The sequence below is a fragment of the Anabrus simplex genome, chromosome 1 (genome assembly GCF_040414725.1).
Source record: "Anabrus simplex isolate iqAnaSimp1 chromosome 1, ASM4041472v1, whole genome shotgun sequence".
Classification (NCBI taxonomy): domain Eukaryota; kingdom Metazoa; phylum Arthropoda; class Insecta; order Orthoptera; family Tettigoniidae; genus Anabrus; species Anabrus simplex.
The window spans coordinates 254,425,868-254,570,046 of NC_090265.1; the positions used below are offsets into that span (position 1 = coordinate 254,425,868).

Sequence of the window (144,179 nt, forward strand, 5' to 3'; positions counted from 1 at the left end):
CCGTCTACGTTCATTAAAATATTTGGCAATGATTCACCTTGATGTATTCTGCTAGTTTTTACTAAGTTAACTCGGCAGTATGTTTAAAGCTCCTCGCCGAGAGTACTGTGGTTTCATATGTTCCCAAGATCTACCAGTACTGTTGATGTTGTAACAGTTTTGTCCACGTAGCTTAAGTGCCTATTTTGTTATGCTCTATGTGAACGTCAAAAGAAGGCTTTAATGTATCACTTGTCGTCACTGGATGGTAAGTCAGTTTAGCCTATTATTATTTCTAGTTCCCTGTGTGGATTAGTCATAGATTGTTTGGCCTCTGGATCCTTAGATTGCGGATTCAAATCCGGCAGGGTAGTTGGATTTTTGAAGAGCAGAAATGAGTCCATTCGACACGCCATGTCGTACGATCCCCGGTGAAACATTCAGTGGTTGCCCGACAAAATTAACAAAAGCTCAGCTTCTGATAAAAATGCATAAATTGTAGTTTTATGAAACTATTTACCGCCTGTGCGTGAGGGCGGTAGAATATATCCCTACCTAACATCCGGGCAACTAAAAGGGATAATCTCCTGAGTCCCTCACCTTGGGATCGTAAGTTGAAGCCCGCGAGCTCTCTAGCTGAGTCTGGCATTGCTTACGTTTACTTGTGCCAAACTCCTCTATGTCGTGCTTCCTGTCCGATCTTCCTCGGTCAACAATCGTTCTCTTCCGACCTAACAGGAAGCATCGCACTTGTACCACGAAAGATTTCCACACAGACGACAACCAGTCGCAAGTACGTTTAGGAGAGTGAAGCGACGTTTGCGTATAACTTCGTCACTTTCCCAAACAGCTCCTGTTAGAGAGATGCCAGTTACGTCCGGTGATACTGCTGAGATGGTTTTGGACATTTTACGGTGGAATCCTCATACGAATACCTGGGCAGCAGCACAACAAGGCAACATCGGGCCAGTCGTCTGTTGTACGAAACTTGCACGCCACTTTGTTTCGTCCGTATCACCTGCATCTACATCAAGAGCTCCACGGACAAGATTTCGAAACTCGTGTTGATTTCTGTGCGTGGATACTGACGCAAGTGGCAAATGTCGCGCGTTTGTATCTCATGTTTTATTTTCGGATGAGTCACGATTTCATAACAATGCCTCTCTGGATCGTCATAATATGTACTACTGGAGTGTTTAGAAGGATAAGGCAGGCAGCATTTCAGGCACGATGTGGAGTAAATGTCTTGGTGTGGTATACTGGGTGATCTGATCACCTAATTGGATCATATGTCTTTGAGGATCTTTTGACAGGAGCCCGGTACCACAATTTCTTCAAGACCAACTACCATTGCTGCTCGAGGATATGTCCCTCCGTGAGCGTGAAACCATGCAGTAATAACACGACGGAGCCCCCGCTCCCATGTGAGCAGATGTTCGCAACCACCTGAATGTTACACACTGCGGTCGATGGATAGCAAGGACTTGTTAACCTGCTTGATCGCCCGATTTGACTCCACTGGACTTCTTCCTATGGGGCTATTTGAAGGATGTAGTATACGCTCAGCAGCAGGAAGATCCTGAAAGCCTTCAAAACCTTATTACGGAAGCCTGCGGATTCGTAACTCCTACAATGCTACAGTTCAACGGCGAGCTGAAACGTGCATTACTGCAGAACGCCATCTATTCGGACACTTGCTGTACTAACAGGCTGTAGCCTATACTAAAGACAATGGGTTGGTTAGTACCATATCTGAAGTACTTGTTTGATTTTTGTTTGCATGAAGGAACTTTACCAAATGAATGGAGAGTTGCAATAGTAGCCCCTGTATACAAAGGAAAGGGTGATAGACATAAAGCTGAAAATTACAGGCCAGTCAGTCTGACATGCGTTGTATGTAATCTTTGGGAAAGCATTCTTTCTGATTATATAAGACATGTTTGCAAAATTAATAACTGCTTTGATAGAAGGCAGTTTGGGTTTAGGAAAGGTTATTCCACTGAAGCCTAACTTGTAGGATTCCAGCAAGATATAGCAGATATCCTGGATTCAGGAGGTCAATTGGACTGTATTGCGATTGACTTATCTAAAGCATTTGATAGGGTAGATCATGGGAGACTACTGGCAAAAATGAGTGCAATTGGATTTGACAAAAGAGTGACTGAATGGGTGGCTCTGTTTCTAGAAAATAGAACTCAGAGAATTAGAGTAGGTGAGGCTTTATCTGTTCCTGTAAAAATTAAGAGGGGAATTCCTCAAGGCAGTATTATTGGACCTTTATGTTTTCTTATATATATCAATGATATGTGTAAAGAAGTGGAATCAGAGATAAGGCTTTTCGCAGATGATGTTATTCTGTACAGAGTAATAAATAAGTTACAAGATTGTGAGCAACTGCAAAATGACCTTGATAATGCTGTGAGATGGACCGTAGGCAATGGTATGATGACACACGGGGATAAAAGTCAGGTTGTGAGTTTCACAAATAGGAAAAGTCCTCTCAGTTTTAATTACTGCGTTGATGGGGTGAAAGTTCCCTTTGGGGATCATTGTAAATACTTAGGTATTAATATAAGGAAAGATCTTCATTGGGGTAATCACATAAATGGGATTGTAAATAAGGGGTACAGATCTCTGCACATGGTTATGAGAGTATTTAGGGGTTGTAGTAAGGATGTAAAGGAGAGAGCATATTTGTCTCTGGTGAGACCCCAGTGTATGGGACCCTTACCAGGATTACTTGATTCAGGAACTGGAAAAAATCCAAAGAAAAGTAACTCGATTTGTTCTGGGCGATTTCCGACAAAAGAGTAGCGTTACAAAAATGGTGCAAAGTTTGGGCTGGGAAGACTTGGGAGAAAGGAGACGAACTGCTCGACTAAGTGGTATGTTCCGAGCTGTCAGTGGAGAGATGGCGTGGGAGGACATCAGTAGACGAATAAGTTTGGATGGTGTCTTTAAAAGTAGGAAATATCACAATATGAAGATAAAGTTGGAATTCAAGAGGACAAATTGGGGCAAATATTTGTTTATAGGAAGGGGAGTTAGGGACTGGAATAACTTACGAAGGGAAATGTTCAATAAATTTCCAATTTCTTTGCAATCATTTAAGAAAAGGCTAGGAAAACAACAGATAGGGAATCTGCCACCTGGGCGACTGCCCTAAATGCAGATCAGTAGTGATTGCAGTATTCGGGAGATAGTAGGTTCGAACCCCACTGTCGGCAGCCCTGAAAATGGTTTTCCGTGGTTTCCCATTTTCACACCAGGCAAATGCTGGCAAATGCTGGGGATGTACCTTAATTAAGGCCACGGCCGCTTCCTTCCCATTCCCAGCCCTTCCCTGTCCCATCGTCGCCATAAGACCTATCTGTGTCGGTGCGACGTAAAGCAACTAGCAGTAGTGATTGATTGATTGATTGATTGATTGATTGATTGATTGATTGATTGATTGATTGATTGATTGATTGATTGATTGATTGATTGATTGATTGATTGATTGATCGATTGATTGATTGATTGATTGATTGATTGATTGATTGATTGATTGATTGATTGATTGATTGATTGATTGATTGATTGATTGAAGCTCAGTCAAGCGGATTCAAACCCCCAACCATTCTGTTTTCATCCAGCCCTGCTTAACATCCACATAGGCAGCACTGATGGCCAAGAACAGTGCCGAAATAAATAAATAAATATATAAATAAATAAATAAATAAATAAATAAATGGTCCGCCTCTGTGGCGTAGTGGTTAGTATGATTAGCTGCCACCCCCGGAGGTCCGGGTTCGTTTCAAGCTCTGCCACGAAATTTGAAAAGGCGGTGCGAAAGCTCGAACAGGGTCCACACAGCCTCGGTAGGTCAGCTGAGTAGAGGGGGGTTTGATTCCCACCTCAACCATCCTCGAAGTAGTTTTCCGTGCTTTCCCACTTCTCCTCCGGGAAAATGCCGCGATGGTGCCTAACTTGCCGCGAAATCAAGTATAGTGTCATAATGAGAAACTGATGCCGGATTCATTTTACCATATTCATAGAAGTTCAGCATTGATATAAAAAATGTCATTTATTTGTAAATAATAAAGGCCACGGCCGCTTCATTCCCTCTTCCTTGTCTATCCCTTCCGATCTTGTCCCCTGCCCTCCCCCCCTCCCCAAGGCCCCTGTTCGGCATATCAGGTGAGGCCGCCTGGGTGAGGTACTGTTCCTCCTCCGCAGTTTTATATCCCCCTTCCCCGACCCAAAGTCACACGCTCCAGGACACTGCCCTTGAGGCGGTAGAGATGGGACCCTCACTGAGTCCAGGGAAAAACTAACTCTGGAGGGCAAACAGTTTAAGAAAGAAACAATAACAACAACCACTTGGCTAAAACATAGCGGCTGGACTGGACTTGGACACAGTGTGAGTATAGAGTCACTGTAGCAGTAGTCAGAGATCGGCACTTCACGTTGTAACCACACCTGTTACATTCGGATGATCTTCCTGTTGACTGGTTTGCTGTTTAAATATTTCACCTTCTCGAAACGTTCAGCCACTTCACCTCCAATGTTTTTTTAAAATAAATCGGGATAAGAGGTTAGCAGATTACGTGGCCTATTTTTTCAGGATGATTTGAACTGTCACTTGGGTCACGCTTTAAAACTTCCGAACTCTTCAAAACAGGGACAACTGCGGTAGTTAAAGCTTCGGTATTAACACATTTCGAAGCTTCATTCACGAAATCATTTACAATATTTATTACCCACACTAACATTTCTGATGAGTAGAAGAAAGACCGATCTTGCTTAAAAATAATATCCATTAGTAGAGAAATAAGCTACATTTTTTCTTGTTGTATTAGGGTACGGCCTGATTCACAAGTTACTTCTTTCCGTGTTTCCTTCACAAGCAAACCACCGAGGAAAGCAAGTGATTGGCCGTGTGGTTAGGGTCGCGCGGCTATGAGATTGCATTCGGGAGACAATGGGTTGTTGCTGCTATTTTGCTTGACGCCGCACCTACAAGGATAGGTCTTATGGCGACGATGAGACAGGAAAGGCCTAGGAATGGGAAGGAAGCGACCGTGGCCTTAATTAAGGTACAGCCCCAGCATTTGCCTGGTGTGAAAATAGTAAACCACGGAAAACCACCTTCAGGGCTGCTGACAGTGTGATTCGAACCCACTATCTCCCGGATGCGACCTCACAGCTGCGCGCTCCTAACCGCACGGCCAACTCGCCCGGTGAAAAAAAAACGCAAGCGACGCAAGTTTAATAGATGCTACTCCCAGAGCTATAAAATAAATGGAAGGTTTACTGCATAATTACAGTAAGTTATGGTTATTATTTATAATACTATACTGAAGACATTATCTAACAATCATCAGTAAAGATACACTGAAGAAAATGGAAATTACAACACCCAGAAGGAGTGGTGCTACATTGCTGCAACTGAACATGCAGGACGAGTGTTCGGTTGTGCTTCGACGATTACACTTTCAGGTCCCTCTGACCGCAAGTTTGGACAACAATCAATACAGGATCTGCCCACCACGAGCTGCAATACATTGATGAATTCGTCGAGGCATGGAGTCAATAAGGCCCTGGATCGCTTCTTGAGGAATTGTGGCCCATGCTTGCTGCACTGCACGGGTCAGTTGCTCCAGAGTTCAGGGTAGCTGAGGACGGTTAGCCAGGTGTCGACCCATCATGTCCCACACATGCTCAATAGGACCGGGGATCTGGCGGGCCATTCTAAGGTTGTGATGTCATGGAGAGTTTCTCTGGAGATGCGTGCAGTGTGACCCGGGCATTGTCCTGCTGAAACATCCCATTAGCAATGTTCGCCATCATAGGGACAACCACTGGATTGAGTACCCTATCAACGTACTGTCGAGCAGTCATAGTGCCCTCAACAAGCACTAATTGTGATTTCACATTAAAGCCAATAGCTCCCCAGAACATAATGCTTGGTGCTGGTCCTGTGTGCCTCTCGACAATAAGATCTGGGCGGCCCCTCTCCCCGGTACGTCGGCGCACACGATTCAGGCGATCACTGCGGGCAAGACAGAAGCGCAATTCATTACTAAAGACGACCCTATGCCATTCGTCGACCCACGTCGATCTTTCTCGACACCAGGCCAGCCTTACACTTCGCTGTTGTGGGGTCAATGGAACACCTTCTGCAGGGACACGGGCTCGTAAGCCAGCTGCACGCAGGCGATTACCAACTGTTTGTTGTGTAACGTGGGGTGCCACAGCTGCTCGAATTTGCGCTGCTGTTGCATGGGGTTCCATCCGGGCCATCCGAATGATGCGGCGATCCTCTCTCACAGTTGTCTGTCGCACTGAGCCTGTGTCAGGTCTACGAGTGTGGATACCTTCATTTGGCCACTGCTGCCATACCCGTTGTATCGTAGATGCCTGTCGGCCAACACGTGCAGCGACAGTTCTTAGCGATAATCCAGCCTCACACAGCCCAATTATCCGAGCCCTCTCAAACGGCGACAGTTGTTGATTGCATGCTCTTCTCTGTCGTCGAGGCATGTTTGACGGGGAACACTTCACTGCACAGACTGCAAGTCAACTACGCTACACCAGAGTCCGTATACTGGAGTTGATTCTTTCGCGACCAAACGTGGGGAGACCTGTAGCAACAATCCAATGGGTCTGAAACTTTGATCGTTTACATATCTACATGGCATCGTTCCATATCTTGAAAATCAAAACAAACGACCAATGCCTTCATGGTGTTGCAATTTCCATTTTCATAAGTGTATTTTGTGAAGTAGGCCTACGCTGGGACTTGTGAAAACTGTGTAGCATTTCTGTCACTGTTTCCGGAATCTTAGGAATCACTTCAGATAAAACTGACTGCGATGACTTGACACAGCTAATACATTCATTTCACGAGTATGCTGATTTCGTCGTTTCAAAAGAATTTCTATTTTCAAGATTCTTCAAGTAGCCTTCTACAGCCCTTGAATCCAATATGTCACTGTTGCTTGGAGTTCTCCTCAAATACTAAATAACATTTCTAGGGAATCGCTAATAAATACCTACTCTAGTTAGCATGAAATGAAACCCCCAATAACAAGTATCCAATATACTGGAGCGTAGGACACGTAGTCAGACGAATAGCTTTGTAAGTCTCGTTGCTGAGAAAACTCACTCCTTGCTTATGGCATGCTTTCTTCACATCCTCAAGATAGGACATGAATATACTTTCCAACCAGTGAAGCCTGTCATCACCTGTGTTTAAAAAATGGATCTTGTCAGGGCAAAACTTAGCGTTGATGTAACTGCTAGTGGCTTTACGTCGCACCGACACAGATAGGTCTTATGGCGACGATGGGACAGGAAAGGGCTAGGAGTGGGAAGGAACCGGCCGTGGCCTTAATTAAGGTACAGCCCCAGCATTTGCCTGGTGTGAAAATGGGAAACCACGGAAAACCATCTTCAGGGCTGCTGACAGTGGGGTTCGAACCTACTATCTCCCGAATACCGGATAGTGGCCGCACTTAAGCGACTGCAGCTATCGAGCTCGCTACATACATACATACATACATACATACATACATACAAGAAACCTTATTTTCGTCATTAAATTTCAAAGGGTCTGGAACACGTAAAATAACTGAATCTGCCACACAATAAAGCAAAAGGACTGATGGGCGTTATTGCTTTATTTATATAGAAGATTAATTGAGAAAGAAGTGTATATATGGCCTTGTGAAAAGATGCATCCCAGCAAATGACTAATTTTTGGATTAAAAAAAATAAACAAGGATGAAACATTTCCTGGATGTAATTCGAATCCAACTACTGTATACTACTGTAGGCCTATACCGAGAATGTCTACTTCACGTTATTACGCTTTAGTGCCTTTATTGCGCTGAGGTAGATGGATGTAAAAGGCCTGCCGGTACAGTAGTGATAACAGGAGCAGGATAACGCAGCTCAAAAATAGCAAAATCACATGGTTTTCAGATTTCATGAGTAGAACAAAAGAGTGATAGTGATTGTTAAAGAAATCCATATTCTTGTAATGAATTGTATCTATGTGACAAATTTCACCTTAAATATTCGATCGATGTTTTCAAGTGTATTAGTGAATTTCCAGAAAAAGAAATATTTTCATTAGTGACATTGTTTAAATTGCATGTTAAATTCGAGATTTGACGAAATGTATTACATGCATTCATGTACAATGACTAATGCTTTTTCCTTTGCTAGTGGCTTTACGTCGCACCGAAACAGATAGGTCTTATGGCGACGATGGGATAGGAAAGGTCTAGGAGTTGGAAGGAAGCGGCCGTGGCCTTAATTAAGGTGTGCCTGGTGTGAAAATGGAAAACTATCTTCAGGGCTTCCGACAGTGGGATTCGAACCCATTATCTCCCGGGTGCAAGCTCACAGTCGCGCGCCCCTAACCTCAGGGCCAACTCGTCCGGTAAAGACTAATGAAGAGTCATTGAACATATTCTCAATATCCGATAATTCAACTTCTTTTTTTCTTAATGAACGATGGTTTACCTCTTTGTTTTTGTATTTATATACGGTACTTGCTTGTAAATCCTAGTACGCCATCGCACATCGTATTTTTAATACCTATTCGATGTTCTCAAATGAACGAACGCAGGCCTTTCTTCTTTCATACCCTGGTGGAATCGTGGATGCAAACTGTGCAGCAACTGTGAACTTGGCCTTGTTTTACGGCCGGGTGCCCTTCCTGACATTGGGACCGATGACCTAGCAGTTAGGCCGCTTTAAACAACAAATATCATCAACAACAACCCTTCCTGACACCAACCCAATGTGGAGAGATGTATTCACTATTGCGTATTTCTGTAGTGTTCGGTCGTTGCCTATCTCGTAGGCAAAGGTGTATATGATCCCTTGGGTTCGGTAGTGTAAAGTGTGAAATGAACACAGCACAGATCTCTTTGTAGTAGATTTCTGGCAAGATATCTTGTTCTGTGTAACGGATAAGAGATGGCAGCAGGAAACTCATTGACACACACACACACACACATATTTACTGTATATACCTGTGGGCGCCATATTTGCTCTAGTGCAGCGAGTAGTCAAGCCGACAACCTTGCCAGTTGTGGTAGGGAGCCGGTAGAGAGGGAGGAACTGTATGACCCATGGCCTAAAAATCGATGTCAAAATAATATGTTGACTTGAAAGCAACGAATACCTGTGAGCACAGGGCCAATATCACACATTTGAGGATTGGAAACAAGCCTTCGGATGGTTCGTCACAAATGTAGGGAATGTTATATACGAGAATTTCTAAATACAACAAAAGAGGGTTTGTTATTCTCCTTAAAAGTATGAATGTGCATGCGTCCGCTTTGACATTTGTGACTAAAACTGCAAATGTAGCTGTGCATTGTGAGATCAACAACGGTGTTTACTTAAGTTATTTCATATATACATTTAGTGATACCATGTGGTGAAAAACAACGTATAATTTGATTTTATTATTTAATAGGGTACTCGAATCGGGAATACAAATTTCTTTTGTGAAATGTGGGAGATAACTTCGGTAGTTTCAAATGAAATGTTACCCTGGAGACTGGAGTATCAAGCATACATGTATTGGCCTGCTATTTTACTGACACAAATATTGTGAGTCATCTAGTTCTCTTCATATTTCGGTGTGTATAACTAGGTTACAGACTTCACTTCACTGGATGATTATGTCGTTGGGAGTATAGCTAGGGAATTATGCATTTGGCACATTTAACTGCCTTTAAGAATTTGTAGTGAACACCGTGCAATGTTTCCATATTTTTCTCGCTATTTTATGTAAGTCTTCAGTGACGTAATTTTATTCGGGTTTGTGGTAGTACGATAGGTTTAATTTTTGAAATTGGGGCCAGTGTTCTTATTTTTTGACGTGCAGATTCGTTATGCGTTCATTTTTGACAGGCCATATTTCCTTATAATTTGCTTGCGTAAGCTGGCATGATCATTATTTGGGAAAATAGGTATCAGGCCACTGAGTGAAATGTGTTTTCAGCGGACGGTTGCGTTCTGTCGTGTGAAAACTTATTTTCAACGGCCTTTGATTCGTGCTTAATGAATTTTCAAAACAATGACATTTCTCCTGAAACAAAATAAAATGAAACTGTCCTGAAGGCTGATTGAACATTCTGAAAGAAGTTATTGATTTAATTTAGTATTTTGGCATCAGTACTGTCTTTTTCAGAGCTGATGTCTTCTATGTTTGGTCCCATAAAACAGCAATCATCTATGTTTCAATCACTTTCCAGCTGACTGTATGAGACAGCCTCCAAATCCAATTCACTTGTGTTCTTTATGACATTATTCTTCAGTAACTTTTTGTCCACAGTAACTTATATCGTACATTTATACGAATGTTAGGAATGTGATGTGGCACAGTGTTCCAGTTACAAAATCATAACTTTCCAACCTTTCCAACTTTCCAACCTTTTCCAACCTTTTTTGGGTCGTTGAGGATTAAAGTCTTTTCCTAGAAACAGATCAACTTGGATATAAGAAATACAGGTTGTGTTTGTCATTCTAAATTGGACTCGCCTGCCTTAGTGGTTCACAACTGATGAGACGTGGGTTATTACTATTTGAACTAAGGATGTCTATGGTGTTCTACCACTATTACCTCTCTTGCAATTTAGAATCATTTAATACTGAAAAATCTCTTTCTAGTTCTTGTGCTTACTTCTTACACATGCTACTAACTCCATTATTCTTCAAAGTAATCAGTCTTTGTTCATTTGTATCTAATTCTTCCATCATATGAATTATTATTTATGCATAGCTTCAATCTATATTTTCTTTGCAACATGACCTTTTACTCTTCATTATAAACACTTTCCTGCTAATGTTCTCAACTCTAACACCAGCAGTCATTCTTGCTACTTTTATGCCTGTAATGTCCAGCTTATGAGGGTGGATACTAAAATTATCTAGTTTCCACTCCATTTATACAAGATTGATCTGAAAACTAAACAAATTACTTAATTTGGCCTTCAAGAATTTAGTTAATTTGAGCCTGAAGGGTACAGAAAAAATAAAATTAACCACAAATTCAAACTAAACATAATCACACTCCATACTTACCAAAATCTTGAATTCAGAACTATCCCTACACTTTTTCAGTGGTTCGTGGAGTTGCAGTGACAATAGAATACGGCAAAATAGTAACAGATCATAAACCAGTGTATGACATTTTATCATTATAAAAACACTTCAAAAATAACAATTCACATCAATCATGACACTACAGACATTATTGATCCTTTACAACTTGTTTAAAAAGATGGTAATTTTGCTTTGTTTCTCCCTTTTTGTGTCCCTCCATAAACTCTCTTTGTCCATTGGCAATTTATGAAGGATATTTTATCAAGTGTCTTACTATCATTATTGGTTATATATGCTACTTGTCTGTGGCTGAAGATGACCCAATATATATGGGGTCGAAACTAGTCCCAGTTTTATAAGACAATATACAAACTAATAGTATTGAATAGGTGGACCCTTCCTACCCTTTGATAGTGATCAATTGTCAATACGGACCATAATGAAATTCGTAACCTATGATTCTACAGTTGAGTTTCTAGCACCAACGCGATTATACACTAGGTACTTTTATTATCAATCCAGGCAGCTTTCCATCATCCTTAGACATCATATTTATAAAATGTAAGAGTTCTAACATAATGTTTTAACTTTGAATTAAACAATATAATATTCTGGTTTTTAAACATTGTGTTGTATGGGAATATCAAGGAACTGTGTGAAAAGTTTCAATTATTTATAAATACTAATTAATATTAAATTAACCAAGTTCTTCTGTAATTGCTACTGAACACTCACTGTTTTAGCTGGTTAGATTTCTGTTGGGTTCCTATCTTTTGAGAATACATGACCAAATAGGTCTATTTGAAACTGTGTTAACTGCTCTTGTTTACCATACTGTGCTTCTTTTATTTTAAGGAAATTTATTATCAGATTTTCTAGGTTTCTTTGCTACCTACATAATTAATCTTGAATATGTTGATGTTTATATCATAATTTTTACATTTGTACGGTAACGAATGCCATTGCAAATTTTTGGTGAATATCCTTGTTAAAACTCTGATATTATTAGCACAGAAGAATTTTAACTCTATTGAATCGTGGTCTATGATCCAGGCAAATCACTACCGTAACATTAGGGTGAAAGCTTGGAAGTCTTACCCTCACCTAGTTCCTCCAGTGCTATGTAGCATATTGGGAAACGAGTTTCCTTCACTGAATCCGATCAGCCGCCAGATGTTCGGCTTCATGCCAGTTCACATCCATGTTTTCAACGAGTTTCCTTCAGTGAATCCGATCAGCCGCCAGGTGTTCGGCTTCATGCCAGTTCACATCAGTGTTTTAAAGATCTTTTGCAAATGTTAGTTTCCACGTGTTGCATGGTCATCTCCTGCTCCTGTGTCCATCCGGCAGTACCCACAACATTGCCGTTTTTTTTTTTTGGTGGGAAGGTTGTCATTACCCATGCATAAAACTGCCCCGCAAATGTTAATTATTTTTTTCGGCATTGATTTTGTGAAGGCTATGCAGTCCACTGTCATGGATGTATTCTCCATGACTGTTATAATCTCAAAATATTGCATATGAAAATATTATCTGTTTCTCACTTGAAGTGTGTCTGTATAATAATTTGAGAATATATTGTTATTGGTTCCGTTTCTGTATTGGTTGTTCCCCCTCCTGTTCTTTTCCCTTCCCTTCTCAAATGTAGTCTTGGTAGCTGGTTGCATCCAGTGATTCATTCTCTTTTTTGGACTGTTTGTCACACAATTCACTTGTCTTGTTAAGGGTTCCTTTCGAACCAAAGGCTGCTGGGCTGTATCAGAGTGTAAGTCTTGAGTGTATGTTGAATGAAAGCTAGGTGCTTGTGGCAGTGATTGGGTGTGTAAATGGGGTAAGTGCTTGTGATTTCTATGTGTGCTGTGTGTCTCTGGATTCGTAGCCCAGTATGTTCTTTTGCTCTGATTGCCAGTATGGCTTTATTATTTTAAATACTTTTTCGGTTGGGCCAGGATGACATTTTGCTCTATTAATTTCCAGTATAGTTTTATGTAGGAAAATTGAAAATAGGATCAACGGAACATTAACTTTATGTTGAAGAGTATGTTCAACAGAATTAACTTTGTAATTAGTGGGAGAAGTATACTCTGGAACAGATCAGATGTAAGGCTTTTCAGGCACTTGCTCTATTAACCAGCGTTTCATCTTAGATCTGACACTGACTCATCAGAGTGGGATGTGTCAGTCCCTACCCACTGACGCTGGGGTGTATGCAGGTGAATTTATCAGAAGCCCATTATAAGAGGGACAGTCTGATAACTGGATACGGGAGATAAATCTCCACAATGGAATGGAAGTACACTCTCGTTCGGGAATATTTTTTTAAACATTATGAAACCTTTTATGTATGAGACATACTCTGAACCCAAAGGAGTTACATTTGTTTTATTGCTGTCATGTGGTTCAGCAGTTTAATTTATTTTTGCAACTATGTTTGCTCTTTGTATTTGTAGCTGCATTTATGTAAATATGACTGTTGAATTACAGGTGATAAACTGCCTTATGATTGTACCATACTTTCGATTCTTCTTCACTTCCCCTCTGATTAGTTCCTTCCTATGGGCCTTAATGCTAGTACCTTCCCATCACTCCTTTTGAGCACTTCACCATTCATAATATGATAAAGGTAACTTTAAAATATGTCTCCAGCACTGTTGATGAAAAACATTGGACTTGTGTGCTGATTTTACTGACATTTTCCAAGTCTTATGTGCATATATAGGCCTGTATATATATACATATATAGAGTAGCTATCAGTAGTAAGATAGAGGAGTAGAGCCTAGTCTCATCACTATTAAAAATCTGATCACCGGTTAATCCCTTAGCAAGAATTATTTCTTGAAATCCCTTTTTAAACGTCACAACCTCATCAGATTTAGCTGACCATTTTTCTCCACGGATATTAAGCTGCCTAATGTTGTATTGTTTTGTCCACCGATCAAGCCACCCAACACTGGCAGTAAAGTTAGGGTCCCCTTCATTAAACCCCTTCTGGAAATACACTGCCTTTTCTTGCAGGATGGGGCCCGATATTAGCAGGCCCTTTTCCAGTTTTGAGTGAACCGAAGAAATGGTGCTTAACTCTCTCTCTTTTTTTTTTTTTTTTACTCACATTTTTTCATTGTTTTTCCAATTTTCAGTGCATCACTTGTTGCTTTGGTAGAGCATCACTTTTCAATTTCTTCCCTCTTTTTTTCCAGTCTCCCACTGTAACATGTCCAACACCATATTCTGCAAGTCACTTTTTGTAGAGTTTCTTCTTTGTCCAGTCTCTTTAATGCACTCAACTTGTCTTCCATGGAAACAATCACTTTCTCCTGTTTATTCGCCATACTCACAGAGGATATGAAAATAACAACATCCACACCCAAGAAATATGAAACTGAATAATGACCGGAGGCTCGTTGCACCATTCCTTGAGCAAAAACCCGGTCCTACTGCAGTACTCAGGTCAGTGCTTGTCCCACGGCCGCACCCATCACACCCAGTATCCCAGAATTTATTCTCCACAAAAAGTTCAAATTAAGTCTACCAGTGTCGGAAAACACAGAATGTCAGATAAGCAAAGGTTGGTTGAGTGAGACTCTACTGGAAATGACCTTACTTCTTTACTTTTTAGCTTTGCTACATTAAATGGTCGCACAAGGTCTTGCCTGGAATAAGAAAGTTTTTTTGTTTCTCAATGAGCTGTGTGCTTTGAATGAGCTGTTCTTGATGAACACAAAATTGATACAGGCCTGTGAACTTGTACTGCTCTGTACCAGATGATTTCTTCTTGGAGAAATGTTCTCCAGCCCTTCTCTAGTCCTCCCATCTGGTGGCCTCATTTTAAATACGGTATGTTTGCTAAGGCCGCTGTGTCCCTCATTTTCTTTTATGGTATCTCTCTACCAGACCTTCTTATATTTTGAGTGATCAGAACACTTCTGTTCAGTAATTTTTTTCCTTGTCCCAAACACCATTGTTTTGAATAGTTTCCTACCACTTCACTGGAAGCTTTCCCGTCATTAACTATACATCTACCCTCTTCTGCTACTGCCATCTAGTATGCACCTCTTTCATACTTTTTTTTTTTTTCTTTTTACTAGTGGTTTACAATCACACTAACACATTGAAGGCTTTTTGGTGATGCAAGGATGGGAAAGTGATAGGATTAGGATGGTAGTAGCTGTGACTTTATTCAGGGCTTTCAGTAGTGGGATTCAAACCCACCATCTCCTGAACGTAAGCACACAGCTACGCAACCCATACTGCACGGCCAACTTGCTCGGTCTCCTCTTTCTTCATTGCTATTTTATTCACCCTCCTGTTCCTTGATCTTGTTTTAGGCCTCTTTCCTTTCACCTCCTTGTCTACCATCTTCCATGATATTGTCTTCCCCATTTTCATCTTTGTACGGTGGTAACCCTTTTTGTCCTCGACGTTCTTACAGTAACTTTTCAATTCTCTCATTTCTCGCCTTGCCCGTACCTGTGACTCCATTCTTAGAACTTTACTGTTTTATTGTTATACTAGCAATTACCTGCAGCTTCGCTCGCGTGGATTTCGTGATTTGATCAAAGTAATCGTTCCTCGGCAATTTATAGTAAGACATTATCTGAAAATTCCTGAAGTATAAAAACTCGCCCAAAAATTGAGTTTCATTTACACCAGAAATTCTTTGTAAACCATGTTTGTGGTATTACCTTTTGGGGCTAAGACAACCACACGACATAGAAGTGTACATGTGAGAAACAGTCTTCTCTCACGTCGAAAAAATAAATACATGATTATTTTTAAAGGAGGTTCTAAATACCTATTCCCACATCCGTAACATCTTCAGTTTTTGAGATGTAGACAAGTATCCCCATAAAAAGAATTCAAACCCATTGATCAGGGCCTCCCCCACCTCCACCCCATTTAAGTGTATTTTCCGAAAACAAAAATACATGCTTCTTTATTGTTGAAGGAGATTCCAAATACCAATTTTCACATCTCTAACATCTTCAGTTTTTAATATATAAGTGTCCTCATAAAAATCATTCAACTATATTTCACTTCTTTTCAACCCTCGTTAAATGCCTTCTCCGAAAACAAAAAACGTGTTCCTGTAATTTTAAAGGACTTTTCAAGTACCATGTTCCTTGTCTCTGACATGTTAAGATTTTTACATATAATGTAGATATACCGGTAACTCATTTTAAAAATTCACCCGTTTTTCCAATTCCTGTCAGCTCCTTAATGGATTTTTCGAAAACAAAAAATATGTGTTTCATTATTTTTATTACTTTTTTACAATTTGCTTTACGTCGCAACGACACAGATAGGTCTTTTGGCGACGATGGGACAGGAGAGGGCTAGAAGTGAGAAGAAAGTGGCCGTGGCCTTCATTAAGGCACAGCCCCAGCATTTGCTTGGTGTGAAAATGGGAAACCACGGAAAACCACCTTCAGGGCTGCCAACAGTGGGGTTCGAACCAACTATCTCCCAAAAACTGGATGCTGGCTGCACTTAAGCGTCTGCAGCTATCGAGCTCAGTCATAATTTTTAAAGGCGATTCCAAATACCAGTTTTAATGTCTGTACGTCTGCAACACCTACAGCTTTTCAGATAAATGTATACTCATAAAAATAATTCAACTTCTTCTTCTTCTTCTTCTTCACTTCTTTCCATACCTTTCCCGCCTTAAGTGGACTTTCCGAAAACAAAAAGTATACGTTTCTTTATTTTGAAAGGAAATTCAAAATACCAACTTTTAGGTCTGTAACAGCTTCAGTTTTTTAAAGTATCCTCATAAACATAGGCTATTTCAACTCCTTATGTACTTATTTTCAACACCACACCCCTTACGTCAATATTCCGAAAACAACAAATGCGTGTTACTTTATTTTTAAAGGATTCCAAATACTAATTTTCACGTCTGTAACATCTTCATTTTTTGAGATATAAGTATCCTCATAAACGTAATTCAACTCCTTTTTCAGCCCCCTCTTCCTACCCGTTAAGCTGATTTCCCCTACCAAAAGTGCGTGATTATTTTTAAAGGAGATGCCAAATACCAGTTTTAACGTCTTTAACATCTTTAGCTTTTGATATATAAATCTCCTCATACTCAGAATTCAACTAATTTTTCAATTCATTCACCCCCTTAAGTGGATTTTCCAAAGACCAAAGATTACGTGTTTCATTACTTTGAAAGAACATTCCAAATACAAATTTTCATGTCTGTAACATCTTCAGTTTTTGAGTTATAAGTATCCTCATAAAAGTAATTCAACTCCTTTTTCACCCCCCCCCCCCTTTCCTACCCGTTAAGTTGATTCACCCCCTCCCCAAAAGTGCGTGCTTCTTTATTTTTAAAGGAGATTACAAATACCTATTTCCACGTCTTTAACTTTTGAGATATAAGTATCCTCATAAAAAGAATTCAACCCTTTTATCACCTCAGCCCGTTAAGTTGAACCCCCCCCCCCCAAAAAAATGGGTGTTTCTTTATTTTTAAAAGAGATTCTGAATACGAATTTTCACGTGTGTAACCTTAAGATTTTGAGATCTTATTTCTCCATAAAAAGAATTAATTTTTGTCACTTCCTTTCACCCTTCCCCTTAAGTGAATTTCCCGAAAACCAAAAATACTTGTTTATTGATAAAGGAGTTTCCAAATGCCAATGATCATGACAGTAACATCTTCAGTTTTGAGATACCGGCACATGTATTCTCATGAAAAGGAATTAAACTCCCTTTTCACTGCCCCCACCCCAAGTTGATTCCCCCCCCCCCCAAATATGTGTTTCTTTATTTTTAAAAGTGATTCAAAATACTAATTTTCACATCTGTAACATCTTTAGTTTTTGAGATATAAGTATGCTCATATATATAGAATTCAACTAATTTTTCAATTAATTCACCCCCTTAAGTGGATTTTCCAAACACAAAAGATTATGTGTTTCTTTACTTTGAAGAAAAATTCCAATACGAATTTTCATGTCTATAACAGCTTCAGTTTTTGAAATATAAGTATCCTCATGAAAAGAATTCAACTCCTTTTTCACTCTACAACCACCCGTTAAGTTGGTTCCCCCCCCACCCACCCACCCAAAAAATGCGTGTTTATTGATTTTTATAGAAGATTCCCCCACCAAATGCACCTTTATTTATTTTTGAAGGAGATTCCAAATACCAGTTTTCACGTTTGTAACACCTTGGAATTTTTTTTTGTGTATATATATATATATTCTCATACAAATAACTCCAATAATTTTTCAATTCTTTCACCCCCCCCCCCCCCCCGCTAAGTGTTTTTCCCGAAAACCAACGAATGCGTGTTTCCTTATTTTTTAAAGGAGATTCCAAATACCAGTTTTTCACGTCTGCAACATGTTTAGGTTTTGAGATATACTATACTGTAGATATGCTAATTTTAAAAATTCACCCTCGTTTTCAGTTTTTGAAATGTAAGTATCCTCATGAAAGTCTCTTAAGTGGATTTTCTGAAGAAAATACTTATGGTTTCTTTACGTTTACAGGAAATTCCAAATACGAGTTTTCAAATCTGTAATATGTTACGTGTCTGAGATAATTTGCAGATATAGTCCTTTTAAAAATTCACCCCGTTTGTCACTCCTGTCCACCCCTATTCATCGGATTATCCCAAAACACAAAAATACGTGTTTCTTTATTTTCAAAGGAGATTCCAAATTTCAATTTTCATGTCTGTAACATATTCAGTTTCTGAGATATAGGCCTAAGTCTCCTCAGAAAATTTGTTCAACCCTTTTTCACCCTTTTCTCACCCCCCTTAATGGGATTTTCCGAAAACAAAGAATACACGTTTCTTTATTTTTAACGGAGATTCCAAATACCAATTTTTATGTCTGTAAACCTTAAACATTTGGAGATATAGATACAATCCTTTTAAAAATTCACCCCCTTTTCACCCCCATTAATTGGATTTTCCAAAAACAAAAAATATGTTTCTTTATTTTTAAAGGGGATTCTAAATACCAATTTCACATCTATAAACTTTGAAGGTTTTGAGATATAGACACGCTCATTTTAAAAATCCACACCCCTTTTCATCCCCCCATTAATTGGATTTTCCGAAAACAAAAAAATGCATGTTTCTTTATTTTTAAAAATGATCCCAAATACCAATTTTCAGTTCTGTAATATCTTCATTTTGTGAGATATAAGTATCCTCATTAAAGGCATTCAACCCTTTTTTCACCCCATTTCACCCCTCCTATTGGAATTTTCCGTAAACAAAAAATAGTGTTTCTTTATTTTTAAAGGAGATTCTAAATACCAATTTTTACATCTGTAAACTTTTAAAATTTTGAGATATAGATACACTCATTTTAAAAATTTACCCCCCTCTTCACCCTCCCATTAAATGGATTTTCCAAAAACAAAAAAATACTTGTTTCTTTGTTTTTAAAGGAGATCCCAAATACCAATTTTCAGGTCTGTAATATCTTCAGTTTCTGAGATATAAGTGTCCTCATTAAAGGCATTCAACACATTTTTCACCCTTTTTCACCCCTCCTATTGGGATTTTCCAAAAACAAAAAAATACGTGTTTGCTTATTTTTAAAGGAGATTCTAAATACCAATTTTTACATGTGTAAACTTTTAAAGTTTTGAGATATAGCTACACTCATTTTTAAATTTCACCCCCCTTTTCACCCCCTTAGCGATGGAATATCAAAAAATCCCCCCCTTAGCGAGCACCTAAATTGTACTATAAATGTATCCTCAAAATTTCATTTCATTATGTCCAGTAGTTTTGGCTCGGCGATGATGAATCAGTCAGTCAGGACAAGTTATTTTATATATGAATCAGTCATTTAAGAAAGGGCACATGTCCAGAAATGCAACTTTCAACGAGGAGCAAAAAACTGATTTAAACGCCAGTCTTACTAGTTACGTTAAATGTATGTAATTTGTCCGTTAGTGTTAACGGTTGTGGGTAGGTTAAGTTATAAAATATGGAATAAGGATGAAGGACTTTATGGTAATTGGAAGATTTAAAAAAAATGGATATATGCCCTTTCTACAATGATAACTGAATGAAAATCAGTTTTGGAGCAAAAACACTTTGTTTATTCAAATAACTTAGACACACTGTGTCGTTGTTCTACAATAATAATCATTTGAATGATGACAGTTAATCAAAATCATCGTCAGTCACACGAACAGTTAGCCATGCAAGTATTTCGTTGAAAAAGTCTTTGTACTGCCCCGGAATGTACACTTCTAGACGCTTTAGGTCATCCAACTTATTCCTGTCAATAGGAATTGGTTCGTCGTAGGCTAGTTCATTAGGAAGTTGAACGTTGGTGTCTAGATGCAAACGGAAGGTGTGTTCAGTAAGGCCATTGATGAACTGTTTTGTCCGTACGGTTCCCGGATCATTAGCAGAGTAAAGAAAGTGCATGGATGATGCTGGCTGGAAACGAATTTTCAAGTTGGTAGGCACTCGGCTTCCTCAAGATTCATCTCACAACCCTCCCCTCTTATACAATTTCGGCCACCATGCAGTAAAGTTAAGAATATTACTCGTCTCTACCAGAATGATGGTGAACTTGTCATGACGTTTAGGTGCCCGTAAGATGATTTCACAATATTGTTTCACATCATAAATTCGATCAATTTTGTTAACAGCTCGTTTAATGATAGCAAAATCTCTATCACAGGCATTGAATGAGTGCCCTTACATAGGGAAGTAATGGTGAATGGTTTCAAATCGCTTCATGTCAACAAATGCTGCACATAATCGGATCACTGTATGTTTTTGTTCTGCCCTACATTGCCGTCAGGGAACATTCAAAGCTATTTTACATCTTTGGTACACATGTTTGGATATAGTCTAACAAAAAACTACACATTTCATTAGCAGCTGTACGAACTTCACCTTTGTGGTAAACATAAAGCACTGACGAATTTGTTTGCATATTGTGAATGCCAAACGTGTTCACCCAAAGCTGTCTCATGTAGAATATGTCCTGCACTGGTATTTTTGGCTGGGGAAGGTTCTGACAATAATCAAAACATAGTCCTAGTATTTCGGGATTACTCTTGCATTCTAATGCAGTTTTCTTTAGGCAGAACAGGCAGATGTTCCTTTCGGTAAGCAAAGAAGTCATTCAAGAAAGGGCACTTATCCAGGGATATGTGCCCTTTCTTAAATGACTTCCAAATAACATCCAAATGAACCTTAAATATCAGCATGTTACTGGCTCAATAAGTGACATTTCTTTTGTGACAAGGTGCCCCAGGATGGAAAGAACGTTAATCTGAAAAGAAAAAAAAAAATGACAATTTTGACATGTGCCCTTTTCTTAAATGACTGATTCATATATAGATTGTCGCTCTTCATCATCACTGTTTCTAAGCCATACATCAAATGTGGCATAAACTAAGTCTCACTGAATATATTTTATACATAATTCTTCACACTTTAACTCTGCCTCTCTCTCTCTATTAAAATAAATTGGGTTGAAATTTAGTATGTACTACAGAAGCATTCTAATGGAGTTGAAATGATGCAAATCCTATGTGGAATACCTTGTAGAGGAGAAATGTGTTCACTATGAGAGCCAGCGACCCACCTGCCAGCCCCTAGAAGTACATTTATTTTTATAACCTAATTAAATGTAGCATGCACCATTCTCCATTGCTTAGGCACACACTAGCATTTCCATTAGCTGAGATATAATCTGATATATCATTCCCAGCAATCAAGACAAAATACATTCAGTTACCAAACTGCACACAATAAAAACACAACTAAATGCTACCTGTAAAGGAAACAATATACTGCTTCACAGCCTATCTTTGCACATCCAGACCAATGATGAATCTCTGTCATGAGAACAGTGGTGCCTTTGGGTCCACACTCCCTTCAAGATGCTTTTTTCTATGGCCGCAGCGCATGCTGTCCGCACGGCAAGAAAAATGTCATTTAGCCTTCAGCTTTGACTGGGGACTTACACAATCATTTTCTCCCTAGTTGCTAAGTTCACAAGTTGGCAGCCTTCTGTACCGTGCAATCACGTTATCCGGAAGAAAGAAACAAACCACAGTAAAATCGCGCTAGATGTCTGCGCTGCAAACGGTGACTCATGATACTAATATTCCACAGTTAATACTGAATCTTTGCTGTAAATTGACCTGCTCAATTCAGACTTTCTTAATCAGATAATCCTCAATGGGATCCTGTACATTAGTAGCCTACTGATATTTACTAGAAATTATGTGTTTACTTTAACCACTTTACTGCATCTTGTCAATGCTGTCATTAACATACTGCTTGTAGTAGGAGAGTAAAAGTTAATATTACCTTGAAAATAATTTGCTAAGTAATGAGGATTTGACATATGAGAATTTTAATAAATTTTATTATTTTGGTACTGAGATGTTGCTTATTCTGAGAATGAAGTGTGGATGAAAATATGGCTTGTCCATGCAGGTCTTCTCTTTTCTTTGCTCCCTACTGATACAAACAACACACCTGACTGATCCCTTTTCCTTCATCCCCATAAAGTGAGGTCTTCCTCTTTTTCGTGCAAGCATATCTCCCATTTTCCTCAGAATGATAACTAGACTCAGGTGAATGAATGTATGGGTGGTATATATAACTACATAGTTGTTGCTGGACCGGGCGAGTTGGCCGTGCGCGTAGAGGCGTGCGGCTGTGAGCTTGCATCCGGGAGATAGTAGGTTCGAATCCCACTATCGGCAGCCCTGAAGATGGTTTTCCGTGGTTTCCCATTTCCACACCAGGCAAATGCTGGGGCTGTACCTTAATTAAGGCCACGGCCGCTTCCTTTCAACTCCTAGGCCTTTCCTATCCCATCGTCGCCATAAGACCTATCTGTGTCGGTGCGACGTAAAGCCCCTAGCAAAAAAAAAAAAGCTGTTGCTGAGAACTCATAGTTAATATTACACTGAGGTATAAAAAAAAGTGTAACACTTGGATTCTTGAAGAAATGCAATTTAATGTAATAAAATGGAACTCAGAATGCAATATACTAAGTTTTCTTCATTTTTGGAGATATCATTCATTACATCTTTGTTGAGACAACAATCTTAACCTTTCCAGTGTCGCTGAAATGTTATGTACTTTTCCTGGTTTTTTTTTTTTTTTTTTCAAGGAAAGTTTCCAAAATATGCACATTTCTTTTACTTTGAATATAGTTCATAAGTACATTTAAAAACAGCAAATCAGTACAAAATACAAATCAATTCAGGGAAACCATAGTATTTACACTCATGAAATTCAGTCTGCAAATCAGTCCCTTTTGCTCTTCAATAAAAGCACAATCCATATAACACTTAACAACTCACAAGAAAAACAAAGCAACAAGAACACAGATTGTAACAGTATGATGAGTGAGACTCACATTGTAGGTTGTCAGTATTGTTTCTTGCAGTGATAATCTTCCGAAACACCCCACTGGATGAAGATATATAGCTTGTCCATGCAGGTCTTCTCGTTTCTTTGCTTCCTACTGATACAAAGAACACATCAGACTGATCTCTTTTCCTTCATCCCCATATAGTGAGGTCTTCCTCTTTTTCATGCAAGCATATCCTCCATTTTCCTCAGGCGATTTGCAACTAGTGACACCACTGGTAATTCATGGTAAGCACGATGTGACTGTGGTTTCCTCTGGTGTTGGATTTGCATAGACTTGTAGAGAATGTAGGAGTTAATGATTCACACTTCTACTAACCAAAAGAAGAGTACCGAGCTTGATAGCTGCAGTCGCTTAAGTGCGGCCAGTATCCAGTAATCGGGAGATAGTAGGTTTGAGCCCCACTGTCTGCAGCCCTGAAAATGGTTTTCCGTGGTTTCCCATTTTCACACTAGGCAAATGCTGGGGTTGTACCTTAATTAAGGCCACGGCCGCTTTTTTCCCATTCCTAGGCCTTTCCTATCCCATAGTCACCATAAGACCTGTCTGTGTCAGTGCGACACACAAAAAAAAAGTTTTCTCCACCAAACTAGTGCCCTATGCATAAATTGGTCATTTTATCACCGATCTGTACCTTCCATTTTCTTTGTACGATGATGAACTACTACTGGTTTCTCAGTTGTTGGCTTGCCAGGGATTTTACTTGGAGCTTCTAAAATGCTGTCACCTTTATGCTTCGTACTCAGCATTACTGCAACTCTCTTGTCCTTTCATGCTAAACCCATAACATTGTCCTTTCTGTAGGCTTTGACCTCTCCCTTCTTCATCTTTTCAGTGCATGACATTGCCTTTAAGAGTGAAACCCATTTTTTCTAACTCATTGGCTAATTCAGGACTTGTATAATATCTATCAGTATAAACATTGAAACCTCTGTGTGGCTGTTTAGTGTGTCTTACAAATGACTGACAAAGGCACAAGACGACTTGAGAGGTTTGTCCTCTCTGACAGTGAGACATTTTATTTGTATTCATTTTTACCATATTTTGGTAAGTCCAGCATTATTGCTAGTAGCAACTTACAGAAAAGACCTTGAGGCCAAATTTCACAAGTATATTATTGTTGTAAATTTTGAAGGAGACAACCCCTTAAACTTGACAGTTTTCTTATCTACTGCAGCATTTTCAGAAGGTGTGTGAAACACTTTACATCTTTTAGAAATATATTCTGGCGCTGGTCTTACTTCATGATCTCTTGTGTTCTGTGTCACCTTGGCCATGATCATGATTTAGATGCAAGCTCAGGAATATAAACATGAATTTATTACAAGAGAAGACATTTCCAAAAACCCCTGTGGGTGGGGGACGCAGATGAAGAATACACCCACGGTATCTCCTGTCTGTCGTAGGAGGCAACTAAAAGGGGCCCAAGGGGCTCTCAACTTGGGAGTGTGGGTTGGCGACCACGGCGCCCTTAGATGAGTCCTAGTATTGCTTCCACTTACTTGTGACAGGCTCCTTACTTTCGTCTATCCTGTCCGACCTCCCTTGGTCAACTCTTGTTCTTTGCCAACCCTGACGGTATTAGAGCATTCGAGGCTTGGGGAGTCTTTAATGTTCACGCCCTTCGTGGCGTTTGCCTTTCTTTGTCCGTTACTTCATTTTTCGAAGTGACGGATCCCTTCTTTTTCTTTTTCTCTCTGTCTACCCCCTGTGGGTGGGGGATGCAAACGAAAAAAATACACCCATGGTATCCCCTGCATGTCGTGAGAGACGACTAAAAGGGGTGACCAAGGGATGATTATATTAGAACCATGAAACTTTTTGTGATTAGTTCCACTACGCGGGGAACACCATGGGTCGCTTTTCCTTGCGCGTAGTACCACTATGTTAGGTACCAAATAGGTTTGTGATTAGTAGCAAACGAGAGCGCGACGGCTTTTACAGTACCTGTGATTAATAGCACTATATGAGTGACATCATGGGATGACGCAACCCATGGTTCTGGCTTGCCTCTGATTAGTACCCACTATATGAGGAACACCACTGGATAGTACGAGTCCCTGTGGTTAGTACATTAGGTGATGAACACCGTAGGTTTGCATTGCCTGTCAATGGCGCCGCAATTTGTGAAACACAATAAGTCTGTAATACATGTGCGAATTTCATTACCTGTGAGTAGTACCATAATGTGTGGAATACTGCGAGTGTACACTACCCTTGATTAGTACCGCAACATGACAAATACCATGGTTCTACTTTTCTAGCAATAAGTACCATTTTGAGGGGCCAATGACTTGGATTTTGGACTACTTTCTACTACAATCATCATCGTTTCAGTATCGTGCTATAGAGGCAGTCCCTTGGTCAGTAATACTGTTGTTATCCCAGCTTCTGTGCATGTGAGTCACTGTGGGTCGGTTCCACTGATCGTTTTAAATTCATATCCATCCATTCATTCTTTGTCCTCACGTTTGAACTGTGGTCACTGGAGGATATTGGGTTTTTAATTTGTCGTCTCATTTTGTACCATTAGGGGCCGATGACCTAGATGTTAGGCCCCTTTAAACAACAAGCATCAATCATCATCAATCACATTTCCAAAAAATGGCATGCACTTGTGCCATTTCTTTGTAAAATAATCCTTTATATCACATCTAGGATGGAGACCAATATTTATCATCGTGCCCAGTAGTGCTTCGACATCACCGTTGTCAATATGCACCTACTTCCTGTACCGAGAATGTGGTGATGTTTTTTGTTGCCATTTTCCTATCACCATATAAGTTAGTTTCATTTCGTATGTGCGTTATCATTTCATCACCAAGAAAAAGGTTAAAGTAATCAATAGGTGGTATGTCGACATCAAAATTACTTGGAAGATTTATGGAACGATGAGTGGATACATTGAACAGTACTGTCTTCAAAAATCACTGTATTCACTGTCTGATTCTTCCGAAATACTTGAAATCGTAGCCACATTTTTTCGTATGAGCTTGCCATTTCACTGTTTATTTACAGCTCCCTGCAAGTACCTATCAGACCAATCCTGAAAAATATAAATGAAATGATTTACATAGTCATTTCCAGTTCCAGGTGGGTTCATAAATGTTAACCAAATACTTCCTGTGACCTACCGTAATTATCTGTAAACTTACGCTAGCCTGCGGAATATTCCGTAAACGACGCTCAGGGAAAAAGTGTTGGTGCGGAATATTTCGAAAAAGACATGGGGAGGGTTAATGTTTTCAAAATGAAGTGAAGTTAAACCTTTGCAAGAATAGAAGTTATAAATTGCGCCCTTTACATTACTGTACTTTGATATCCCTATTGTTTCCTATTGTTGAGCTTGTGTCTGGTAGTCGTACACATTCCTCAAACTTTTAATTGTTTCATGAGGTTCAGTGAATGAAAGTTACTTTTAGATTACTTTGAGTCTGGAAGATGCTACAAGAGCAGTATATTAATTGATGATGAACGTAGCTTCCGTTATGTTGTGAACGTGCTGGGAATGTCGCCAACAAGTGTGCACTGAGTTTTAAGGTTATTGAGGACACAACACCTAGATCAGGTCATCTGAAATCTACATCAACCCTCCATCGTTGCCACAAGACTTGGGCCTACCTGTGTCAGTGTGATGTAAAGCAAAATTGTAAACAGAAAAAAAAATAATCTTCAAAAACAGTGCACCAAATGCACACCAGTACATACAGATTTTTCTTGAACAGGTCATTCCTTTTGCCCTCTTTGTCTGAGGGAGTTTTATTTTAATGCGCTACAACACCCGTCCTCACACTACTTGGTGCATGTCAGCATTCTGGCAGGAGACAGAATTCGTCACTTTAGACTGGTGAGCATGAAGCCCCAACCTAAAGCCCATCGAGCATGTGAGACCAGATTGGATATTGAGTCAGTCGACTCTCCCGGTTTCAGGTGAGAATAGTGCATTTGTTTTATGAAGCATATTGTTAAATACAGTACAATTCGTGCATGTCAGAGTTTGCCGCACTGAAAAATAATTACTGAAATGACATACAATACCCATGTAACATAAGTTATGTCATGCAAGTAAACATTGTAACATGTCCTGTGGTATTGACAGGTATTAACCCTCCGGCACTCGTGCGGGCTACACGTGTCAGTTTTCTTTTCTTTTCTTTTCCGCGTAATAGCCAGCAGTGATGGAGGTTTCTAGTACTTTCCTTCCATCTAATGCTATAATAACTTGGTGAGCATTTGCACTTCTAAGGAGTTGGTTCTGGGCGCAATTTGATGTTGAATTTGACTTTAGCACATGTGAGTAGTTGTGTTACTATGTCGACGGCTGGCTGTAGCAAAGAGGATGTTATCTGATAGTGGTTAGATGGAAATAGCGATGAGAATAGTGCTGTGCCAGGCAACAGCGATGATGGGGAGGAATGTTGTTACAGAAGAGGTACGTTATTGTGATAATGAGGAAGTAAATGATGAAATAAATCAAGATGGTTATCAGACTTATTCAGATGACCAGCAGGATGATAGTGATGATACCTGTTGCTATGGGAAGGAAAAATGTAGGTGGAGGAAGTATTATGTACTGGAGAACCTTCGTATTCGAGCTCAAGAGTACAATTCTTAACTTGCCAGGGCCTAAAGGCGAAACTGGGGGGTGCAGACTGAGATGGAACATTTAGAACTCTTTCTAGATGAGAATGCTGAGAAAATTGTTACGACCTACACTAATATTTACAACATAGACTTGGGCGCGAAAGAGATGCAAGGTCTCCAGATAAAGTAGAAATTCATGTCCTTTGTATTTTCTTTCTAACAAGGTGTTCAGCTTTCAAAGCAAGGCTACAAGTTAGGCCGATGCTATTTGTGTAGCTGTAGTAGACAGATCAATGAAGACTTGTATGCGATATAGAAGGAGGAGAATCTGCTCTCATCATTTAGTTCCTGTATGCAGGGAATGATAGATGAATGAGTGACCTAGAGTAAGTAGAGAATTGGATAATACGCCTACGTATTAAAAATTTATTTACATTTCACACTTTAAAATATATAGTACGTGTTTCAAGAAATATGTTAATTCTCTTCTTGAACCTATTTAGCTGAGAAATATGTACTATATATTTTAAAGTGTGAAATGTAAATAAATGCATAGTATTGACTAGGCGGATTATCCATCTCTCTGTTTACTGTAATGAAGTCAATATGGACCCAATACTGGGCATTATGGTCAAGATTATTAATAATGAGTGACGTATGTTGTTCTTTCTGTGTTTCCCCAAACCAAACCAATCCCATGGCTCGACAGCACCGAAGGGCCATGGCCTACCAAGCGACCGCTGTTCAGCCCTAAGGGCTACAGATTATGAGGTGTAGAGTGGTTGGCACAACAAATTCTCTTAGCAGTTATTCTTGGCTTTATAGACCAGGGCTGTTATCTCACTGCCAGATAGCTCCTCGGTTGTAATCGCTTAGGTTGTTAAACCTCGAACAAGCCCTCAGATTCAGGTAAAAATCTTTGACTTACCCAGGAACCGAATCTGGAACCTCCAAGTAAGAGGCAAACACGCTACCCCTACACCGGGGGGGATCTGTGTTTCCCCATTTATTATGTTTTGGCAAACCAAAAATCTCCTACACGTCTTCAACTTTATGCTATTTTTTCAAATACGTAAAATTGGAAATGACATCCTTTTAATAATTATGGAATTAAAAGTGTATACATCTGAAAAGTAGCTTGAACTGAGTGTAAGATGTATTAGAGTTGAATGTTAATTAATTCCTTAACATAAGATACAACATGAAAAGAAATTGGATACATGAAAAAGTAAAATATGCAAGTGTTCCTATTACAAAATTTTGTGTGAGTGCTGGAGGGTTGAAGGCTAGTATTGTAGGATATAGGCTTATAAAACTAAGTCCATTGCAGTGCCGTACATTATTATTGTGTTTTGGTAGGTGTTAATCAGAAATGTACACCATTATTAATGCCAAACATCATCTTTACGTTATTTAGATTCCCGGACATAACAAGCTAGGTCGTTACAACTCAACTTTAGAGTCCTTAGGCCATTGAGGAGATATGTTTAGTGTAAATTGATTTCTGTTAATCGTTTACGTATTGTACATACTGTGAACATTAATTTTCTGATTTCATTTTTGTAGTACGTTTCACCCAGAGCAGGCCACAAGCACAAAAACTACGGGAAATTATGCTTTAAATTTCTCTTTTCCAATATTCTGCTTTTCCACTCCTCTACATGTGTTGAGTCACACAATGCACTCTACTGCATTACTTGCCGACTGTACAGCACATGTAAACAGCCGATACTGTGCGGTCCTCAGTCAGGCGCTTATGTCTGTATTCCATTTACTAGTAGAGGGTCTGACTATTTCTGCATGCCCCATGCATTTTCCTTCGGAATTTTGAATGCTAATATTAACATTCTTCACCGCTAATGTTCTGTTGCAAATTCAGTGCACTACGTCGCAGGGCAGAAGAGATATTAACCAGTTAACCTTGGCGATTAACCAAACGGTTTAGGAAAAAATGGATGATGGTTCCTCTCTTACATTACTGGGTTTATTATGCCCACAGATTTTCTGTATCTTATTTTCATACACCCAGTATACTTGATGCCACAACGATCATGACCACCATGTGGGCTACTCTCAATATTCCAGTATGCCTAATTATGTAGTTACAGTATTTGTTTCATTTGAAGTGCTAATGTAGCATTGATTATGGTGGTATGACCTGGTTGGAAAGCCAATATTGATGCACAAATCAACTGGTGATGACAAAAATTAAAATATTTTTTAATTGGAAGCCAAAGTTGTACATTGTTGTTGTTGTTGTTGTTGTTGTTATTTCTCTTTTCGTGTAATGTCTACGGAAATTTTATGTACGTTGTGGTGTTTTTAGAATACATTACTTTGAGCTTTGTTTGTTCATCTTTTTAAATAGCTTTAGAAAAATATATATTCATAGTATAGATCTAAATTTCTCTTTCCCAATACCCTGCTTTTCCAGTTCTCTACATGTGTTAAGTCACACAATGCACTCTACTGCATTACTTGCCAACTGCAATTGTTTTTATGATTTCTGTAGGCACATTCATTCATACCTGATTAAAGTGTTCTGTGTTATAGATGAGAGAAAGAGTCAGCTCAGCTGATACAGTGGGAGCAGTACTAAATCAGATACCTCTCATTGTGTGTAATACTAACAAATCAATGGAGAGGACAAGGAATGGAGCACGGTATTTCCGAAATCCTCCTCAGCCTCACATGTGCATCCAGGACTACATTGAGGTGTGCCTACTTTATTCATTTTATTTTTAATCTGAGTGTGTCTTGGGTTGGTTGCTATGATTGTAATTGTTTTTAAATGGAGAACTGGGTTCCCTTGCAACAATATGTGTAAGTTGTAATTGTTTCACAAACTTTCTTATGATTTCCATGAGATCAGTCGTACTTATTATCTGTAGGTCCTCAGAACTCCCTCCATTGTTTCAGTAGCCTATTAACTGTACACTGAATTGAAAATGAATGATTGAATTCATTCACTCATTCTTACTAGCTTATACAGAAACTGATCACAGGGGTCCTGAATAATTATCACTTGTGCTGATATGAGTGATTTTAGTTGTGGGGCTCATTCTGTTAAATACAAGTGATGAAGTATTTACTGGGCATCCTTGATAATACAGCTGAACCTCTCTTCTGTAGACAACATTGGTTCCGTGGAAAAATGTCCGTTACAAGAGGTGTCCACTGAAACAAGATAGTAAAAATTAATCAAACATTTTAACAGCAAAGGAGATTCACCTTAAATATCTTTATTTTGATTATTCTAAATGATTTCTAACTACCGTACCATATTTACTCATGTATTAGACCTCCTTGGCTTTTTGAGAAGAAGAAAATGAAAAAAATAAATCTCGCATACAAGACCCCCCCCCCCCCCCCCCAACGTTATTCGTCATACAAGATCAACGATTCTGCTTCAAAGCGGGTACAAACCTTATGCAGCTCTGATGACATCACACAAATTCATGAATAGTTTCGTCCGTATGACCCATGTAATGAAAACGCATTGAAGTCGTGCAATATATTTGTGTTTCGTAGTTAAGAAATGTCCGTCTCCGTAGCATAGGCCTACTGCTGCTCCGATGATGTCTCTCAAATAGGTGAATAGTTTGGTGTCCGACTCATGCATTGCAAACATGCTATGGTCCTGTACGTATGTCTGTGCTTTGTAGTTAAGAATGTCCGCCAGCATAATGGTTAACACAATTAGCTGCCGTTCTTGGAAGCCTGAGTTCGATTCCCAGTACCGTGTTGCCAGAGATTTACAAATAGCAGGAAGGTTGATTTTCGGTAAAAATGGTACATACAACTGGCTTCCACTGAGGGCCTATCTAAAAAAGAGCTGGACCACCTCGGGGTGAGGAAACAAGTTTACTTTAGTTAAAAAATATTCACGGTTGTTGCTAGGCCTATTAATATAGGCAGACGAGATTATTAACTAAGTGATCGTTTAATATCTTGTAACTTGGGCCAATATAGGGTTTTTGGGAGAGATGTGGGTTTAAAACGTGATAAAAATAATCCAGTCACAATTGTTTTACTTGCCAATGTACCTAACAAATAATATTGATGTTTTTATGTTCCCACTTACTTTCAACGGAACGTACGAAATTAAACATTATGATAATAAAACGCATTACTGCCACACTTGTAGATATCCATAAATGCGGCAAACTTTCCTGTTATTTATTATTATTTTTTCTGTCGTGGAACTTTTGATGCTATCTGGGTAATAGCATACCTTACCTAAACTATGCAGTCTCTCTTATCTCATTTACAGCTGTTTTGGTAAATCCTAATATGATAAATGTAGAGAACAAGCATGAAATATACTTAAAAATAAGGGTCTGGCTTTCAACAGCTGCAGTTATCAAAAGAATGCTTCCAGTCACGATGTATTACCAGTACATTCAGAAATACAACTCGTAACATACGCTAGTTATCAGCTGGTGGTTTGGCATGCTTTCAACAACACGGCTTTATTCAGAAGGAGTGGCTTCTGCTACATATACACCAGCTGGGAATATCAGAGACCATCTTCAGAAACCATTTGGGAATAGCTTCACACAGTTTGGACTCTGTAGTCAGGAATGAAACTATCCTTAAAAGGTTTAAAAAGACGGGACCTTGAGTGGTCTCGGTTGCAGTGCTTGGCAGTGAAGATGACGTCACTTGGAATGACGATACGCCAGTAGTAGTGAAGTTAGCGGTGCAAGACAATTAAAAAGAAAGCAGTGATCAGATTTACTGTGTGGTAGGCCTACTGGTCAACTGACAGAGACAAATGACTGGCCATTGAGTTATTTTGTATCCATATTGCATAATATGATAATACGATACCCTTATCCCTTTTCTCTATGGGGTCGACTATGAAGTGGGACAAATTTTCTTAGCGTGTTTTTACAACCGTATGCCCTTCCTGACGTTGACATCGGAGGAATTAATGAGATGAACGAATGACGTGATATTATGAGCAACTGGAACTGATTATATTTACTTTATATGTAGGCCTAAAAGTAGTGTTCACCATTTATTGACTTTTTACGTTTAGAAATACTGCCTTCCAACAAATATAGCCAGTGTAACTCAAATACATTCATAAGTTTGTTAAAGAACAGTGTAGAATGTACAATTTATAGCTGTTTGTAGCCTAGAAGTCGTGTTCACTGCACAAAATTTAAGGTTATCGCTATTGGTTCCCCCTTACATTTTTTGGCTTAAAAGTGGGGGGAAAAAGGTGTCTAATACTCAAGTAAATACAGAAAATATTTGACAGGAAGATATTAGTTCTTTTACAGCTGTTACAAACATTACAGTTTACGGAAGTACTCATTCAGCTGTGTGTATAAATTTAGCACAGTTTTTCTTTACGGCGATATTCTCGAATAGGGAATAAATTCTTTTAAATGGTTCCATTGTTATATCGCTCTACTCATGATCCAGCATGACACACAAATTCTTCATCTGCTCAAGAATCTCACCTTACAGATTATTTACGATTTCTCGCATTTTTTCTTGTAATATTGGACCACTTGCTTACAGATTCTTTGCTTGAACACATTTGAATCACTTACATACCGCAACGTTCACTAATCTGCCCCCAATCCACTCGTTTGGAAACATTTCAACAGTGCATAATTCTCATGGTGAGTATTTTGCTTCACATCCAATATCCCATACTCCCTATTTCGTTGTACGCTTTTCTGCTTGTAATAATTTTCTTGGGAGCAGCTGTTCTCTGTTTCTTCTTGGATACCTGCCAACTATCCCGATTTAGGCGGGAGACTCCCGCTTTTACACCATTCCTCCCGCCCTCCTGCTTATTGTCTTAATTTTCCTGATTTTTTCAAAATCCCATGCGTAATTTTGGACTAAAAATACAAGATGACAAACACCAGACATCCTTCAAACAGATTTATTAAAAATTGATTTTACGTGTTTTGAAATGTGTTTCGATAGCAGTATACAGTATACAGCAATTTGGATCTCAGGAAAGGCTTAGAAGTCTGATAAATTTCATAAAATCAGAGGTAGAAAATTAAGACTATCTTCAATTAACTAGGAAGATTAATAATGTCTTAGATAAGCCAAGATTACCAGGCGAGTTGGTCATGCGGTTAGGGGTGCGCGGCTGTGAGCTTACATCCGGGAGATAGTGGGTTCGAATCCCACTGTAGACAGCCCTGAAGATGGTTTTCCGTGGTTTCCCATTTTCAAACCAGGCAAATGCCGGGGCTGTACCTTAATTAAAGCCACAGCCACTTTCTTTCAACTCCTAGGCCTTTCCCATCATTGCCATAAGACCTATCTGTGTCAGTGCGACGTAAAGCCACTAGCAAAAAAGATAAGCCAAGATCAGAAAATTCTCTCAAAAAGGTGGTTCCCTCTGCATATGACTTGGTATCTACAGTGAAGGCAGCCAGTACATGATGCATATGGCTTGGTGTCTACAGTGAAGGCAGCCAGTACATGCATTTTTTGCCACGAAGATACCCATTTATCCTCAGATTGCCTTTGAACTAGTGATATGCCCTTGGAGGAGGAGGAGGAGGAGGAGAAGAAGAAGAAGTATTGTCAAAAAAATAGTGCTCGTTTTATCTGTCTTGAGGTTGGCCATACAGTGAAGTACCTCGAGGATGAAGAATGAAAACGAGAAGGAAGATTCGGCATCGAAAGCGAGGTCAGTAATAAGTTGCTGTTCTGTATTTACCTCAAACCGTTCTTGTGAACGTGTGCATGGTAGATAAGCCTGCCCTCTTAGATTTGACACTGCAGCATTGGTACATTACGACTGAGAGTGCCGAAAATCTTGGCCTTAGGCTAGTTGAGAGGATAGAGATGAGTCATGTAGTTTTTGGTGGAGTTACTAGTTCTCCAATATTCCATGATGTGTTTCCATTGGTTGTTCAAAGCCTAGATGACACCTTTCAGTTTGGTTTAATTGTTTTCAGCCAACCCAAGATTTGTAACAATGTACCTTGGTTATCTACTGAACATGTGAAAGATTTTGGATTATGTAATTTGGATGTTGGGCTGATTTCCTGGTGCCATTGATCACTGGGAAATGTTCAAATGCTGGAGAACTGTCTGCATTTAAGACTCGCTTAGGTTGGGCAATCTTTGGCAAGTCCTCCCCCGCTGACTTTCTTTTAGAAACATGAATATCTCTGATTATGTTTACATTGAAAAGGTCAGCAATTTGTGACTGTTAGATGTGCTAGGTATTGAAGATCCTCAAAAAAAAAAAAAAAAAAAAAAAAAAAAGGAATAAGCGACAGTTAGAAGAGAAGGCAAGAGAACACTTCCTTGAAACTATAGAAGACCAGATGGTAGATACGAAGTTAAACTTCCTTGATTGGAGAGACATCTACCTTTGGATCCTAACTATGATATGACTACTAGGCATCTTGAAGATACTGAAAGAAAGTTGACGAAGACTGGATTCATAGAAGCATATAATAATGTGTTTAAGGAGTGGCTGAATAGAGATATAATGAAGAAATATCTAGTCATTATCTTCCCCATCTTCAAAGATTCCCTGACGACACCTGTGAGGCTAGTCTTTGATGCGTCTGCTCAAAATCCAGCTCTCAATGACTGTTTAGAAAAGAGCAAAAAAATCATCCAGCCCATCCCAACCAGCCCATGAGGTTCTGGAAAAAGAAGATAGGCATTATAGACGATATACAAAAAGTTTTATTGCAGATATCTCTAGCTCCAGAACGAGACTTTTTGAGATTCTTATGGCGCAAGGAGGAGGTAAAAACCTTTAGCCTTAAGTGGGTCGTATTTTGAGTTTCGTCAAGTCCTTTTTTGCTTGGTGCAGTCATCGATCATCTGCTGGAACAAGCCTGAAAGGAGGCGCAAGAGAAATGGGACGTTGTCACATCCAATATAGTTACCAGTTGAAAGGAAGTTTCAATACTGACAACTGTGTTGCAGGACTTGCAAATGAATATGACGTACAGCAGTTTATCCAGGTAGTTGAAAACATTTTTGTGAAGCACAAATTCAACCTTAAAAGGTGGGAGTATACAGAAGAAACCCTTGAAGAATCAGTTCAGTCTTCCTCTGTGTTAGGAATAGAACGGGGACGAGAAGCAAGATAGTCTGTCTCAACTGTGTGAAGTTAACAAAACAGCTTCCTGATAAAGTTAAGAAACGAGTTGTACTCTCGGCTGTTCATAAGATCTTTGATCTTATTAGGTTCTCTGTACCTGTTACTCTCCTTCCGAAATTACTACTTCAGTATGTAAATGATAAGCCATGGGATGAAGTAGTTCAAGAAAAATCAAAAGAGTGTTTTTGAGATGGCTTAAAGATACAGATGAATTAAACGAGATAAAGATACCAAGAAGCGTTCCTGTAGAAGCCTACGTGCTTTTTCTGACGCAAGCCTGGATGCATATTCTGCATTGGTATATTTGTGTTTAGCTGCTCCAGTCGGTCAAAAATAGCGCCTATTAAATGACCAAGAGTTGCTTGACTGGAATTATTGGGAGCCACGCCTGGTGTCAACCATATGGGAGAAATTTAGAACTGAAGATTTCTTCATGTGGACTGACTCAACCACAGCGTTGACATGGATTCGACAAGAAATTCCTTGGACAGTGTTCGTAAAAAATAGAATAGAAGAAATTTGCCAGCTTATGCCCAGGGAATCATGGAGACACATACCAAGGTCCTTCAATCCTGCAGACCTACCAAGCCGAGGCTGTTCAGCCAGTCAGTTAGCAGCTTCAAAATGGTGGAAAGAACCTACCACAAGTGAAGAGGAAATCATCAGTGAAAATCGGAAGATAGTTACTACTCTTTTGGCTACAGAAGACATACACGAGAAACTGGTTTTACTTGCGCTTCTCCAGATATAGTCAGGCTACTAGGGTGGATCAGGAGATTCATTTACAACTGTCAGAAGACGAAAAACGAGGGAGACCTGACACATTCGGAATTGATAGAAACTGAAAGAGTAGTCATCAAACTGGTTCAGTAGCAAAGCTATCAAGAAAATGCAAGAACGGGTCTTGCTTCATTCAATTCTTTTAAGATGAATATGTAATCCTCCGAGTCAAGACATGAATGACTGAAAGGAAGGACCAAGAAGAGTATCTTAGCCCAGCAGTTTTGCCAACAGATCATCCAGCAACATTTGGTACTTGACATGCATGTTCTAAATACTGTATTTACTTGTGTATTAGACCCCCCCTGACTTTTCGAGATGAGGAAAATGAAAAAAATAAATCTTGTATACAAGACCCCCACCCAACATAATTCATCAAACAACGATTCCACTTCAAAGCGGGTACAAGCCTTACTGCAGCTGTGATGACATCACACAAGTTTGTGAATAGTTTCGTCCGTACGACCCACGCAATGAAAATGTGTGTCGAAGTCATGTGGTATATCTGTGCTTCGTAGTTAACAAATGTCCGCCTCCACAGCGCAGGCCTACTGCAGGTCTGATGACGTCGCACAATTACGTGAATAGTTTCGTGTCCGACCCCCGCAATTTCAAGCACACTTCAGTCATGCTATATGACTGTGTTTTGTAGTTAAGAATGTCTGCCAGCGTAATGGTTAGCACAATTAGTTGCCGTTTTTGGGAGCCTGAGTTCGATTCCTGGCACCGTACTGCCAGAGATTTACGAATGGCAGGAAGGTTGATATGTGGTAAAAATGGTACATGTAACTCCCCTCCACTGGAGGCTTGTCTAAAAAGAGCTGCTCCACCTCAGGGTGAGAAAACAAGTTTACTTTAGTTGAGAAATATTCATGGTTGTTGCTATTAATACAGCAGGCAAGATCATTAACAAAGTGATCATTTAATATCTCGTAACTCGGACCAATATAGGGTTTTTATGGAGAAAAGTAAGTTTAAAATGTGATAAAAACAATCCAATCATAATTATTGTTTTACTTGCCAATGTACCTAACAAATAATAGTAATAATAGTGATTTTACGTCCCCACTTATAAAGATTTTTGGAGACGCTAAGCAAAACATACTATGCATTAGTAAAAAAAAAATGGAGACAACGAATGTACAAAATTAAACATTATAATAATAAAACACATTACCGCCACATCTGTAGATATCCATAAATACAGCAAACTTTCCTGTTCTTTATTTTTATTCTTTCCGTCGTGGAACGTCTGGCACTATCCGCGCACTTAATAGCATACCTAACCTAAACAAAATGCAGTCTCTCTTATCTCATTTACAGCGTTTAGGTAAATCCTGATGTGATAAATGAAGTGAACAAAATACTTAAAAATCAGGGTCTGGCTTCCCACAGCTGCAGTTATCCAAAGTTATCCAGTCACTATGTATTACATTCGGAAGTACAACTCGTAACATATGCTAGTTATCAGCTGGTGGTTTGACACACTTTCTACAGCACAGCTTTATTCAGAAGGAGTGGCTTCTGCTACACATACACCAACTGGGAATATCAGAGACCATCTCCAGAAACCATTTGGGAATAGCTTCACACAGTTTGAACTCTGTAATCGGGAACAAAACTATCCTTAAAAGGTTCAAAAAGATGGGACCTCAAATGCTCTCGATTGCAGTGCATGGCTGACGAGATGGCAGTGAAGATGATGTGACGTCATTTGGAATGATGACATGCCGGTAACAGGAAAGTTCACGGCACAAGACTATAGTTCAAATGAAAGCAGTGGTCAGGTTTACTCAGGTTTACTGAATGGTAGGCCTACTGCTCAACTGACAGAGACAGATGACTGGCCATTAAGTTATTTTGTATGAATACTGCATAATATGATAATGATACCCTTATCCCTTTTCTCTACGGGGTCGAATATGAAGTGAGACGAATCTTTGTAGCAAGTTTTTACGACCACATGCCCTTCGTGACGTCAGCCTCATCAGAGGAATTAATGAGATGAAATGAATGACGTAATATGAGTAACTAAAAATGACTATATTTACTTTATATGTAGACCTAAAAGTCGTGTTCACCATTTATTGTTTTTTTACATTTAGAAATACTTCCCTCCAACAAAAATAACCAGTATAATTCAGATACATTCATAGGTAGTGTAGAATGTTTACATGCACAATTTATAGCCCTTTATAGCCTAGAAGTCATGTGTTCAGTGCACAAAATTTAGTGTTATCACATTTTGGACACTCCTTTACTGTTTTTGGCAGTAAAAGTGGCAAAAAACGGGGTCTAATATGCGAGTAAATACGTTAATCACATAGTAGAACAGACACTGTTAAGTATTCTTCAAGAAAAATTTTGGATAATAAATGGACGGAGAGTAATAAGAGCCATTGTGAGGAAGTGTATCATTTATAAGAGATTCTGTGAGATAAAGTTGAAGGGCACTACTCCACCTTTACTTCACAATTGAGTCCAAGATGCAAAGGTTGTTGAAATTTATGGTGTTGACCTTGCTGGTCCCTTATTTATCAGAGGGGACACTAAAGTTTGGATATGTTTATTTATGTTTGCAGTATATCATGCTGTACACTTCAAACTGCTTTCTTCATTATCAGCTGATGGATTTCTTCAAGGGTTGCAGCGATTTATTTCGCGCAGAGGATGGCCTTCTACCATTTATAGCGATAATAGAACTAACTTTAGAGGAACCAACAACAAGTTAATTAAACTATATTGGAAGAAAATTGAAACCTACAGCAATGTTTGAAGAATCACATGGATATTTAACCCACCCACCGCTGCCTGGAGGGGTAGATGGTGGGAGTGATTGATCGGCTTATTGAAGAGACTTCTGCGCAAAGTGTAGGAAAAACTTCCTTGATGCTAGAAGAACTAATGACTGTTCTCTGTGAATGTGAGGTGATAATCAACAGTCGTCCATTAACCCTTGATTCAGATAGCCCTGATGATCTTAAGTCTACCACACCGGCTGTGTTTCTGCAAGAAAATCTTGAAATAGGGATCCGTGACATGGATCACATTGATGGTAAAGCACTGAGTAAAAGAGCAACTTATCGTGCTCATGTACAAGGGAGCCTATGCAAACTTTTCTGAAGGCAATATTTAAAAAAAATAAACTTGATGAAATAAAAGCAGGGGATATAGTTTGGTAGAAATAGAAAATGAGAAAAGACAGGAATAATAAACTAAAAACTTTAGACACACAGTATGAAGTTACATTACCATCTATAATAGCTAGAACATTATCGACATACTGTGTCCAGTATTTTATTAAAAGTTAGTGATCTGATAGCAACTAAATCGGATAAAGGGAACGCAATAGTAATCATGGAGAGGAACAATTTTGTTTATAATTAATAAAACACATACTTCACCCAGTGATAGAACTTCAGTAATATCCTACCAATGACTCTAACAAGAAAAACCCAGAGACTACAGATAAGTATTGGGACATCCTTGAGGAAACCCTAGACCACATCCCACATCATCATACGACAATACTGCTGGGAGATTTCAACGCTCAGATTGGGAGAGAACAGAAATACCGGAAGATTGTAGGAAGATACCCTGCCCATAAGAGAACCAACAAGAATGGGGAACCGCTAATCAGTCTGTGCACCAAGTATGGATTACTCTTGAAGTCTACGGCTTTTAAACGCCTACCTAGGAAGGCCATGACGTGGCGCAGCCCAAACAGCATGATGGGCAAGTTCCAAATTGACCACGTAGCAATAGACAAGAAGCACCACTGCGACATTATGAATGTGAAGGTTTTACGAGGAGCTAACATAGACTCCGATCATTACCTGTCCATGGTTAAGATGAATCTGAAACCACTGTATAAGACCAAGGCAATGCTTATGAAGAAGATTCCTAGGTTTGACATCACCAAACTTAAAGAAGACAATGCAAGTTACCAAGAGAGTCTTAACCAACACATCAATAGGATTAACATCACTACAAATTGGAACCCACTTCGGGATGCTATAACAGACGCGGCTCAGAAGACGATCCTCAACAGACCTAAAGGAAACAAGCACCCATGGTTGTCTAACGAATGTGATGAAGCTATAGAAGCCAGGCGACTAGCATGGCTCAAATGGAACCATCATAAAAACGAAACCAACCTACAAGCCTTTATTACACAAAGAAAGAACACCTCCAGCATCATAAGAGGGGTGAAAAGAAAATGCAACAAAGAACTGATTAAGCAAGCCGAGGAGGATTTTGGAAGAAACAACTCCAGAGACGTATACAAAGGTCTAAAACAACAGACGACCCAGTTCACACCCTAAACTTTACACTTCCAGAGAACAGACGGATCACTGTGCCTCAATGATGATGACTGCATTAAGACCCTAGCTGATTATTTCCAAGGACTTTTGAATGCTGAAGAACCTGCGCAGCACCTTCCAGTTAGAGAACCAGCTAACCCGGACACCAAAGACATCCTTCCTCCCACCTATGAAGAACTACGAGAGACCATTTAACTTCTCAAGAACAACAAAGCTCCTGGAGAAGACGGAATAGTGGCAGAAATGTTGAAACAAGCTGGTGAGCAAACATTCAGGTACATACACAAAGTAATCCTGGACATATGGGCTAAGGAAAGGCTGCCAGATGATTGGACCTCAGCCGTTATCCACCCAAACCACAAGAAGGGAAGCAAAACTGATCCCAGCAACTATAGAGGAATATCACTCCTTTCATTATCGTATAAAGTCTTTTCCAAGATTCTGGAATGGCACATAACAATACAACTGGATAAAGAATTAGGAGAATATCAAGCAGAGTTCAGAACTGCAAGGTCTTGTGCTGAACAGATACAAAATCTGAAGACCATCCTTCAATATAGCAAGAAAAGGACAGTGGGTAGCTATCTTTGTTGACTTTCAGAAGGCATATGACTCCGTGGATAGAATCACACTCTTCAACAGCTTAAGAGAACTGAGACTAAACGAAAAAATTAATAGGTTGGTGCAAGCCACCCTGCACAACACCACTTCCAAAGTTAAGTTCAGAGGTCAATTATCAGAGAGCTTCACAGTCAAAACAGGGATGAGGCAAGGAGATGGTATCTCATGCATATTATTTAACTGTGTCCTGGAAAAGATCATAAGAGAATGGACCAGGTCATTACTTGAGAACACGGATTAAGGATGGGGTTTAAATCAGGCAATCTGAGGATTCCATGCCTGGCCTTTGCTGATGACCTTACTTTATTAGCAAACAACATGCATGAGGCCACTATGCAGCTTCAAACACTGCACTCTATAGCAGCTAAAGCGGGCCTCATGATCAACATTGGAAAGACCAAGTTTATCACCAACATCAAAGATGCCCCTACAACAATGGGAGTAAGTGATACAAAGCATATCAAGAGAGCTAAAAATGTGAAGTACCTCGGAGAGTGGATATCGGAGGATCTAAGTGAAACGATGGTTCTTGAACAAAGGAAAATCAAATTAGACAAGGCCTACCATGCCTGCAGAAAACTGTATGCCTCAAAGCATTTATCAAAGAATGTAAAACTGAGACACTATAATGCAGTAGTCAGACCATCAGTCCTTTACGCATCAGAATGCCTATCCCTAACTAAAAAGACCCCACTGAGAGCCCTGGAAGTGCAAGAACAGAAATTCCTGAGAAGAATAATAGGGCCAAGGATCCTACCAAATGGAAGGCGATGGTACAAACCCAACAATGAGCTCTACCAGCATCAAGAAAACCTCATAGATGCCATCAGAAGAAAATGTCTGACTTTCTGTGGACACCTATACAGAATGGATCCTAATAGATTATCCCATAAGATCTTCAAGGTTGCTAACAAAGGCAAAGCTACTGGATTCCCCTGGACCAAACAAGTGGACAAAGATCTTGCAGAGCTTAGTATTAATCAAGCCGCCATTACTGACAGGAATGCATACCATTTAATGGTCAAAACTAAACCTTTCCTAACATCCCTTACATCAGCTAGCCACAAAGGAGCCGGGAATTGGTCAGAGGAGTGCAGGAAAGAATTCAGCGATAAAATGAAAGAATACTGGACCAACAGGAAGGCTCAAGAGGCCACTAAGAACATAATCCAGTATGCTAAAAGGGGCAGACGATGACAAAAACACAGCTGGAACACAAGCACCGTGGTCCACAGATGGCCTAAACCCAACAAGAGAAAAAAAAACACATTCATTTTTTATAATTAAGAAGGATCCTACAAATAGGTTACAGAAAGAATTAAAATCAATAGTCAAGAATAGTATCTTCCTTTTCAATGAATGTGAAAAAACAAAACTCATTACCATGAACCATAGGTTACCTATAGCGAAATCATTACCACAAATTCATAAGGCTAACACCCCTATAAGAACAAATGTCAATTTTAGGGGCAGCCCGACGTATAAATTATCCCAGTTTATTCAGAAATTCCTTAGTACACATTATCACTACCAAGCGAATACTACGATAAAGAACTCTATAGAACTCTGCGAGAGAATAAAACATCTGAAGGTACAGACCATCCTTCGTTTGATGTCATTAATGTGTATCCTAACATCCCTGTTAAAGCTACTATAAATATGATACGGAATAATTTAACCAAATTCAGTAAATTGAGCACCGGTGAAATAAATGAGTTCATAGGCTTATTAAAATTCGCATTAAGTTGTGATTATTTCGTTTTTGAGAATAAAATCTACCAGCAGACTGGGTTATCTGTGGGAGCGCTGTCCGTGTGTATCTGAGCAAATATATATATATGGACCACTTAGAACACACAAGCATCTTAGAAAAAATCCAAGCCATAAAATACTGGACATGTTACATCGATGATGTTCTAGCTATTATAGATAGTAATGTTAACGAAGGAAAGAAAATTTAGGAACTCCTCAATAGTTTAGACCAGAGTATTAAATTCACTATGGAAATGGAGAACAACTCGCTTAATTTTGCCATCTTGACTGTCTATGAGAAAGGCTTTTTCTTCTGATGATACAGAGCAAAGTTCTGTGTGAAACATAAAGAATTTCACCTTATTTTCTTGACACGGCATTAGCCCAAATGCCTATATCATGTCTAACTCACTTAATTATTTAGACATAACAGTATCATGCCATAAGAATAATGACCTGATATTTAACATCTACAGAAAACCAACTGATACTGCTAATACCATTAAACAAAGTTCATTACATCCTGAAGTTCACCAAAAAGCTGCCTACAACAGCATGTTAGAGAGGGCTTTAAAAATTCCACTCTCAAAGAAAAATTTGAAAAAAGAAATTAAGACCATCCGTGAAATAGCCATGAGCAACGGATGTAGCACAAAGTTTATAAATAAGCTAATTAGTAAACACAAACAAGCCCACGACCATTTTAATGAAAGAGTCAAAACTAAAGAAAATATGCCACATTCACATTTAGTAATAATAATATTCATATAATCCCTAACGTCCTAAAAAACAGAACCTAAAAATTGCTTTTAAAACCAGCAACACTAATGAAAAAAGTAGTATTTGACCTTCACACAGTAAATAATAGCAAAAATTCTGGGAGGTATAAACTGGCATGCCAGGGATGCGGTTCAACTTACATCGGACAAACTGGCAGAGACTTATTCATAAGATATACAGAACACTGCAACACTTTAAAATGTAATCGTTTCTTGGCCATGAGTGACCATCACTAACACCACAGTCTTAATTATACCACAATAGATCAAGATCTAAAAATTCTACAACGTGAACAAAAAGGTCCACTACTTACCATCTTAGAGAATTTTACATTAGTATGGATCAACACACGAATCCAGCCATGAACTTAAATGAGGTAAAAAAAAAAGTAAAAAAAAAAAGAACATAACATGGGAAACTTTCATTGATTTGTTTTTAGTAAAAAAACAAGACAAGAAGAATTCAGTTATTACACTCAGTTTGTTACCATCCCCATACTCCCGCAAGTCGCACCTCATTTCCCCACTCCACCTCTTCTAACAACACATCGTACATCTCGACTGTGGGAACACGTCAGTTGAGAGCTTGACTCCGTAGTCAGAGAACACGGGTAATATAAGCGGGCCACATAATGTAAATTAATTTCTTTTATCAAAATCTACCTTAAATGTTTCCTGTCACTCACCATTTTTTAATTCTTAATTTGATTTTTATTATCCACTCTACAGACTAGAAAACAGCTGAGCGGGGCCGGAGGTCCGTTGTCCATGCCACGCGCCCTCGCTTGTCAGAGGCCGGACGCCTGCCCCGAAGGGCGGTGAATAAACTCCGCGCACACATACCGTCGAGCCGTTGGCCGGAACACCGGGGGTCTGTCCGACGAACATGCCTTGCGACGCGGACGATCAGGCTACACACCCAGGCCTTAGACCGACACCCAACGGGTCACGATGTCCAACGTGGGGAGAAGTGCGGCCCACCGACCTCCCAACCACTACCCGGCCGAGTAGAAACCCGTTACCACCCTGACGCTGGATTGCTGCATGCAGGGGGATGGACCCATCTGGCCAAAGCAGGGGAAGAGGCGCGGATAAGGCTTGAATCTCCCCGGTTGAGGTATTTTCGGGTTTCTCACGTTTACCCCTGAACGGTTTCACGTACTCTTGAACTCTCTCTTCAAAGTTCTTTTCAACTTTACCTCATGGTACTTGTTCGCTATCAGTCTCGTGGTCATATTTAGCCTTAGATGGAGTTTACCACCCACTTAGGGCTGCACTCTCAAACAACCCGACTCTAAGGAGAGATCCTCCCGGAAGCCGCAGCGGTCTCTACGGGCCTGGCACCCTCTGTGGAGCATGGCCCCATTCAAGAAGGACTTGAACTCGCCGCTGGTTCACGGGATAAGTGGACTCTCCCAAACACCACATATCTTGGCAGGGTGAACCTGCGAGATTCGGTGCTGTGCTCTTCCCTGTTCGCTCGCCGCTACTAAGGGAATCCTTTTCTTTTCCTCCGCTTAATGAATGAAAACCTACAACCTGTTTTCCAGTCATTGACCAGGTCAGGGATGTAATGAATGAAGCAGATATAGGCTGTTAGTACGATGGGGTCGCCACTCCCAAAGTGATTTACTAATGAATGATAGATGCTATGAAATGAGAATGAAGAGTGTTGCTGGAATGAAACATGACAGGGAAAACCGGAGTACCCGGAGAAAAACCTGTCCCGCCTCCGCTTTGTCCAGCACAAATCTCACATGGTGTGACCGGGATTTGAACCACGGTATCCAGCGGTGAGAGGCCGACGCGCTGCCGTCTGAGCCACGGAGGCTGTACTCCTCCGCTTAATAATATGCTTAAATTCAGCGGGTAGTCTTGCCTGCTTTGAGGTCGTGTTTGGTTTGTGCGTGTTGCACAAAATGTTCGGTCGCTGAACATACAGCACACACTTTCGAGCTTGGTCACGGGGCAAGGGCGGCGGACCGGCGCCAGCAGACACAAAGACGCTATGGTTCATTCATTCATTCATTCATTCATTTATTTAGCTTCCATAGACTGTACAATTACATATTTTGAAATATACCAACAGTATTATAAATTTACTCATTCAGGACAAATATTTTAGGTTCCCTATGGGAATCAACATCTACATCATTTGATGGCCAAGCAGGCATCTATTTTTGGAAATGAGACATAGCTCTCGCAGTGCATTGGCACTGCTGGTGGCTTCAAATAGCCTATGCAGTGGCCTCCACGGTATGCACTAGCCTTGCGTCTTGGGTGGTGTGCTAAGTCCCAACTGACGAGCCTAACTTAGCACACGAGAGCGAAACGCAGGCAACCAAGAATGAGTTAGCTGGAAAATTTGTAATGTCCAATAACGGACCATTATATTGGTAGTATAGGAGTTGTCGAGTGATTTCTTAATACTAACAATAATATATGCACAATAATGAACATTTTGAAAAAGAAGAAAAAGAAAAAACAAACACCAAATACCTCAATGTTAGGATGGCACATCTTAATTTTTTAAATAATAAATAATATTAATAACCAAGACAGAATAAAAATAAAAATCTATGAATGTGCTGTTAATAATATGTACATGATCAATGTGACATAAACATATTTTTTAAGGCTATATACTAAGATATTAAAAACGTTTATAAGTTAATAAGTAATAGCGTCATTACCAGCACTTCATCATGTATTCTTCTGTACTATAGAAGCAGCTACTCAGTAGGAGATTTTTAAAGCTGTGGTAAATGAACTGACGGGACTAATATCTTTAATCTTATTTGGAGGCTTATTATACAATCTGATTCCAACAGAGTCTACATGTCTCAAGGCAATGGTTTTACTCTTGTGCTCAAGAAAAGTATTATTTCTTGTTCGCGTCTGGTGATTGTCAAAATTCTTTCTGAAGTGATCAGTATTTTTTTTTTCACCTGTAGAATGCATTGCATGATGTATATGCTTGGTACTGGGAGCATCCTTAGTCTCTTAAATAATGGTCTGCAATGATCTAACCTGTTGCATCTCGATATAATTCTGATAGCTCGTTTCTGTATTCGTAAAATAACATCAAGATTTGATTTGTAGCAGCCCCAGAGACCAATGGCATACTGTAAGTAATGACTGAATGGAAATATCCAAAATATGCTATTCTAATATATTCTTCACTACAACTATTAGAAAAAATCTTCAAGGCAAAACAAACAGAACTCAGAGACATCTCTATTTTTTTAATATGACAATCCCATCTTAATTTTTCATCTGTATGGACACCTAAAAATGTTGTGGTTAATGTTTTCCAATTGCATTTGCATTTAATATAAGGTGTTTTTTTTTTTTTGTTTTTTTTTGTTTTTTTTGTTTTTTTTTTTTTTTTTTTTTTGTCATGGTAGTTAGATGCCTTGAATTCCATGTATTGGGTCTTTTTTAGGTTCAGTGTTAATTTGTTTTCCCTGAACCTAGACAGGACTGTATTTGCTGCAGTTTCTATAGTCGCTTTAAGTGCGGCCAGTATCCAGTATTCGGGAGATAGTAGGTTCGAACCCCACTGTCGGCAGCCCTGAAAATGGTTTTCCGTGGTTTCCCATTTTCACACCAGGCAAATGCTGGGGCTGTACCTTAATTAAGGCCATGGCCGCTTCCTTCCCACTCCTAGCCCTTTCCTGTCCCATCGTCGCCATAAGACTTATCTGTGTCGGTGCGATGTAAAGCAACTAGCAGTTTCTGTGGACATAGGGTCAGGATTATTAATAATTACGTTTGTATCATCAGCATACAGACCTGCAGTTTCTACTTGATTATTGTGAGGAAGATCATTCACATAGATCAAGAAAAGAACACGCCCCAAAATACTACCTTGCGGAATACCTATGTTTTTTACCTGAGTATGATATGTCTCATTATGTCCTTAACTGTTACAATGTGTAATTTCAACAAACTGGGATCATTTATCTGTGTATGATCTAAACCAGTCGTTAACAATTCCTCTGACTCCAGTCTGATATAATTTGTGCAACAATATTTCATGATCAACAGTATCAAATGCCTTTGAAAGGTCAAGAAATAGTCCCATCACAGTTTCATCCTTATCAAGAACATTTACGACCAACTGTGTAAAATGTGATAAAGCAGACAAAGTACTTCTGCCAGCACTGAACCCGTGTTGTACAATATTTAACAAGTTATATTTGATTAAAAATTTAGTAAGCCGATCTTTCATAGCACATTCAAATATTTTTGAAATAACAGTAACTATTGATATTGGTCTGTAATGATGTAAATCATGTAAGTTTCCACTTTTAAAGACTGTGATAACTTTAGCTATTTTTAGGAGATTATGAAACTGACCACTAGAAAATGATTCATTGATGAGATAAGTTAAAGGCTGTACCAGATAAGTAGCACATTTTTTAATGAGTTTTGTGGGAATTTCATCTACAACTATGGAAGTTTTATTCTTCAAAGACTGTATGATTTTAAGAACTTCCAATTCTGTTACTGGAGTTAATTGCATAGAGTTTTGCACAAAGGTTGGGAATTCTGGTAATACATCTGATTTATTTGCATTTTCAAGTTTGTATGGTAGGGATAGAAAGAAATTTTATATAATTAGCCAAATGATGAGGATCATTCATTTGTATTCCCTTATTTTTTATGGCAGCAACTTTATTTCCAACTGCGTGTCTGTTAGTTTCTCCCTTGATTACACTCCATATGGTTCGTGATTATTGCACGACTCTTTAACTTTCTTGTTATTGTGCATTATCTTAGCTGCCCTAAGAACTCTTCAATAGACTGATTTGTAGTTTTTAACATACTTAACAAAAAACCAGGTCACAACTCTGCTGTGCTAATCTACTTAGTAATTTACATTTTTGACTTGAAATCCGAATAGTGATCCATGGCTTTTTTGAAGTTTCATTAATTACTGTAAGTTTTTTTTGAAAATGTGATTCAATTGCATTTAAAAAATGTTCACAAAGGTTCTATACTTTTGGTCAATGCTATGACCAAATGTTATTGGAGTCCAGGTCTGAAGTTTAAGACTTTCAATGAAACTGCCACATGCAGCTGCAGAGAAAAACGAGTTAACTGTGCTTGTGTCATTTTGGTTGAATGCTTGTTAGCATTCTCAATTGCAAAATTTGAGCATGATGATCTGATAATCCGAAATTTATATTGGATGCTTGCATTTTAGAACAATGGAAATTAATATAAATGTTGTCTATCGTAGCTGAGGTGGCAGTTACACAGTTGGGTGTAAAAATTAAATGTTTTAGATTACTGCTTTGTGGAACATGCAGTAGTTTTGATGTTGACGGAAGGTTTTCTTTAGCAAAATCTATGTTAAAATCATCACAAAGTATTACTTCTGCGCTGCTATTCCTACCGAAAATGTTATGAATGACTTGATCTAATTTTCCTAAGAAAATCTCCACATCAGCATCCGGTGAATGGTACATGGTTAACAGAATTATCCTTTTACCATAGGGAAGCTTAAATTCCACTGAAGTTCAAATTCTAATTCAAAATTATGCACTTCAGATCCTTCCTTTCTTTATATTCAATTCCTGACTTAGCAAAAATACAAACTCCCCCATGCTCTTTATTAACCTGACTGTAATTACTTGCCAGATAATAACCTTCAATATTAATGAGTTCAAGTTCATAATTATTACACCAATGTTCATCCAAACAGATAAACATATCATGTATTGAATTTAAAATTACTTTGTAATTCTACAATTTTATTTTTAAGACATTGAATGTTCTCATGAAATATTTTGAACTGCCTATTCCCACCCTCCAAGTCATTACCAGTATTTAATTCTGGACTCACATTCTAGATTGAAATGTTATTGGGTCCAGAATCTAACACGTTTCCCGGACTAGGTAGTTCTAGGACAGTCTTTTCCTGATCTTTACTTGTAATGATGTTACTTATTAACTTGCTTACATATTGCTTCCCCAGTCTCTTCAAGTGCATGCCATGCCTCGTATGAGAAGTTCGGTTTAATTTACTGATGTCTAATAGTCTAACATTTTTGAAATGACTTCATATTTGCCTCAATTTCTCATTTGAGTCCTTGACAGCTCTATTACAATTAACCAATCAGTTAAATCATGTCTATGGGGCACGTTTGTCACTGTCACATTTGTATGGGTCAGCTTACCTAGAGTCCTTTTCAGAATACTCAGAATACTTGCGGCCTGATGGCCTTCATTTCTCGCTACATTGTTGGTTCTGCCGACAATAACTATGACGTTGTTTGACGAGAGTTTATCAGCATTCCTCGAGAGGGGTTTCACTACTTCTGAAAAGAGAGACCCGGTTGAATAAAACCTGTCACTTCACTGTCGGCTCGCAGTTCTGCTAGATTTGCTGAAAGGCCTCGACCGTGACTGTCACCAAACAGTTTCACTTTCTTCTCCTTCCTTACTTTCTTGATCACGTTATCGGCCTGAATTCGGCATTTTTTCGTCGGAGAACTTTCATCTTGGGAGAAAGAAGTGCTTCCTTGCTCTTCCCGAACTTCTTGTAGAACGCTGAATCTGTTCGTTACTGCAGGATGATTTCCAGATGAATTAGGTCTAGTTCAACTTCAATAACAACTTTTTTTTTTTTTTTTTTTTTTGCTAGTTGCTTTACGTCGCACCGACACAGAGAGGTCTTGTGGCGATGATGGGATAGGAAAGGGCTAAGAGTGGGAAGGAAGCAGCCATGGCCTTAATTAAGGTACAGCCCCAGCATTCGCCTGGTGTGAAAATGGGAAACCACGGAAAACCATCTTCAGGGCTGCCGATACTGGGGTTCGGACCTACTATCTCCCGAATACTGGATACTGGCCGCACTTAAGCGACTGCAGCTTTCGAGCTCGGTCAATAACAACTTACATCAGCCTCTGGCTGAACATAATAATTAAGCCAACAGTGTATAGATATCAGTTGAACTGCATCAGGGGACTATGAGAATATTGCAACAAAAAGGCCTCCAGCTCAAAAACTGTTTTAATGACCACCGCGTCATATTTTTAATGTTCATCATGTTTTTTAAGGAAAAACTTTTTAACAAGCACTTCATATTGTATGTCTAATGTTTTTAGTTAATTATATGTATATGTATGTTGAAACATGTTTTTCTAAAATTTCATCTTAATTGGATGTAATATTGAGCATTGACTAGAAGGATAATCAACACAATGTTGTACAATTTGTAAGAAGTTCACCATCAATACGGATCTAATATGAGATTTATAGTCTGTAATGATAACTGAATGTCACGCCACCCTCCTCTCCCGTCCTCGTTATCAAATATCCCGAATTTTCAGTTTGTAAGGTTGGCAGATATGTTCATGAGGATGCTCATACACACAGGCTACTACACACATCAAAAAAACTTTTGCATCTAATGCCTATTGCTCACGGTAAAATGTTTTGTAAAATTTGTTGTACAATTAATTTTATAAAAATTTGGTGAAAACAAGTTGTGTAGCTACCGGGCGAGTTGGCCGTGCGCGTAGAGGCGCGCGGCTGTGAGCTTGCATCCGGGAGATAGTAGGTTCGAATCCCACTATCGGCAGCCCTGAAAATGGTTTTCCGTGGTTTCCCATTTTCACACCAGGCAAATGCTGGGGCTGTACATTAATTAAGGCCACGGCTGCTTCCTTCCAACTCCTAGGCCTTTCCTATCCCATTGCCGCCATAAGACCTATCTGTGTCAGTGCGACGTAAAGCCCCTAGCAAAAAAGTTGTGTAGCTCACGGTAAAATTATTTTATAAAATCCGTGGAAACATAACGATGGCCATCTATGAACTTACTTCTGAACTAAGATATGTATGTGCTGCCATCTATCGATAAACGTTTGAACCAAGAATCAGCTATTCAACTTACACAATGTTTTTGAGAGTATGGGTCCAACAAACAAAGCAAAACTTGCTGCTTTAGCTGCAATTATATGTTGTACAGTGGTAAAAAGGAAGAAAAGAAATGCCAGGAAATGCTGGACTCGGGATTGGATCAAAAGAAGAGAAGGTCCTTGGTCGAAAATTAGTTGAGGTTAGAAGACCAGTGTTCATATAGGAATTCGCCGATTGTGTTTTTGCCTCTCTTCTTGCATTTCTGCTGTGGTAAAGTGGCGTTTTAACCTCATACAAGCAAGGATATTTCTGGTATTCATCAGTAAAACACTAACAGCTTCCCTAGTCCACCCGGATCCTGCCATTTTAAAAAGAAGTGTTTGTTTACAATCGAGCTTCGCAATCTTCTCACGACGTAGCGCCAGCATCACCGTGATGTCAGCTTCACTGATTGGTTCGTTTCGTAAAATTAATTTTACGGAATAGAACATGTCCTATTTTATGAAAAGTTTTATCAAAGGTTTTATAAAACTTGAATTTGACCGTGAGTAACAGAAATTTTATAAAATTAAATTATTGTACAATAAATTTGACAGAAAATGTTATCGTGAGCAACAGGCATAAGAGGTCCTGAATAGAATAGAGATATACACAAACAATATTTCAGCTCTCTTTATTGCTCATGAAAACCATGCATTGCAAGTTGTACAATCATACAGCTAGCCTTTCTGAAGTTGTGGTCCAGATTGCAGCATACACCAGTACCTCTAATAACCAGTAGCACATCCTCTTGTATTGATGCATGCCTATATTCATCGTGGTTCATCAAGGCACTGTTGGTCCAGATTGTCCCACTCCTCAATGGTGATTCGGTATAGATCTCTCAGATTGGTTGGTGGGTCATCTCATCCAAAAACAGCCCTTTTCAATATATCCCAGGCATGTTCAATAGGGTTCATGTCTGGGGAACATGCTGGCCACTCTAGTCGAGTGATACCATTATCATGAAGGAACTCATTCACAAGATGTGCACATTGAGGGTGAGAATTGTCGTCCATGAAGAAGAATGCCTTTCCAAAATACTGCCGAAATAGTTGCATTATAGGTTGGAGGATGTCATTTCTGTATCGTATAGCTGTTTCGGTGCCTTCCATGATCACCATTGGTGTATGTCGGCCCCACATGGTGCCACCCCAAAACATCAGGGAACGACCCCCTTGCTACACTCGCTGGACAGTGTGTCTAAGACGTTCAGCCTGATAAGGCTGCCTCTGAACATGTCTCTGACGATTAGTTGAACGCATATGTGACGCTCATCTGTGAAGAGAATGTGATGTCAAATCTGGTGGGTCCATTCAGGATGTTGTTGGACCCATCTGTACCGTGCTGCATGGTGTCTAGGTTGCAAAGGTGGATTTTGCCATGGATGCCAGGAGTGAAGGTGCCCATCATGCAGCCTATTGTGTACAGTTTGTGTCGAAACACAAAGCTGTGGCTGCACGAAACACAATATTCAGCATGGTGGCATTCCTTTCAGGGTTCCTCCGAGCTGAAATCCGTAAGTAGCGGTCATCCACTGCAGCCTTGGCCCTTGGGCAGCCTGAGCGAGGTATATCATCGGCAGTTCGTGTATCTCTGTACCTTTTCTATGTCCGAACAACATCGCTTTGGTTCACTCGGAGATGTCTGGAAACTTCCTTTGAAGAGAGCCCCTCCTGTCACAATGTAACAATGCGGATACGATCAAACTGTGGTACTGAACTCGTAGGTATGGCAGAACTACAGACAACACGAGCAGTGTACCTCCTTCATGGTGGAATGACTGGAACTGCTCGGCTGTCATACGCACTCCATCTAATAGGCCTGCTCATGCATGGTTGTTTACATCTTTGGGCAGGTTTAATAACATATAGGAACAGTCAAAGGGACTGTGTTCTTGATGCAATATAAACATTCAGCATCAGTTTTCCGGTAATCTTGGAGTTGAGGTGATGCAACACTTTTTTTGATGTGTGTATTTTAGTCAAACACAGGTCAGCAGACTATATGCTTGTAATGACAACCATTGCCAGTGTATTCTTGTTTGAATAATGCTTGCTACCAGTATCACCTTATTAATCATTGTTCAGTATTGTTAGTTCTATTAACTAACAATAGAACTACAAGCATTCATCAACTACAACAAGGCCTTTGATTTGCTTTGACTTTGGCTAAACAAGAAATTCAGAAACATAACATCAAGATCGTACAACAAATCTACTGCCAAAGTAAAGCAAGGATCAGGCTTTGATTACATTGGAAGATGTTATGTAATTGAGAAGGAGGTCATCAGAGAGACCCTATTTTTCATAAGCTGTTCACCTGCTAATTAAGGATGCTTTTCAGGGAACGGATTGGAATAGAAAGGGAAGTGTTGATCAGTATTGATGGTAAGAAAGTCTCAAATCCAAAGTTTGCAGATGACATTGTTCTTTCTTGGAGAGTCCCCTACATTTTCAGATGATGATGAATCTAAATTAGCATAGCAAGCAAGTTGGATTTGGAATTAATGAAACAAAAACTAAGCTCATAACTAACTGTTGAGGAAGAAATTGAGATCAATGGTAACTTAAAGGATATGTAGAAGACTAGGTATATCTGGGTCGGACAGTTTCATTCTTTAGTAGACAAGACAGAGTGATCAGACGGAGAAAGGAAAATGTTTGGCGTTGGTATTGGTCGCTAAGTTTTGTCCCCAAAAATAATTTTCCTAAAGGACATATTCAACTTGTTTGCTCTGCCTCTTCTTGCATATGGTACTCAGACTTGGTCTCTAACAGGCAGCTAAACAAACTGACAGAGAGGTTTGGAAAGAAGTTTACTTGGAATTTCCATGAAGGAATGTCTGTAAAACACTGAAATGAGATGCAAGACTAGAGTAAAGGATGTTGGAAGAGAAATCTGGGTTCAAAAGTGTACATGGGTAGGTCATATACAAAGACTGGATGCCATGAAGTGGACAAGGGTAATGACTTAAGTCCTATCCTAGAGATGGATAGTAAGACGGTGGGTGCCCTTCAACCAGATGGTCTGATGTCCCGATATGGGTTGCACAGCCAGTTTGGATGAGAACTGCACGAGACAGAGGAATTTGAAAGAAGTTGTGAGAGTCCTCTGTCCCAGGAAGGATTGAATGGGCTAGGACAGAACGGAAGTATTGTTAGATATCCTGCAGAACACCCACAAAATACAATATACTTCCAGTCCGTAGTAGCATTGCCAACTAATATACATAACGCCTCTCCTCTTCGAGAATAAATGCTATCAAGAAGTACTCACTTTCTCCACCAGAGCACTGAAAGAGTGCAGTAGTCAGAGCGAGCAGCACTACATGCTGTTACATTTGGATGATATTCCTGTTGATCGGCTTGGTGATTAACTCACTCTCTCCAATGTTTTTTAAGATAACACTAGTCAACAGCCATTTTGCATCTGGAATGTGATACATCAACTAGTATGTATTTTGGTGTGTAGGATCCGAATATACCTTTCAAAATGTTTAGCATGTACCATTTTTGAGTTTTTAAAGTTTTTTTATTTTTGTATTCAATATTTCGCTTTTTGCCGTTCTTCTGTTTTGATGTCTAATTATTTCTTATTGATTTGCAGAGGAGAGCTAGAAGATCTACAAATCGTCAGTAAATGGTTGGTGTGGTAATCCAGTGGTGTGAAAGAGATCCTCAGTGAGTGTTTCCTGTGAAAGATAGTGCAAACTTTTTATGTTTAAAACTTACACTAAGAAAAATGGCAACTAGTAAATCTCGTTGCTGTCTAAACCACCCCGACAACTTTTGTTATGTGTGTGGGAAATTCACTCCAAAAGCCCAAAGAAAACCAATCAGTGATTTGGTTAAGAAGGCATATAAATTGTATTTTGATTGTCTTGTTGGTGATCAAGATAAAAATTTTGCACCTCATATTGCCTGCATAACCTGTACTACAACCTTAACCGAGTGGTTGAAAGGAAAACGCCGAGCCATGCCATTCGCTGTTCCGATGGTGTGGTGTGAGCCTAAAGACCATTATTCAGACTGTTACTTCTGTCTTACAAATATTTTGGGACATTCAAGCAAAACTAGACATAAAATAAAGTATCCAAATGTATCTTCAGTGCATTTGCCTGTACCCCATGATGAGGGGTTACCTGTTCCTGTCTGTAACTTGAAAGCCACGGAACCAGACACCATGTCAAGTGAGTCAGAAAGTACTGAACATATAGAAGAGTACTGCCCTCAATATCATGACACTTCACCTCAGCTCTTTAATCAAGAGGAATTGAACGATTTGGTTCGCGATCTAAAACTTTCGAAACAGCAAGCTGAACTCTTGGGGTCGAGACTGCAGCAATGGAACCTTCTAGCTCCAGGGACAAAAATTTCCTGTTTCAGATCAAGAGGTGCTTCCTTCGCTCATAATTTCGATATGCAGAATTCAGTGTGTGTATGTAGAGATGTCAATGGTCTGATGATGCAGCTAGGTGTACAACATAATCCACAGGAGTGGCGACTATTTATTGACTCCACTAAAACTAGCTTGAAAGCAGTACTACATAATGGCAATGCATTTCTATCGGTACTTTACAAAGGCGGAAAAATAATAATAATAATAATAATAAATTTCCATCGGTACCTTTGGCTTACGCAGTAGACATGAAAGAAACTTATGAAGCCATGGCTTTGCAGCTAGAGGCAATCAAATATAAGGATCATGAATGGCAGCTTTGCTGTGATTTAAAAGTTGTTGCACTCCTTACAGGTTTACAGGCTGGATTCATGAAATACTGCTGCTTTTTGTGCCTTTGGGACAGCCGTGACACCAAGAACCACTATACAGTCAAGAAATGGCCTATAAGGAAGTCATATGTTCCTGGAAACGTAAATGTGAACAATACCCCATAGGTTGAGCCCGATAAAATCATTTTGCCTCCCCTTATCAAGAACTTTGTAAAAGCTCTGGATAAAGAAGGTGAGGCCTTCAATCACTTAAAAGAAAAGTTTCCCAAATTAAGTGAGGCAAAGCTGAAAGAGGTTATATTTGTTGGACCATAAATAAGAAAATTGCCGAAAGACCCAGCCTTTGCTACCAAACTCACAGATATCCAATTAGCTGCTTGGTCTTTTTCTAAAGCAATTGTGAAGGGCTTTTTGGGTAACAGGAAAGACAAAAACTATGTTACCATTGTGAATGATCTGTTGGACAACTATAAGAACATGGGGTGTAGAATGTCGCTTAAAATTCACTTTTTACATTCTCACCTTGATTTCTTCCCGGAAAATTTGGGAGCCGTAAGCTATGAGCATGGTGAGCGCTTTCACCAAGACATTCTTACCATGGAACACCGTTACCAAGGCCATTGGAACCCTTCGATGATGGGTGACTACTGCTGGGGTCTTGTTAGGGAGAGTGATGAAATGGCAAACAAAAGAAGAGCTCCGTCATCGCATTTTTCAAAAACCAAAGACGATTAAAGGTGAAAATATCTTCTGAACTAATTTGCACCTTTTATTGGCATCATGCCCATATATACGTACAAAACAGTATTGATTTCAAACGTTCTGAATGTGTATTTTGTTTGACTTAATTGTGTCAATTTTTGCTATTGCCGTTTTTTATTCTGCTGTATATCTAGGAAATGTGACGTCATAGAGAAAAACTGATTTTACCAGCGTATTCAGCACCCCAAAATGAAGTAAATCCACCCATTTACAAACCAGATGCAAAAGAAAAAGTTTAAATTTGTTAACTAGTGATAATCGGGATAAGAATTTTGCAGATTACTTGTCTTATATCTCAACATGATTTGAACTGTCACTTGAGTCGCACTTTAAAACCTCTAAATACAAGCTCTGATATTAACTCTTTTGCTGTGCTAGTTTTAAACAGAACACTTACAGAAAAATGCAGTTTTTTTTGTACTTTCCAAATGAACTGAAACTTTTTTTTTTTTAAAGGTTAGTGACGTTCAACACCATTGCACCATTTTTAACTCAATTTTGGCAAACTAGCAGTGACATTTGACCTTGAAAAACACATTACCGGTACTGTGATACATCTCGAAACATGGTACTGGACACATTGCAGGCTGTCATGGGCAATTCTTACACAAAAATAGTGTCTGTTTTCTCTTTCACAATCCCTTTCCTTTCTTTAAACATTTTTCTAATAATATGGAACAAACAGCACAGTTAGGTTTGTGACTCTTGTCCTGCTGCTCCCCAAGAAAGTGCCTCTCTGTCAGGCGCGCTTGAGGTATGTAATCAGAAGGTCTTCCTTGTTTCGCCAGCAGACTGCGCTGATACTCTCTTAGAAGTCCCATTATGACAGAATTTCTGAAGTCAGAAGAACTAATTGCCCTGTCACATAATTTCATTTTTGTAATTTTTATGTCATCACTAATATCCCGCCAGTCTGATACCAAATGAAGATCTTCCTCGTTGGCTCTTTCTTCCGAACAATCACTATGCACATCATCACTTGTTTCATTGTCCAAATTTACCGAACAGTCTAAATCAGAATCGGCCACTAAAAGATTGAAGATTTCTTCTCTGTCATTACTAATGTTGTTCCATGCTCTCATAGCTGCTGAGTGAAGCCTGCTATCAGCCAGACAGCTGGCAGGAATGTTGGCGGGAGGTGGGTGAAAGATAACAAATAAACATAGGTCCAGTATTGGCGGCAATGTTTTCAAACAAAGCTTAGTACATAGTCAATGCGTGACTATAGATGTTTGTATTATTAAATGCGCCTTTATTAAAGAAGCACACAGAAACTATAGCAGGAAAGTACCAAGTCGACAAAAGTCAATTACCGCAGCGAATGTTATAGGGAAGTAGGCCTAAGTCGACAAAAGTCTACTTCCGCACCAAAAGTGTTAACAAGTTTTGCAGCTTCACTCACAAAATAATTTACATTGTTCATTACCCACCCATGATTCACAAGTTACTTCTTTCCTTATTTCCTTCACAATGAAACCACCAAGGAAAGCAAGTGACAAAAGTTTAATAGACACTACCTCCAGAGCTATAAAAGAAACAAGGGCATTGGGTTTACTCCATAATTATGGTGATGATCATATCCAAGTATCCTCAAATGCTGAAAACTCTCCAGTATGAAGTAGCTACAATAGCTTTATCACTGACTCTAATGGAGTCTTCAATTTGGGTTTCACAGGGCAGTTTGGACAATGAAATAGATGCTCAAGATCTTGAATTGCACCACAGTCGCAATTAGCATTCTGTGTATAACCCCATCTTTTGATTGTAGCCTTAGTTCTAGACATTCCAGTTCATATCCTACTAAGGATCTTCCAGATAGGCCAAGATTGTAAAGTATGTGCTGGCGTTCCTTCAATTGGCCGATTCCCAATGTGGACTGTTGCTGCCAGTATTAATTCCTTAGAATGCTTGCTGTGGCTGATGCTGGCCTTGTGTTATTAATGAAATTCCTCCATGACCTGAGATTCTGTTGTACTATTTCATGACCGTAGAGTGGATGACTTGTCCACCTATTGTTTTAGTTTCTTAGTTTCAGCTGCTACTTGCCATTGGTTAAAGGTAGAGGTATGCCACAAGTGTGGTGCAGCTTTTTTATGTTTGTTAAATTGAGGCATCCAGAAATTGTGCGGCATCTGTCGTTCAAAGCAATATCCACTTTCTTGGAATGGACAGAGTTGACCCAGATAAGACAAGTATATTCAGCTGCAGAGAAAAAGAGAAAGGCCTCCCATGGCATATCTTGGGCAATGTTCTTTACTAGAGTGGCTAACTTCTTAATACTGAGCATCCTCAAGTCAGTTATAGTTATTATTTGTAATACTGCTGTTAACAGTCATCACGAAAGACATTTTGTGAAGTGGCTATACGTAAGCTTACACTGGGGTTTGTGAAAATTGTGCAGGATTTTTGTCACTGTTTCTGGAATCTTACGGATTACTTACGATGAAACCGGTTGAGATGACTTAACACAACTGAGAACATTCATCTCACAAATATATTGATTTCATTGTTTCAGGGGAATTCCTGTCTTCAAGATTCTGTCGAAGGGAAGTACTACAGCCCTTGAATCTACCAAGCCATTGTTATCTAAAGTTCTTCTCAAAATGTCAAAGATTATTTCTTGGGAATTCCCGTTAAATGCTTTATTTAGCATGAAATGAAAGCCCGACGACGACAAGTATCCGATACACTGGACTGTAGACACATAGTCAGCATATAACCTTGTAAGTCTTGTTGCTATGAAAATTCATTCTTTGTTCATGGCATTCTTTTTTCACATCCTCAAGATATGCCAGGAACTCACTTTCCAGCCAGTGAAACCTGTCAATTATCTGTGTTGAAAAATTGATCGTGTGAGGGCAAAACTTAGCTTTATTATAACTGCTAATATCATGGATGTTGAACCATTTCTGAATCTTTTTCATGAAATATATGGTCACTGTGCAGTCTTGGAACAGATGCGTTTTTAGATGTCTAGAATGTTTTCTAGAACTGTTATTATTGGTGTAGAAAATGTCCTTTGTTCATTTCACATTAACTTTTTCTGTATTGTGTTTGGGTTTACCTGTTTTCGAGTCAGGAAGCGAACAGGTTTTACCACTTGGATTTGTTTGCTAGTCATACAAATTCTTCATGTGAGAGCCACTTACTTTGTCATCTTCGTCAAGCATGATCTTCTCTAAATATTTAAAAAAACTTTTTACGATTTTTCTATGTCATACGGACACATGTAGGTCTTCTGGCGACAATAGGATTGGAAATGGCAAGGAGTGCGAAAGAAGTGACCGTGGTCTTAATTAAGGTACAGTCCCAGCATTTGCCTGGTGTGAAAATTAGAAACCACCGGGTGAGTTGGCCATGCGGTTAGGAGTGCGCAGCTGTCAGCTTGCATCCGGGATATAATGGGTCCGAATTCCACTGTCGGCAGCCTAAAAGATGGTTTTCCGTGGTTTCCCATTTTCACACCAGGCAAATGCTGGGGCTGTATCTTAATTAAGGCCACGGTCGCTTCCTTCCAACTCCTAGGTCTTTCCTATCCCATCGTCGCCATAAGATCGATCTATCTGTCGGTGCAACGTAAACCCACTAGCAAAAATAAAAAATAGAAGATAATGAGAAACCGCAGAAAACCATCTTCAGGACTGCTGATGGTGGGGTTCGAGCCCACTATCTCCAAAATGCAAGCTGAGAGCTGCGAGACCCAAACCGTGCAGCCACTTGCTTGGTGTGTGATTCTTATGTTCTCTAGAAAGAGACATTGGTAAAATGCAAGCAATAAGGGTTGATTTGGGTACGTAATTTGCAGTTTCAAAATCTTGCTGTTGGAAAGGCATCTCATGATATCAATGTTGGTCTTATGATTGTTGGAAACTAGACATATTGCCGGGCTAAGTAGCTCAGATGGTAGAGTGCTGGCCTTCTGATCCCAGCTTGGCAGGTTCTATTGATCCTGGCTCAGTCCGGTGATATTTGAAGGTCCTCAAATTCATTAGCCTCTTGTCAGTAGATCACAATGAAATATGTAATGATTAGTTAGTGGAACATAAAACTAGTAACGTTATTATTATTATTATTATTATTATTATTATTATTATTATTATTATTATTATTATTATTATTATTATTTTATTATATATAATTTGCTGGGGCCATCAAGGTCCACGTTAAGTCTTGTTGCATTTGACACTGAACTTGGCCTTCTTTAGAGCCCAAATTTCCCTCATTCTTTGTGAGTGGGCCTGCTTACGCTCCTCTGTCCAAGGGGCACCGTGTCTTCTCTTCGGCTGCTCGTCTCGGTTTAGCCCGTACGTCAATATTTTCTTGCGGAAGAGATCTCTGTTAAGGGCATCTTCAGCTGAGATATGTAGCATTTGCAGGTCTTCTTTGGTATTTCTAAACCAGGGAATTGTGGTTTTGGGGTTTGAATCAAAAAAGTGAAATATTTCTTTCGTTAACTTTCTTCCGTCCATTCTTTTCAGATGACCGTAAAATCGTGCCCATCTTTTTCTGATTGTGTCGGTAATTTTCTCTATTTTGCTGTAGACTTCCTTGTTGGATCTCTTTTGATGGATTCCATTTCTGTACTTTGATCCCAAGATTCCTCTCACAATTTTGCGTTCTCTTTTCTCCAGTTCTTCAAGGAGTCCTTTGTTGGCATTTAGAGACAGGGTTTCAGCTGCATATAGAACTACTGGCTTCAGAACTGTTTCATAGTGACGTATCTTGGTGTTTTGGGAAAGGCATTTTTTGTTGTAGATTGTGCGGGATGTTTGGTAGGCTATTTCCAGTTTGCGTACTTGCTCCTGAAGTGCTTCTTTGTCCAGTCCATTTTTCATGATGATCTCACCCAGGTATTTGAATTTGTCTACTCGGGTTATGTCCCCGTATTTTGTATGGAGTTTTGGTGGAGCCTCTTTGATGTTAGTCATTACTTCTGTTTTCTCAAACAATATCTGCAAACCAGTTTGTTCGGCAATTTCCTTTAAAATTTCAACTTGAGCTCTAGCTCTATGTCGTTTGAGAGAACAGCAATATCATCGGCAAATGCTAAGCAGTCTGTTGCGATCCCCTTGGATTTGGTTCCTATTCTCAATGGACTGTAGTTGGTTTCCTGTAATCTCACCCGCCAGGTTCTGATGATCTTTTCAAGAACACAGTTGAAGAGTATCGGGGATAGCCCATCACCTTGTCGGACTCCTGTTTTGATATCAAAGGAATGCGAGAGACATCCGTGGAACTTCACCTTGGATTTTGTATCGGCCAGGGTGGCTCTAATTAATGCCAGCAGTTTCAAATCAACTCCAAATTCATTTAAGATGTTTAGCACGACTTCCCGGTCAATGGAGTCGTACGCTTTCTTAAAGTCCACAAAGACAGACACATACTGCTTGGACCTTAGTGTACAATATCTGATGATCGTTTTGAGATTTTGGATCTGTTCAGCTGTTGAGCGACCTTTTCTGAACCCTCCTTGGTATTCACCTATTTGATGTTCGACTTGTGCTTCCAAACGCTCCAGGATGGCAAGTGATAGAATTTTGTAAGTCACGGGTAGCAAAGATATTCCTCTGTAGTTGTTGATGTTCTTCATGCTGCATTTTTTGTGTAATGGATGGATCAAAGCTATTTTCCAATCTTCGGGTAGGGTCTCCTTGTTCCAAATTTCTTCTATTTGCTTTTGCAAGATATCAAGTGATTCCTCTGGGGCATATTTCCATAGTTCTGCTACTACTAAGTCTTCCCCCGGCGCTTTGTTATTTTTCAGACGGGCAATGTGGCGCTTGATTTAATCGCTGTCGGGTGGTCTGGAATCTGGGTACCTGAGTAAGGGTTCCTTGGTCTCAATGGGGCTTTGCGGTTTAGAGCAATTAAGTAAATTCTGGAAGTAATCTGCCAGAATGCTGCAATTTTCTTCATTTGATGTCGCCAGTGAGTCGTCCTTTCGCTCAAAGCATAGAGATGGTGGTTTATAGCCAGTGAGTTTGCGTTTGGAGGCTCTGTAGTACTCTCTGCTTTCATTATTATTATTATTATTATTATTATTATTATTATTATTATTAAACTAGACATACTAGGAGAAATCCACTAGCCTCAAGCTGTCTGATTTATTAACACTGTCAAATTATACAGTTTCTTGCTTGAAATTCATTTGGAAAAAAAGTATACAGCTGGCAGTCTTTACTTAGTGCATAAGCCTGCTGTCATAAATCAAAGTAAATTATGGGTGAGAATTTCAGACTTGGCTGATATTCTTGATGTTCTTAATATTGGGTATACTGTTTTATTATCTCCATTATTCTGGGAGCTACTTGGAACAGATGTGGTTTTGTGACCAAAGAGGTATCTTTTCTTGTCGTACTGCGTTTGTTATGTTATTGCCATTTTATCCATTATCAATGAACAGATTCTCTCAGCCTCATTCAAATGTTTCAGATTCTGGGTTAATTTCTCTTTAACAAGGTTCATAACTCCTGTGTCTCGTGAAGTATTTCCCAAATACCGGAACAATGTGCTCTTGGAATCCTAGCACACCTATAAGCTTTAGGCGATATGCATTCCCACACTATACTGGGTTTTACTGTGGATTCTATCCATCTGGGAGAACCTTTCTCGAAATTTTCTACTTGCTCAAGAAGGAATGAAGACTTCGCATTTGAGTGATCTTGCTCAGTTGTACTTATTTGTGACATTGCTTTTTGATGATTCATTTGTTTATTTATTTATTCACGAAGCACAAGATACAGCTACACTGAGCAAATTTCACTTGCACTGTCAACAGACTAATTAACAAATGTAAACTTTCAGCCATGTGCAGGCCATATTTACACCATCTACCTGCCTGCCTATCATGCAGACTAATGCCCTTCTCTTTACACTCTTGTCAAAGATCCTTAAGTCTTTGGATTCTCGCTCTTCTGCCGAGGAGTTCTGTGGCTTGCCAGTGGCTTTTTGGGTGCATCTGTCACTCCTGCAACCTCTTTTCCTAAATGATGTTCTGTCCTGTATCTCTTCCTCGTTGACACATACTTCTGCTGGTCCTTGTGCACCTGTATAAGCCACCCAGGTTGTGTTTTCCACTTTTCTTGTAGAAGGAGTATACTGTTGGCAACCTCTCTTGATTGATCCTTTTAATGTTTCCATAAAAGATCAGTCTCCTTTTCCTCATTGTCATCATAATTTTTAAAACAGTTTTGTAGAGTACCTGGTTTGATCTCAACCAGAAAGTATGTTCGTTATTTTGTGACTTTTTTGGATCCAAGATTTTTTGAAGGAATCTTCTCTTTTTTTAAGGTTTGAGTCTGCCACCCTTGTCAGTGTTTCTGCTCCATAAAGGCACTCCGTTCTGACCAGTGTACAGTAATGTTTGAATTTGGCTTGAATGCAGATGGACTTTTAAGTCTTCTAATGGTATAGTCTGAAGGCCATCTCCATTCTTCTTACCTTCTCTTTAGTGCCTCCTTTTCATTTCCATTGGGAGTGATAATTTCTCTCAGGTATTTAAATTTATGAATGCTATAGAAGTCCCCAAATTGCATTACAATTCTGTCAGTGTCATCTGCTGTGTCTGAGTCGATGAATGCTGTTTTTACAAAGGAAATTCTTAATCCTGTTTTGACTGCAACATTTTGTAGTTCTTCAACCTACTTCTTGGCTGTCTGAGGGCTGTCTGTTATCAGAACGACGTCATTTGCAAAGGCTAGACCAGAGGTGCTCAGCTGGGCACCCATTGAAGCTAGCCCAGTGCGGCCAGGCTTGTGTGATGTAAATGCGGGCAGCTTACATAGCAATCATACGTCTTCGTGAAGAGAGAAAGAGTGACAGGGAAGTGAAGTACTGTTGTTCAGTTGTGACTACGAAGCTCTCCACTATTCAGCGACATGTTGATTCGGATACAGTATAAAATAAAAATAAATAAAAAACCGCTTTAATCGCATGGAAACCAGCCTTTTCACCATATTCCAGTTAGATTTATACTGCGCTCGATATAAACAGTGTTTTATTTTCTTATATTTATACATTCAATAAATCTGACATGTTATAATTTTTATATTACAATGTACAAAGACCCAGGGTTATAGCGTACAAGCTATGATACAATTCCTTGAATGGGAATGGCAGTATTTCCATTAAAAAAGTAAAATTCCTGTTATTCATTCAGCAAAAAAATAATATAATTACATAATTCAACAAGTTTACTGCTTGATTTTGCACAGTGTTGTAGTGTTATGTGACTTTCCCTGCTCACTGAATATCTGAAAATAGTATTTAAAACTTATCTGTCAGGCGTCTGATGATAATAGCTAGCCTCTAAATGGCGAGGGAGTTTCATCGTGTGTGAGGATATAGATATTTACTATCCAAGAATAAAGTAGAACAACAGCAGCAACAATGTAAATGCATCTACCAAATAGATATACAGTATACCTTCAAAAAAATTACCTAACTGATATTATTCCTGGTAAGCATGACTGGATTGTTGGTGAGTTTATCAGATAATTTAAACCCAAGCAACCACAAGCCACAATTTATTTACTTTCACTCTGTATTATATTAGAAATGTTTCTAAAGCACCTCTTGAAATATGAGATTAAAAATTGTAATTTATTACGTGCAGTACAAAAATATTTTAGGTTGTTGGCCTAACTCTTTATCATCATCATCATCATCACCATCATCATCATCTTCATTTCCTGTTTCCAGCTTCCCGGGTCGGGTTGTGAATTAAGGACCTCCATTGCTACCTGTCTCTCCACCACTTTTCTCCTTTTTTAAGTACATCTTCTGGTTTTACTCCCCTCTTCTGTATGCACTCCTCCACGGGGTCTTCCTCGTGGTCTCTTTCCTGTTAACTTCTCTGAAATAGCTTTTTTTGGCACACTCTTCTGCCATTCTCATCATATGCCCATATCATTTTAGCTTTGTTGTTTCTATCCTGTCTTGAAGTTTTAAGATTCCTGTCCTTTTCCTTATCTCTTCTTTTCTAATTCGATCCTTTCTGGTCCTGCCCTTGATACCTCTAAGGAATTTCATCTCCGCTGCCTGTATTCTATTCTCCTCTTGTTGTTTTGTGGACTAGAGGAGTCCAAAGTCTTGAAGCAGCCTGAGACACACTCTCAACAATGACGCAGACATTCCGAGGCGTCTGCATACCGAGCCGACCAATCAATGGATTGAACTACGATTCCTTCAAGGAAGTATCAACTCTTTATTGTATCCGGTCAAAATACATAAACTGCAATGAACATAAATAATTTATTTCTTACAACGTAAATTGAAAATGACATCGACTTCTGCCCTCTTTCTTTAATTATTTTGTATGTCCATTTCAAATTCGGGCATCGCCACAGTGATCGAGAGTGACTGGGAGAACTTCGTCCAGCCTTCATGGCCTGCCTGTCTGCCCGCTTATAGTGTTGTGTGCCCATGGGATGAAATGCCTGGCGTGAGCACCTCTGGGCTAGACAGTCCAACATGGGGGCATTCTCCCCACAATCTACCATTACCCCATTCTGAGTATCTTTTCAGTCATTCTCTCTCCATTCCCTTGTTAACCTTTTCTAGGATGCAATCAAAGAGGAGTGGAGAAAGGCCTTACCTTAGGCCTATTTTAATCTTAAATGGATTAGAGAGTTCACCCATAAATTTCCCCTGGGAAAAGGTGTCTGTGAGGGTTTGCCTAATTATAACCAAGGACTTTTTATCAGCTCCAAAGTCCTGGAGAACATTCATGAGTACTCTATATCTCCAGTATCATATGTCTTCTCGAATTCTACAGAGGTTAAGATTGTTCTCTTCTGGTTTCTCATTGATCTTATTTTGATTGATGATTTTAGGATATATATATTTGCTCTGTACATGAATGCCTTTCCCTGAACCCTGCCTGATATTCACCTATCTGTTTATCAAAATGTATTTTAAGTTACGTTGCAAGGCTTTTGAGAGAATTTTGTATGCTATAAGAAGAAGAGAGATATCTCTGTAGTTGCTGACGTTGTCTCTGTTTCCTTTTGGTGCAAAGGGTGAATGAGTGCATTCTTCCAATCACTTGGAATTTCTTCTGTCTCCTAAATATGGGCAAATAATTCCTATTGTATATTCACCACATTCTCACCAGCATGTTTCAATAGTTCTGCAGTGATCGAGTCCTTTCCCAGAGCTTTGTTATTTTTAGTTCCTTAATGATATCTTTTTTCTTCTTTATTTGGTAGGTGATAATTGATGGTGATTGGTAGGTGATGGTTGATGATTTGGTAGGAGGGGAAACAGTTACAGATGAACCATCAATTCAAATATCTTGGAAGTGTTATCTCTGATGCTGGTTCTATAGACAAGGAAATTTCCCACAGAATTCAGGCAGGTAGCAACTTTTACAAAATAGTTAAAAACATAATATGGAACAAAAAAATACCAACAAAATCTAAGAGAGTCATACGTAGTACAGTCATTAAGTTCTGAGACTGACCGCATGATGGTGCTGCGGTGCGCTATAGCGCATAGGTGCCGCCGTAGTATGGTACCATGTCAGTTAGTCTCTCGTCCCTACAAGAGACAGTTGAGTGCATGCACTGGCAGCAGACGTAAGTCGTTGTTGTGACGGTGATTTGAATGCATCCGTCGGACCTTGACATGTCACAGTTTGAACAACGGGCAAATATCAAGTTATACCAGAAATTAGGCAAAACCGCTGCCAAAACGTTTGAAATGATGCAGCAGGTTTACGGTGAGGACACATTGAGTTGGGTTTAGGTGGCACCAACGTTTTGTGCAAGGATGGGACAGTTTGGAAGATGATGTGCGTACTGGTCGGCCACAAACAGTTCGAACAGAACGCAAGAACCAAGAAGTTGCAACATTGGTGCGTGCTAACCGCTCCCAATCGGTAGACGATCTTGCAGCAGCAATAGAGGTCAGCCATGGTACTTGCCACAAAATTCTGACGAATGACCTCAACATGTCTCGTGTGACCCAGCACAGTGTGCCACGAATCCTGTCGCAGGACCAACGTGATGATCGCATGACAGTTTGTCACCACCTCAACAGTAGTGCTGACAATGATCCAATGATTCTCAACCGGATAATAACTGGAGACGAAATATGGTGTTTCCCTTTAGTGGTGCTTCCAGCAGCTATACCAACATTGGCAAACGTGCACAACGGCCAACTGCGACTATTTTGCTGGTGGATGTGGTTCTGTGTAGGTGCACGCCGTGTAATGCAGCATCATGTGCAACATACAGAATCATGTAGTTGCCTATCCTCCAGGCGTCAAGTCTCTGAACTTAATGACTAGGGCCCGGATTTATATGCACTAAAAAACCTGAAAATATGCATGCAATTATGCACTAAAAAGTTACAATATATGCACGGAAAATAAGGAAATATGCTCTTAAAAACATGCAATTTTATTCACTTACCTATTTACAGGTATCATTTATTGCAAAAAGATGCATCACAATAGGTAACTAGTAGTCTTTCAATGTTTTCTGGAGACAAACTATGTCTGTTGTCCGTCAAAATGAGTTTATAGGCTGAAAATGATCGTTCTACATCAACTGACGTAATTGGACAGTACTTATACATGGGCACCAACGTTTCGGAGCATACATCTGGCAAGGATACCCTAGTTCCACTCAAGTATTGACAATTAACTTAATCGTCTTCAGTCCTGGGTTCGAATTCAACACCTTTTCTAACTTGCATTTAATCTTCTCTCCAATTTCGCCTGGAGCGTAATTCAACGAAGATGCAGCTTTTTCAACGAGATCAAGTGATTCATGGAGGGGAGTACCAGAAGATTCTAAGCTCTCAATGGCTTTTGGAAGTTTAGAAAAATGTGCATGAATGAAATTCACATCTTGATGAACAGTAGCGGTTTCAAACACACCTTTTGCATCACGGACACACGCAATATGTTCATCTTCAAGTTTTGTAACCACTTCTTTCACTTCATTAAAATGTTCCTGATAAAATGATACTGCAGATAACCATGTCCCCCACCTAGTCAGAACAGATTCAGGTGGCAAAGGAACTTCAGGTAGACAATCTTTGTAGAGCTGGACACGAGCTGGTGCTTTCAGAAACAGTTTCTTCCCACATCCAATTAAATTGTTAACAGCTGGAAACTGTGCGCGTATTTCTTCTGCAATGCGGTGTAATCCGTGCGCTAATCAGGTTACGTGTATGAGTTTTGGATAAAATACTTGGAGGGCCTTTGCTGCTTTTAACGTATACGAAGCTGCATCTGTGAGCAGTACAAGCACTTTACAACAATTAGTCTCAATTTCAGATGGCCACAATAGTTGCAGAGAATCATTTACAAATCTTGCTATTGTGCTATGGTTGGTTTTCTCTAGTATTTTACAAGCAAGAAGATGTGGCTTACCGGGTTCGTCTGGATGTAATTTACCAACCACGAAATTTGCTATGTAACGGCCACACGAATCCGTTGTCTCATCCACCGATATCCAGACACAGTTCCTTCCGATATCAGAACGGATCACTTCCAGGGTAGATTCATACAGCGGGGGTAGGTAATTTTTCCTAAGAGTTGATTCATCTGGTATTTTTTGATTTACGCAATATTTCTCGAGAAATGATCGCAGAACTGGATTGTTTAATTTATTCCATGGAATGTTGCTGCATACGAAAGCCCTACAAAGATCATTTGAAAATATATTAAGACTACAGGACTTGGGCTTTACCTGTGTAAGAAGTAGTTGTTGTGGTGTGCTCCTCCTTTGCTTTAATATGAGCAGTTGTTTCTGAATGCTGTTCAAGCTGAAATTTCTTTTCACATTTCACTTCCTTTGAGCAAACTTGACAGTACACGATGACACCATCTGTTGAATAGTCCCTATTACCGGACACCCACTGATTTAGTAAATCTCTTCTGCTGCTCTTTTCCTTAGGCATTTTTTAAAAACTAACACTTTTAAAATTAGATGCAGGGCATTAAAATGGAACGTAACTAGTGAACTGAAGATACTTCTGTCCTGACCAAGTGCCCAGGCCCCTGAGATTATTATCTGCTGTGGTAGAGAAAGGAATTCAGGGAAGTCCAGCCTGCCTACCCACACCTAAGCTATCTGTTGCCATTGTCAGTTATGAAAGTAAAGTGCCGTTACACAGACAGTCGAAAATACCAACTAGCGAGAGATGCTCATAAAATAGGCAACTAGCTAGGGATGTACAAAACAGATTTATTTTAGTAGTTCTTGTAATTATCCTTAAATTTAGACATTATATACCGGAATATGCTGTTACGTCTAGAATATGCACTAACCCTCAAAATATGTCAAAATATGCAATTGCATATGCGCATATGCATTTTAAAAAAATCCGGGCCCTATTAATGACTGTACTACGTATATGAAACCTATTACATACCAATCCTGACCTATGGTTGTGAAACATGGTCCATGAGAAATAAAGATGTTAGTAGAATCCAGGTAGCAGAAATGAGATTTGTCCATAGCATGATCGGTAAAACACTGAGGGACAGAGTCCGTAATGGGGAAATCCACAAGCAGGCTCAAGTTGTAAGACTGCAGGACAGAATAACAGCACAGCGACTGAGATGGTATGGACATGTGCGATACATGGGAGATAACAGATTACCGAAAAAATGTATGATCTAAAACTTGAAGACAAAAGACCAAGAGGGTAACCAAGACCCAGGTACAAGGACATGGTGAAGATTGACATTCTACAGGGAGGACATAATTTGAAAAGCATCGAAGGAGGAGAGAAGTTCAGAGACCGCAACTGATGGAGAAGCCTCATTCGCCAACCCATCGCTTAAGATGGAACGACGTGGGATATGATGATGATGATGATGATGATGATGATAATGACGATGATGATAATTTGGTAGGAGTGAATTCTTTAATTTAAACAAGAGTCTTCCAAAGAGCAATCCCCCCTCAGAAGGTTCACAGTTTAGAAGTTTCTGGAAATAATGAAGTGTTCACAGTTTTTCCTGCCACCAAGAATTAGTTTCCCGTGTTCATTTTCAGACCATAGATTTCTTTATGATACTGTAATTATTGTTATAAGTCTCCAATTCCTGATTAGTTTTATTGGGTTTGTTTTGAAGACATGAAAGTTTAGCCTGCACTCCACAATTTCAGTTACAATATTTTTTGAAAATATTTTGAGCAGCTTCTAATCTAAAATATTGCACTGGAGATCAAGGGAACATCATCATTTATTATTTCTGGGATACTCATGCAGGGAGACACCTGAAGTGTTGCTTTCATCACAGCTTGACTCAGTTGATGCACATTTTCATTTTTTGTTTATTTGTTACCTGTGGCATTGACTGAATATTTTATAATAGGTCTATGCTCATGTTTGATCTGTTGGATTTTGTAAGATGGATAAGAAGGAAAAACGGTGGGAAGAGTAGAATCCTGCAGTTTCTTAATTTTCAATTCAGGTCATTAGTTGGACTCGTGGAAATGAAGGCTACATATCACAGAAGATCTAGAATTTAAGTTGGGTCTGATAGTGCTTTATGTCATTATTCTCTGAGATCAGTTTGGATGGGAAATTCTTGAAATGATACTCCTCTCACATTACTAATCTGGCTTGTGCAGCAAGGTATGCAGCAATACACCATTGCTATCAATATATTGAAACTTGTAATATGCCAAGATAATGTATGGCATGATCATAAACAACTGATTACAGCAAATATGTCACGATAGCCTTCTGTGGAGTCAGAAATTAGATGGGAAGGGTATGTGAAACTCACATGGTGCGTCAGATTTAAGCTCGTCTTGTAATGACTTCTTTTAATAAATTACCGTGTTCACATACCTCACGATGAAATAAATCTTTTGTACTTCTCTAATATCATTACTCAGCATAGTCTCACTAAACTACAAAAACCAACACTTAACACATTGTTTACTAGCACCACAGTGGCCAAGGTGGTTTCCATGTGATGTTCGCAAAGAAGCACGCAAGCCAATCAAAATGAGGAAGGCTAAAAGAGATACTAGTGGGCGATGGTAGTTGTAATAGTTAATGGACTGTAATATGACTTATAGTCTACCATGCATGTTTCATAGTTCTGGGGTAGTTTATAAAAGAAATATGGGTACCAATGCTCATATGTTTCTGTTGCAGGGCTGTGATCAGCTGTGCTTCATTAATGTATTGTCTTGGGTAAAGATTTCAACTCCACGTCGGCCTGAAGACCCTATTCCACTGTATGGTGGAATGAGAGTTCCTTACAGTGGAAGTGCTGCTTTGACTGTCGGAAATCATAAGGTGCCAAAATATCAACCACTCATCTTTGCTGTGATGGCTAACCCTGAAATACTGCGATTAAGCGGAAAAACTGCTGAGGATCCATCGGTAAGTATCTATTTTCTATTCATTCTTGGCCAAAAATCCATGGATAGTACATCATGCCTTCCAGGACAATTCGTCTACTCAAAAATGTCCACATGTACATTTGGTCCATAGTTTATAAAGATCCATGTTTCATCATCTTGCAAAGACCATTATGGTAGCGGGTACAAAAACAGATTGGTTCTTTCATCATCTTGCAGTAATGCAGCATGTAGTGAGTAATGATCTTCATCGTGCAATATTCCGACTTCATTCCTTTGTAGAAATGACGTACATCCCAGTTCTTCACACTCATTCATGAAGTTGTATTTGATTCGAAGTAATGGTTGCTTGTCTAATCGTCTCTCTAACAGATGAGTTGTACCCTTGCTGTTTCATGTGATTCTCCTAATTGCATGTTATTTTATTTTATTAGTAATCTAACATGGTATATTCCATTTTCCAGTCTTACTGTGTTTTCTTTAAAATGCTTTTCACATTCTCCTTCTCTTGTCAGTACCCTGAAGTTTAGTTCTTCAAAAGACCAAAACTTCTGCATCTGGTGTAGTAGGGCAGTGGTTCCCAACCTTTTAGCATCTGCATACGACTTGAAATTTTAAGAAATGGTGGCGTACCAACAGTCCTAATTTTTTTAGAAACATATTTACTGTTAGTGCCCAATGGCTTGTTTTATTTTAATTAAATGATGGAGAAAACTTCATATTTAATTGTTACCACACTTGTATTTCAGTTTTTTCAACCCTCCCAGTCAGCATTAAATTTCACAGTGTCACAGTGAGTTCACAATTTGCGCCTCATTATGCCGCAGATGATTTTGCAGTGAATTATTTGTTAACTCCATGTGATGTTAACAACTCCAATGTTTTAATTTCTTTATTGCTCAGTCAGCATTGAATTTCACAATGAATTCACTGCGAGTTCACTGGCTTCATCAAGACAACAATAAATATAGATTTTTTTTTTTTTTTTTCAAAATTTTCCTGCTAATTCTTATAACAATTTTATAATAAAGGAAAAAATTAAATGATTACTGTAAATTACAGTTTCTATTGCCCATAGGTCTAAAAACATGCCATTTTATATAATTAGTACAAACTAAGCAAAAATAAAAACATCTAAATCAACTTTTAGTGCAAAACTTGTTATTGTTTGCCTGGGTTTAAAATATCAGTATCAGGAGTAATGGAACTTAACTTCACTCGTAAGTCCTCTTGAACACTTACTCTGTTTCTGTGTTTATTTTTTATGTATAAAAGTTCAGAAAGTCCACTCTCGCACAAGTAACTTTTGAAACAAATGGCATCAAGAATAGCAGAGCTTGCCAGAAGATCATTGGGTACTCTGTTTTATATCTGATCTAGAAGTTAATTAAAGATTTCTCTTTAAAACTGTCTTTCATGGAACTATCTTCTGTTAAATCGATAAAACTTTCTTTTAGTTTCAACTCATTTGGTGAGGTTCCTGAAAAAAGGATTTCTGATGCAGTCAAATTTGGAATAATCTTTGGAGAAATATTTATTAAAACTTTCTTGTAGGACTTCCAAGTGAACAATATCAACAACCACATCTGGCATTGGAAATATTTTTCTTCAAAAAATGATGACAGAGTATGAAATGCAGATAAATTCTCCTCCTATATTTGTGAACAAAACAGGACCAACTTTCTCTTGAAGGGGTTAATTTTATCATTGGCTGTGAAGGCTGTTGTGTTTGGTCCCTGAAGTCCCATGTTCAGCGTGTTGAGTCTGTCAAAAATGTCAGCTAGATATGCTAATCTTGACAACCATTTTTCATCACGGCTCAAAATTTTCTCTTGTGATAACCATCTCATTTTGTATATAGGAGTAGTGTTTTAAACTTGCCACCCATAAGAGCCGTAGCCTTTATGAAGTTAAAAAATCTGATAAAACGGAGTTTAGATTTTCCAGCATACCTTTAGCAGCTAATGTAATGGTGGATGACATAATGTGTTTTTCGCCATTCAGGAGCAACTTTCTTTATTTTTGCTGCTAGCGTTGTCAATTTTTCTGACATAGCTTTTGCCCCATCTGTACACAAACCAATACATTTCGACCAGGGAATGCCTGCTTTGAGCACATACTCATCAATGATGTTACAGATTAGTACTGCTGCAGTGTTTAATTCAAATGGTTTGCAGAACAAAAACTCTATCATCTCTCCATGATAATTAAATCATACGAATACAAGTAGCTGCGCCATGTTTGTTAAGTCGGTGCTTTCATCTACTTGAAGTGCAAAGTAAGTGTATTCTTGGAGTTGTAAAGTTAAGTTGTTCTTCAATATTGAAAGACAAATCGACAATTCGCCTTCGGTTATTTGACAAGTAATTTTTTAATTTCTTTGGTGCCTTTTCTCCTAACACCGCTTGGACCATATCCATAGCAGCCGGCAGTAAAAGTGCCTCACCTATTGTGTGAGGATTTCCATCTTCTGCAATTCTATAACTAGCAAGGTATGATGCCTTTATCAAATTAGTATCAGCATTGAGTAGCCTCCATGGCTCAGGCGGCAGCGCGCCGGCCTCTCGCCGCTGGGTTCCGTGGTTCAAATCCCGGTCACTCCATGTGAGATTTGTGCTGGACAATGTGAAGGTGAGATAGGTTTTTCTCCGGGTACTCCAGTTTTCCCTGTTGTCCTTCATTCCAGCAACACTCTCCAATTTCATTTCATGAATCTGTCATTAATCATTGCCCCAGAGGAGTGTGACAGGCTTTGGCAGCCGGCACAATTGCTATCCTCACCGCTAGAGGGGGACTTCATTCATTCCATTCCTGACCCGATCGATCAACTGGAAACAGGCTGTGGATTTTCATTTTCATCAGCATTGACAAACTTTGTCATACATTGATTTTCTTTCTTAAAAAGGTAATTTTCTTTTAAAAAATCAATGGGCTTACCAACCAAATCAGAGTGCTTAGAATTTTGGTGACAAATCAGTAAAGAAGGCTTTGTGCTTTGGTTCGAAAGCGTTTCAAAACATACAATAGATTTGGGAATAGAATTGTCACTATTTTCTGTGCCGCGCTTCACTATAGAATCGTAAGTAGCTTTCATCATATTTACGATTGGCCTGTGGTTCGAGTTTTTAACACTGTTCTTTGAAGTAGAAGGGGTCATAAAAAATCGCTTCATAGTTTTGTTTGCTTGCACAAAAGCACAATTACAACACATACAACAGTTACAGATGCACAACACAACATAAAAATATTGCACAATCACCGTTCACCGTTCATGCTGATGTAACCAGGGAGGGGTTCACGTTCACACTGATGCAAATGGCAATCACGTAGCGGAAGAATGTAGAGGAAGTTAGGAGGGGCACGGTGGAGGGACAGCCAGCGCCCAGCAATGGCCAGCAGTGTAAAGTTTGCGTGCTCATGCACGCAGAGGCCCTTACTAGCCTATCACTTGTAATCGCTCGTATCCATTTGTAGACATAAGAATTTTTTTTCCAATTTTTAATTTTGGCAAAAATCAAAAAAATTCTGAGGCATTGTATTTCTGAAAATTTTTATTATTTTCTGATATTTTACGTGATTTTTATTAAAAATAATTATGAGCAATATGTCATCAAGAAAGAAATTCGGAGAATGTCAAAATTTCATAAAATTTTCAGAATTGGAATGCCTGAATTTTTTTTATGTTTGCAGAAATTATTAGAGACTTTCATAATTTTCTATTTTTTGTTCTATGTTTAAAAATTAAATTTACTTGAAAATCAGAAAAATTATGTGAAATTCAGAAAAAATGTGAGACATTTCAATTTTGAGACTTTTTCTGAGTTTTCTCAATTTACCTGAATTTTTATATTTTCATTGAATTTGTACAAGAAATTATTTGGGTAAGGGGGAGATAACGAGGAAGAGATAGGAGATTATAAAGTCTACATGACGGATGTTAAAAAGGGAAGGGCAGAGTATGGGGTAGGACTGTTCATCAGGAATAGTATTGCATGCAACATAGTTTCTGTTAGGCACGTAAATGAGCGAATGATGGGGGTAGATTTGGCAGTTGGAGGAATTAGGACGAGAATTGTCTCGGTGTACTGTATTCACCATGCGAGGGTGCAGATGAGAATGAAGTTGACAAGTTTTATGAAGCATTCAATGACATCGTAGTCAGGGTCAACAGCAAGGATAGGATAGTGCTAATAGGTGATTTCAATGTGAAAGTTGGAAATACAACTGAAGGATACAAAAAGGTGATTGGTAAATGTGGGGAAGATATCAAATCTATTGGAAATGGTGTTTGCTGGACTTCTGTGCTAGTATGGGCTTAGCAGTTATGAATACATTCTTTAAGCATAATAGACTATATCTTAACCGACTTCGCATTCGGGAAATTTGTTAGGAATGTGCAGGTTTTTTGGGGGATTTTTCGATGACCACTATCTGATCTGTAGTGAACTAGGATAGAGAAGGTGAAACCTGTCTACAAACGAATAAGGATAGAAAATCTCCAGGACGAGGAAATTAGACAGAAATACATGGATATCATTAGTGAGCAGGTCCGAACACTGGATAGTAAGCAGGTTCAGGATATAGAAAGAAAATGGGTGGCATACAGGAATGCTGTAGTAGAAACAGCAAGGGAATGCCTAGAAACAGTTGTATGTAAAGATGAGAAAAAGCTAACATCTTGGTGGAACGATGCAGTGAGAACAGCTTGTAAATGTAAAAAGAAGGTTTATCAGAAATGGTTCCAAACAAGGGCTGATGCAGGCAGGGAATTGTATGTAGATGAAAGAAACAAACCGAAACAAATAGTTGTGGAATCCAAAAAGAAGTCATGGGAAGATTTAGGTAATAACCTGGGAAGGCTAGGTCAAGCAGCAGGGAAACGTTTTTAGATAGTAATAAAGAATCTTAGAAAGGGAAGGAAAAAGGAAATGAACAGTGTTTTGGGTAATTCATGTGAACTCATAATAGATCCCAGGGAACCACTCGACAGGTGGAGGGAATATTTTGAAAATATTCTCAACGTAAGAGGAAATCTTTTTGGTGGTGTAGCGAACAACCGAGCTCATGGGGAGGAGAAAATGATTTTGGTGAAATTACGCTTGAGGAAGTGGAAAAGGCGGTAAATAAACACCATTGTCATAAATCAGCAGGAATAGATGAAATTAGACCTTAAATGGTGAAGTATAATGGGAAGATAGGGAAGAAATGGATTCATAGAGTAATAAGATTAGCATGGAATGTTGGTAAGGTACCTTCAGTTTAGACAAAAGCAGTAATTGCACCTATCTATAAGCAAGGGAACCGGGAAGGATTGCAACAACTATCGAGGTATCTCATTGATTAGCATACCAGGCAAAGTATTCACTGGCATCTTGGAAGGGAGGGTGCGATCAGTGGTTGAGATGAAAACCAGTGTTGTTTCAGACCACAGAGGGGCTGTCAGGATGAGATTTTCAGTATGCACCATGTAACCGAAAAATGCTACGAGAGGAATAAAGTTATGTTTCGTAGAACTAGAGAAAGCATATAACAGGTTACCGAGGGAAAAGATGTTCGCCATACTGGGGGACTATGGAATTAAGTTTAGATTATTAAAATCAAAGGCATTTATGTTTACAATTGGGCTGCAGTGAGAATTGATGGTAGAATGAGTTCTTGGTTCAGGGTACCTACAGGGGTTAGACAAGGCTGTAATATTTCACCTTTGCTGTTTGTGAAATTAAATGGCGTATGGCTTTTAGTGCCGGGAGTGTCCGAGGACATGTTCGGCTCGCAAGGTGCAGGTCTTCTGATTTGAAACTCGTAGGCGACCTGCGTGTCGTGATGAGGTTGAAATGAAGATGACACATACACCGAGTCCCCGTGCCGGCAAAATTAACCAATGATGGTTAAAATTCCCGACCTTGCTGGGAATCGAACCCAGGACCCGTGTGACCACAGGCCAGCATGCTAACCCTGTAGCCATGGAGCCGGACTTTGTTGTTTGTAGTTTACATGTACCATCTGCTGAAAGGTAGAAAGTGGCAGGGAGGGATTCAGTTAGGTTAGTTGAGTTGGTCTTAATGGCAGATTGTGCTGAAAGCCTGCAGTCTAATATCTTGGAATTTATTTTGTACTAATACAGGATGCACTTATGTGATAAAATAATATTGTCACTGGAATACGCCATGGGAGTTTTCGCAATGAGTATGGTATGAAAATTAGCCTTTTGAAGACTAAATTGATGTCAGTAAGTAAGAAATTCAACAGAATCGAATGTCAGATTGGTGAGACAAAACTGAAACAGGTAGGTAATTTCGCGTATTTAGGATGTGTTCTCCCATGGATGGTAATATAGTAAGTGAGTAAAGTAAAGCTAATGCAGTGAGCTCACAGTTGAGATCAACAGTATTCTGTAAGAAGGAAGTCATCAGCTCTCAGACAAAACTGTCTTTACATTGGTCTGTTTTCAGACCAACTTTACTTTAAGGGAGGATAGCTTATTCGTAAGTTAGAAGTAACAGACATGAAAGCAGCGGGAATAATTGCTGGTGGAAACAGGTGGGAACAATGGCAGGAGGGTACTCAAAATGGGGAGATAAAGGGTAAATTAGGAATGAACTCGATGGATGAAGCTGTGTGCATAAACCGGCTTCAGTTGTGGGGTCATATGAGGCAAATAGAGGAAGATAGGTTACCTAGGAGAACAATGGACTCTTATGGAGGGTAAGAGAAGTAGAGGGAGACCAAGATGACGATGGTTAGAGTCGGTTTCTAACGATTTAAAGGTATAGAACTAAATGAGGCCACAGCACTAGTTGCAAATAGAGGATTGTGGCGACGTTTAGTGAATTCACAGAGGCTTGCAGACTGAACGCTGAAAGGCATAATGATGATCTATAATGATGATGTATGTAATTATTTTCATCAGGGTAATTTAAAATATTAATCAACTTTCATAGTTTCAATATTTAATAAGATGAATTAAACTATTATTGAAAAGCAAAAAAAGAATGAAGTGAAAAGGAAATGATAGTGACATGATAAATATGAATTGAATGAAAAAGGATAATAGAATTATGAAAAGGTTATTGGTGTAATCCAGCGACCGCATTATTTTGTACTAATATAGGATGCACTTATGTGATAAAATAATATTGTCACTGGAATACGCCATGGGAGTTTTCGCAGTTTATCCATGGACCGGTCGTGTCTCGGACACGGAGCGGCCAAATTAATCATGAATGATTTTGCGTGTGTGTAGTGTCTTACCAGTGAATAATTTTAAAACTTCTCACAACCGCGGTGCTGCAATTGAATATTTTAGATTTATGTTACATATTATTTAATACTAGTGTTTAATAATGTGAAATGCTTTCTTTTTTAATTAGAAACTGGACTATCAAACGGGGCGATTTCGGACGGTTTTGAGGTTATTTTCATCTTAACTCACAAAGGGAATCTTAAATTGGATTGTTTATCATTCTAATAAATGAAGAATATATCCAATTAATACAATACCTGGAACGAAAAATATACTCCTTATGTGTTCCTGAGAAAACAAAAAGTAGTGTCCGAAATCACCCTGTACATCGGGGTGATTTCGGATGGTAATGCTTTTTAAACTGCTGTCCTAAGTTTCAAAGCGTATTAGGTGATTTCGGACACAAAAAGTCCTTTGTTTTAATTCTACATTCTTTCTGCTTTAATGTAGTGGTATTTAAAGTCTTCTTAGGGTGTCCAAAATATGACTAGATGGCTAAAATCATTGTAATGATAAATGTAATGTTTTACCGATCGGTCTTTCTTTACTGATGAGGTAAACATAAAATTTTCCTGTCTAAGTCAAAATATTAATACTGTAGTTATAAACTGCACAGAAATCCTACTGAATAATCTTAATAATTTTTCTTACAAACAATGCAAATCGTCATGGAAAAAAAAAAAGTTGATACAATGAACAAGTAACTGCCATGGCCTATAAATCTAAGATACATTTTCTGTGAAAATAAACGTTCCTCTCCCCTCAACTTGGGCTGGAAGTATTTTTGAAATTTTTAGCTATTGTATCCTCATGAGGGATGCTAGGGAACACAAACACTTTTCTGCTGTTCTTATATGGACACAAGTATTTGACATCCACATCCCATCCATGCCAAAATACTGCCTCGTATGCTCTTTGTTCCTCGACTTGTATTTATAATCTGCAAGAAGGAAGGCCTCTTCTTGCAACACCACAACGTCATTATCCTGGTCATTACCTTCATTGTGTGTTTCATTGCATTCATTTTCACTGCCGCTGCCAGCACTATCACTTCTTTCTGTACTGCTTTTATCTCATGGGAAGTAGCAGGTTGTGTTGGAGGGTAATGAGCATTCCTGAGCATTTCCTTCTTCTTCCTCATTTAGCACTGGTGGTCCTCCCATTTTTTCGGATTTTTTTCTGCACTTTATTTTGCAGGGTGGTTTTGGTTTGTAATTACACCATGAAGTAGCTTCTTTCTTTCTCTCTGATAATTTTTAGGCATTGTCCGAAATCACCCAGGCTACTTTCAGCTTTTAAGGAAATGTGTGTAAAACACTACTTTTCATTAAATCACACCAAAATTCCACTGCAATTGTTTATAAACACTTCAGTCAGTTGATCTCACTAGGAACCATAGTTATAATGCATTTCTTCCGGTCGCGACAATTGGAAGTATCCACTTAATGAAAATGCATAAACTTTCAACAATACCACTGCACACAGGAAATTTTCCAAAGTATGAAGTCGACTCATAATAAAAACCACAGAATGCGGGAAACATAACCTCAGTGTCAAATTAAAACGTGCGCGGAAGTGCAAAGCAACAGTGACTCGTCGCTATGTAACAAAGAAAGGCAATTCTACAATACTATCCGAAACCACCTCTGTATCTGAAATCGCTCCGTTTGACGGTATATAGAATATATTGAACCTATTTAAAATGTAAATGATCTTTGTAGCCTGGCAGACGTGAAAAATTTTAAAATTATCTGCGAGGCCTGCCAGTAGGACACAATGCAGCCACAAATCATTCACAATTAACTTGGCCGCTCCGTGGACAAACTGCGAAAACTCTCCATATGACGGGCAATAAACAAACAAATCTGAATAATATCACTGACATAAATGAAGATGAGCCTTTAGCCATGCTAATACATTCACATTCTACTTTCAGATTAATATTCATTCGGTGTTGTGTTGTTTCAGTGTAATGTCTACTCGGCACTGCATCGTTTCGGCTTAATTTCCATTCAGCGCTGCATTGTTTTTGCGTAGTGTCCATTCGGCGCTATATCGTTTCGGATTAATGTTCATTCGGTGTTGCACGGCATAAAACGTCAGTTTGGTGCTGTGTCTTTACGGCATAACGTCAGTTAGGCGCTATATCCATTCAGCATGACGTACTGATCCCATTACTCTTACTGCTACGCATGTCACCTCTATTCTCTCTCCTTCTATCTTCGATGCATCGCATTGGCGTGCTTGCATAATCTGTCTGTATTATCTCTATGCTCGTATCACCTACATGCACCACCTGAAACGTTCCCACGTACCACCGGTTGGGAACCCCTGTAGTAGGGCATCAGTCTGAACAGCGAATGTGTGTCTGTTTGACATCTCAGTATCCCTTACATCAAATAGGGGAACAGTTCCTGATAGTATATATCCTAGCCTTGTGTCTTGCAGAACTGGTAGGCCTTTACATTGATATCTACAATCTTGTATTATGTTGAAAAATGCTTCAGCACCTAGGAGTAAGTCATTATCTTTGGGGGTTATTGAAGTTTCATCAGCTAACTTATACTGATATAGATGTTGATTCCCATAGGGAACCTAAAATATCTGTCCCGAATGAGTAAATTTATAATACCCATATAGTAGGTTTGTTATTGGACATTATAAATTTTCCAGCTAACTCATTCCTGGTTGCCATGAACCTACTACGCTGGTGTAGCAGGGGGAGAGGTGATACTCCCACGTGGCGCGTCCCAGGTGGCGGATAGGGGGGTCCTTACCGGCTTGCCGGCGGACTTGAGGGAAATAAAGTACCAAACACACTACCCCCTGCGGCTGGGGGACGCACATGTAGAATACACCCGCGGTATCTCCTGCCTGTCGTAAGAGGCGACTAACAGGGGCCCAAGGGGCTCTCAACTTGGGAGTGTGGATTGGCAACCACAGGGCCTTTAGCTGAGTCTTGGCATTGCTTCCACTTACTTGTACCAGGCTCCTCACTTTCGCCTATCCTGTCCGACCTCCCTTGGTCAACTCTTGTTCTTTTCTGACTCCAACGGTATTAGAGCATTCGAGGCCTAGGGAGTCTTTCATTTTCACGCCCTTTGTGGCCCTTGCCTTCGTCCGTTACTTTATCTTTCGAAGTGATGGATCCCTTCTTTCTACTTCTTTTCTCTCTCTCTTTACCCCCTGTGGGTGGGGGGCGCAGACGAATAATACACCCACAGTATCCTTTGCCTGTCGTGAGAGGTGACTAAAAGGGGCGACCAAGGGATGATTGAATTAGAACCATGAAACTACTTTTGATTCGTACCATCATGCGGGGAACACCATGGGCTGCCTGTACTTGCGAGTAGTACCACTAAATTAGGTACGAAATAGGTTTGTGATTAGTAGCAGTAAAAAGGCTGGCCTGGGGGTTTCCAGTACCCGTGCGTCGTACCCACATGAGCAACACCGCAGGTCTGGGCGTAGCCTGTGAGTTGTACCACTATATGAGCGACCCCGTGCGTCTGCGTTGCCTGTGATTAGTACCCACTATGTGAGGAACACCACGGGAATACCGGTGCCCGTGACTAGTACACCTAGGTGAGGAACCTCATCGGTTTGCGTTGGCTATGAGTGGCGCCATTGTGTGAGAAACACCATAGGTCTGCGTTACCTGTACGAAGTGCAATACTTGTGAGTAGTACCATCTTGTGTGGAACACCGTGAGTCTTCGCTACTTTTGATTAGTACCCCAACATGACAAATACCATGGTTCTACTTTACTCGCGACATGTACCGTTCTGTGGGGCCTTAGACGTGGATTTTACACCCCTTTAGACATCGAGCATCATTGTGCTTTATAAGTGGTCCCTTGGTCAGTAATACCTTTATTTACAATCTTGTTTTTTTTAGTCTGATCCACTGTTTTTTTGTTTGTTTGTTTTTGGTTTTTGTTGGGTTCATGTCCATTCATTCATTCTTCATGGCATTTTTTATTTTATTTTGGTCAGTGGATGAATTTGAACTTTTTGTTATTTCATTTCGTACCATTAGGGGCCGATGACCTTGATGTTAGGCCCCTTTAAACAACAAGCATCATCATCATCATTCCTGGTTGCCAGTGTTTCACCCCAGCCTACCGGTTTTGTAACAGTATACTTACGACATAGGTGACCATAACTACCTTTAAACGAACACAACTGTATAAACCTTCAACCTAATGTTTCCACCATACAGTAGGAGAAGTTTCCAATTTATGCTTTTAACAATTTCTAGTCATTGTAAGATAATTTCAATTGCTTCCTTGTACACATTGTAAACTATGTAAATATGTACATCTGTGAAGTCTGCCAATACAACCTTTCACAACAACTTCAACAGTAAGTAAAATTCTTTCAAGAATAAATTTACTGTGTCCACCTATTCAATACAATTATATTCTCTAATGATTAAATCCTACATGAATTACAAACACTAATTAGGAACATGTTTCGCCCTAGTTGTTGGCATCTTCAGCCTAATAATAATCTTGGGAGGATTTATGAGTATTGTTTGTAATTGTCCAGTCAGATGTTAGCTGGATCCACTTGTTCCAGTTGTGTCTGAACGACAGGTTGAACAATGCACCAACAGGAATATTAATCCAACAAGAATGGCACAAAATTCCAGGAAACATTTTAACAGATGAGCACCTGACTACTGAATGGTATTAACAATATGTTCCAACATACATGTTTTAACCTATAAAATATTACCATCTAACCATGCTTCTTTCTAAAGGAATATTGAAACCCAACAAGATCGGCATTATACCACCGTTCCAGTTTTGTAACAATATACTTATGACATAGATGACCATAACCACCTTTGAACGAACACAATTGTATAAACCTTCAACCTAATGTTTCAGCCATACAGTTGGAGAAGTTCCAATACGCTGTGGTCAATTTCTGGTCAGTGTGAATACATTTTCATAAACTTTATCCATACAGTAGGAGAAGTTTCCAATTTACGCTTTTAAACATTTCTAGTCATTGTAAGATAATTTCAATTGCTTCCTTGTACACATTGTAAACTATGTAAAAATCACCTAAAGCACAACTTTCTGCAAAAAAAATTTTTAGCATAAGACCATTGTATTTAGTTTTAAGTTCTAATGTTTAATAGATTTAAGACTTGACCTTAAGATTATTATTAGGCTGAAGGTGCCCAAAACTAGGGTGAAACATGTTCCTAATTAATGTTTGTGATTCATGTAGGATTTTATCACTACAGAATATAATTGTATTGAATAGGTGGACACAGTAAATTTATTCTTGAAATAATTTTACTTATTATTTTCAATATGGAACAAAATGAGATTAGTTACTTGTAATTATTTAGTTTATTTTCCAGGTTGAATCGTGTTGTTGTTTGTACATCACATACAGTGATACACATACACGTTTTAACATGATGGTATCTGTGTGAGTACATGAGTACAGATAATTACTTTTTCATTCTTGTACCTTTCTGTCAACAAGTTCCATGCTATATTGAAACCACCATCACTTAAAGTGATATGTTGAATAACTTTTCTTGCTACTGGTATGCCAGCCCTGTATGGTACAAATCTGCCCATGCCAAGGAGGTCAATGTTGCCCTCCCAAGGCCCTTGGTTGAATGGTCAGCATAGTCACCTTCGGTTCAGAGGGCCCCGGGTTCGATTCCCGGCCTGATCGGAGATTTAAACCTTAAATGGTTATTTCCCCTGGCTCGGGGACTGTGTATTTCTACTGTCCGAAACATTCCTGAAACTCACACACAATATTATCGTCCACTACAAAAGCACGCAGTTTCCTGTACACGACAGATGCCGCCCATCCTTGTTGGAAGGTCTGTCTTACAAAGGCTGGACCAGGATAGGAATAGCCACATGGAATTATTACCTCTACTGCGTCACTTAAAGGTCCAGGGTGCATCGTCTACTGGAGGGATCGGGAAGCGCTACAAGGCCCTATGAATTTGAATAGTCTTCTGTGCATATTTTCATCTAGCCTATATACTTGCACGGTTTACACAATATTTGCGACTATTTATAGTTGTCATTGTTTCTACGTGTCCAGTGAAAGGTTATTGCATCTTAGTCAACATTTCCAGGGGATTAAACAGGAAAATCTGCAAAGAAAATCAAATCTTCAACAAAGATTATTAATAACGGAATTGCTAAATAAGGGCAGCAAAGACAAATTCCATGCGGACTTATGCAGAGCTCTTGTGTCGGCAAATATTCCCTTCAACTCGCTTGAAAATCCTTCCTTCAAAAGTTTTTAAGTAATAATAATGATAACGTAAATGTTTCCACCTTTTCAATACAATATATTCACAAAATTACAAAATTATACGGTACTAGTTTCGACCCATCTAGGGGTCATCATCAGCCGTATTGGAGCAAAGATCATTTGTGGCGAAATCCTAAAACAATATTATTTTAAAGAATAACAAGTGAAATGAGATGTTATGGTAATAGTTAATAATACAAGGAATATACATAATAAGAGGTTTTTAACAAAGAATAAAGTATAAATGGGGTGCTGTAAAAATTATAATCATGGAAATCAGTAAGTTCTTGTATTGAAATTATAATCATGGAAATCAGTAAGTTCTTGTATTGAAATGAATACAAGAACTTACTGATTTCCATGATTATAATTTTTACAGCACCCCATTTATACTTTATTCTTTGTTAAAAACCTCTTATTATGTATATTCCTTGTATTATTAACTATTACCATAACATCTCATTTCACTTGTTATTCTTTAAAATAATATTGTTTTAGGATTTCGCCACAAATGATCTTTGCTCCAATACGGCTGATGATGACCCCTAGATGGGTCGAAACTAGTACCGTATAATTTTGTAATTTTGTGAATATATTGTATTGAAAAGGTGGAAACATTTACGTTATCATTATTATTACTTATATGTTGTTCAATACGGACCAAAAACATGAAATTCATAACCATCAAAAGTTTTTTACAAAAATATTGTCATCGGAACATTCCATCGAATCAACTTTAAGAAAAAACTACCTGGACACTCTTTGCGAAGACACGGTCAGGCGGATAAGGGAAGATATAGGAGACTCATACGTCTGGATCTCTGTCGATGAGACTACTGATGCTCTAGGTCGTTATATTGCCCACCTGATAGTCAGAAAATTAGATCCTGACATGCTGTGTTCGCCATATTTGATCTGCAGCAGACAGTTAACTAAAACCAATCAGGAGACAGTTGCTCAGTTTGTAAATAAAGGTCTTAAGGTGCTTTTTCCCAATAACATGGACGAAAATAAGATGCTTCTTATATTTACTGATGCAGCCGCCTACATGAATGCTGCTGTTAAGTTGCTGAAAGTATTTTACTCTGCTTTGATTCACGTCAGTTGTCTTGCTCATGCTATTTTTTTTTGCTAGGGGCTTTACGTCGCACCGACACAGATAGGTCTTATGGCGACGATGGGATAGGAAAGGCCTAGGAGTTGGAAGGAAGCGGCCGTGGCCTTAATTAAGGTACAGCCCCAGCATTTGCCTGGTGTGAAAATGGGAAACCACGGAAAACCATCTTAAGGGCTGCCGATAGTGGGATTCGAACCTACTATCTCCCGGATGTAAGCTCACAGCCGCGCGCCTCTACGCGCACGGCCAACTCGCCCGGTGCTCATGCTATGAATCATGTGGATGAGCAGATACATGCCAAATTCCCTCGAGTCAACAAGGTGATCTCCTCCACTAAGAAAATTTTTGTAAAGGCTCCCACACAAATCCAGTTGTTCCGCAGTGAATTACCTGATCTTCCACTGCCACCAGAACCCGTCCTTACGTGCTGGGGTCTTGGCTTCAGGCCATTGTGTACTACAGCGAACATTTTGATGCAATCAGAAGTTTTGTTCTCACCCTGAATAATGATGCCATGTGCATCACTTCAGGCAAAAAATGTTCTAAAGGATGTAACCTTTTCTCAAGAAATTGCCTACATCAGGTCCCATTATACTTTGGTCCGTGTTATTTCTGCACTTGAGTCTGTTTACGAACAGTTGGATTTGTTAGAAGAGGTGAAAGAAAAAATCAGCTTAGCTCCAGGCCCCGCAGGGGATAGAATTCGAGACAAGCTTAATAAAGTACTACAAAAGAACCCAGGACTGTCAACGCTTCATGCTGTGGCTGATGTTTTGATTGGCAAAACTAGTGTTGAATGTGACATCTCCCCACGTATTGTACCAAAATTCAAATACAGCCCTGTAACCTCTGTTAACATTGAGGCCCGGTTTCTTCAACTCTATGTTAAATTTTGCTTAACAAATGTTAACTAACAATTGTTATTAATTTAACACTTCGTATAAAAGTACCCTGTTTCACGAACATATTTCCAACATTTGTTACAAAACAATTGTTAAAGACAAATTAACACATTTCCGTAAGATTTCTTAACGCGTTTGGCAGTGAGCGTCTTTTGTTTCTTTACATATAGTGCTCCTAGTGGCGTGTTGAAATAGTATTTTGTCACACAGACACATGGTTGACATTATTATAGGTTATGGTTAGCGGAGACCGATAAGACGTAAACATGTCAAGTAAGAGGCAGCAACAGCGTTATTATGATGAATGCGAAACAAATGTTGTTATAGTTTTAATTTAAAATTATGCGAGTGTGCTTAAAAAATGAAATAACGGACTGTTATATCACAACATTCTATATAGCCTATTCTTGTAGGAGTGCAATCTAAAGTTCCTACATCACCGGGAAAATGTGATAATTGATATGTTTTGAATGATTTTCGGGCATTCTTTTATTGCGGGGAAAATAATGTTGTGCCTTGTTAATGCTGCAATGGCAGCAAGAATTCTTTGTAGAATTCTACATACTCTTTTCTTGCCCTTGTGAACATAGTCGCCTACAATTAGGCCTTTTTTTTCTTTTGAAAAAAATACTATTTGTTCGGGACGTTGACCTATGAAGATCTTTTGCCCCTACAATTAGGCCTACATGGAAAGTGTCTCGAGGTCAGATGTCATTACAAACCTCCGCTTTGGACGAAGTGGAGGTGATATAACACTAAAGGCGAACAAATTTTACTTCAACATGTCAGGTCCGCAACCTAATAACTTCTGAAAAATTGATGAAACTCCGATTCCAATGCAAGGCGTGTATATTTAGGAGTTGTGGCATGGTGGTCATCGTACTTGTCTGCGAGCGTCGTAGACGTGAGTTCGAGTCTCGTTTCAGGGAGCGTTATTTAAAAATTGGAAAAAAAATATTACGCAAATTGCAGTACCAGTACACTTTGTTTTCTACCTGAAATTAATATAGGTCTAAACGTTCTCACAGTTACTGCTGGATCTCTTCTTAATCTGTTTATCCTCCAGGGTCGGTTTTTCCCTCGGACTCAGCGAGGGATCCCACCTCTACCGCCTCAAGGACAGTGTCCTGGAGCTTCAGACTTTGGGTCGGGGGAAACAATTGGGGAGAAGGATCAGTACCCCCCCCAGGCGGCCTCACCTGCTATGCTGAACAGGGGCTTTGTGGAGGGATGGAAAGAAGATTGGATGGGACAGGGAAGGAAGCGGCCGTGGCCTTAAGTTAGGTACCATCCCGGCATTTGCCTGGAGGAGAAGTGGGAACCCACGGAAAACCACTTCGAGGATGGCTGAGGTGGGAATCGAACCCTCCTCTACTCAGTTGACCTCCCGAGGCTGAGTGGACCCCGTTCCAGCCCTCATACCACTTTTCAAATTTCGTGGCAGAGCCAGGAATCGAACCCGGACCTCCAGGGGTGGCAGCTAATCACGCTAACCACTACACCACAGAGGCGGACTATATTAATTTGAGGTAGGAAATAAAGTTCCACTGCAATTTGATCATTACTTTTATTTTTACCTTCACATTCCCTGAAATAATTAATTAAATTTGTATTTTTTTTTAAAAAGTAGTCTAATGCGGGACTGGAACTCTCATCGTCGTGGTTCGTAGACAAGTACGATGACCACTCGGCCACTGCTACACTTGACTAGTGTGCAACTTTTCAAGTATATACGGGGTGCTTTACAATCGGGAATTCGTAATTTTTTCGGAAGTTATTAGGTTGCGGACCTAACAAGTTCAAGTTAAATGTGTTCGCATTTTAGTGTTCTATCCCCTCCACGTGGTCCGAAGCGGATCCTACCTCATGACATTTGTCCTCATTTATTTCGAAAACGAAACTGTACGGTATTGACCCAAACCCTTCTACACAAGTTACTGTTGAGTATCCCCACCAGGTACATTAAGCTAGTTGAAATCGATTGGATGCAGGGTCTGATCCATCCTTGTAAAATCTATAAGCAACTGCTGCACTGGAGAGATTGGGAAGTTGCAGTCTGTTGGAAACTCTAACCTATATCGCCTAGTAGGTACCTTGTTCATTATGGCTTCGGTAATTAGAAATCTTTCTTCTGACAACTCTAAAAGGTCGTTATTTCTTAATATGGGTCGTCCTTTGCCTTCTTCAGTTTATAAATAGTCCTCATACAGCAGTAAAGCTTCAAACTTACGTCTTCTACATGTCTCCATTTTGAAATTTTAGCAACTGTTAAGAGGTTTAACACAGAGGTGCTGCTAGGTTAATTTAACACAAGATTTAACAATTGCTTGAGTTAACAATTCTTGATGAGACGACCATTTTGTTAAATTGTGTGTTAAGTCTCCTTAACAGCAGTGTTAGCACTTAACATTCATTGAAGAAACCGGGCCTCGGCGTACTTTCTCAGCCTACAAGCTAGTGTTGTCAAACAAGCGGTGGAGTTTCACAACAGAAAATCTATAAAAAGTGCTTAGTGATTTACTGTGCATCAAATTATGGGCAGTAACGTGCTTGTAATTCAATGTTTTAATTATTTAGAGATAAAAACTCAAAAATGTGGTGAACCATTGTGTATGTGAAATATTGGATTAACATGTTATTGCCTTATTACTTATATGCATTTAAAGTTATTATCAAAGAAAAAGAAAAATGGTATTTTAATTGATAAGTGCTTATTAAAATACGTAAAATTGAAGCTGTCTAAAACATATTTTTAGAACCTATTTTTATATATTTGAGAGCCTATTTTACGCACCTAAAATACAAATTTTAGCACCTAAAAATCCGAGATCTACTCATCACGACGCGCAGGTCGCCTACAGGTGTCAATTCAAACAACCTGCACCTGGTGAGCCGAACTTGTCTTTGGACACTCCCGGCACTAAAAGCCATACACCATTTCATGTAACTTTTCTCTTGTGTTGGAGCATTGGTACTTATAGGTTACCGAGTGATTTAGAGTGACACACGGATACTTATGTGTAACACTGTGTTCCAGTACTTTTCCTATCCACTTTACATTTAACTTCCAGGATGCTTTTGTTTTTCTTGGGTGCCAAGCACTTATTTGTGTTTTTAGTAAGTTTATTTTGAGATTGCTATCCTTTCATTATTTGAAGAGAACATCTAAAGCGTGTGAGAGATTAGTGTCTATTGTTTCAAAGTTTTCACTCTGGGTTACAAGAGCTAAATCATCAGCATACAGAGTTCATTGGAACTTCATGGCATAATCCAATAGTATCACATATTTTTAGGTATGTTTGTGAATTTGTTTAATGCTTTATACATAGCTAACAGTTTTGTTGTTGCAATGTATAATACCTTTCTTTGCTACTCATTGAAGCCTTGTTAAGAAGCTTCGTGAGATTTCTGATGGCTGCAATGGCTGAAGTACGTACAAGACTAGCAGTATGTATTTCTAATACTGGCATAGATACTCTGTTTCTAGGTACTTGACTGCACAAAACAAGATAATTATTTGTAAACTATTATCTTAATAAATCATTCCACAAACTTACAAACCAACAACAGCATTTTATTTGGGCCATAAATCCACAAAACTAGATCGGACAACAGAAATATCTAAACATAGCTTATCTCCTAGAACTGATTCATTGAATAACAGAATATGTGCAACCTTATTTCATTGTCTCTATAGTGGGTATTGGGCTGTAAGAGCTGGTGAGAGTTGTTAGTCATATAAAGGCTCTGACCTTAGTGGTGCAGTTGTTTTCCTTCTGTTCCTGTGATAACGGGTTGAATCCCCACTGAGGATGGTGTCATTTGAGGGTCTTATAACTGCAGTAATGTACAACAGATGTTTGTTTGAAAAAGATGATGATGATGATGATGATGATGATGATGATGATGATGATGCTTGTTGTTTTAAGGGGCCTAACATTGAAGGTCATCGGCCCCCGGATGTTTGTTTAGTCCACCCTGTCAACATATTATCAATATTTGATTTTTACAATGTTTTACACATACATGTTTCAGGAGCCTTTAACTCAATCAGCGCTTTCTACATCAATATCAATCTTCCCAAGATCTAACATCACTCTGTTTTACATTAAACATTGCCATCTATAATATTAACTCTAACCCTGTTTATTTCTTGTTAATGTCTATGTAACATCTTCACACATATCAGAACACTTTACAACACTCGTGAAAAGTTCAAATTTTCTTCCTATATTGTACAACTCCTACAGATATGTATCATAACCTTAGATGGATTTACTGGCCGAGTCGGCCAGAGATAAACTGTTTCTTGTCACTATTTGAATTGTTGCCATTTAAGCATAGGCCCATTAAAAATCAACTATCTTATCATCAAAATTTAAATCTTGTTGATCTTAAAATTCTTTCTAGGAAGCACTGATTTATTATCTATATATATAAAATAAGAGTTTTGTCTGTACATTGCTCAGAATTTGAAAAGAATGGTATTTCTGTATTGGTCATGTCCATAGTAACAAGAAAATGTACTTTTTACTTTTCCATAATTTCTGTCTGTCTGTATGTCTGTATGTATGTACACGCATCATGAGAAAACGGCGGAAGAGAATTTGATGAAAATCGGTATGTAAAGTCGGGGGATGAGCCGCTACAGTCTTGGCTATAAATAATTTTATTCACGCTGAGTGAAATGGTAGTTTAGGGGAAGGCCGTAAATTTAATTATCGAATATTTATATTATTAGCAGTCCTATCGATAAATACTATATAACTAAAGTTATATAGAATTCAATTTCCAATCGTACATTTTTACATTACACATTTTTACCGTACTGGCTCTGATAACACAGATATTAATGAATTTGTATTTTTGTTGCTAAGTCCATATCAACACCGAGCCACGAGAAAATGGGTTAACAGAATTTAATGAAAACCGCTATATAGAGTCGGGGAATAAGAAACTACCGTCTAAGCTGTAAATAATTTTATTTTCCCGAGATGAAATGGTAGTTAAGGGGAAGGCGCCTGAAATTTAATTTTTAAATACCGTCAGAGGTGCCAACTATTACGGATTATCCGTAATTATTACGGGTTTCTCCTCAAGTTTGTGGTATTACGATCAAAGGGAAAATTATTACGGAAAAGTGACACTGTCACGAAAAAATAATTTCTAGGGAAAAGGTAATAAATAATTGTTTCGATGATTACTGCTCAATCCTCCTCGTTTCAATGCTTGTGAGTTGGCAACAATACTTCAGTTTGCTACCCGTGAGCGTTGTGAAATTCATTGTAAATGAAGGAGCTGTACTCTGTTCTTCTCCACTATAAAATGTAATGTTGTATTATTACAGTATTAAGTGTACGTGACAGTAACTCTCCCACATTTCAGTATTAATAGGAAAAAACTAAAGGAATACACTGAAATCGCTTATGGTTCAGAAGACGAAAATGTCATCACTGGGGGAAGGACGCATCTAAAAAACCCCACATTAAAATGTAGCTGCTGTTTCCAAAAACAAGCTATAAAGAATGTTTTATGACAGAACTGACCGATAATGTGCAACTTCTCTTGTATAATATGATATAATTTAGAATAGATTTCTGTCGGGAAGGGAAGAAGGGACGTCATTATCGAGGAGTGATTTGGATTTGACTTGATAACTTTCTGATGGGAGATGGGGATTACTGAAACGCCACTTCAAAGGTTGGCTCCTGTGTACCGTTACCTATGTTACTGGTGCTATCGAAAAGTACGGTACTACATAACAAAAGTTATAGACAATACAATTTCCGATCATTTATGTTTCATTCAGTTTTACTGTACCGACTATGATAAGAGTGGTATTTCAGAAGGCCTACAGTATCCAAAGCGCATAACACTGATCAACAATAACTTTACATCGACCATTGTTTGTTGTGATGTTCTTCATGCCGCTCAACTCCGATAGATGGGATTACTACTGCGTACCGAGTATAACACCCTGACTGAACATTGGCGGGAAATAGCTAGGGAGTTGGAAAACTTTCTTCTTTAGCATGCCACTCCTCTGGTTCATACATTTTCTGATATTGCAGGTACGTAACACACTGATTCATCATAGCATTCGAGCTATACAATCCCTACTCTGAGGAACTGATTGGAATGAGTAGTGTGCATATTTAATGGAATAATGACAGAGGAGTGTTCATGGCAGTCTGCGACCTGGTTGTTTCAGCTCTGGAACTTTGTACTGTTAGATCGGCACCGTAGTACTGTTCGTTGAAAGTGAGAAAGTGTGCGGTTTTTCATTTGATCGAGTATTTTATATGATAACATTGCTTTCAATCGCTACATTCCTACTGACGTTTTTGTAATGACCTATGTTGAATTCAGTTAGGAACGCCGCCAAGTCAGTCTTTCTGAGAGTCCTTTAGCGAAGCACGGGTACATCAGCTAGTTAAATTATAAAACACATTAGGATTATGTTGTGTATTATTCCTATCAGGCCAGGTGAAGTCTTGCTTTGCTGTTGTTGGACTGGATTTTTTAAACAGATCGGACCGGGCGAGTTGGCCGTGCGCGTAGAGGCGCGCGGCTGTGAGCTCGCATCCGGGAGATAGGGGGTTCGAATCCCACTGTCGGCAGCCCTGAAGATGGTTTTCCGTGGTTTCCCATTTTCACACCAGGCAAATGCTGGGGCTGTACCTTAATTAAGGCCACGGCCGCTTCCTTCCAACTCCTAGGCCTTTCCTATCCCATCGTCGCCGTAAGACCTATCTGTGTCAGTGCGACGTAAAGCCCCTAGCAAAAAAAAAAAACAGATCGGAACAAACCTCCCGTTATGTCCTTGAATTTGTTCTTCTAATATGAAATGTTGAAGTGGAGGAAGCCTCCTCGCTCGCCAGCCAGACACTTACAAGTGACAATCACCCATTGTACATTATTGTTACAAGTCAATACGGGCCAGTTAAGGACCGATAATAGTCAAATTTGTCGATTTTATAACTTCAAGAACTCCATGCTGTTTGCTTATGGCATGTTAAAGAACTTCTGAGAGACAAAATTTCAACACCTCATAGTCTCTTAAAAATGCAGTTATTGAAGAGGCATTGAAAAGAAAATAACATTATTTGTATTAAGGCACAACAGTCTGGTCGGTTTAAACCAGACAGATGAATTGATTCTTAGAGGCCCTGTACTTGGCTCTAACCATGAATTTGACTGTGTAATAAAGTAATATTGTACCCCTTTGTGTATTTTTTTTGTGTAGGAAATATCCAGAATATACAAACACCTGTATAATAAAGAGAGAATGTTTCCTTATCTTAGCAAAGACTGCACTCCTTTGCTTCTAACACAACAAGGCTATAACTTTTACTATGCCTTGACTACAACAGTCATTCTACTACAATCTCAGTTAATTTTGCCCATTTAAGAAAATTGTATCAAGGTTATAGTGGATAATATTGCAAATCACTAAAGCAAACCTACAAAGTAACAACACAACCAGAAATACTATGTTTTTATGTGTGTGTTTCAGGAGGCATTATGATTATTACTTTCGAGACACTATTTTGCCTGTTACAGGATCGAGATGCTCTTGTGGAACTTATGATAGATTTTGTTGAGGCAATGAATCCTGACATAAAATTCAAACGTCAGTTTGAAGTTCTCAGAGATCGTGATCTAGCTGGAGAATTGAAGGACATCTGGTTGGCAGTCCAAGTGAAACGTGAAAGGGAGCGGGGAGAGAATGGAAAGAGAGGTGACAGTGATAGGGGAAGGGAAAATAAAGAACATGTTTGGAAGGTAGATGTGAAGCACAGAGAGATGAAAAGTGAAAAGAGGGAGCATGAAAGAGAAGATATTACTGGTATTTATCAACAGCAGGATTATTCAAATGTTAGGCAGGAGAAGTGCTGCAACAGAAGTCAGGATAGTGAAATACTTCACCATCAAAATGGCCAGGAGCAGGATCGAGCTACTAAGCATGTCCGATTGAAGAAACAAGAATGTAACTCTGGAACAACTTGCTGTACAAGGCCACCCTTTGAAGGAGAAACAGGAAGTAGGTACACTGAAAGTATTACACACTCTCAGGTGGCCTTGAATGCTAGCTTGATGACTCCGTCCACAGAAACTGTACTTGCAGATGCTACACAGAACCAAGAAAGGTTACATATCAGCAAAGAATTAGAACATACCTTTAGCAGTTCTTGGGAAAATGAAAGTGAGTTGATGTATACTCAGGGCCAAGCAGTTAAGAAATTAGTTTCCTCTGAACTCCCAAGACAAAGTGTTCCTGTAGTCGTTGACGAGGCTTCAAAACAAGCTGAAGAGAAAGTATGTTTCCTCCCATTTTCAGAGCATTCAGATAAGGAACAGATTTCATTTTTAGGAGCATCGTCAAAAACCGATGGTAATAAAGATTTAGATGAAGCCTCCATTGTTGTAAAATGTGAACATGATTATGTATTGGACCATAATTATCATAATTTTAAGGAAAGAAATGTTTCCTATAAAAGGGAAGATTCTCCTGAAATCCTGGCATACAGTGATTCTAATATTTCATTTGCTGGAAATATAGGAAATGACTCAAGAAAAGATAGTATAAAGGAAGGAAGCTATACGTCCGAACATTCTTTTCCTGTCAAGAAAACAAACAATATTAGCATTACGTCCGAACATTCTTACCATGTTATGAAATCAAATTTTAAAAATACTACTCTTACTGCCACAAATAATGACTGTGATTCTGCTGGAGATAGGAATATTTTGTCAAATTATGAATCCAAACGAGGCAGTAATGAAGTTCAAGTGCCAAATCTAGTCGAAAAGAGTCGTGAAGAATTACTGCCAAATGTAAATGATAATGCTATTGTAAAATTCACAGTTGGCACTGGACAAGAAAAGATTGCAATACCCTAGCAGGATATATTGTGCAAATTTATACTACATGATTATTGATCCTCAGAATTTAAGAATTTACGAAGTGTTCATTTCCACCCATATGCATCTCTATCAAATGTACATATTTCAGGAAGATATTTTGAATTATTTTACAATGAGTAACTGTCATGTCATGAAATTCCAGCAAAATACTTTTTAAACTTATATCTGTGCTGTTTTAATGCATAAGTGTATCCCTGTTGTACTTAATTATGTTGTGGACTGGTATTCTGCTTGGATCTATGTTGGAGATAGACGACATGCTGGGTTGCCCATACCAGCATTTTTGTAATTATAATATTTACAAACCTGCAAGATCTCTAGAAAGTAGTACAAATTTTTTGATCTTTACCTTAGAAATATTAATATATACATTACTTGATGTTGTGCCAACTTGGACCATCTTAAGGTTAAATTGATATGACATATTGGTTGGTTAGTTGGTTGTATGCAAAATGTTCTTAGAAGTGATTTAATCATTGTGCTGTGATTGCATATAATTGCATTTGGATCATTACAAAAGTGGTTTATTAAATGAGCTGTCAGATGTTATTGTTGCTGTTGATCAGCTACATGATACTGAATTTATAATTTATTGTTAATTTATTAGCTTGTTTAACAGACTGTTTATGTTTATTCTTAATCATTCTCTGATAATACAGTGCAGGGGTATGTGAAATTTGAATGCCTGTATAAATGTAATGATTGTGTTATTAGGTTTATTGCTCTTGTAATATGTCATTTTCTTGCACTTATTAAGATGTGCAATACTTGATTGCAATTTATAATCTATTATTGTAAAAAGGAGTCAAGTTATATATCATGTAAAATGTTAAGGAAAGTTAAAAATCTGTCCAGGAATGAGGATTATGATCTTAGACAAAGGACTGAAATGCCTTGAGTTCCTCTAAAAATTAATCCCAATTATTTATTTTAAATTGCAACTTGGGTACCTTTTCAAAACAAACAGAACTAAGAAGTGGGATACATTACGATTTGAAATATTATGTTACATCAAGGAAAAACAAAGAACTAGAAGTTGGATTGAGTATAAGTGATAACATAATTAAGTTCTTGGACAAAAGGATCAGTAGGTTTTGCTTCATATGCATCAGGATCTTCAAATGTTGCTACTATTTTTCACTGAATGATGTCTCCATAAAAGTCACTGTTTTGATCAGAAGTGAGTTTCTTGATGTCCTCAATCTTCTCTACATCGATTGCTATTGGATGTTCATCACTGCAGGCTTTTTCGCATGGTAACAAAGGTATTCTTCCTGCTCCAGAAGTAAGTCTGAGGGCATTACAAGGAATCCGTAAATTAATTCCCATGCTTTTGTAGGTCGTGGTACTGAGCTGAAATTATACTTTCAATTCTTTAGGAACTCCCTTTCCCTGTGATTCAATTGAAAGAGTTTTTATTTTTTATTTATAGAACTTCAACACCCACTTTTTATAACCTATTGTGCCTTTGCTGGCAGGACCTAGTGTTTACAGTGCACTATGTCTTCTGGTATGGGCTAGACTAAATTTGTTACTTTTATTGACCTGTCTCTGTCTTATCCTTAGCTTTGACAATATGAAAGTGGCTGAGGTATGAGTGATGCTAGTAATGCCATTCCTTATGCAGCCAGTCCCTGCTCTGGATGGTGTGAAATTGTCGCTCATAGGGTCGGTTGGTGCACGCATTTCAGTGGGCTTGGCAGACGGATATGCAATAGCAACTTCTGGCACAGTGAGGAAAGCAACGGGAAACTATCTCACTCCTCATTTCCCTAGTACACCTCTTCAGTGACACCTAGGCCATCTATGACAGCTAATGGTGGACCTGTTGAGGATCCAACCAGCCTTCGGGCTGAATACCCAACAAACAAACATACATACATACATGCAGAAATTAGATGTGTGCAAAGTTGATGTAAATTTACCGAGGGGACTCGCACCAGCAATAAGTTCACTATAGTGTTCAGGGCTGTAAATCACCTCACAGGGTGTAATTTCTTCTTTATCACACCAATATCTCAGTCGCAAGGAAGGAATGAGGGACCTCTGATCAGAAATTAATAGAATAACCTTTCCTAAACCTGAACTGCCTTCCAGCAAACCATTTAGTAATTTTGCAAGGATGTCTAATGTAATCAGCAAATACTTTCCTAAAGCAAATGTGCAGAGCATGTCAAGCTGACTTGCCTGTAATTATCCGCACTTTATCACCGTATTCTTTGTACACTGGGGCAGGCTATTATAGCAACTCTCCGTTCGTTTGGTATAATTCCTTCCTGCAAACAGCAGTCAAATAACTATTGTATTTCAGATACAGCACTATATCCCATCCCTAGTTTTCATATACAAATGTAAATGTAAAAGATCCACCAATTCAATACACTATATATTCAGATAAAAGTTGTCAGGTAATAACTTTTAGTGATGTCAATATGGAACCAAAATGATAATTTGAATATGTAATTGCTAGTTTTCAACAATCTTTATGTAAATATCTCTATTGTAGGTAAACTTCAGAACTTCGCTAGTATAGTGACCTCGTCTATCTGGAGATTATCCTTATATCCAACTATCTTTACACAGTGCTGTCTTCTATAAATATATACTGACCTTGGTCGTTGATGATTCCTGGAATGGTTCTTCCTTGAACCAAACTCATGCTTGCCATCATGTTATCCTTAGCTGACTTCTCAGGAAATTGAATAATAATAATAATAATAATAATAATAATAATAATAATAATAATAATAATAATGTTATTTACTTTATGTCCCACTAACTTACGGTTTTTGGAAATGCAGGGGTTCTTTTACGTGCCAATAAATCTACTGACACGGGGCTGATTTATTTGAGCACCTTCAAATACCACCAGACTGAGCCAGGATTGAACCTGCAAAGTTGGGGCAGGTAAAGTGAATTTCCTGGTGAGTTCCTTCAATTTCTCCCTACTTCCACAACCATTACTAACTTTATTTCTTTCCAACCTGCACTTGCTTCTTGATCGCTTTATTTTTCTGTTATGATATAATGGGTGTTACCACTCCTTTCACCTCTGTGGATCCGTGGTAGAGTGTCGGCCTACGGATCCCAAGATAGCGGGTTCAAATCCGGCAGAGGTAGTCGGATTTCTGAAGGGCGGAGAAAAGTCCACTCGACATTCCATGTCGTACGATGTCGGCATGTAAAAGATCTCTGGTGATACATTTGGTATTTATCCGACAAAATTCATTAAATCTCAGCCATAGACGCCCATGAGAGATCTGGTTTACTCTGTCTGCCATCTACTGGGCCTAGAGTAAAACGGAACGTCGAAATTGACGAGCAGACAGCCAGATGGCGTCAAACCGAAATGTCTGCACACGGTAGCTGAGGCCATACGATTATTATTATTATTATTATTATTATTATTATTATTATTATTATTATTATTATTACCACCACCTTTCAAGGTTTTCAGACTCTTCAACAATTGCTTTAAACCTATCCCATAAGCTGTTTATATTTTTATTTACCATTTTACTAATTATAATAAAAACTCCTTCATACCTGTCTTATGAACCATGTGGTACAGCCTAATATTCCTACTTTTACAACTTTCTCTTCTATCACATTTTTAACTACAACAAAAACAGCTTCATGATTACTTATACCACCTGTCGCGTCAGTTTCTTTTTAGAACTCATCTGGTTATATAAACACAGTATCTGGAATATCTTCCATCTCATGGGTTCCACCACTTTCTGATTTGAGCTGTCCTTCCCAGATTAACTTACCATTTTGTTGGTCATGCTTTCTATCATTTGCATTACCTTCCCAGTTAATATTTGGTCAAGTGAGATCACCCGTTATTAGGTTGTGTTCTATGTGTATAGTACATACCAAAAAGATGTTAAGTACGGAACGAAAATGACCAGCCAGACGCCAGTGGGACATATGTACAGAACACCACCTAATATGTTGAAAGTTTATTTAGACTACAATATGGTTGTGAAAATTCAGTATTAATTGAATTGGCCCACAGCAGGCAATTTATGCTCACTACAATTGTGACTGCAGTAGTGATGGACATGTAGCTTAGAGCCTTTCCACCATAGCTTAACTGGTAAGAGTATCTAACACAAAATCTGAAGGTTGTGTGTTCAGATTGCACCTCACTCCTCATCTTGCCTAGTATGTCTCATTGGCGCTGCCATTGGTTTCTGCAGTTTCCTTATAATTGCATAACCTTTGGTGGTGCTATTTGAGGATCCAACCAGACTTTGGACTGATGACTTATTAGACCTAATAGACTACATTTAGAGAGTATGCCAACAGCCTGTGGTGTAATTTTAATCCAACACCTCTTATTACGTGGTTAAGACTGTTTCAGATTTGCAATTATTATTGATATTGATCAGCTTTTGTTAGAAAGTCTATTGGTGTATTTTTGCATAAAAGTTATTTTCACTTCATCCATTTCTTTATTAGATTTACAGGGCATCTGCCAGGAAACACAACTTACTTAATCTCTCTTGAAAGGATTGTGGCAACCTTAAAGGCTGGCAAGATTTAACTGAAACCCTCTATGCTCAAGCTTTTATTTAAAGCACACCAAATAAGTATAAGTAAAATTCTGTAGCTGTGGCTGTACATTGTCCAGCTTAGGTCAGATAAATATTGACCTCTTTCTCATCTCTATCAACTGCAGAGGTATGTGAATCACGAAACACCACAGTTTAGAACAGAGAATATTCTTCTATGATATGTTTGTCAAGAAAAGGTCCTTCAAAATTATCATATTAAATTCCATTGCAAATATTTACTGCTTTACTGCATACAAGTTTAGTTTAAAATATGAATCAGAAAGCCATTAAGTTCAATGCATACCAAATAATATGACAGCATAAAATTAAGTGGGAGCAGGAGCCTAGGGTTTGATTTTGCAATGTGTCCACAGTGGTATTACTGATCCATCCTGTCTGGATTTATTCATGACATGTGATTGCATTAATTCTCAAAACAATCAAAGCTGGACTTTAAATAAAATTCATTACTGTTCTTAAGTTGCTGTTGTACGGCTTAAAATTTGGTGTTTTATTTGCGCTAACGATGCTTCAAAATTAATTGGACTCATTTTCTCCCATGAAACCTTCCTTAAGATATGTTGAAAATATTCTTGCATTTTTTTCTCCAGGAACTTATGGAGAAGAAGCAGAAGATGTAATTTTTTGAACAGGTCATGGTAACAGCTCATGAGCAGATGACTGCAAATAATTTATCGTGTCTGTCACCCTGTTTGTTTCACTGTCATTCTTTTCTCTTGAACTCAATATTCTCATGCCTTTCCATAATATTGGCAAACTCTGTTTTGCTGCACTAAATGAAGTGTTTCATGATTGTGTTATTGGCTATGGCGTTTGGCCCACTAGATCACCCTATTTAAACTCAAATGACATTTGTATAAGAGAAGGATATATGAAGGAAATCCTGATGCATGAAAAGAACTCAAATACAAAATATGCCCTCCATAATGTCCACTAAGAGAGATAAAGTGGTATGTGTGTGTCAAAATTTGTTTTAAAAATGTTCATTTAGTATAAGAGGCTAAGGTAGACACTTCAAACATCTTTTATGAAAAAAGGTAATGAATTGTATATTTCGTTCATTTCTTACTCCTTAATGTCAATTTACACCTACAAATACACAACTATGATATGTTATTATATCTGAGTTTTATCATGCTGATGGCCAGAATTGTTTGTCACAAGCAGTTATCTCTTAATGCTATTGCACATTGGGTTGCATGACCTAGCAAATATCCTGTATAATACTTACTACTATGTCCCTGCTCTGTTCTGTTTCTTGATTTAGATGATAATTACGCAGTATAATGTAATCAAATCTTGTGTCCATAGAAATTATGTAGAAGGGAGAGAGAGACTGAAAGATGGAGAAATTGTGTGATTTTGCTATGAGCATTCTTTTAAGGAAAATATCAAAATTTAGCGGTGATATAATGAAACTTGTCAATGATATCATGTGCTTTGGCTGAAATTTTGCAAAACTCTGAGGTTTTATTAAAGAGGAGAGTGTGTTAAAGCAATGGTGGTAAAATTATGTTGGTTCAAGTTTACTATCTGATACATTCAGAATTTATACAAAAATTGGTAGATACTTTTGTAATGGGCTGAAAATTTGTATGATCAGTTGTGAAGTATACAAAAATAATTTACTGTATAGCATCCTTGGCATATGGAAGTATTAATGTAACCACATAAATAAAACTGTAACATCTGTGTGCCTTTTGATACTTTTTTCATCATTTTAAGGTTTTTACATGTTTTAGACATCTAAAGCCAGCTCCATGGTGTAGGGGTAGCGTGCCTGCCTCTTACCCGGAGGAGATCCCGGGTTTGATTCCCGGCCAGGTCAGGGATTTTTACCTGCATCTGAGGGCTGGTTCGAGGTCCACTCAGTCTACGTGATTACAATTGGGGGGTTATCTGATTGTGAGGTAGCGACCCCGGTCCAGAAAGCCAAGAATAATGGCCGAGAGGATCCGTTGTGCTGACCACATGGCACCTCGTAATCTGCAGGCCTTCAGGCTGAGCAGCGGTCGCTTGGTAGGCCATGACCCTTTGGGGCTGTTGCGCCATGGGGTTTGGTTGGTTTGGTTTTGTTTTTTAGACATGTTTAAGCAGATGACTGCAAATAATTTATAGTATCTGTCTCCCTGTTTGTTCCACTGCCATCCTTTCCTCTTTAAGTCAATACTGTCATGTCTTTCCATAATATTCTCAAAAGCATATGCACCACCATGCCAGGTTTAATTATATTACAAGTGGTGGTGGTTTATTTTTTTGAAAGAAAAAATACAACTAGGTAATCATCCTCTCTGAACAAATCATGTGGGAACAAAAAAGGAAATTCAACGAAGGAATCTGGAAATTAATCACAAAAAAAAAGTATTTTATTAAGCAGAAAAGGTCATTAACGAATCAAAAAGGAATGCAAGTCCTCTGAGTAACAGCACACTCAGAATTCACATACCCTTGATTAATCCACTCTCACACATAAAGTGAATGACAAAATCAGCAGTAGTTGCATCATCAGCTAGTATGAGTTTGAGTGTCTCCTGCAGGCCGAGGTTCCATCTTAGGCCAGAGAGATCAGCACACTGTGTAAGGATGTGGGCCACGGTAAAGTCGGCACCACAAGATCACACTGGTGAGATCTTCCCTTTTTAGGATGTAAGAATGCGTAGATCTTGTATGATCTATTCTCAGCGTACACAAAACTACGACCCCTCTCTGTAAAGGCCAGAAAGAGGATCGCCACAAAACTATGACTCTCCCCGTAAAGGTCAAAAAGAGGATCACGTGGTAGTTGTCTTTTTAATTGCTCTCAGCTTGTTGGGAGTTTGGATAGCTAGCCATTCTGATTCCCACAACACCAAGATGGTTCGACATAGCTGAGAACAAATATCTTTACCAGGTAAATTCAGAGGCCTTGGAGGAAAGAGTACTGCTTCCTTTGCAGCTTTATCCGCAAGTTCATTTTACGCAATCCCAACGTGGCTTGGATACCACGGGAAAGTGATTCTGGTGCCAACATCAACATCTGTACCAGTGGGTGTTGCGAGAAACAGGTGCCAATAGACTGCAGAGAACTTTGAGTTGGTACACATAAGGAAGTGGTTTCTTTCGTCACCCAGTGCATACTGCAGAGCTTCTAAGATGGTGAAAAGCTTTACAGTATACATGCTACATACATTAGGAAGTGAGTACTTCAGGCTTATATTATCGGTGACGAAAGAGCAACCCACATGTTCTCCTATATTAGAACCATCCGTGAAGACCTGTCCCGCGGCTGGATACTGGTGAATGAAGTTCTGGAAATATCCCTGATGAACAGAGGCATCCGTGTTCACCTTGGGTCCATGGAGTAGATCTATCCGTATATCTGGTTGTGGAATTAGAGGTACCTCACTAGAAGTATGCTCAAGACAACCTCCAATAGCCACATCTAATTCACGACACAAGCTATCAATTCTAAACCCAACCAGCCGTGTGGCATTCGGCCAGTCTTGGTACTTCTGGTGGTATTGGGTACTAAAGATGCATTGATAGAGTAACTGCTGCCTTCTTTTTGTAAAGGCTAAACTCCTGCTTCAGCGAGTAGGCTGGGAATGGGGCTTGTATGGAAAGCTCCCGTTGTCAGCCTGACTTCACTATGGTGAACACTGTCTAAAAGGTCCAGCGTAGATCTTGATGCTGAACGATAAGTTGGACTACCATAGTCTATTCGGGAGAGGGCAGTTTCCATTTAGAAACATAGCAGCCCCGCTGAGAAACTTAAGCATGTTAAGTCTCTTCATGCAGGCAAACTTAAGCTGATGGGTGTGGGGCTGCCACGTTAGTCTCTTATCAAAATGGAGACCCAGAAACCTGCAGGTGTCTACCACTGTTACAGCACTGTTTCACAAGTGGAGCTCTGGTTCAGGCTGCAGAAACCGATGTCAACAGCAATGTACAACTGAGGCTTTCACTGCCGAAAACTATGTTGCAGGGGTCATCTGTTGACTTGGTTAATAACTTGCTGTAGCTCTCTTTCAGCAAATGCCATCCTTTCAGAGCTGTAATGTAGAGTTAAATCATCTACATGCAGCGATGGAAAAACTGCCGGTCCAGAAGCGGCAACTATGCTGTTGGTGGCGATTGTGAATAGTGTGACACTCAGTGCAGATCTCTCTGGTACTCCCGTTTTCTTGAACACAATGTTGAGAAAATGCATTCCCTACTCAAGACTTGAAAGAGCCAGAGGGACACGAAGTTCTCAATAAACATGGGAAATTTCCCCTAAATCCCCACTGGTGTAGTGTGGAGAGAATCACATATCACCAGGTAGTATCGTAAGCTTTCTCCAGGTCAAGAAACCCGGTGCTGAATGGTGCTTTCCAATCTGACCGGATGATCAGTGGCAGACCAATTAGAGTCAAAACCATACTGGTAGTTAGTCAAGAAACCTTCCTTTTCCATGGCCTACACAAGACTCTGGTTAACCATCCTTTCAAATAACTTATAAAGACCCTTGGTAAGACATGTTGGTCTGTAAATATCCAGCAGTTTTGGATCTTTACCTGGCTTGGGAATTGGTATCACAATTCCCTCATGTCATTGAGATGGAAACACTCCCTCACTCCATCTTCTGATGAATAGGATGAGGATATCCTTGAAACATCGGTCACTCAAATATTTAAGCATTTGATTGTGGATTTTGTCCGGTCCAGGAGCAGTGTCCCTGCACACCGCGAGTGCACTCCACAATTCCCACTCCTTGAAAGGCACGTTATAGGAATACGAAGCACTAGAGGTGAAGGAGAGATGTTGTCCCTCTGCTTCAGATTTGTAGAAATGCAGGGTCATATCTTCCAGAGCTGGATGTATCTGCAAAATGTGACACGATGTGGTCTGCAATGTCTGAAGGAATCATAACTGCATCTCCATTATAGGAGATACCGGGGACTGAGGGGAAGTTCTGTACTCGGAGAATATGGCAGAGTTTTTCCCACACTTGTGATGACGGTCTCTGCACCATTGTAGAAGACACATGCTTTTCCCACATGGCTTTCTTACTTTCTCGAATAAAAAAATGGGTCTTAGTGCGCATACGCTTAAATGTGGTATGATTGGCCATTGTAGGATCCAAACAATAATGCTTAAAGGCCTGTTGGAATCACGTATGGCTGCTACAATTTCATCAGTTCACCATGGCACCTGTTTCCGGCAAGGCATACTGGATGAGGAAGAACTTGTTTCCTCTGCAGCTGCCAGAATTCTAGTTGTAATGGAAGAAACATGGTCGTCAACAGACTCCAGCATATCATCAGTCATCACTGTGAGTTTTGAAAACTCTGGCCATTGTGTCCACCGAAGTAACCAGCGCTTGGATACTTAGGGCTGTCTTTGATTCACCAAAGAGCGTGAGAAGTATCGGGAAGTGGTCAGTATCACAGAGGTCATTGTGTACTTGCCACCGTAACAGGGGAACTAGCACACGGCTGCACAAGGTGACATCCAGGTATGAGAATGTGACATGTGCTGCTGAAATGTCAGTTCTCCTGTGTTAAGCACGCAAAGATTGAACTGGTTGATTAATCGCTCAAGAATCCTCCCCCTAGCATGGAAAGACAGAGAACCCCAGAGAGTGTTATGGCTACTCACGTCTCCCTGCATTAGAAAAGGAGCAGGTAACTGAGCAATCAAATCTTGGAATTCAAGCACTTGTAGATTGTAATCTGGTGGAAAGTACATGTTGCACACTGTTGTCATCACTGGCAACGGATTGCGAACTGCAACTGCGTCCAGCAGAGTATGTAGCGGCACTTCATCACTGAAGATGCCGGAGTGGACTGGGGTACAAACGCCCCCATTCACCACGCCATCCACAGCTGCTCTGTCTTTAGTATAAAGGTGATATCCTCTCATAGTCCTGTCGTGTCCAGGTCTCAAATGAGACTCTTGTAGACAGACTATTGAGGCCGCAGAAACTGATATTAACTGACGTAATTCAGATAGATGATAGTGATAACTATAATGCCATTGTGTGGATAGGTAGCATAACGAAATTAGGAAAACTGCTGCCCTTCGTTCAGTTCACTACCTGCCAGTTTCCACAGTCCTGGTCGGTATTGTCATCACCGTCCACGGTGATGAGTGGTTCAGTCTCCACGCTCTCCTCAGAAGGAGACGTGGTGACTGGGCACTTTGCAGACAACCATCTTGCTGGTCGGGAGCAGTAGGCCTTCTTCCTTGGAGAAGTAGGTTCCCCAGAAAGTGATTTAGTGCAGGGGCATCGAGATCCCTCACTCTTGCCCACCGTGTTTGAACTTTTTAGAGGAGGGCTGGCAGATGATTTGCCTGCCTCTTTTTGAGGATCCAGAGAAATCTTCTCCAACAGTGTAAGGGAGCATTTGGGCTTCCTCTTCTTCTTTTTTTTGGGGGGGGGGGGGGGCAGTTGAAGGATGGCTGGAAGGAGATTTTCTAGCTCTTGCTGTGGAAGTCTTTCCCCTGGCCTTGTAGAGGATAACTTCTAAGCCAAATTTGCCTTGGAAGAGTTTATCCCAGATTATTTTGGCAATAATGCACTTACTGATTATATTACATCCTAAATCTCCCTTGTCGCTGAAATCTGGGGAGCATAATAACCAAATATTAGCTTATAGCTACTGGCTTTTCACCAAGGCAGCCGTAATTGAAATCCAGGTCAGTGTGTGTGTGTGTGTGTGTGTGTGTATGTATGTATGTATGTATGTGGGATTTTTGAAACTAGAATTCATTATTCAAATTCTCATTTTCCAATAATTTATTACTGTGATGTCATATTAACCAATGCAACTGTAGAACTATGAAACTTCAAAGCGCAATGAACTCCTGCATACGATTTATATTTTCTTTGAACTTTAGGATACATTTCCCCTTAAGAGAAGCTATCCTGGCTAAAAATTGATCAGCTAAGAAATCTACATACTGTGACACTAATTTTTCAACTTCTGAGCAAATCTACACCTGAACACCTATCCTCACATTTTAAATTCCTCTCATCTATCCATGGACACAATACCAGATCGACTTCTACTCTTATGATCTGTATACAGCCACTCTTTCCAAGTGTCTAGGGCAAGGCTATGGAACACTCTCCCTGTCAGTATACGTAACAGCACTTCAATAGTCTCATTTAAATGGTCTTGTCGAGATTTCCTCTTAAATACATGATAAGCTTGTATGAATGTTAGTGTGTATGAGTGCAAGTATGATTGGGAGCTAGGTGATGTAGATAGATAATATCAGTCATTAAAAAATTACAATTATAATACTCCATTAATTTAGGTAGTTTCTAGAGACTGTTAACAATGTTATTTTTCCAAATCACATGACTATGTACTGTATGTTGTGGTAATAAATAATAATTTCGTGTGGCTATTTCTAGCCGAGTGCAGCCTTTGTAAGGCAGACCCTCCGATGAGGGTGGGCGGCATCTGCCATGTGTAGGAAACTGCATGTTATTGTGGTGGAGGATAGTGTTATGTGTGGTGAGTTGCAGGAATGTTGGGGACAGCACAAACACCCAGCCCCTGGGCCATTGGAATTAACCAATGAAGGTTAAAATCCCCGACCCGGCCGGGAATCGAACCCGGGACCCTCTGAACCGAAGGCCAGTACGCTGACCATTCAGCCAACGAGTCGGACTATGTTGTGGTTAAGTATAAGAGAGGGCCGTGAGCCCTAACTTTGCCACATACAAAGGCATAAAATAAATAAATAATACCTGTGGTTAACAATTCCCTTAAAACTGGAGGTCCCATGGCTATGATCATGATATTAAGAGTAATGTAAAAGTAAGTTTTTTTACCCGATTGAAAGCTTCCAATCAAGTTACTGTATGTTAATTTTCTTTTACTCTCAATAATACTGATCATGTGTTTTCGACCAGTTTGTTGAATGGTCAGCATTGAGGCCTTCGGTTCAGAGGATCCCGGGTTCAATTCCGAGCCACGTCGGGGATTTTAATCGCCTCTGATTAATTCTTCTGTTTCGGGGACTGGGTGTTCAGGTTTATTCGACACTTTCCTCTTCATATTCACACTACACTACCAACCACAACAGAAACACGCAATAGTGATTACATCCCTCCATATAGGGTTGCGTCAGGAAGGGCATCCGGCCGTAAAACAGGGCCAAATCCACGTGTACAACACAGTTTGCACCCGCGACCCCACAGGTGTGGGAAAAGCAGTGGAAAAAGAAAGAATACTGATCATGTGTGTAATAGAGTTAGTACTAGATGACTGGCATATGATGGTAGAAGTTGCTGTGCTAAAGATTTTTGTACTGTATGTTATTATCTGAACTTGCTAGGTTCATAGTTTTTAAAAAAATTAACAGTTGTACGTATTTCAACATTTAGATTTATTTGCTCTTAATATTTCCTCATGTCAAGGATTGTCTGAAAATGAAATATGCCAAAATGTTGGAAATTATTTGGATTACTGAATCTGGTGAACAATCTTGAAATAATACAAATTAACAAATAACATTATTATATAAAACTAAGCGACCTAAGCTTAGTTTTGCAATTAAACTAAATCTCTATGACAGTTATGATCAAAACATTAATAAACAATAACAGAGAATTATTTATACAGAATATTGAGTTTTGAAAATATGAAGGAGCTCATTTTAAAGATTACAAGCTTCAATTATAGCTGTGGAGTGAGCTGAAGAGGATGTCTACTGGAACTCTTACTTTTATTGATTAGAACACACAACACTTATCGGTCAGCATTCTTTCAGACCCAAGCAAAACCTATTCGGTGAATGTGTTATTGTGACATCTCTGCAAGTTTGTAATGCAATTTTTGGAATTTTATAGAAAGGAAATTGGTGTTCCCTTTCCTGAAACCCTTATTGTCCAAGCTATGGTGATGGGCACTGTAAAATATATGATAAACAAAATTACTGATTTTATATTGTGTTTCTTAGAAGTGGATTCCTAAGCCCTCATAACAAATATTGAAATAATTATCTTTACAAAGAATAGTCCATTTTTTCTTCTTTTCTATCACTGAAATGTAATAATTTCCTTTTAGGTTTGAGGCAGTAAGAACAAAGATGGTTCAGCTACCATTCTGAGAAAGTTGGCAGCAAAAGTGTTAACCTAATTGACAGTGCCATATCTACCGTAGTTAAACGTGTTTTTATATATCAGTGTTGCTCCTGCAAAAACCACTACGGTATGTAAAATATTTCAGCTTAGAACTTTGGCTGATAAGGTTCTGTCATGTCAGGTTCAGTATTGTGTGGGTCAAACCAGAGGAAGTATCGTTTTAATCAGATATGTGCTGCAGGTCAGTATTTCTCTAACATTGTCATGTAGTGGTTTTTACAGATGCAACAATGACTTTTTTATTACAGAGGAATGATTAATGAAAATTCACTTTCTAAATATACTTTGTCAAACTATGAAATTTTAAGTGAAAAATACTAGAATAGCCTATATTATAAACAAAAAGTCTGACACTTTGGTTGTTTATGATGATGTTATTATTATTACATGGCTTTTGAATTTAGCTCATGTCTAAAGTAGTTAGTAATGCTTAATTTTGTTGTTATTGTTGTTTTTATTATTATTATTATTATTATTATTATTATTATTATTATTATTATTATTATTATTATTATTACATGCCCTTCAAATTTAACTCGTGTGTAAAGTAGTGAGTTATGGTTACTTTTGTTGTTATAATTGTTGTTTTTATTATTGCTGCTGCTGCTTTTTTCATGTGTTAGTTCCTATGATCATAATATAGACTTTTGGAGACAATATTTTGATCAGCAGATAATGTTGAAGTCCCAAGCACAGAGCAGGGGGAAAACCTTTTAGTTTATCCTGATACATGACTGATTTAGTAAAATGGAGCCTCCTACTTTTGGCATTGACTACACTACGTAAAAAGCAGCCTACTCTAATAGCATAGTCTAGCTATTTTGTTGTGATATGATGATTTATAAAAATTCTTTGTTAAGTTTTTAGTTCTGATTCAAGGAAAGTTATGAATTTGTTTTACATAAAAGTAACTAACAAGATAACGAGAGAGTTGGCCATGCGGCTAGGAGCGCTCAGCTGTGAGCTTGAATTTGGGTTTGAACCCCACTGTCAGCAGCCCTGAAGATGGTTTTCCATGGTTTCCCATTTTTGTACCAGGCATATGCCGGGGCTGTACCATAGTTAAGGCCACAGCTGCTTTCTTCCCACTCCTAACCCTTTCCTGTAAGACCTATCTGTTGCGACGTAAAGTCAGTTTTTAATTTAAAAAAAACTAACAAGTTATATCTCTGCAAAATGACTGACTGCTCCAGTAGTTATTTTGATTCCTGTGCTCAAGGTTTCAGCATCAAATCATTGAGCAGAGGAGTTGACATTTAAGAGTGCTTAAATGTGAGAGAGACTCATGTCGGTAGATTTACCAACATGTTGAACAAACCCTTTTAAAGGGTAATATTCCAGCTCTCCAGTATCTTTTTAAGATTAGTAGCAGTTGGAAGGATCTTAAACAAATATTATTATTATTATTATTATTATTATTATTATTATTATTATTATTATTATTATTATTATTATTATTATTATATATTACATATAAGGCCTCGTCAAAAAGTTTCCGTTTGAGGGCATTGCTGCAGCGGACATGTAGCGAAGCACGTTTCCAATGTAGGTATAGCACGGACATTTAGGCATAGGGATTAGTGTGATAGTCGTTTCATACGTAGGTGCATGCGTTAAATGTGGCCACGTGAACTATAGCAACCTTATTACCAAATGCGTCCAAACAGGACCAACATGCTGTTATTCTGTTCTTGGCTGCCGAGGGGCAAACACAGGTGGACATCCATCGGAGAATGAAAACTGTGTATGGGTCAGCATGTCTGTTGAAAACCACCGTTGTGGAATCGTACACCAAGTTCCGTGCAAGTCATGTTTTGACACAAGACGCCTAGCGATGTGGGAGCCCAGCCTCATCCTTTACGGTCAACATCACGGGCGGTGGATGAGGCAATTAGGGTGGACCGGCGCATAACCATTTGTGCACTAATGATGGATGTGCAGCAGGCAGTTACGGACTTCTTCACGCAGCATGAGATGGTGTTTTACTACATGGGGATCTTCAACCTGGTACCTCGGTGGGATGAGTGCCTCAATGCTCAAGGCGATTTTGAGTGATTGGCATCCCGATTCGGGACTTACAGCCGTCAAACTGGAACTTTTTGATTGCCCCTTATAGTAACACTTCCTCAAATTAGAGGTTGCCTAAAAGACAAAGTACACTTAAAACCAACTAATATTGTGTGATAGAGAAAATAAATAAAAGTCTGTTGAATGCTAAAGAAAATCACTGAATATCTTAAAATACTTGCTGATGATTTCAAGGCCGAAATTGCAATGCCAATAATCAGAGATTTTGGCAGGCGGAATGTCTTGCAGAACTTAACAAGTTTTCGAGGTATTGTGCCCCTACTCCCGATTATTATTATTATTATTATTATTATTATTATTATTATTATTATTATTATTATTATTATTATTATTATTATTATTATTATTATTATCCCCCAGCCTGAGTCACTGAATGAAAAAGGCCATACTCATTCAGGGTTGAGCCATTACAGGTAGAATATTATTTTCTTATCTACGCTTAAAGAATAATGCTGAATATAAAGAATGTGTGTACATAATTTTGTAGAATTTGTTTTTAATGAGTACCTACTGTGATTTAAATATAATTTTTAAAACTTGTTACATGTAATATATAATTTATTATTGATATATAATTTATATATATATTTAAAAATAATTATCTCCTAATTTATATTTTGTGCCATGTTTGTAAGTACTGATGGTGAGTGCCACTGTTTAACTTTAATTTAAAGCCTGGAGAGCCCTGCTAGGGTGTGGAAAATTCTCGTCCTCTGGTTCACTCAACCTCATGGGCTGAGGTGAACAAACATGACAATTTGATAACATTCAAGAATATAGAGCTAAGAAAAAGGATCAAGTTGACTTGTTACAAAACAAAGTAACATTGCAGAGATTTTTGATATTATATGTCTAGGTCAATATATGGATTATAACTCTTATATATTTTATACAGTATTGTTAAAATGATCAATGAAGGTTTGAAACTATTAACATGGTAGGGAATGTGGTACTATATGGTTGTTACAAGGTTTTGAAGAAAAATGTAAAATAAAGCATTGCCTGTGAAGTCACCAGCACTTTGAATCAGTGAAAGGAAATAAGTGACCAGTTCCTTGCATCGTGTGAGAAAAGCTTTGAGAAATATTCCTGCAAAGCAGCTGAAATCACACAGGTTGTAAGTAAGCAATTTCATATTTGATCTGTAGGCCGATTGACACAGTATTCAGGAGAATAGGAGAGGAATTATCCACCTTTCAATACAATATTAAATGGAATAACTAAAAATTACACCATTTCATATGTATGGGACTGGTTTCGACCCTATTTTCTTTGCTCTTCCACGTAACAGTCATTGCTTACATATTTCTTTCATTTTGCAGTGTCCTTAGTAATCCAATCCTATTCAGCACGATCAGGAGAATACTTTTGGACCTATCCAACCTAACTGCATCACCTTTCATTTTAATAAGCAACTCCTGGATACATGTTATAGCCACATATCAGATATTGTTTATAATCCAAAGCATCAACAGTCATTTTATCAGTATCAATTCAAGAAGACAATCAATCACGTTAGAGCTGAACACTGGATCCTCCGCATCAAGTTGGACATACATGTTGTGATTAAATGTGATAAGGAATGTGCTTTTATGACAACCATTCATGTGGGACTTTCAAATATGTTAACATAAACGAAATTTGACAAAGCTTTTATCGGCTGACATACAGTAATTTATAGTGTTTTTAAGCTCTGTGCATGTAGTATTTAGATGTGTTTTTTCCTATGTTTTAAGTGTTTTGTATACTTTTATTAACTCGCCTATTTTAAATTACATGGCTGAAGATAACCCAACGCAAGGATCGAAACATACAAAATGGTGTAGTTTTTAGTTATTCCATTGAATTTTTTGTTGAAAGGTAGATAATTCCTCTTCTATTCTCCTGAATCCTGATCATTATTATGAGGGGGTATTAAATATACATGGGATTTTATTTTTTATTTAAATTCATTTATTGAAACACACAAGGCAATTACATTTTTCCACATAGTTTCCTGCTTTGGAAGAACAGGGTCGTGTCACCAGCCAGTTGCGCACGGTCTTCCACACTCTCGTCATCTTTAAATCGTTGCCCTCCCAGGGCAACTTTAAGTGGTCTGAACAAATGGAAATCGCAGGGCGATAAGTCCGGGCTGTAAGGAGGATAATCAAGTGTAGTCCAGTGCATTTCCTGTAGCTTGGAGACAGTTAGAGCTGCAGTATGGGGCCACGTATTGTCGTGGAGGAGGATGACCTGTCGAATCGGCTGGTTTCGCCATCTAAGTATGGGTCTCCCTCTTGCCCTCCCTCCTCCTATCTGGGTCTCCATCATCTGCTTCGGCATCCTTCCCTCTTCCATCCTCTTAACACGTCCAGATCATCTAAGTTTATCCCTCTCCATTCTTTCGTAAAGTTTTTCCACTCAGATTCCCTTCCTGACATCCTTATTTCTAACTCTGTCCTTTCTTGCCTTTTTGTTAGTGTCCAGATCTTTTTTGCATATGTCGGTATTGTGCAGTAAAACAAATTACTTCACCTCTTCAAATGTCATTGGTACTTTCTTCATACCAGGTTTTCAGCACTCTGGTAGAATGCACATCCCTGTTGAATCCTTTTACTGATCTCCATGTCAAGCCCTGCATCCTGCATCAGTTTGCTTCCAAAATACTTGAAGTTCTCCACAATTTCAAGGTTTTGTCTCTTTTAATTCCCTTTCCTTTCTCCTCTACTCTTCCTTTCTATTTTTGCCATTTTGCTTTACGTTGTACTGACACAGGTAGGTCTTATGGTAACAATGGAATAGGAAAGGGCTAGGAGTGGAAAGGAAGTGACTTTGGCCTTAATTAAGGTAACAGAAACCTGTTGTTATAACAACACGATTGTTTATTTTAAATAGAAAAGAAATGTCTCCAACATCTGAGAAATTTTGGGGTTTTGTTTAGAAAAGAAGGTAAATATACTAGTGGGAATTCAACCCATGATCGTTTGGGAAAGTCGCAGAGCCAAAACAAAATAATAGAGCTCACAAAACCACCAAGAAATTGTAAGTAACTTTAACAGTTGTATGTTTAATTGGTTTGTAAACAGTTGTAACAATATGTTGTAATCACTTGATATGTGATTTTTGTCTGTCTCTCAGCGAGTTCAGTTGCAATTAAACACATTTGTAGCTTTTGTAAACATGATGATATAGCTTTTATTCATCATGTGAAGATATATTTTACTGTATTTTAATATGTCATATTTGGTCCAAAAAGGATAAAAGCATATATTTGGTTATATTGAAATTTGTTTAGCCATTCTCCAAGTATTTCTTTTTCATAGAAATATTTTGCAGTTAAATGAAGTTTGAAAGTAATAGGTTTTGCGAGGAGCAAGTTGTCAAAATAGGAAAGACAAAAGAATGTTGGGGATGAGGCTAGTTTATTGTTGTCTTCTATGCAATTTTTCGACATTGTTTAATTTCTTTTGTATCATGTTTTTATGTCACATTTTGGTATCTTACAGGGCATAAGTGCATCCTTATTTCTAGAATTTTTAGGTCATAGACGTGCAGGCCCTAGTTATAAGTTGCTTAAGACAATGCACCCCTTTCCTTCCAGTTAGCTCTCTTGTTATCATGCCTCTTCTTGATAGTAAGCCTCTACTTTTTTTTTTCTTTAATGTAGATGGTTGTGTTTTATCTTCATCATCATCATCATTGTCCACTTGTGCTGACCACACGGCCCCTCGTAATCTTCAGGCCTTCGGGCTGAGCAGCGGTCGCTGGGCAGGCCAAAGCCCTTTCAAGGGTGTTAAGTGCCGTGGGGTTTGGTTTTTGTTTGGTTCTTCCATACAAGAAGGAAAATTGTGTGTAAAAGTATTTGTGAAGTGTATGAAAAGTGTGCTGCAGTTGCATTCATGGTTCAGGGATGGCGTGTGATGTTGAAATCAGAGAATTTCTGCTTGGTGCAAATCACTCTTGAAAGTTTTGGTACTGAATGGGTCTCTTAAATGTATACTTTGAGGTCAACTTTGATGACTTGAGAATTAGTAGAAACTCTGAAAATTCCTAAAAAGTACTCTTCATGATATTCAGTAAAGCTTGGGTGCACTTGACATTATGAAGTTCGGGTCCCATACAATGTGACCAGAAAATAAACTGCTTGGACTTGGTATTCAACCTGTAGTAAAATCCAGGAACATCGTGAAAGAGAACTGTTGTTGAAATCAATGATGATATGAGGTAAAAAATAGATTGTATTCAATAATTTAGTGCAAATATGATCCTGGGAGTTCCATATCATCGAAACCAACATTAAAGTGGCATGTTCATGCAAAAGCATTTGTTTTTCTATATAGGAGCTGTCACACAGTTAGTCATAATTTCAGATGTGTGCTACAGGTCTAGTCAATTAGAGAAATTAATTTCAAAATATTTAACAGAAGAGGTCAGCACTAGCAAAGAGAAAGAGAGTTGAGTTTCATGCAGTCATCTTACTTGTCTTTGATAGAAACTTGTATGGTATTGGTTAGAGTACATATTACATCGCTATCTTCCCAAGCCTAGCCTAGCCTTCTCCATCCTTGCATCGACGGAACAATAGAAAATGAGACAAGGACAAAAATTAAGAAAAAGAAAGGGACAATCTCCAGGTCTTTTACATCCATTTCTCCTCGTTCCCTGATAAGCTCATTTCTGCTCCCCAATTTCATCAGAAAGGCAGGCATCAACACTCACTGAGGGGTCGTCTCAACAGATCTTCAGCCTTGATATAGAAAGTGTAGAATAAGACGAAAGCCAAATAAAGACAAGAAAAGACAAATACAGGTCAGATTGCAAAAGTCTAGAAACACAGGAGAAAAGGAGGCCAGCAAGTCATATAAGGAATGGAAAGGAAAAAACAAAAACAGGGTAGGAGAAGTGGTGATATGCAATTTCTAATTGCTAGATTGCGTGCCAAAAGCCTGGATTCAATTCTGAACCTCTCCACAGTATTCATGTGGAGTGAGGGCATATGACACTGTTGAAGGTAATTTGAAAAGAAAACCTTTTTTATTAACAGATTGTCGTTGTATTTATCCTATTGTGTGTTCCATTTCTTTGTAAACATTTCTTGGTTTATCACTTGTTTGTTCCCTTCCAGTACTTACTCTAATTAATAACATTGTGTGTTAGGATTCAGTATGTAAATCGTCAGCGCCGTATCTGGAGAGGTGTGAATTCCAGCCCTCATATGTTTTTTCATTTAATATCTTGGGAGTAATCAACAGTTCAGAGTGCATTCTGTATGTCAAATGTCTGTCTGGTGACATATTTAGGATGGTGATTTTACATATTAGTGATTTTATTTATTTATTTATTTATTTATTTATTTATTTATTTATTTATTTATTTATTCATTCATTCATTCATTCATTCATTCATTCATTCATTCATTCATTCATTCATTCATTTATTTATTTATTTATTTATTTATTTATTTATTTATTTATTTATTTATTTATTTATTTATTTATTTATTTATTTATTTATTTATTTTGTAAAAATGGGCTTAGTATTGACTTAGTTAATTTATAATTGTTAGGTTATACAGTCTGTTGAAACTAATTCAGTATAATATAATGTAGAAAATATATGAAAAGAAAACATTTTTATTAACAGATTGTACCTAAAAAAGATACCATTAATTAAAAACATTTTTTTTTTTTTTTAATGTTGCCATTGATCTTTGATATGTTTCATTCTTGAAAGAATATCATCAGATTCTATGAAATCACACTTTTATTTGTTTAAATATATTATAAATTGATGAATATTATTAATAATAATAATAATAATAATAATCGTATGGCCTCAGCTACCGTGTGCAGACATTTCAATTTGACGCCATCTGGCTGTCTGCTCGTCAATTTCGACGTTCCGTTTTACTCTAGGCCCCCACTAGATGGCAGATCGAGTAAACCGAAACTCTCTTGGGCGTCTATGGCTGAGATTTAATGAATTTTGTCGGGTAAACACCAAATGTGTCACCAGAGATCTTTTACATGCTGACATCGCACGACATGGAGTGTCGAATGGACTTTTTTCCGCCCTTCAAAAATCCGACTACCTCTGCCGGGTTTGAACCCGCTATCTTGGGATCCGGAGGCCGACACTCTACCGCTGATCCACAGAGGCAGCTGATGAATATTATTAAGAAATGTTAAAACAGTTATGTTTAAATTCTGTTTACATCCTTCTAATAGTTGAAAGTTAGAACTTATCTTAATGAAGTGCTCCAGCAGTGCTTCCTTTCTCTTTACTAGTCCAGCTCTTTCATTGGCATGAGGCCAACAGGCTAGTTTGTTGACTTTCCATTACGTCATTGGCTGTCCCAGAACTGTATTTTTACTATGATTATTTTTGGAAATGATTAAAAAAAAGGTTGTTTAACCCAAATGCACCTGCAGACGAATTGGTACGTACTTTGTCTTAGGGCTAAATGTCTATAAGTGTTCTGATCTGCACCCGTGACCCCATTAGAGTGTTGGAAAAGCAGTGGAGAAAGAAACAAAAAGAGCAGTTGCTGAGGGCTTACTCACTAAAATATGGCTCCTTTTTCTTCTTTTGCCCTGAAATGGTTTTCCACTATTTCCCATTTTCACACCAGGCAAATGCTTGGTGGGGGTGGGGAGGGGTAGGGGTGTATCTTAATTAAGACCCCGGCTGCTTTCTTCTCATTCTTAGCCCTCTCCCATCCTTGCGTTGCTGAAAACCTTCAATGTGTTAGTGCGGAGTTAAACCATTAGAAAAAAAAACTTCCTCTTCTTTCCTTCTCCTTTAACTAAAGCAGTGGCCAAAGACAGGAAAGGAACAGTTCTGATGGCTTACTCTATCAGATATGGCTATTTTTTTTTCTTTGTTTCTTCTTCTTTCATCTTATTTAGGAAAAGTGGGGGGAGAAAGAAAGAAAAAGTGGCTGAGGGCTTCCTCAGTGAAATATGACTTCTTTCTTTCCTTAATTTTCTTCTTTCTCTTTAGGAAAAGCAGAGGAAAAAGAACAATGGCTGGGGGCTTCCTCAATCAAATACGACTTCTTCTGTTCCTTATTTTTTCTTTCGAAAATGTGGAGAAGAATGAAAGAAAACGATGGCTGAGGGCTTACTCGATTTCTTATTACTATTGCAATACCTTATTTGTTGTGGATAAGGCTATTTCAGACTTGTTCGTGGAGTTTTGAAACAATCCTGCTGAAGGCATTTTGACCCCAGAAAGTTGGCGGATTCCTATCAATGTCAGCGACCATGGCGGTTGGGTGCATATGGGTTAATAAGCATTTAATTAGCTGGCTACTTTACCGATAACTTTCTATTATACCGAGCTCGATAGCTGCAGTCGCTTATGTACGGCCAGTATCCAGTATTCGGGAGATCGTGGGTTCGAGCCCCACTGTCGGCAGCCCTGAAGATGGTTTTCCGTGGTTTCCCATTTTCACACCAGGCAAATGCCGGGGCTGTACCTTAATTAAGGCCACGGCCGTTTCCTTCCCACTCCTAGCCCCTTCCTGCCTCATCGTCGCCATAAGACCTATCTGTGTCGGCGCGACGTAAAGCAAATAATAACAACAACAACAACTTTCTATTATGTCATGTTTCAGTGATGTCAGTGCCTTTCGTGGAACTGTGCTTGTTGTATTATTATTATTATTATTATTATTATTATTATTATTATTATTATTATTATTATTATTATTATTATTATTATAATTTTAGGTTTACTATTATTGTATTTTAAGAGAGAGAGAGAGAATTGAGGTTATTCTGGTTGGCTTGTTCTGCGATGTATATTTCTATTGACTCCTTTATATATGTGACCCATTGCGTGGAAAGGGACCTAAAGTTGGATTTTTCATTTTTGAGGTTTTTTTAGTTTCAAAATTAGCATATGATACTGAGTATTTTAAAAAGAATCCATGCTTCTAGGTGCAATACTTCAGAACATACTAATCATCGACTGTTAGTATTGAGAAAACTGTATTTTGAGACAAACGCAATTACAGCTTTCACTAATTTCCTTACCAATTGTATAAACCTTTTATGACATCGAGTGGTGAAGATTTGAACTGCTCCGTAACGTAGTTTATTAAGAAGACCCATAGGCAGCACAATTAGTCCAAACATTGAAATGCAATTTTTACACTCCAGAACGTTTGTTTTGTTCAGCTCGACTGTAAAATTTCCATTGCTGACCTTGGGTCCCTTTCCATGCAGTGGGTCACATATGATGATTTTCTGTTATTTTTTGATGTGTGATATTTAAGATCTGTACTGATTTCTGTGAAGTGGTGGGCATTCTCAGATGTGTTCAGAGATGGCTAAGAGTCTGTAGTGTCTTGATGCATTTTCATGTTCTTTGTACCTGGTGTGGAAATTATGTTTTGTTTGTCCAATATGTGTGGCATTATAATTTGGTTCTTGGCATCCAAGTTCATTTATTTCTGATTTAGAAAAAGGGCCTTTTTTATTTACATTTATTTTTTTAATGTGTTGTTTGTTTTGAATGCTATTTTAAAATCTTGCCTTTTGAATACATTAGCTATTTTTGTACATGTTCACGAAATTGAGAACTACATATTTATTGTTTTTCAGGTAGGGGCTGTTTAGCCTTTTCTGTTGTTTTCATAATAGACAATCTATTGCGCTAGGTAGATGGCTGTTTTCTACCAATAATTATTTGCAAATATTTATTTATTTGTATTTTGTTGTTAAAATCTGTTTTGTTCATTGGTATGGTTATAGCTCTGTGTATCATTGTGTTCAGTCCTGTTAATTTTTGTGTGGTCAAGTAATTGGATTCATTGTTGGCCTGTGATTTATTAATGGTATCTTTTTCAGGTATAATCAATTAATTTTTTCTTTATTTTTCAGGTACTTTCTAAATTTATATTATACTGAATTAGTTTGACAGGGTACTTGAAGAACTTAAGTTATAAAATAGCAATATTATGCAGAATACTTCTGTATTCTCATTTTTTCAAGACCTGTAAACTACTTTTAATGCATTTTGAAAATGTGAAATTTATGGTACTCAAAATGCTAAATTTATACTATAATATAAAAATGCAAAACCAGCAATTTTTCAAATAAAACTTGATTCATGTTTTTTATTTTCTTCTGGAAACTTTAACCAAAGAGTTTGTGCACCCGCGGACTGCCTGCAAATGTTAATTTCAAATACACATAATATGCCCAACCAATGTATTTGGGGTCCTACCAAGATTTTAGAGGCTGAAGGATATTTCAGTAAATAATTTTATTGCAAGTTGTAGTAGAACATGAATGACAGAACAAAATGTTCAGATATGTTCTATGATTTCCTTCAACTGTGTGTGTAATTTGTGTCCATGAATTAAAGTTGTTTTTCTTTCTGTTATAATGATTTTGTGTTAGTATAAATACCTTATTTGTAGATTATTAGATTCTTTTTTTACCCTACGATATGCCTTAGATTGTATAAATTTAAAATGCTCTAAATATACAACTTTATTACACTGTATGCTACTTTATGCATTTTCATTTCACTATTAACTGTATACAAGTGCAATTTTAATTGCACATTAATATTATCAAAATACATGATCTACTTATCAAAATTACATTAAATTCTATGCTTTTCTATAAAACACTAAATTATAAATGCTACAAAATGCTAAAAATCACCACCTATTCAGTTTTTTGTTTACAAGTTGATTTATGTTGCATCGACACATGTTATGGCGACAAAAGAATAGGAAAGGGCTAGGAGTGGGAAGGAAGTGGCAGTGGCCTTAATTAAGGTACATTTGCTTGGTGTGAAAATGGGGAAACATGTAAAACCATCTTCAGAGATGCACCCACTATCTCCCGAATGCAAGCTCACAGCTGCGCACCCCTAACCACACAGCTAACTCACTTGGTCCCCCTTCTTATGTTAGTACCTGATCTTTTGTCTGCATTAGAAATTAAGGAGGGCTGTATTCACAAGGGAAGAGATCCTCGCCTTGAGAAATGTGTCCATCTCAACATTATTCTGGATTTGGGAAATCCTTTCAGTGGTGGCTAATTATGATATTTGAACCTATCCTCCAAGTCCATGGGAACTGTCCACCCACATGTGCTATCTGGTTATAGAGCGAAGTGTAACATATAGATCATCACTTCATTAGGGAAGTTTGACTGTTAAAGAATGAGAGTATCCAATTACAAGAGAAATTAATACTCTAGAGTTTGGTACCTACTTATCAGTGTCAGAAGGTGACAAAAGTTTGTTGGAGATGTTGGACAAGAAAAGCATAGAGCAAATTCTTCCAGCATTCTGTAAAATTGTTGTGTGAAGAGAAATCTTTTATTCTCACTTTTTTTGAATTCACTTCAAGTCAAAAACTTTAGTTCCTATAAATAAAATTATTGACAACATATAATCCTCCTTGAGAGGAATGTTGCTGCAAGCTTGTTCTGCCTTTAACTTCACATTTTATTTTATTCTGATTCTGTGCTGTTCTTTTCAGTTGTACATTAAAACTTACTCTGTTATGATCTGATTGGTCATAAAGAATGAACTGAAGTTTCATGTTTATAACATTTATGTAATGGTATAAATGCCACAAAGTATGTGGCTGACTGAATGGGTTTCTCATTTACAGAAATATTCATGTAGTTGATTATGCTTAGTTTCCTTCAAAGGACCAGGAAGTTATTTGAGATTACTGCTGTACACTTGTTTGTATATTATGTGTATGGCTTTGCATTAAACTTATATATTGAAATAGGCTTATTATGCATTGATTGTTAATTTATTTTTTCCTTCTCTATTTCTCTTTTTTCTTTCCTTTTCTTTCTTAGCAGTATTAGAGTTGGTGGTTCTGCTTAGACCAGTAGACAGATGCTGCACAGTGTTTATAAGATGAAGCTGTCATGATCCTAGTACATATTATATACGGTATACTATGTAGTATTGTATATATACTTTCATGTTCTATAGATAACTTGTAAAATATTGAAAGGCTAAGTAGGCTTTTAAATGTAATTCATGTTAAGGATTTTTAGAATAAAGCTAAAACCTTTTCTTCTGAACACAACACCGGTAATTAATTATCAATATTATATATCATAATGAATATGAGGAAATATGCCCATCTCTTGTTTTAAGGCTGTACTAGTTTGGACTTTTTCTTTTCAAAAGTAGATATGCAGAAGTAGAATAATAATGACGTGATACAAATAGGTGTATCAAGATCAAAGCCTATTACACACTAATACAAAAAAAATGTTAAAACGATTCAAGTTGATTTCAAAGAAAGAAATGTTAAATAGGTAACATTTGACTTCAGGGTTATGTTTATATTTTGTACATTTCTCTCATCTCATTGATGAGGATTTTATTTATTTTATTCAGCTGTCCATCTTCTCTCTTTTTACTTCATAATTCTTGCATTCTGTATTGAACTGTCATGAAACTTAAGTTGAAAGAACCATACACCCCAGTGCAAAGGAGTTCAAAGCCCTTAAATTAAATGAATAATTGCTGATTTCCATCAAAGTACCATGTCTATTAATGAAGATAATGTCCGACTCATTGGTTGAATGGTCAGCGTACTGGCCTTCGGTTCAGAGGGTCCCGGGTTCGATTCCCGGCCGGGTCGGGGATTTTAACCTTAATTGGTTAATTCCACTGGCCCGGGGGCTGGGCGTTTGTGCTGTCCCCAACATTCCTGCAACTCACACACCACACACAACACTATCCTCCACCACAATAACACGCAGTTACCTACATATGGCAGATGCCGCCCACCCTCATCGGAGGGTCTGCCTTACAAGGGCTGCATTCGGCTAAAAAATAGCCACACGAAATTATATTATAATGAAGATAATCAAGAGTTGGTATCAAATTTGTAACAGTTGAACTTGGATTCAGAGGCTTTCATTCTGATGTGTTTTGTATCATGTGTGAAATAGTGTACAAGCAGTAGTCAATGCGTAATGATGAATATAGTGTTATATAATATTAGCCCATTCCTGTGTTTTGCTGACTATATATGTGAATGTCGGTAGACTAGTTAATTTGATTTATGAGGGTTTATACTCTCCAATCCATATTCATGTTGAACAGAAGTTGTTGAAATATGGTGGCTGTTGTTGGGCAACCCTGTCATGAATGACTATTGTCAGAATATGCTGTAATTTAAGTCAGCGTAAAATTATTTTTAAGGCTAGTGATTTTGATCAACCATTTATGTATTCAATTCCACGATCTCCAGTGTACTTATTTTTCATATTACTAATACTTGAAAGAAGTGAAATTCCACATAAACTTATGTCCTTTGTCTCAATTTTTAATGATATTTTTCTAAAATTATCAGCTGCCTTACAGATTTCAGAAAGAAATAAGATGTTCCTGTTTAGAACTTATTTACACTCACTGTACAAAATGTTTCAATTGAAATTTTGTATGCTGCATGTTCCTTTATGAGTTTATTTAATGTTTATTTATATGTATTTTCTCTGTTATTATTTTTGAAAGGTGCCATGTCAAACTGTAATATATGCTTTGAAATATTAAATAATAAAGTAATTTATACTTTATTCAGCCTTTCAGATTATTCCTGTCTATGAAACTCCATGGATTTCTCTTGGTTATTGATATTGGAGGGGAGGAAGTATAGATTGTATGTGTGTATATACAGTACAGATTTAATAAAAAAATAAATAAAAATTCTTCTGCAATATTGACAGCCATTATGTTGTGATAAGAACAATCCACAGCAGGGGTGCTCAGCATACAGTATTTTATGTGCACACACCCCCCCCCCAAGTTTTGATAACAGACTTAAGTTTCAGCGTATGATTTTTGTAGTGACCATAAAGTGTAGTGATCTGAAACTTGTTTAATCTACAGTGAAAGGAGGGAAATACAGTATATAATCAAAAATCTCCAAATTATTTGTAGTTCTCTTCTTGGTGTAATGTTGCCCTACTTTCATTGATTTGTAGGAATGCATATTCCCACTTTAAAAGCAGGTAAGAATTATACTTTTGCAATTCATTTTTTAATTTATATATGTGTTACGTTCTTCAAAACACAATTCATTTCTTGGAATTACAGCTGCAGCACTTGCTCAAACAGTGAAAGTCTTGTTGCATTCCGATGGGATTAGCTTCAGCTATCTTGGGACATCCACGGGAAATGGCCAGTTTACTCCCAGAAAGTGTTGTGGGAAGTTAATTGTTATTTACTCTGAACTAACATTCTTTCTAACTACTGATGTTTAAAGGCATTCTAATATCTATATATATAAAATAACTTGTCCTGACTGACTGACTGACTGACTGATTCATCATCGCAGAGCCAAAACTACTGGACGTAAAGAAATGAAATTTTGGGGATATATTCATAATAAGATGTAGGTGCTCGCTAAGAGAGGATTTTTGGATATTCCTTCGCTAAGGGGGTGAAAAGAGGGGTGAAATTTTAAAATGAGTGTGTCTATATCTCGAAAGTTTAAAAATTTACAGATGTAAAACTTGGTATTTAGAATCTTCTTTAAAAATAAGGAAACATGTATTTTTTTTGTTTTCAGAAAATCCCAATAGGAGGGGTGAAAAGGGGTGAAAATGGGGAAAATGGTTTGAATGCCCATAATCAGGATACCAGTACTTATAACTCAGAAACTGAAGATATTACATACCTGAAAATTGGTACTTTTGATCTCTTTTAAAAATAAAGAAACACGTATTTTTTTGATTTGGGAAAATCCAATTAATGGGAGGGTGAAAAGGGGGTGAATTTTTAAAATGAGTGAATCTATATCTCCAAACTTTTAAAGTTTGCAGATGTAAAAATTGGTATTTAGAATCTTCATTAAACATAAAGAAACAAGTATTTTTTGTTTTCGGAAAATCGCAATAGGAGGGGTGAAAAAGGGGTTGTATGCCTTTGATGAGGCTACTTATATTTCAGAATCTGAAGATATTACAGACCTGAAAATTGGTGTTTGGGATCTCCTTTAAAAATAAAGAAACACGTATTTTTTTGTTTTTGGAATATCCAGTTAATGGGGGGTGAAAAGGGGGTGATTCTTTAAAATGAGTGTATCTATATCTCAAAACTGTTACAGTTTATAGATGTAAAAATTGGTATTTAGAATCTCCTTTAAAAATAAACAAACATGTATTCTTTTGTTTTCGGAAAATCCCAATAGGAAGGGTGTAAAAGGGTGAATAATGGGTTGAATGCCTTTAATGAGGCTACTTATATTTCAGAACCTGAAGATATTACAGACCTGAAAATTGGTATTTGGGATCTACTTTTAAATATAAAGAAACACGTATTTTTTCGTTTTTGGAAAATCCAAATATTGAGGGGTGAAAAGGGGGGTGAATTTTTTAAAATGAATGTGTCTACATCTTAAAACTTTAAAATTTACAGATGTAAAAATTGGTAGTTAGAATCTCCTCTAAAAATAAAGGAACACTTTTTTTTTTTTTGTTTCCTGTAAATCCCAATAGGAAGGGTGTAAAAGGGTGAAAAATGGGTTCAATGCCTTTGATGAGGCTACTTATATCTCAGAAAGGGAAGATATTACAAAACTGAAAATTTGTATATGGGATCTCCTTTAAAAATAAAGGAACACGTATTTTTTTAGTTTTTGGAAAATCCTATTAATGGCGGTTAAACAGAAGTAACAAATTGGGGTGAATTTTTTGAAAGATTATCTTGGAAACGTAAAATGTTGCAGACATAAAAAGTGGGTGTTTGGAATCTCCTGTAAATGTAAAGAAACATAGGGTGATTTGTTTTTGGAAACTCCATTTAAGGGGAACCCAAAAAGGGTGAAATTTTAAAATGAGAATTTTTACAGTATATCTAAAAAAAACTTAACATATTACAGAAGTGAAAATGGTATTTTTATCTCTATTAAACTTAAAGAAACGTGTATTTTTAATTTTCGGAAATACCACTTGGGTGGAGGGGGGTGAAAGTGACTGAACATGGTGTTGAATTCTTTTAATTAGGCTACTGATATCTTAAAAATGAAGATGTTACAGACTTGAAATTTGATATTTGCAATCTGCTTTAAAAGTAAAGGAACTCGTATTCTCGGAAAATCCAATGAAGCGGGGGGAGGGGGTGAAAGAATTGAAAAATTAATTGACTTTAATTATATGAGAATATATACATCTAATAAAAACTAAAGTTGTTACAGACGTGAAAATTCGTATTTGGATCTCCTTTAAAAACGAAGAAAAACGCGTTTTGGGGGGGAAACCATCTTGGGGGGCGGGAGTGTAAAGGAGTTGAATTCCTTTCATGAGGACACATAAATCAAAAAGTGAAGAAGTTAGAGTCGTGATAATTGGTATTTAGAAGATCCTTCACTATTAAAGAAACAAGTATTTTTTGCGGGAACATTTACTTGGGGGTGGGGAGGGAAAGTAGTTTGAAATGAAGTGACAAAAGTAAATTATATTTATGGGGATACTTATATCTCAAAACTGAAGGTAATAGACGTGAACATTGGTGTTTGGAATCTCCCTTAAACATAAAGAAACACGCGTTCTTTTAATTTGGGGGGGGGGGGGGGGGTTGGCAGTAAAAACTAACGGCGGTGGGGTGTAAAAGGAGGTGAGACCAATTGATTTTACTGTTCTTAATGTACTTATAAGGATCCTCCGTTGCTCAGGCGGCAGCGCGCCGGCCTCTCACAGCTGGGTTCCGTGGTTCAAATCCCGGTCACTCCATGCAATCATATATCATTCAAGTTAAAAAAGACATTAAAATACACAAAAACAAACTAAAACAGAGTCAATAGAATAAAACATAGTTAACAATAACATAAAAAATAAAAGCTGATAGAAAACTCGCTTTCATATACAATAAAACAGGCTAATAACCCTCATAAAACGGTTGACAAGTTCTGCTGACTGCTCGTCATCTCGTAGGATGAGGGAGATGGTACTCGGAAATTTTAGACTATGACGCAGATTGACTAGGTCCACGCACTCCATAAACATGTGTACCACGGTAAGATGCCTGCTGCAAATACACACCGGGGGTCTTCTCCCTTCAGTAAGTATGAGTGCATTGCCATACCGTGGCCGATCCAAAGACGACATAATACCAGGTTGAAGACCTAAATGCTCATGTGGAAACTCTAAGGACAGAGTATGAGTCTGTGATCGGTCCTCATGGATATGAAAATAGGAACAATGAGAGTGAATATCTCTTTGACTTCTGCATAAGAAACAACCTAGTAATCAAGTATCAAACAACAGGAGACCACTGCGAAAGAAAATGTTCAGAATGTGGAGCCCTGTATAACATGGATGGAAGCAGAAAATGTCTGAAAGAACATGAGTAAAGCCAAGGCAATAGGCATAGTTGAGGTAAGCACTGACATGATCAAGGCTGCTGGATTGCAATGGTTGTCCTAAATGCCATTTGGAAAGAAGAGAAACTACCGTACCTACCTTAAGAGTGAACAAAAGGAGTCGTCTTCCCATGTACAAAAGGTAACAGGCAGAAACCCAGCAACTACAGGAGCATCAATCTTCTGTCTCATAGACTGAAAGTAATGGAACAAATCATAGATCAAAGATTAAGAACCTTCAATGAACAACAGCTTGAAGAGAAGCAGTATGGTTTTAAAAGCAATAGGGCAACAACAGATCTAATATTTTCTGTAAGGTTGATCATTGAGAAGGCTTACGACAGTGTGCAGAGACAAAAAAAAATCAGTGAATGCCTTAAGAACAGATCTATATCGTGTGATTTAATCAATAAAGTCAGAATACTATATGAACATTACCAGAGTTGTGTCCAAATAAGCAAAGGATATTCAGAGTGGCTTTATTCGCGATTGCCATAAACAGTATTTTTGTTGCTGCTGGTTCAGCAGTAATACTGTCCTTTATGTAGATGATTATGCTCTGTATTATAGCTCACAATGTATGACAGTCACAGAGCAACAATTAGAGCAAGCTATTAGGGGAGTGGAACATCCGACTCATTGGCTGAATGGTCAGCGTTGAGACCTTCGGTCCGGAGGGTCCAGGGTTTGATTCCCGGCTGGGTTGGGGATTTTAATCGCCTCTGATTAACTCTTCTGGCCCAGGACTGGGTGTTCGTGTTTGTGCCAACACTTTCCTCTTCATATTCAGACAACACACTACACTACCAACCACCACAGAAACATGCAATAGTGATTACATCCCTCCATAAGGGTTGGCGTCAGGAAGGGCATCCTGCCGTAAAACAGGGCCAAATCCACATGTTCGACACAGTTCGCACCCGCGACCCCTCAAGTGTGGGAAAAGCAATAGAAAAAGAAAAAGAAAAATTAGCGGAGTGGAACAGTGGACCTTAAAACATGGCTTTCAGTTTTCAACTGCTAAGACCTCTGTTGTTCGCTTCTGCCGAAAACAAACACTTTACCTCCATCCTGAGCTTTATTTAGGGGGGCTGCTCTTCCTGTAGTTGACACTTACCGATTGCTAGGGCTCCTTCTCGAATGTAAATTATCATGACCGCCACACGTGCGTCCGTTAACCCCTTGATGCCGATATCCATACGTCGTGTAAATCTCAGTTTCTGCATATGGTGATGACCTCCATGCGTGGTATAGACCCCTGTTGGCCTAAAGTTCGTTTTGTTCTAGCTTGTAACGTTTTATAGTTGTTGAAATGGAAATGGTATATCTTTGAATGTGAAGGTCTCTACTTTCCTTGTATATATGAATCAGCCAAAATCAGTGTTTCCTTTTTTATTTGTAAAGAGTTTGAAATAAACTGACCTCTTTCTGCTTGAGAGCATATAAACTTAAATTTATGCTGTATTCTAGCGGATGTATGCATCACTAGAGATGTGTGCATCATGTAGATTGATAGTATAAATCACCAATGTTTGACTAATATGCATGTTGACATCATTTGTGAGGATTCTTATAATTCCTTCAATGCCTTGAAACCTCTTATGACTCGTAATTACTTGACTTGCTCTCACTTTGAAATATGATATTGTGTTGTGCAGGAGCATGACATGCAGTTTGAAAGATAAGTAATTAAATTTTAATAAATCAGACGATAACAGCTTTACACCAGACTGAATTGAGTGAAGTGAGAGTGCATGGTGCACCAGACCAAGTGATAGACAATGAAACATACCAAAATACATGCCCTCTTTCTCATGAACTAATTGTCCCATTCACCTGGAATTTGTGCTAAATGAATCTTTGAACTATTGTTCCCAGTTCTGTTGCTCAAAATTTCTGAGGCAACAATTGCCCTAGTTTTCACTGCATTTTGAAACGACCCATGCAAATACCAGTGGCGTATACTGAGGGCTACCAAGGCTATCAGTGAAGCCCAAGCCTCAAATGAGAACGATGGAAATCTAAATCTTATTATAATGTAAGCATCTGACACATTATTTCCTTTACAAAACTTGTAAGCCTTGAGAAAGAACGTCGCTCGTATTTCTGAGAGCAAGGCATCGGAGACTAACATCGCAGCCCAGGCCTTCGGCCCACTCCCCTCAACCCACCGCGCGAGGCTTGCTGGCAAATGTCGGAATGGTGCGGGGAACGAGGGAATACTAACCTTGAGCTGTGCTAGGCTTCGGTCCGTCAAATCGCCGCTGCTAACGAGAGAGACAGCAGTGGAAAGAGAAGGCCCAAAGACTCGAAGTTCTCCGGAAGTGTCCGAATTGATGGGATTCACCCAGTAGCGTAGCCAGGATTTCAGTTTGGGGGGGCCCATTCATCCAGAATTTTATTTTGATAGGTGTCCAAACTTCCATAGTTTAGGTGGTGTAGAATACCGAGAAAGGAAATGAGTGTCCTTGGATCCAAGTAAGAGTGGTGGATTCGTGCGGATTCCGGAAGCTAATAGTAATTTCCTTCTTCTTCCCCACTTTTCCCACATCTGTGGGGTCGCGGGTGCGAAATGTGTCGCACATGTGGATTTGGCCCTGTTTTACGGCCGGATGTCCTTCCCGACGCCAACCCTATATAGAGGGATGTAATCAGTGTTGTGTGTTTATTTGGTGGTTGGTAATGTAGTATGATGTCTGAATATGAATATGTTGGGACAAACACCCACTCCCAGCCAGAAGAATTATTCAGACGCGATTAAAATCCCCGACCCAGTCGGGAATCGAACCCGGAACCGTCTGAACCGAAGGCCTCAACACTGATCATTCAGCCAATGAGTCGGACTCCGGAAGCTAATATTAATGCACATTATATATAAAATGCTCAATAAAAGAACTTTCGTTAAAACTCCTGGGGTGTCTGGACTCCTTGGACGACAATCCCCCGGTCCCCCAGCTATCTCTGTTACTCCCATCCCAACATAACTGCAGCATTTCATATATTCCGCGTAGAAGTGAAATGAATGCAAGAATAAACACTTTGAGTAAGGATGCAATATTCTGGTTTAGAACAAATACGGTAATGTTATAATAATAATGGTCATGTGATAAGCAATAAAGAAGTGACATTTTATACAAATAATGCGGCAAAGATACACACACAAATACACACGCGTCGAATACAGGTTTCTCGTCCTTCTTGTCCATGGCTAGATGATGAAGGCAAGAGAATGATGGCCCACCGTGACTCATTATTTCGACATTATAAACAAACCCTAGATGACACAGACTTCGAATCGAACCGCATCTTAAGAAATCACACAAAGCAGTTAATCAGAAATCTTAAAAATGCATATATTTTCGGATTTTAGCTAACAACTTAAATTGTAATCACGCATGGGACCAACTTAGAGCTCTGGGAATAGGAAAACATCAACAGAGACAGACAACTCCTGACATTCCACTTGACGAACTGAACGATTACTTTAGTAGAATAAATATTCAACGTACCCAAATTAACTGCACCGACTCACCGCCCTCCCCTCCAGCCAATCCGCCATTCACATTTCACAGTGTCACAGAAAATCAGGTTAAAATGCTTTGTACTCGATTAAATCAAAGACTACAGGTGTATATGATATTCCTATTACTTTTATACATAACATTATGGGTGCTATCTCGCCTATACTGTCGCACATACTGATCTACTGTTTACTAAACGGAACTTTCCCTACTGTATGGAAAACAGCCAATATTATATCGGTACCTAAGAGTTTAGATCCACAATCACCCCCTGACTATCGTCATATGTCCGTACTCCCTGTGCTTTCTAAAAACTTTGAACGTTTAGTATACGAGGAAGTTCTGGAATACCTAAATAAAAATGCTCTTTTGGACCCTTTGCAATCTGGATTTGAGAAGGGTCACAGTACCGCGACAGCACTTTTGAAGGTTACCGAAGACATTAGAAACGCTATGGACAAACGACTGCTCACTATACGTATCCTTCTTGACTTCAGTAGCGCCTTTGACACTGTACTAATTCCGACTATGATACAGAAAATGGAACTGCTAAATTTCGACCTGGCTGCACTTAAGGTTTTTAGTTCTTATTTGAGTAACCGTCAACAGCGTGTAACAGTAAACGACAAGGCCTCTAAATGGAAAATGAAACTTAGTGTTGCCCCACCGGGCAGTATTCTACGGCCCCTAAGTTTCTGTATTTATATCAATGACCTACCATCTGTGACAGGAAATAACACACATGACCTCTGTGCTGACGATCTTTAAATAGGCTATATCGACACTGCAAGACAAGATATTAACAGGGACCTCCGACGACTCAGTGTATATGCACAACGAAGCTCTCTTATACTAAACTGCAAAAAAACTCAGACAATTATAATTGGATCACGAAAATTACTGAGCTTCTCAAACAATGTCGCAATCCCGCCTATCCTACTGAATGGTAACATTATTCCCTACAGTAAAACGGTTAAAAATCCCGGCGTAATGATGAATGTAACAGTTGATTGGTCTGATCAAACGAAAGAAATACGTAAAAAGATTTTTGGAGTTCTTCACCCTCTTAAACGACAGAGGAATGTATTTCCATTTGAGCTACAGGCCAAACTAATACAAACACTCATTCTCCCTATTCTTGATTATTGTGACGTTGTTTTAGTTGACATGATGAGAGAAGAAACACTTAAACTTCAACGAGCACTGAATTCCTGCCTGCGATTTATTTACAATATCGGGTACGATGTTCATATCACCCCATACTATCAGGCTGTCTCATGGCTGATGTCTGATAAACGTCGGCAGCTACACACTTTAACGATGGTGATCAGAGTGGTAGCTGAAAGTCAGCCAATGTATATTTCTTCTAAATTCATCTTTTTATCATCATTTCACAACTTAAATACACGTTCTGTTTAACAATATCTCTCAGTCACTCCAGGACCTACAACCGCTCCTTTGCAGTCACTGCCGCGAGGCTGTGGAATACCCTACCTGCTACCATTAGGGATTTGCGTTCTCGTAGGAGATTTAAGATGGATTGCCGAAATCACTTTCTGAATACCTCTAGCTGACTTTTCGATGTGTGTAGTGTGAATGAGTGCGTGAATGAGCATATATTCATAATAATTAGAAATATATTTGCCAGTTATAGGTCTTTTTTTTCTGTGTTTCCGTCTCTTATTATCACTAGTGTTAGTTTTATATTTATTATCATGTACACTTAGATTGTAGTGTTGTACATTCTATAATAGTTTTTTATTACAATCTCCAAATTTTCTATTAGTACCATATTATTTTAAAAGATCTGTTGCATTTAAATATTATATGTACGTTAATCATTTTAAATATTGTGGTTAAGTGTAAGAGAGGGCCTTGAGCCCTAACTTCGCCACGAATAAAGACGAATTACTTACTTACTTACTTACGTTCTAGATTCATTCCTTTTATTCCACTGCACCGCACAAATAAAATTATTAGATCATTTGTGTTGACCGTCGCCAGATTATGGAATTCCCTGCCAGTTCAGGTCAGAGAAACTAGCTTTTTTAAATCACGATTTAAGGTCACCTGCCGAGACTACCTGCTGAGAACAGCTGACTGAATGGTTGAAGTATGAATGTGTGCGTTCCTGAGGATTAGCCATGTTTAAGCGTTTTTAATATTAATTAGTTCTAATATTAATTTAATACGTAATTTATTTAAATTTATTTTAAATTCTATTAATTTATGTAGTTTTAACTATTTTAAGAATCTCAGTATTTTATTTAAGATTTTGATTAGTATGTGGTTAAGTGTACTAGAGGGCCTGGAGCCGTAACTTCGCCACTGTACTGAAGGCACTAATAAATAAATAAATAAATAAATAAATAAATAAATAAATAAATAAATAAATAAATAAATAAATAAATAAATAAATAAATAAATAAATAATGTAAAGCGTATGGGTATAGATATTTTGTTAGCTGGTAAAGAAAAATACACGTTACAACAAATGCTATGTAGGGTTTACCTTGTCCTGTTAATTTCCAACGCGGTTAGGGCCACGCAGCTGTGAGCTTGCATCCGGGAGATAGTGGATTCGAACCCCACTGTCGGCAGCCCTGAAAATGTTTTCCCGTGGTTTCCCATTTTCACACCAAGAAAATGCTGGGGCCGTACCTTAATTAAGGCCACGGCCGCTTCCTTCCCACTCCTAGGCATTTCCTATCCCGACGTCGCCATAAGACCTATCTATGTCGGTGTGACGTAAAGTAAATTGTTAATTACTTTTCCACGCAAGTCTGGGATACAGAATATAGTAGTATAAAGTTAGAGCTTCGTGACGCTAATATTCGTATCTATAATTTTTATTAACGTGCCAGAAATCAACGACACTGATCTGTTGCCATTTCAACACCGTTTTAAGGGTTACCGATCCAATCCGGGATTTGAATCTGCGAATTCAGACTCAGAAGGACAGCGACTCAACCAACTGAGCTACATGAAAAGGAGGCGTTTGTGATTATTGTTATAAATAGATGCAGCTAGTATTTTTACAAATGTTTTATGAGGAGCATTTATTAAGGCGTACGTTTTTTTTACTCTCCTAAACGCACGAGGCCGGGCAGAAGAACTAGCTGGAAGCTAAGGAGCCTTGCAGGGGTGTCGCTTCCTTCTCTGTTCACTTTTCCAAATCAAACTCCATGACGTAACAGCCCCGAAGCGCCATCGCCTACCAAGCGACGGCTGTTCAGCCCGGAGGCCTGCAGATTACGAGGTGTTGTGTGGTCAGCACGACGAATCCTCTCCGCTGTTATTCCTGGCTTTCTAGACCGGGGCCGCCATCTCACCGTCAGATAGCTCCTCAATTATAAACACATGGGCTGAGTGTACCTCGAACCAGCCCTCAGATCCAGGTAAAAGTCCCTGACCTGGCCAGGAATAGAACCCGGGGCCTCCGGTAAGAGGCAGGCACGCTACCCGTACACTGTGGGGCCGGCTGGTACTTTTAGGTCTCCTTATTTTCGAATTTGACTTAAGACATCCTGCATTCGATTTCCGGCACTGACAGAGTTAAGAAAGGCATGGGATGGGGAGGATACAGCCTTGTTTTTGGGTGCAGTAGAGTTTTCCTTGAGTCTCTCGTAATCGAAATATATACGGCCTGGAAGGTAGTCACCTTCACGGGGTGTAGTACCAAAGTGGTTCCTTTTTTTTAAGAAGACAAATTAAATGAAGATTCTACTTCCTCACAAACGAAGAACGATATTATCAATTTTACGAACAGTTTCAATAATGCAGCCGGTTTATGTTAAGAGTACAAAAGCTATGATTGTACATGGTAACAATCAAAACCAACAATATCTACTGAAGATCCGTCACCGCACTCGGCAGGACCGGCTTTCTTTTCATATTCACCGGGCGAGTTGGCCGTGCGGTTAGGGGCACTCAGCTGTGTGCTTGCATCCGGGAGATAGTGGGTTCAAACACCCCTGTCGGCAGCCCTAAATATGGTTTTCTGTGGTTTCCCATTTTCACACCAGGCAAATGCTGGGGCTGTGCCTTAATTAAGGCCACGGTCGCTTCTTTCCACTCTCAGCCCTTTCCTTTCCCATCGTCGCCATTGACGACCTACGGTGCGACGTAAAGCAAATTCTAATTAAAGAATAAAAAATATTTTCACAACCCCTTCCAAGGAAAAGTTGTATCCACACTACTGGCCTGGACTTACACCCCACCTACTGAAATTATTTTGTGGGTACGCCACTGCATCCACTCACCATTTAAGGTACAAGGTAAGTCCGAAGAATGGTTGGATACTCAAAATACACCACCATAAATGATGCGGTTCTGGCTCAAAAGTATAAAGAAAGGTAAGGGGCGGGATCTAGTGTTTTAAGTAGAATCCGTATCAATAGAACGTGACTACCCATTTTAAAAATGTTTCATGCATCGACTGCGATTCAAGCCTGGGCCGTCCTGATGAGAAGATAGAAGCATTGGAACTGAGTTATCACGCCCGCCAATTACAAAGTATTTACCCGCACGTTTGATGGTTTCATTTGAGGTTCCAATCAGTCCCCGGGCATTTGACAAAATATATAGGCCTGCCTATCGAACTTAGGCACGCATCCGCGATTGTCTTGGCACTGTAAGAATTTTTTTAAAAAAAACTTTTTCATAACTTACCGAGGATGCACATAGTGTTGGCTTTTCAGTGACAAAACGGTCCCTCTTCAAAATGTTACTTATATGGCACAAAATGAGGAACTAACGTGCAGATCACAATCCTGTCACAGTCTTCCCAACGCTGCAACTCAAACACAGCACATCTCTCAACCACGGTGCAACCCGAGGATCCCTAGGACATTGTTGTTTCCTGGAACCGATCTGCAAAAGTTGACACGATGTAATAAGCTTGCAGCTGTTTCTGGACGTGGCCCCCGTTATCTCGGTGGTCACGTTCCGGCCCCCTACTGAGTAATCCCTTGCTAATTGGCCCTTTCTTCATGTCTTGACATTTGTCAATACACGGTTTCATTCCCAATACTGAGGCCTCTACAGGGAAATATCCTCGCGCATCACAATCCTAAGTGCTTTCATTCAAGCAGTACAAATATGGAGAATTATGTATGTCCCTATTGAGCCCTACTAATAGATTCTTGTCGCTACGTTAATTTAACATTTCGGCGTACGTTTTTAAGTTGTTCGTACCGTACGTAAAACAACGGCTAATCCTCGCTCTAGTTTCAGGAAATATTTGGGGGGGGGCCCGGCCCCCTTGGCCCCCCCCCCCTGGCTACGCCAGTGGATTCACCCATATCACGAGTTTGTTTTTGCATGTGCAGGACATCTCATGGATTGCTTATAGTTGGAAATTATTGGTATATTTCAGTTGATCTCAGAACAATTTTAGTTTATCTGAAGTTATAGTGTTAAACGTGACTGTGACCTTGTGATGTTACCGTACTTTTGTGAAATGGCTGAACCGTGTGTAAGTTGTTGGATAAACCATTCTCGCAACTGAAATATGAAGATAAATTGCTGATAATTAAAAATGGTAAGCCTACCCCACCTCTGAGTCAGTTCAGTGTTAACAGGAGGAGAAAAGCAAGAATCAATACAAAGAGTATTTCAACGTAAATAAGTATGAAAAGTATTTGTGGTTATGTGGCTCATGCGAACTTCACAAACTTTATTCTTGGCCATGCTTATTGTTTGCAACTGAGAATATAATAATAATAATAATAATAATAATAATAATAATAATAATAATAATAATAATAATAATAATAATAATAATAATAATAATAATAATAATAATAATAATAATAATAATAATAATGTCCGCCATACATAAATAAACCAACTAATCTGCACTTCTTCGTTTTCTACCGCTTTTCACACACTTTTGAGGTCGTGGATGCGAACTGTGTCCACCTCTGTGGTGTGGTGGTTAGTGTGTTTAGCTGCCACCCTCGGAGACCCGGGTTCGAATCCTGACTCTGCCACGAAATTTGAAAAGTAGTACGAGGGCTGGAACGGGGTCCACTCAGCTTCGGGAGGTCAACTAAGCAGAGGAGGGTTCGATTCCTACCTCAGCCATCCTCGAAGTGGTTTTCCGTGGTTTCCCACTTCTCCTCCAGGCAAATGCCGGGTTGGTAACTAACTTAAGGCCACGGCCGCTTCCTTCCCTTTTCGTTGTCTATCCCTTCCGATCTTCCCATCCTCACAAGGTCCCTGTTCAGCACAGCAAGTAAGGTCACCTTACGAGGTACTGGTCCTCCTTCTCAGTTTTATCCCCCGACCCAAAATCTCACGTTCCAGGGCACTGGCCTAGAGTGTAGTGGTGGGATCTCTCGCTGAGTCCGAGGGGAAAACCAACCCTGGAGGACAAACGGAATGGGAAAGGAATAATAATAATAATAATAATAATAATAATAATAATAATAATAATAATAATAATAATAATAATAATAATAATAATAATAATAATAATGAATAGCCTCTGGAAAGCCTTGATGGTGACGTGATTAAATGAATGGTGAAGACGTCATAAGCACCCAGTCCCTAGCTAAGGGAATTAAGAGTTCGAGGAGGCTGATTCTTTAGCTACCATCTACATTGATCAGGTGTTGAGTATTGGCAGCAGCAGAGGCTAGGGCTTGTGAACCATCCTTAACACAGCAGGCTACTCCTATGGCTATTAGCTGCAGCTCGAACCCCTTAAGGCTTGACGTTCACTAAACCAACTATCGGAAATGGGTAACCTAAGTCTAGTGATAGCCCATGTCTTGATTGCAGCATACGCCACTGGCAAATACAAGAACGTCACTTTCATTCCTAAAATGTGGCAGGTCTCTTCTCCAATGGTAAACTACAAGGTGAATGTAAAGTCAATAATTATAAACTCCATTATTTTGAGTATCTACTGTAAATGTTTGAAAATAATCGGACCTAAACTTATGTAACAGTGAATATTTAAAGAGATCGCTGCATTTTCTAGGTGCTCATACCTGAATCACACCTCCGTCTGCTGGGTAAAGCGGCACTCAAATGCTCCTTGTCGCTGAGTGGTTAAGGGCTAAATGCTTGTTAGCGGCAGTACTTGGGGGGGGGGGGGGGGGGTGCTACATGGTGTTCCTACGATTTTATAGAGCACATAAGCTCAGACAAAAAATTAGTTACCCTTGTGCGCACGCACAGATGGATCGTTAAGCGTGTACACGTGGTACAGCGAACAAATCCTGTATTCAATCGCACATAAAGCAGCAGCGATCAGTGAGACACTGATGATTCAAGCGGATAGTGTACATCAACATGGATAGATGTAAGAATATGACAGAGTGGTAAAATGGGGCAATTGTGTTTGGCCGTGCCCATGGCCATACAGTGCGTGAAGTTGTTGGATTTGTTGATGTTTTGCAGCGGACTGTTCAACGTGGTGTACTACACCTGGCCATAAAATACAATGTCAATTGTGGTTGGAAAAAGATCCTGACTAAGAGGGAAAGGAGACGTGTTTCATGGCTTGTGAATCAAAATCGCTTCCAAACCCAACAGGAATGGCTGCACTCAGTGAATGAAGGTCCATAGAACATAGTGACGGGAACTGTATGCAATGGACATTTGGAATCGCTCACCTCGCAAGAGGCCATTGCTCACACAGGCACATAACGCTGCGCGTCTTCAGTGGGCTAGAAATCATCGAACATGGACAGTAGCTGACTGGTGGAATGTAGTTTGGTCTGACAAATCATGTTTTTGCCTGTATTCCAATGACGCATGTCGTTGAGTGCACCGAAGGCCAAATGAAGGATTTCATCCTGGATGTGTGCAAGGTCAGGTTCAAGCCGGAGGTGGATCTGCGATGTTTTGAGGGTGTCTTTTGTATCATGGATTGGGCCCGCTCAACGATGTGACCACTAAAAACGTCTGCATGATGAGTATGCTCTTGATGCCCCGCTTTTTCAAGATGACAACAGCAAAGTTTATCGGGCTGGACGCATATGTGACCGCTTTTATGAACACTCCCCCACCCTATTACAACTCGATTGGCCTGCAAAATCATCTGAATTGAACCTCATTGAAAATCTGTGGGATATGTTGGAACAGCAGGTAAAACGCCGACATCAGCATCTCCGCAATTTGGTGGAATCGCACAATCAAATACTCAGCGAGTGATTTAACCTGGATGCAACGTACCTGCACAACCTTTACTCGATGATATAGATGTTGATTCCCATAGGGAACCTGAAATATATGTCCTGAATGAGTAAATTTATAATACCAATATAGTTGGTCCATTATTGGACATTATAAATTTTCCAGCTAACTCATTCCTGGTTGCCAGCGTTTCCCCCCGAAGTTGAGCTAATCAGTTGGTAAATAGCACACCTACCAAGATGCATGGGCAGTGCATACCGTGCCGGTGTAGTGGATCCAGGACCTGCTGGCCAGGGGTTGGAGTGCTAGCACCAGAATCACGTTCTTGTGGCTCCCAGGCCACATGGGTGTAGATGTGAATGAGTTAGCTGACAAGAGTGCCAAGGAGGCGGCCAGATTGCCCCCATTGCCTTACAACGTTTCAGCCAGTGAGATTCATTCTCAGCTGAGACATTTGGTTGTACCATTCCGGGGGGGGGGCCTTTTCCAAATAAGCTGAGAATGATAAAAGGAACTACAAAGGTATGGAAGACTTCCCTTCGGATTTCTCAGAGAGAAGCAGTCTGCAATGACATAGTCAATACAAGATTCCTGCTCTCCATTCCAGCTGTACCTTGTGATCTTATGGATCAGTTGCATTTTGAACCAGGTGTTCTTGATTACTAGGTTGTTTCGTATGCAGAAGTCAAAGAGAGATTTACTCTCATTGTTCCTATTTTCACATCCATGAGGACCGATCACTAGTGATAGGTAACGCTCTCGCTCGAGACTCTCGAGTGACGTCACAGATATCGAGACTCTCGCGAGAATCTCGAGACCAATCCTCCTGTAGTGCAAGCTGTGTGACGTACCAGTGACTACGACTGTAAAATTGATAGTATATCATTGGCAGTTATTGCGTGAAATAACGTTCTCTTATGAAAACGTGTGAACGAATACATTTTGTCAAAAGCCTGGAAAAGTACTGCATGTTCAACTATGAACCCCTTAATACCAGAACAGAATGTCAGTATCTTAAACTGTTCACGACTTATTTGGGGTGGACATCTTAGGTGAATAACAATGCATAATTTGTGAATAACTGTAGATAGGATATACACCTACTTGGATACTAGAGGCGTGCATTATTCGAACTTGAGACGGGGAAGATGTGCTTTGCTACATACGCAACCCCCATTAAAGATGAGTGGAACGTGTAACAAGGGTGATGGGCAACGCTCTCGAGACCGATTCTCGTGTGCTGCGAGCTGTGAGACGTCCCAATAACTACGAATGTAAGCTTGATAGTTATCATCAGCAGTTCTCACATGGAAACGTGTGTGACGATAAATTTTGTCAAAATCTTATGAAAGCACTGCATGTTGAACTATGAGCTAGTGATGGGCAGTCTGAGAATAGGTCTCGAGATTTCTCGGGATTTCTCGAGACTAGCGCAGGCACAATTTCTCGCGAGAAATTTCGAGAGATCTCGAGAGTGTTGTCCCCGCATTGTGCGGCGAGCAGCGTGTCGTTAGACCTACAGGTGTCGGAATTGAACGTTGTTTGTGCCGAGTATGCGAATAGCCAACCACGGGCCTTCTCCATTTCGTAAATACGTGTCAACAAGCGACTAGGGCGTTCATTAATACCGATGTCTATTTAACGTAGTATAACATAATTATAAAGGATACGCATTTTGGCATTGCATGCACCGGTAGGTACACGAATGAGTGGTTTAAGTACAGAACCTGACGTCTACTGTAGGTACACGTGCCTGGATACTAGAGGCGTGCATTAATTCGAACTCGAAACGAGGCAAGATGCACCTTGCTGCATATGCAACCACCATTATGCATGAGTGGAATGTGTAATCTAAAATGCTTGAGTTTGCTCCAATTCTTTTGACAGATAGGTGTACATTGTTATCATACCCCACATTCAAATATCATATTATGACCGATTTACCGATATTTTGGTGACGAAGGAAATAATTCCTTACAATGTTATAGAGTATTCGCGTCATATGTAAAGTTAGCATAATTACCCAACAACAACAACAACAACAACAACAGCAACAACAAGAGTACAACAAGCAATTCCAAGAAGAGAAAATATTTGAAGAACTACTGCTAGTTTAACATTCTAAATCCAGAAGAAAATTACAAATTCAGTGTCCGTCATTTACAGCTTTTAATGTTTTCACTTTACACTAGCATTAATCATCATCTTAAAGGATTTGATACCGGAAAAGAATCTATCAAAGACTGCTGCAGGTAATTATTCCAATCCCTTATGGTCCTGTTTACGAAGGAAAACTTGCCCACATCAGTATGCTGGTTATTATTACACTACTGTTAGTGACAATTGCCACCGGGATATGTCCTATTTGCGAAGTATTTGTTAATAATAATAATTAGGTACTTCGGTATATGACAGTGCAATGTGTAATTGTGTCTAGTTGTACGCGGCAACTTGAAGACGATGTCCCAAATGCAACGTAAGTCGTGGATGTCGGTTATTTTGAAGAGATGCCACATAGCACAGCCCGCTGTATTTTTTTATTCAAAAGAAGTAAAATACGTCTGCAGAAAAACTTCTGGGATGGTCCGACACTTAAAAACACATGAGGAGGAATAGTCACAGAACAGCTCTGGCCCGGTCTGAATCACAAGAAGGTACCCTGCCGACGATTGTGAGGCATCCAGGTA

General features: G+C 38.8%; 1 protein-coding gene across 5 annotated transcripts; it reads left to right on the forward strand.

The window, feature by feature from the left end:
* Positions 1 to 9,084: 9,084 nt before the first annotated feature.
* On the forward strand, positions 9,085 to 99,150 carry LOC136886466 (uncharacterized). Of its 5 annotated transcripts, none has more exons than XM_067159261.2 (4): positions 9,085 to 9,274; positions 30,625 to 30,786; positions 72,980 to 73,210; positions 96,319 to 99,150. In XM_067159261.2, exons 2-4 carry the CDS (start codon positions 30,625 to 30,627, stop codon positions 97,657 to 97,659), a joined length of 1,734 nt encoding a protein of 577 aa, XP_067015362.2. In that variant the 5' UTR covers positions 9,085 to 9,274; the 3' UTR covers positions 97,660 to 99,150. The 5 variants fall into 5 exon arrangements, with proteins under 5 accessions (XP_067015362.2, XP_067015379.2, XP_067015384.2 ...); XM_067159278.2 differs by having other exon boundaries at positions 9,085 to 9,229; XM_067159283.2 differs by lacking the exon at positions 9,085 to 9,274 and adding an exon at positions 9,426 to 9,623.
* Positions 99,151 to 144,179: the final 45,029 nt, after the last annotated feature.

Bases quoted from the DNA above. Each gene is read 5' to 3' on its own strand.
- LOC136886466 (XM_067159261.2), top strand. From the start codon at position 30,625: ATGAGAGAAAGAGTCAGCTCAGCTGATACAGTGGGAGCAGTACTAAAT. The intron at 30,787-72,979 runs GTGTGCCTACTT...TTTCTGTTGCAG, and splicing joins GCATCCAGGACTACATTGAG to GGCTGTGATCAGCTGTGCTT. The intron at 73,211-96,318 runs GTAAGTATCTAT...TGCCTGTTACAG, and splicing joins AAACTGCTGAGGATCCATCG to GATCGAGATGCTCTTGTGGA.